At 38.3% G+C, this 144179-nt stretch overlaps 3 protein-coding genes across 13 annotated transcripts in view; 2 read left to right on the forward strand and 1 right to left on the reverse strand.

Moving 5' to 3' along the window:
- The first annotated feature begins 11949 nt into the window (after positions 1-11949).
- Positions 11950-77175, forward strand: Topaz1 (testis and ovary specific TOPAZ 1). Its single transcript, XM_026408090.2, is given in 21 exon segments — positions 11950-12280; positions 12721-13206; positions 13309-15232; positions 22729-22790; positions 23420-23541; positions 28712-28776; positions 32064-32200; positions 33598-33683; positions 34448-34573; positions 36227-36290; positions 40573-40724; positions 40907-40999; positions 42884-42999; positions 49375-49441; positions 52577-52751; positions 53368-53468; positions 55463-55628; positions 68791-68955; positions 70641-70844; positions 73675-73858; positions 76956-77175. Coding segments are annotated over 21 exon segments (5046 nt in total).
- Positions 77176-77708: 533 nt separating this feature from the next.
- Tcaim (T cell activation inhibitor, mitochondrial) lies at positions 77709-112746 on the forward strand. 7 transcript variants are annotated; one of them, XM_026408094.2, is made up of 12 exons: positions 77709-78154; positions 79383-79666; positions 84710-84779; positions 87109-87244; positions 90547-90700; positions 95084-95336; positions 102312-102434; positions 104138-104235; positions 104496-104587; positions 107221-107453; positions 107971-108102; positions 110740-112746. In XM_026408094.2, exons 3-12 carry the CDS (start codon positions 84751-84753, stop codon positions 110978-110980), a joined length of 1491 nt encoding a protein of 496 aa, XP_026263879.1. In that variant the 5' UTR covers positions 77709-78154; positions 79383-79666; positions 84710-84750; the 3' UTR covers positions 110981-112746. The 7 variants fall into 7 exon arrangements, with proteins under 7 accessions (XP_026263879.1, XP_026263881.1, XP_026263877.1 ...); XM_026408096.2 differs by having other exon boundaries at positions 77709-78066; XM_026408092.2 differs by lacking the exon at positions 79383-79666 and having other exon boundaries at positions 84707-84779.
- A 21659-nt stretch (positions 112747-134405) lies between these two features.
- The window catches only part of Znf445 (zinc finger protein 445), a 20628-nt gene continuing 10854 nt past the window's right edge, over positions 134406-144179 (reverse strand). For 4 of the 5 annotated variants that reach the window (XM_077796286.1, XM_026408060.2, XM_026408059.2 and 1 more), the window contains 5 exons: positions 143106-143274; positions 142672-142775; positions 142269-142395; positions 141553-141663; positions 134406-140859 (listed from right to left, as the gene is read on the reverse strand). In XM_077796286.1, the coding sequence (XP_077652412.1) occupies positions 138668-140859; positions 141553-141663; positions 142269-142395; positions 142672-142775; positions 143106-143274 (2703 nt within the window). In that variant the 3' untranslated portion in view covers positions 134406-138667. Of the gene's footprint in view, positions 140860-141552; positions 141664-142268; positions 142396-142671; positions 142776-143105; positions 143275-144179 lie in introns of those variants that run through there. The other variant, XM_026408062.2, reaches the window with a different exon arrangement.

Here is a 144179-nt window from a genome sequence, read left to right on the forward strand (position 1 = left end):
GATTGCTAGAATTGGGTAACACAAGATATCCAGCAAAAAGAAAGGTTTTCAAGTGAAGAGTCACACATGTTACTTTAGTTGAGCATATCTTAATTTGAAATCTGCACTTCTAAATATGTAAAGATACATTGGACATAAGAGATGCTTAAGTATCAGTTTGGCCTAAGTATCTTTGCTCCTGCCTCAGAAATCAGGATTGTAAGGGATCTGTAAGGAGAAGGTTCATCTGCCATTTCTGGACTGTAAATAAAGATGAAAGTTGTGAGTTCATAAAGAATTAATTGCATGGTGGTCTATTAGACTCTTGAACTTGAGAAGAGTTTGCTTGATGAACATAGCTGCACCGTTGTTTGGGGCATATATATTTACCCACTTGAATCAAAGTGTGAAATATGATATGTCAAGAACTATGTAATGTTTTGAACAACCAACAATAAAAAAAACAATAAAAAATTAAAAAAAATAAAGAATTGCAAAGTGGGACACGGTTTGTATAATGAGGGATTTGAGCAAAGAATAAAAAAGGTTTGGTGGTAGGAAACTTAGACCACTTGCTATTCTGCGATAAGTAACTTTTTCAAATTTTGGAGAATTTCCTGATCAAAGTCCCATACTTGGGCCATTGGTTTAATTTGTCTTGTGGCCAAATTTGAATGCTGAGCTTTTAATGAGCATTTGATTTTTTTTTTTTTGAGGTCATTTTGGGAGTTAAAGGTCTTAAAATTCCCAACAAGATAACCCAAAGGGGAGTCCCATGGAATTGACTGACTCCCATATTGGGGGGGGGGGCAAGACTGGGGTGTTGGTTTGAGACAAGTGTCCCCTGAACTCTTGACACCTGACTGGATAGTCCCACTAGAAAATGGGAGAATGTCTTCACCCCAATTTCAATGGTGGGAGGATCCGCAGGGTCTTGGGGAAGGGTACCTATCTGCTAGAGACTTCTCTAGAGAATTTAAAGGCTGATGTTGAATGCAGAAACAAAATGGCAAAGAGGTCTCTGATCTGGAGGTCTCTCCAGGGGGTTGTAAAGGTAGGGATTGGGGAGGGGGCCAAAAAAAGGATGCCTCCAGCACCAATAAAGGACTTAATACAAATCCTTGCTCTTTCCACATAGCATAGGCCGTGGAAACCTAGCCTAGGATTAGGGTCAGTTACAAGTCAAATACCAGCAGCCATTCAGCCAAATGGACTCAGAGTGTGGAGGGTCTCTTTCTGTGGTGGGGTGCATAGTCACTTTGGGGATTCAGCCTATAGCATGAGCAGTGGCTGGGGAGTACCCCCAACTTCAGAGGACCACCCCCAACTTCAGAGGATCACAGGGGTGCCAGACTCTCAATGGTCACTCCCCAGGCCTCATCAGCCATTTAATGTAACTGGGGTGAAAAGGAATGGGTTTTGGGGGAGATGGGAAGGGCAAATATTACCATACATCCACTTCTGGGTCAGGGAACCAAAATATAAGTGCAAAATGACAGATGCAGACCTGAACAGATTCAGTGAAGCCATTTAGTCATTCTCAGACTCACTATAGGGGCTCATTTTCTGGATGCAAAAATGGCTATCAGTTACAGAGAATTTTAGTTTTATAGGGTACAATGAGGGTGGTTTAACCACTGGAAACCATGGACATGCCAGATCAGATCAGACGGTCAGAGAAGTAGTTGTGTAGGCTAAAACTAGTTGTAGAAAGTTTGAAACTATTGTTACCAGGAGAGAGAGGAGCTCAGAGGGAATGAATACTCAAATTCCACCCATTGCTTTTCTTACACTGGAATTCATTGTTTCCCTCAGAGTTTTGCTGTTTACAGTGCCTCCATTTGGGACTAATTTGCCACAGGGGAGGATGAAAGTCCAGAGCCCAGCATTCAGTATCTGCCCCCTTCCTTGAGGGCCCATTGTTTTGGGAAAAGGATTTACTGGGAGAGGTTTAATGTTTGGCTAATTTCTCCTCCTTCCTCCAAGCCACACCATCTTTCTATTCTCCAGGTCCCCCACCCTTGTATTTTTCCATAACCCTTTAAGAATAAAATGTTTGCTTTCATCTGTCTTCATCTCATCTCCTGAAGAATGGTCACTTGGAAGCACAGTTGCCTAAACAGAAACCAAGAGGAAATGCTTAGAAAATGGTTGATTCACAGCACTTTTAAATTACTTAGCTTCTCTTGCCTCTCGGTGGTAGTCTAAATTACACTAGATTATTTCTAAGGTCCTGTTCTCACAAATTCCAATTGTGTTCCATCTTGGACTTATTACATTGAGTTACTGAGTACTTCCAACTCAATGACAGGCCAGGAGAGGCTCTTAAGATTAAAGAGCCTGCAGTGTCTGGAGCCTGAGCTATTGTTAGCTGGTTCCTCTGGATCTGGGGCCCTCTAGTGGACAGAAATAGATTCCCAAATCTGGACTTAAATATCTGAAGTAAAATATTTGGGATAAATGGCAGGTTTTGAAAAACTTTTCAGGTTTTTTTTCCCCCCAAGATTTTAACATGCCAACAACATGATTGTATTAGTCCATCTCTTGCTAATAACACAGTATCACAGACTAAATAAAGACCTGGGGAAAACAGTGGGAAAGTGAAGTGGCACCCCCTTTCTCCACAGAAAAGTCCTCTTCACCATGGCTGATTTTAGGACTGTCAGCAAAAGATTCCATTGTGATAAACTTCCTATTTTCATGTCACCCTGTTTACTTGGCCACTGGCTGAGAAGATACCAACACTCCAGGTGCTGGACACCCCCTTACTAATTTTTCACAAATGTATCCAGTATAGTACTTTGAAGAAATGTGCAAACAAGGCCTCTGGCCTTGAGCTGGGGCTTCACAGAGATGTCTACATTTTTAAGATGTTACAAATGGGCTCCATGGTAACAGCTGGCAAGGGGAAGATAGAAAGAAGCTCCCCCCTTCTCAGGTGTTGACCTTGAAGAGTTAACATGTCCAGAACAGTGAAAGAAAAAGCTGCTTTTATGTGAACTTCTGCAAACTGTGAACTTCTGAGCCCCTCCCTTACATGCTGGGTATAAAACTCTGAAACTCCTGAACTCGGGGTTCAGGGGACTGATTGATTACAGCAAAGGCCATACCCTCTGAACCTGGCTGCAGCCAAATAAAACTGTTTCCTGCTATCTTCCGTGCCTTGCCTGGTTTGTCCTTACAACAAAAGAATCGGGAGAAAAGATGAATAGCCATGTCTTGAACACCAAACTTGTGATTGTGTCATATAAACACAAACTTCAAGGTGAGTATAAGAACCTCTATTGCCACTCTAGACAAATTTTTCCTTTCATCCCCTTTGATCCTTTTAACCTCAACTTATATTAGAGGGAGTTATTTTCATTGTTAGGGAACAGATAGACGGATGGTGGGAACATGAAGAGAATAATTCTACAAAATGGGCCCACAGTGCTAACCCCCACATGCTTTCTCTAAGAAGCTATTTGTACCTGCAACCTTGCCTTGCCTGGACAGGATGTGTCACATTCCTAAGCAAATCATCTGTTAACTGCAAGAGAAACACAGGCCCAAGATAATGTCAATGGGAAGAACCGGGAGACACTTTGACTAGATCCTAAATCTCTTGGAGATGATAATTCCTCCTAACCATGAATTCTGTAAGAATGTATGATTTAAGAATCTAGTTAGAACAAGGTGACCTAGAGTTGCCATGACAGTCTTGAAAGTCTGATGTCACCCTGCTGTCAGTCAAAAGTCAAGAGATGGACCTGGGTGGGACTCTGGAAACTTCTCTGGGATCCCCAATAAAACTGGAGTATAGAAGAAAGTACATTGTCCCTCGCCCCTGAGAGAACCCACCCTCTCCCCTTGAGTGTCCTATACCTTCAATTAACTCATTCCTCTGAGCAACACATCTGAAATCTTTGAGCAAGAATCAGGGTTTGAAGGGGGGGTCTTTGCACTGCCTCAGTTGCTTGGAAGGCTCCAGCTCTAACACTACCATTGGCTAAGTCTCACCCAAAGCCAGTTGACTAAGGAGCTTAGAAAAATACAAATTGCAGAGACTGGCCCCTGTACTTCAGTGTGGAGAAAGGGTAGAGGATTGGCTCTCTGCTAACTGGCCAAGGACTGGCACAATGAGGAATAAAGGTTATGATGCTGTGGTCGATTAAAAATATCAGCAATGAAGTTTAGTCTCATAGATATTTATAGAAGTAGAACATGGATCTACAGGGCCAATTTCATGGGCACAAGGCATGTGTCCCTGCACAGGGCCCTTGTACATGGTCTCATGTTCTGTCACTATCTTGACATTCTTTTTAAAAAACAAACAAACAAAAAATATATATATATAATAATTGTAGTTGGACACAATACCTTTATTTACTTATTTTTATGTGGTGCTGAGGATCAAACCCAGGACCTTGCACGTGCAAGGCAAGCGCTCTACCGCTGAGCCCCAGCCCCTTGACATTCTTAACTTTGGAACAGGGGGCCTTGAATTTTCATTTTTACTGGACCCCCCCAACTATGTAGCCAATCCTTTGGATCAATAATATTCAGCTTGGAGTTATGGAATGCAGAGAATATGGCTGTGCTGTTCCCTTTCCAGGAAAGGAGACAGGTTATGCACAGAAACGGGGTGAACTTGAAGTTTACTCAAGGGCTGAGTAGTAGTGTCAGTCAGGATCCAGAGGCAAGGGCAGAAGGGGAGAAAAGAAAAGAGAGGGAAGGGATTAGAAGAGAAAGGACACCTGTGCCTGCATATAAGGTCAGCAACCCAATCAGTATGGGCAAATAATCTCCATCTTGCAGGACATGGTGGCAAATATTGCAGTGACTCCAGAGGCTAAGGCAGGAGGATCACAAGTTCAAAGCCAGCCTTGGCAATTTAGGAAGACTATCTCAAAAAACATAAAAGGACTGGGAATGTAGCTCAGTGGTAATGCCCCTGGGTTCAATCCTCAGTACCAGCAAAAATAAAGAAATCTATCTTCTGGATTCCCAAGTATGAGATCTGACACTAAAAATACTGAGTCTATAGCAGAATTGAAAGTTGCTTTTGCAAAAAAATCATTGTTCACAGCAATGAAAAGCTGATTAACAGAATATTTGACATAAACAACCTAAAGGAGAAAAATGCTTTTATCCCCTCCCCTTACCACATTAGTCTTCAATAGTCCATGGTCTATGGCTCTGTTGCTATGGGCGTGAGGGGAGTCAAATATCATGATGAAAGGACATGGCAAAGGAAGGCTGTTCAGCTTATGGCAGCCACGAAGCAGATGAAGAGTAAGGAGGTGGGGGCAAGTTATAGTCCCTAAGGACATACCCACAAGAACCCATGCCCTCCAATTAGATTCCACTTCCTATAGGTTCCACCATCTCCCAGTCGCCCATTCAGAGTATCAATTCATCAGATATAAACACATTCTCCATTTGGGTCTACAGAGGCCTGGTGGGTAACTAAAAGCTGGGTGAAATTTGAAATGTCTACCTTTTTTAATACCTTGAACTTTTTAGTCACCCAGCTCTGCATTGTAGGCATGGTAATTCAAGGGTTATTGGCCCTAAAATTACCTTCAAGACTGAAGACATCAAGAGAAGAGTAAGGTATTTTCAAGACTTTCAGGGACATTAAACTACAAGCTTTTACAGCCTTCTTTATAGAGACCATAAATGGCACCTAGAAGTCTCCCATCATTGCCTTTACCTCCCAGAAACCAGTGGAATCTTGCAGAAAGATCACCTCCTGATGAGACTATACTCCTAAGCAGCAGCAATCATCTCATGAAAACTGAATTGTTCCCTTTAAAATCACAGGCTAATAAACATTCTAAATAGCTAGTGAAGATACCCCCCCCACAATAAAAGGGACTTCTCCAGAGCCACCTTGCAACCCCAGAACTGAAATAATCAACCAGACCTCAATTTGACCAATGGAGAGATTAACTGTGCATACCTCTCATCCTCTGCCCCAATTCTTCCTCTTTAACCCTAAAGCTCACTTCAGTACCCCAGAAGATGGGGCTGAGTCACTTGATCTCAGTCATATTCCAATATGGCCATATTGATTAAAGTTTTTTTCCTGCTTTTAATTGTCGTTTTTCCATTTGTTTTTTGGGGGGTGAGTTGGCCAAACCTGATTTGCTGGATCCCCAGAAAAGGGGACTTTCAGTAACAAGTTTTTCTAGTAGATGAGGATCCCAGCCTTTTCCAGACATTGCCATGCATAATACCTGACAATCCTTTCACAGAGAACAGAAGATGAGTGAAAACTTCTATAACCCTACCTCACTTCAAGTTTTCTGTGAAAAGTAGTCACATATAAGGACTTCTAAATAAGAAAAAAAAAATCTATTACAGCTTTTGAACACTCGGTATGCTTTTTTTTCTTCAGTTTCCTGTGCCACTTACCTCTACAAATTCCTGTTTTATGAGCCATAACTGTTGAGCAATACATAAAAGCTTCTAGGTTATTGGGCCTATAGCTGACTTTAAGACCATCTGTTCTTATTGAGACCAAAGAAGATGGACTCTCAAATTTTACTTGTACTGAAATCTTAGCAACCATGTTTATTTTGAAGGTAGTAAATATCAGAATTCTATCTTTGATATAATCAACACTTATTTAACAAATCTAATGTTACCATCTGCTAGTGTCACAGTGGTCTGTACTTGGAATATAGCTCTTGCCACTCTGCCACTGAGGTTTATCTTAAAAGGGACATGTTTTCTCCTCCCTCTCTTAAATTAACAAATCACAATCCCCTTACAGAGAACATAGCCTGTGAATAGCTTTTTTTTTAAAGCCCTCTGTTCTCCCTGATGGACAGAATTACAGCCTCTGAAATGGGAATCCTCTGTGCTTACCCTTTGCTAGTAAAGCAAAGGAAACCTATTTTTTTCAAAAACCATGTCATTGGGCTGGGGTTGTGGCTCAGAGGTAGAGCACTTGACTAGCATGTGTGAAGCACTGGGTTCAATCCTCAGCACCACATTAAAAAAAAAATAGATTGTGTCCACCTATAAATAAAAAATAAATATTAAAAAAGTCACTGTTATTGAATTGGCATCAGGGACAAGTACAGACCTTTAGGTAACAATAATGATATTGTTCTAACTTACTGATAAAAGTTCTGAGATGTCCTAAATTTAATCCCTCTCATCTTTCTTCCCATCTTCTAACTGGTGATTAACCAGTTAACAAGTTATGGGAAAAGATGATTTCATATTCCTGAATGTATGCTGAAACCTTAACTTTTATCTCCTCATGGCTGACCATCAGGGTCACAATGCCCTGTTTATTTATAAACTTTCCAGACTGTTAATTCTGACCAATTTAGAAGCAACAAGTACTTCTTGCAGACTTCCCTCCTCTCACTTGTTAGAAGTACCAAGTTGCCGCAAGAAATCAAACACATGCTCAGGAGTGGGTTGATAAGGCAAATTTGTACTCCTGCTGAAGGGTTTTGCCACACCGGGAATCTGGCAAGTAAGCACACCTGGATAATATGTTCTGCCCCATGAGGCTTCTTAAAGAATAGTAGGTATAATATCACTAGAAGTTTAAGCATAGCCCACAATGCTTTCTGGGTGTTTAAAGAGGGTTATGATGAATTCAAATACAAAGATTAACTGAAAATGATCTGTCCTGAAGAAGATACAAAATGGTTAAACTTTATCAGGAAGGAACATCTGACTCCAAGTGCAAGGAAAAGGTAGCTTTGGGATCTGAAATGTGCCATCCAAAAGGCTCATGTTTTGAAGATTTGGTCACCAGTGCAATAATGTTCAGAGATGGGGATTTGAGAAAGTGACTAGAGTATGAGGGCTCTGACCTTATCAATGGATTAATCCATTGGGGGAGTCATAATTTAGATTATTGGGAGTGTTGTAGGGACAAACAAGGCAAGGCAACAAAGATAGCAGGAAACTGTTTTATTTGGCTGCAGCCAGGTTCAAAGGGCACAGCTTTTGCTATAATCAATCAATCTCCTGAAACCTGAGTTCAGGGAGTTTCAGCATGTAAGGGGAGGGGCTCAGAAGTTCAGTCTGCAGAAGTTCACATAAAAGAGGCTTTTTCTTTCATGTTTTGGGCAAGTTAACACCTCAAGGACAATACCCGAGAAGGGGAGAGCTCCTTCTCCCCTTTCTTCCCCCTCCCCTGCCATCTGTTACCATGGAGTCCAGTTGGTAATTTATCTTTAAAAAAGTAGACATCTCTGTGAAGCCCAGTTCAAGGCCAGAGGCCTTGTTTGCACATTTCTACAAACTACTATACTGGATATGTTTGTGAAAAATTAGTAGGGGGTGTCCAGCACCAGGAGTGCTGATATCTTCCTGGCCAGTGGCCAAGTAAAACAGGGTGACACAAAAATAGGAAGTTTACCTACACTGAACTCTTTTGCAGAGACACTTTTGCTGACAGTCCCAAAATCGGCCATGGTAAATATTTCTGGAGAAGCCCAGTTAAGACTTTCCTGTGGAGAAAGGGGGTGTCACTTCAGGAGGTGATGTAAACTATAGGAAGTAGGGCCTAACTGGTACAAGTAGGTCACTAGGGGCATGCCCTGGAAGGGTATGGCTCATCTCCAGCCCATTTCTTGACCTCTCTGCTTCCCAAGCACAATGAAGTGAATAGCTCGGCTCAATCACACTCTCTTTGCCATGATGTTCTGCCTTACTGAGATAGCAATTTGGGAAGAAAGGGAGAGATGCTGAGTCTCAAAGTGCTCTTGATTCATGTGTTACCATCTATGACTGCCAGGTTTATTGTCTCTGCTCAGCAAATGATTGAACAGGACAGAGCAAGCAAGCAGCAGACAGAGGCAAACAACACCACTCAAAGCAGACTTCCCCAGAGAGAAGGGACCCCAGAGTCAGGAATCCAGTGGGGTAGTCTTGACTTGGTATGGTTTTGTTTTTGTCTTGTTTTGCTTTTAGGATCTCTGGAATTTCCTCATCTCCTATGTCCATGCTCTTCACACTATCAATTGGGCCTCCTTTGTCCATGCATCTGTTTCAGTTTTACTATTGGATCCCCCACTTAGGAGCTTCAGTCCAGAACTGTCTGTCTGGATCTTCTGCTTGTGTCCACTAGCACTTTTATCAAGCAGGAAGTTAACCTCATTAGAAGACCCTCTTCATGCTGCTTTGTTCTAGCCCTGCCTGCAACCTCCTCACTCACGGTCTTGCCCTGGCTTCCTGGGCTCTTCTATATCTCCCTCACATGCCCTTGTAACATGAGAGCAATTTGCAAGCCCAGGAAAAACTGAAGCAAAATTGTGTAACTCTGCCCCAGTTCCACCTCTAGTTCAGTTCCTAGCAACAGTCCCTATATAAACCCTAACATCCCACACACCAGCAGGTTGCTGTGTCTCCTCTGGTGATACCTCACATTTTCTCCCTAGCATCTGTATTCCTTGCTTTACCTCAAAGCCATCCATCTTCAGACATCCCCTGATTCTTCCCTGAATATGTATCTACTTTCCCAAATAAACCTGTCTATGCTTTTGCATTCTGAAATTCCTTTCCATCATATGCTAAGAATCCTGCTGGCCTTGAGTCAAGTTCCCCCTTTTCTCTAGGAATTCCTCAGACTCTTCTCCAGTGACACTACTACAGGCTCACAGCAGTATAACCAGTCAACTATGAAATGACCTCTGAAACTAACCCCCTAATCTTAAGTTTTTCTTCAAGTATTTTTGTCAGTGACACACAAGCTAACCACAGATGGGTAACAGAAGCTTTCTCAAGGGGGTGACCTTTGCATGAGTATGGAAGGAGGGAATATATACACAGAAAGAATTTTCAGGACTAGCATGTAGAAATGCACATGCATGATGGAACATGAAATCTGGGGAATTCAAGTAGTCCAATGTGGCCTAAGTTTGGGTTATATTGTGAAAATTACATTCAGCAAGAAATCAAGCACCACTAGAAGGATTAGGGAAGTCCGGTTTATTACACCAGGGGACCCAGATGAGCTAGTTCTCTGAAATTCTGGGCCCTGAACAGTGGGGTTACAGGGCTTTAACAGGGCAGTGCAGGAGATAAGGTTCCAAGGGCAGTACTGGTTGTTCATAGGTGGGTTTGAAATTTGGGGTTCCACAAGCTGGAATAGAGGTTAGGACAGGGTGGGAAGCTTGTGGAGGGAATTCTTTCTATAAACAATTTACCAAAGTGGAACAAAGGCAGAGGAACATCTGCAAGTGATATCACGAAGTGGCCTTTATCAAGGCAGCAGTTTCTCGAGATAACTGCAAACTTACACTCCTAAGAGCTATAATTCAAACCTAGCATAGAAACCTTACAATTCAAAGGGGTATTTAAACAACACTCTTACAGAGACCATTAATTAACACTCTTACAAAGACCAAAGCTATAAAGTAATATTTTCCTCTAACATGGTGTTAAAAAGATTTCAGAAAAGATTAAATCATGGCTCTCATAGATGTACAATTAAAATGTGCTCAAGTTCCTATTCTCTCATCAGACAGGTTGAGTCCAAAGACTAAACAAGCTTATATACCACAAATATTGGAATGTGGAAATGAGGTAAAAATATGGAATCTAGGGGTGGGAGGGAAAGGGAAGAGGCAGGGAATTAGCAAGGATGGTGGATTGTGATGGATATCATTATCCAAAGTACATGTATGAAGACACGAAGTGGGTGTCAACCTATTTTACAGAGATATGAAAAATTGTGGTGTATATGTGTAGTAAGAATTGTAATGCAAAAAAAGCACATGTTTTGGGGCTGGGGTTGTGGCTCAGAGGAAGAGTGCTCACCTATCATGCATGAGGCACTGGGTTTGATCCTCAGCACCACATAAATGTAAAATAAAGATATTGTGTCCACCTAAAACTTAAGAATAAATATTTTTTAAAAAGTACACATATAAAGACATGAATTGGTATGAACATACTTTATATACAAAGATATAAAAAATTGTGCTCTATATGTGTAATAAGAATTGTAATGCATTTCACTGTCGTGTATTTAAAAAAAAATAAAATCCAATAAAAAAATGGAATTTAAATGAATGTGGAAATTGAGGCTTCTGCCACAGTGGGGTGAGGAGTCAATTAAACATCTATTGGACCAAATTAGCATTCAAAATAATGCTCTATAGACATGCAAACACTTACCTACTACCTATAGAGTTTGTTCAAGTTACTCTCCAAGAATCATTGAAAAGCTTGACTTCTCTGCATAATTTTCCATCCAAATACAAAATTTCCCCTATGTTAGTAAGACAAAATTGGTAAAATTACCCAGGGGCCACATCAGATAGGATCACAAATAACACTAAGGAGTCTGTACTTCTGTTAGCCCCAGTCTTTGAGCAAAAGGTCTTTGAGCTTGACAAATGGCCCAAGCTAGGGAATGTCATGTTCCCCTCTCATTTGGAGAGGAATAGTTCCTGGCTTAAACGTTGAGCAGATGGTGGGTACCCACACAAGGAACAACCTCGAGTGGAAAGACAAGTTGTTTTCACATTTGAGTAGGAGGTGCCTCTAGAACATCCAGGTGTATTTATGAACAGGAAGTTGGAAAGGTCCCAAAGGACAAGGCGTGCAGTTCATGTGTTTCTGAAACCAGCCAAGGCATGAGAAGCAGCCTATGAGCCTAGAACTGTCCCAGCTGTCCTGATCTCCTGAAGATGCGAAGCAGCTGGTGGGAGTCCACATAGCCCCCAGCGCAGGAACACCACTGTCAAGGCCGCAGTCACTCTGGGGCGCCGCGAGGAGTCCCCCTAATAAGAGATTCTTAAGCAGGATTCGCGCGAGGAAGCCAGTTGAACCTACCCCATCAACCAGCTCGGCCCCCACACGCTACTTCCGCTTCCGGCCGCAGACCTTTGGTGCTGCTTCCGCTTCCGACACGCGGGACAGTGCGGGAAGGCTAGCGGGGAAAGCAGCCCTCTCTTGGCGGGTGGGCTCCTGCTAGCGCAGCGGGCCAGCAAGGCCCCCGGCGTGCGGATGCGGCGGCCGCCGCCCCGAGGCTCCACGACGGCCCCAGGACGCGAAGGCGAAGCACGAGGCCCGAGAAAGCGAGGCCGTGGGCTCGGCGAGGCAAGAGGCTGCGGCCTTGAGACCAGGGGGCGCGAGGAGAGCAGGCAGAGGAGGAGAATGGTGGCCCGGGCCTCTGGGAGAGCAGAGGCGGAAAATGACCAGACCGGGGAGGCTTCCAAGGCTGGTAAGGCTGGGAGGCGGCGAGCAGAGGGACCGCGGTGCCCCGTGGGTCCGTCGGTCGGTCAGGACATCGAAGCAGTGAAGGAGGCGGAGCTCCCCTTGCAGTCTGGAAGACCTGGTAAGAAAGCTCTCCGAGTTCACTCTCTCTCTCCATCCTCTTTACCTGGGCCTGCTCCATCTTTATTACTAGTCTTCATTTTTCATCCGCGTCGTGTTTTCCAGTGCACATGGTTGACCAAGAAGGGTGGGGGGAAAGATTTTTTTTTTCTTAAAGACGTTTGCCCTTGATTTAGAATTACTGTAGAATGGCTCTGCTAGTGGTCCATTTTTGACTAATGTGAAGTGATAGGGGTTTTTCCAACTGCCTTAGAATTCATACAGGTTTATATGTAAATCCTTAACAGAAATTAGGTCTTTTTCATTTTTAAGTGTATATTTCCATATACTATTCATGGAAATAAAAAATGGACGGCTTCACAATTATTTAGGTAAAGCTGTATTACTCCTTCCTCCTCATTGTAAAATGTTTTCTGGTATGTTTTTTGTTGTTTTGATCAGCCAAGGAAAAAAGAAAAGTTACCGAAGTCTCGAGTGATGATTCACAGCCAGGGACTGACCTGGTAAGAAAGGAATCATTAACCAGTTCGGAATCTTTCCAAACAGTGGAATGCGGTGAATTTCAAAATATGGCTTTGTTGCAGTCTTTGGCTAAGGAAGGTTTGGTAGAAAGTATTAAAAGAAGAATTCAAATTAAAAAACATAAAAGTTTAGAAAGCCCACCTCTCAAAATAACAGAAAATGAGGCTACACAAAATATTAAGGTTGAATTCCAAGATGAACTGTATAAGAGTACTTCAGAATATTCTTGTAACAGCTTGTCACCTGGAGTAGAAAATAATCTTATTTTAAAATTACATGAGTGCGATTGTTTTCCCCATTCCAAGGATTGTTATAGTGAAAACAACTTTGCACTTAAACCTCATGGTGGATGTATACATGTAGCAGAAAATTCTTCGAAGAAAGAGAACCTTAATTCCAAGGATTGTTGTAGTGAAAACAACTTTGCATATAAACCTGATGATGGATGTATACATGTAGCAGAAAATTCCTCGAAGTCAAAGAAAGAAAACCTTAGGAATCCTTCAGGAAAAAGTGACACAAATAGTATTCCTACTCTCTTACAAACTGAAGAAAACTTAATGGGAGTAAATAACTTACTGCTTGAAGAAAGTGATTTATACCAAAGTAAAAATAATGGTTTTCAAAGTGAAAAAAATAAATATTTGTCAGAGGAGAGCAATGGTGGCAGAAAACCCAGAAAAAAGATGAAATTGTTTGATAAAGAACCAGTTAGTGAGATGGATTTCTGTAATATGTCTAACAAGTCTGAGTTGATATTGCAAGAAAACCAAATGAGTACAGATGGGAAAGAAGCAGAGACATTAGAGGCGAGCAAAAGTCCTTTAAAAGGACTTAATATACTCTCTCCAATGGATCATTTATTAAGTCTGCCAGAAACTGCAGGAAGAAAACCAAGTCCTGGACATCATGTAAATGCTATGTTTCAGAAAACTCTTGAACCATTTTTGAAAGAAGAAACAATGCCTACCTTAGAGTCCTTAAATTATAAAAACATGGAACCCAAAGAGTATTTTAAATCAATGACTGGCTCTCTTGTGATATTGCCTAGTGATGGCCATGATACCGAAAAGAGATCTTCTCGGGAAGATTTGAGAGACGAAGGTGAAGAATCAAAGGTAAGCTGTCGCAGAACAACACCAATGACTGGTAAAAGAATTTGGCCTTATTATTCATGTGCTAGAATATCTGCCCAGTGTTGGAAAAAGGCTTCCTTGCCAGACTCAAATTACTTATTTCCTGGGTCTCAGGAAAATTTTGGGCAAGATGATTTTCTTAAACACCAAACAACAAACCAAACTCACTTAACTGACTCCAAATTTTTGTTGCAAAATTCCTTACCAGAAAAAAAAATTGAATCCTCAACTAAAGAAAAACTAGATTCTAATTTAAATTGTTTGTCTTCAGTTTTAGAACCTACTTTGATGGTTTTAAAGGAACCTATAATCAAAAATGATAAAAGGATAAAGTCAGAAGAACTGAGCAGAAATGGGTCCGAGGTAGTTTCTAATACTACTGAAGATACTCAGTTAACTAATGTGATTCAGAGCTTAACAGGAAATAAAAAAAGAGGAAATTTAACAAAACCTAATTTGACAATGGCTTCCCAGGATGGCCAGGAAGTAAATAACTCTGCAAGCAAAACTATCCATCGCAAAGCTTGCATTACTAAGCAAACACTTGTGGTTCCAGACTTGGTTAAAATATTAAACACAGGACGGCTGACTAATTTTAAAATTCCTTTACTTAAGAATAAGACAGAAAAAAGAAAAATAAATGCCAAGTCTTCAGAGAGAGAAGCTTACAGTCCCCTAAAACTTCTTGACAATTTATCTGACTCAGAGGTAAAACAAAATAGGAATAAAAATGTCTCCACAGCAACTTCAGAACGTCAGTCTTTGGGTATACAAAATGGTGTGACTCCAGGGCAAGCTAATTCTGACTCATTCTACAATAAGAATCCCTGTAGTATTTCTCCAAGCTTTACGAAGCAAGGTGATGATGATAAACCATCCAATTATATTTCTGAACTAGGCAATATTGTTTCCAATAAGGAACCTGTTTCTTTCATGATTGAAAATAATACTTTTTCTTGTGGTCCTGGGTTTATAGAGGAAAGTTCCTTCTGCTCTAAGGAACAAGAAGTATTTGAACCAATTTCCTCTGAAAATAGTGGTAGAAAAATGACTAAGAGCATTTCAAAAATCAAAGTGGAGTTTCCAGATATTCTTAAGGCTTATGAAGATGATGTTCTCTTAATTGATGTAATTCAAGATGACCCAGACCTCTTTGGAGTCTCCAATGAAGGGGAGCTCTCATCTGCCTCAGAGATCCCTAAGATAAGCCAGGAGCCCAGTGTTGCAGAAGAGCACCACTCAGCAGACTCCAAGCACATGGAACTTCCAGAAAAAAACAAATTGGGTGATTTGAGGTATGCATGTTCACATGTGCCTTTTGGTGCAGATCATTGGGGGTTTCAGAAGCGCACTCTGCTTAGATGTCACTGGTATTCAGTGATCATTGAATAAATAATAGTTATTAAATAAATGTAATATATCACTGCTGACACCTGGAAATGCCATGTGCTAAAATTTGAGTTCTTGGAAAACATGGAGCAGATCTGCTTTTAAAATCTTAAATGATGGTTTTTATAAAGTGGCTTTTGAAATTAGAGAGTCTTAAAACATCAGTCGTTTTTGGTTTTGCTTGTCTTTTTGTGGCTGGAGGGCTGGACCCATGGTGCTCTACCACTGAGCTATGTCCCCAGCCCTTTTTTTTTTCGACACAGGGTCTTACTAAGATATCCATGCTAGCCTCAAACTTGTAATCCTGCTTCAGTCTCCTGAGCAGCTGGGATTACAGGCGTGCCATGCCAGGCTTGTATATTCTTTAAAATTAAAATTTTATCTGCACGTTTATAATAATCAAATTACTTAAGATTGGTGCTGTGTATCTTAACCCATTATCTTAACCCATTTTCTGTGACTTCCTTGTTAGATTAACAAATTCATTTTTCCAAAGAATAGATGCTGTAGAAATTTGAGGCAATTAGATATTGAAAGTAGAATCAAATTTAGTTTTCAGAACATAATTTTTTTTTCATGGTTTTACTTTTAAAGTGACAGTTTTAAGTTGTCCTATTTGGGGGGCAAAAATGATAAGTTTGCCTAGGGCAACATGAATTCAGTAGTAACCTTCATGCTTAAGAACTTAAGTTTTGGCCAACCAAAATATATTATGTAATTTCATTTTACTAAACTTACCATTGTTCAAGCTCTTTTTTATATCTGTATTTTATAGTGCTTGAATATTGGAATGTTTATGAACAGATTCAGAAGGAAATATGAAAACATTTCACTAAAATTTAATGCCACATGACTTAAATTTCTCATTTTTATAAAATTTTAGTTACATTGGAGAAATTTATGTTCTTAGGACTTGCAAGAGTTGAAGCTTAGAGCTGGGATATGACTCAGTGGTACCAGTGGTAGAGTGCTTGCATAGCATGTACGAGGCCCTGGGTTCAATCTCCAACAACACACACACACACACCTCCAAACAGAATATTTTCTGTGTGCCAAATGGAAGACCAAAACCTTTGTTTTTAACTCTGAAATGAAATTGGGATGGTAATCTTGCCCACTTTAAGGATTAGGACTTCATTTTTCTAGAGTCACACTGCTAGTAGTAAAACAATCTGAATTTGAGCCAATGCTTCAGTCTAAAACTAGTGGTTAAGACCTTTACCTTCATAATCTAAGGATTTTAAATCTTTCCATGCTACAGAAATAGCTATGTTAAGCAAATTATTTAACCTTATCATTTAAAAGAAAATATTTCCCCTAGAGTTTTGAGGATTAAATCAAAGAATGAATGAAAAAGGTTTTAACATAGCTTTAAGCAATAAGAGCATAAAGTTTTGTTGTTGTTTTCTTCATTTGTTTTTTACCTACTAAAGTTTTCATCCTTTGAGGAATTAAAATTCTGCACTTAGGAGCAGGTATCTCTGTCAGCAGAATGCTGACAGAAAACTACATACAGCCAAAGGTAGAGATAATTGTGAACTTCAGTACAGAAAGTTTCTTTTTTGCTGGGAATGGAACCCAGGACATTGTGAATGCTAGACGAGTAAGTGCCCTCTACTCCCGAGTTTTACCCCCAGCCCTCACTTTTTATTTCAGATAATTTCTTTAAATTTCACTTCCCTTCACTTAAAATACTAATAACAAAAGGAAGAGAGCAAATAAAAGTATATCTGCTTCTGAAGATTGTTTTTAAATGAACTTGAAAATTTCCTCAGTGACTTTTTTTTAAAATATTTTAATTTTGGTTCTGCACAAAAATACCAGTTTTGCTGTCATTCATGGTAATAAAAGCTAAACCTTAAAAGGAAAAGAAGGGCATGATAATCAGAGGATCTGCCAATAGTTGCACAGAAGGTTAACAGTTCAAAACTGACACTTAAAATATATCAAATTTCAGCTCTGTCCCTCTTACTAGTTACTAGTTCATATTCTCTACTGTGCCCAAATAGAGGTTGAAGGCTTCTAAATAGTTCTTATTTTACAGAAATAAAAACAAATACTTGGAAGCTCTGAGCTGCCTCTTATTGGTTAAAAACAAGTGGACAAACGTAAGCTGAGTTGTTGGGGAAAGCATTATCAGACCTGGTTAGAATTCATAAGGTGTTTAGATCATGATAGGATGCTTATACATTGTAACCCTCCACAGTGAGGAATGTCCATGTTAAAATCAAAGCATTAGAAGCATATTAGAACTCATTCACTAAAACTTTTGAGCTTGCAAATGAATAATGGCTAAGATTAGCAAATCTAGTGACTTTGCCTTTATCATTGGAAATGATCAGAGAATGTTAATAGTAGTGCATGAAACAGATAATATGTACTAGAATGTGTATTATATGCTGAAATATCAGTTGAATGATACTATAAAGTGGATTTTTTTCCCTAAGAACCTGCCAAAATTTTGGAGGGAATTACTTTATAGCTGGAGTGGAGTTGATGTGTTTGGAACAAAAAATATATAAACTGAAGTACTAAGAATAGTAGGAGGGATGAAAAGGCAGTTGGTAAAAAAGGGAGGGATGAAAAGGCAGTTGGTAAAGCAAAAGTTATATTGATTCTCAAAGTTTGGGTTGATTGAGAATAACAAAGGGAAAGAAGGAAAGAAGTTTGAGAAGAATGAAGAATTCATAGGCAGAAAAAATTTAGATATGAATACATTTGTACAGGGATGGTTATGAAGGCTTTCCTAACTCCTTCAGGCAGAGTAGAAGCCCTTATGTGTTCCTGTAGTACTCATGCTACCTCAGCTATTCTGATTTTCATGATTTTTGTGTATCTAACCTGATAAAACACTTTTCCTACACTCAAGAATTCTAAGTTTCTCTGCAAGTCCAGTTCCTCATATGCTGACGGAGAGAAAATAACTGATATTTTAAGAACAGTGGTAAAGAAGATTTAGAGAAGTAGGTAGCATGGTGCCAAAATAAGGAGACTGGAAATTTGGGGCATTAAAAACTTGAACTCTAGTATAGAATCAGTGTGGTAGTGAGTAGGCATGAGTTGTACCACTTTTACAATTTAAGTCCAAGGAACCATTGTAGATTCTAGAGCTGGTAAATAGGCTTCTAGAAAGGGAAATGCCTGATGCCATTGCATAGAAAATACAAGCCTTGGGGCTGGGGATGTGGCTCAAGCGGTAGTGCGCTCGCCTGGCATGCGTGCGGCCCGGGTTCAAACCTCAGCACCACATACCAACAAAGATGTTGTGTCCGCCAAGAACTAAAAAATGAATATTAAAAATTCTCTCTCTCTCTCTCCCCTCTCTCACTCTCTCTTTAAAAAAAAAAAGAAAAAGGGAAAAAAAAAAAAAAAAGAAAATACAAGCCTACCATTTTTTTGCCCAGGTCTTGAGTTCCCTTAGACCCATCCATCCCCAGCATGGATCCGTCCTGGGCAAATTATTTGTCTCAAGTAATCAATCCCACTTTTCATAATCTAATATAATCCCAGTTTAGTCCCTGGGAGATTGGCTTTGTAAAATAGATTACTTTTACCAAACCAGATGGAAAAAAGTTACACCAGAAATAAAGGTCATTTTTTGTCTTTTGTATTGAGTCTCCTTGCCTCTATTGTTCCTTTCCATTGAATAGCTGACGTGTTCTAATACAGATTTTTAGACTTAATTTTAAGAGCTAATGTTTAGTGTCCACCATGTCATATCATATATAGTGGAACAATTCTGAGGTTGAAATTCACCTGTTTTTGTAATTGAATCAAGATGGTTAACTTCCCAAACGACACACAAAGCTTCTAAGGGTCTGAGTTATTACTCAACAAACTGCCACAGAACAATATTTTACTTTTGATCCCTTTTCTTTAATCTGTTTCTCTTAAAAATAGTAGGTAGGATAGTCCAAAGCATTATTCTGGCTTGTTTTTTCTTTTTTTTTCCCATTTTTTTCTTTTAGGCCACATAGACCTTACTTTGTCTTTGCTGAATAAACCAAATAAAACTTAATAAACTATTATTTATGAAATCGGGACATCTATAACTGCACAGCATGGCATCAAGCTAGGGAACCTCTGGTCCAGTAAATTGAATACTGTACTATTTCTCTATTTATGGCCACTGGTCTCTGCAAAATATTATTCTAATAATTTGTATCCATCCTACCTAGAAACAGAATATATGAATAGATGAACCCTGATTACAGTTAGCATCTCAAAAAGAGGCAATGACCTTCTTAGTTTTTTTTCCCTTGGGCAATAGTTTCCAAACTTTTTCTGCTAGTAATCATTCTAAAGCAGTCATCTTCAAACCTATTTGTCAGTTACCCAAAGTAACTATATATTTTATATTAAATACAGTACACACTTACAAATATGTGAAATAGTAAGTTTATAAAAAACTTAGTACAAATGATATAATTTCATTGTATTTTTGTTTACTTAAAAATCTGGAAATTACCGAATTTGAATAATGCTATTATTCAAATAGAGGATGAATTTGTTATCTGTAGAGATCTTCAAAGTTGATTTAAGTCTCATTCTCTTTTTTTTTTTTGGCTTGGGTCTTTTACTTATCTATTTCTATAGCCTCATCCAAGTCTGTTTTCTTTCCTTTTCTGCTTCTACTCTTCATTTATTCCCTTTCCCATTCCACAAATACAGGACTTCTTTTCACTCCTCTGCTGATGCAGAAGTGCAAAATATTTCTGCATACTACAGTTTTGCTCACTTTTTAAATTTAGATAATATAACTTTTGTTTCAGATTCAAAATAAAACTACTACTTAAGAATGCCATATGTAATTTTTATCTTCAGTATAACTTAGCTATACGTGGTAAAGTTTCTCATACTTGTTTAAATTTAGCTAACAATATTATTATAAATAGTATCTTAATACAAAATTGCAGTATACTTGCTGTACCTACTTATAAATGGGACTTTCAGGATAATTGGAAACTACCAAAGCATCTCTTAGTTCTCTTTTATGGAGTAATATAATTTTCTTCATTCTATTACTTTATTTTTTTAAAAATATTTTTTAGTTGCCAATGAATTTTTCACTTTATTTATATGTGGTGCGGAGGATTGAACCCAGGGCCTCACACATGCCAGGCAAGTGCTCTACCACTGAGCCACAACCCCAGTCCCTTCATTCTATTACTTTAATATCTCTCAATACTGTTTCTTCCTTTCCATTTTCACTGTTACTATCTTAATTATCTTTAGATTATTGTAACCTCCTAATCTTCCTGAACTCTTTTAAATATCATCTGCCATAGTGATATTCTGAAATTTGTTGGAGTGCCTCACAGACTTTAAGCCACCTGAAGATAGTCTAAATTGTTTGGCTTTTTTTTTTTTTTTTTTTTACAACTGTAATATTGGAGAGAAGGAAGAAGTTGAGAGGTTTATGAGAGATAAAGACAGCAAGCAGCTCAATGTTTCCACAGTGTGCTATCTATTTATGTACTTTGATCCTTTTGCATGTTTATTTGAAAGTCTTTTAATCTCCAACTAGCCATCAAATCACATCTGAGATGTTATTCCAGGGTTTTGTTCCAATTATTATGTCTGCTTACATGTGAACCTCACTCTATATTAGGAATTGCTACAAGGGAAAGGGGTATCTTCATTTGTGTCTCATATCTGGCATTGTGCCAGGAATATTAGATGCTGCCTGTACAGAGAGTATAGTACAGATATATAGGGTCTTGCCCTCATAGAGCTTTTAGTCTGTCAAGGGAGACAAGTATTTAAGTACAATAAAATATAGGCGAACAAGATTTCAAAAAGAGGCAATGCCTTCTTTAGTGACTTAGCTAATTCCTACTTTTGACACTCAACCTAACTGGTGAAGAAAAGTGAGAAACTGAAATAATGTTCCATGGTAAGTGTTCAGATATCAAGAAATGTTACAGAATTTATAAACAGTTATGAAGGGCTTTAAAAAGTAAAATGACTATAGACTATATCTTAATTTCAACTTTTGAGAGGCAAATGGGGAGCTATTAGTATGCCAGGACAACAAGCATGAATGGACTAACCTCGGCAAACTAGAATTTAGGCCAAGTTTAAACTTTAAGTATATAGAAATTCATTGAAGGACTTGAAGTTGATCATTTTACACTAAAAAAAAATCCATATCCCTGGTATCAATAATAATTGTCAAGGAATTGTTACCAAGTCCTTTTTGTCTAATTATTTTAGCATCAAAGTATAAATGGATTTGAGAGGTTTACTAAGACTTTCTACTAAGACTGGTAATCAGGTGGGTGTGAGGCAGAAGAAGAAATCAAGATGATATCTGGCTTTTCTCAGAAAGGCCTCAACCTTTCTGATGCAGAGGGTCAGAATTGGGGAGATTGGATTTAGACCTTTTGAGTCGGAGACCTTTGTGATACCTGTATACTAGAATGATTTTGTTTAATTCCAAGTCTGGAGAGGCCTGAGTTAAAGAGATTTGTATATGTGGTGTTCTGTTTGTATTTTCCCATCCTTTAAACTGTACTTCTGTTTCTAGGATTTATGTTGGGGGGAGAAAACATGTCTTCCAAAGACTTCAAAGAACCATAAATACAGATTGTTTTCAGTTTTTCTTTCTTGGATAAGAAATAATCCTGAACCAGTGAGCAGTATAGACCTGCAGGCTATATTTAACTAAAATTCATCTATTAAATAAACAAATTATGGGTATTTATATTTTATTCTTTGTATTTTCATTAATGTAAGTGTTTTTCTGTTTTTTAAAACAGAATAGTATTTACTGGTGTTCTGTTTGACTCCTGTGTTTGTAGTTTTTATTTGTTGAGCCCATTAAAACATTTCTCATTTAGTCCTCACAGTAACCCTGTGGATAGGTGTTAGTCTCATTTTATAGATATGTTTAGACTCAAAAGAAGTTTAGTACTTTGGGCACAGTTTACACAAAGTGACTGAACAGTATTGGAACCAGGTTGGTCTATGATTTCTATACCCTTAATTTTTAGGTTGTAAGTTGTCTATAAGAGATAACAGCAAAAAAAAAAAAAAAAAAAAAACTCAAACTGTCTTCTTTTACACTAGTAATGACATATATGCTTGAGGGTAGAAGTTGAGCATTCTTTCATGGATGTAATAATTTAAAAAAAATTTTAAAAATGCTTGTTTGTCTTATCTCTTTCTTAGAAAGTGCTGCTGTCCAACTGTGTTACTAACAATTGAGACGCACGTGGGTAAAGATCCAAGTGAGGAATCTGTGTAAATGTGCTGGGTCCTGAGTACCAGTATATTATTCTGTCCTGAGAACTTGATGGGTTTCACCAGTTGCTAACACTAGTATTTTATAGTTTTTAGAGAAGTAGAGAGTTCTGTTTAGAATATGTTACAATGTTTAAGCTCTGTTTGCTTATAATAGAGAACTACCTGTACTGGACCTTGGAATGACAAAGTCAGAGATCTGTTCTTCCCTGTTGGCAGGTAAAATTTGATTCCCCCCCCCCCCAACAAAATAAGCAATATTGAAGTATCTATCTCCATTCAGGCCAAATCAAAATGAATTCATTAGAATAGGAAGCTTTTAATTTTAGAATCTGCTAATCATATGTCTTATAATTCATTGGTTTTTCTCAGTTTGAATAGTTGGCAGGTTAAATTTTGAGATTTGATTCGGTGCATAATTTTACTATGCTTTATCTACAAAAGATAGGTAATTTACCTCATCAATTTTGTAGTCTTATTTTGGAATTATATATTTCATATTACAATGTACATTATAAATCTGAGCCATTAAAAATCTAACAGCTAATCGTAAGTTTAAATACCTGAGTCTTTGCAGAATTATAACTTGATGCAAAAGTTACTTTTGACTTTTAAGTCTTAAAAAATATTTTTGAATAGGTGGACATAATCTTAAATCTCTTACTGTCAGTTCTTTTTGTACCATGCTGTAGAGTTATTTTGGTACAAGAAGGGAATTACATATTTGCTGAAAACTCTACTCCATTTTTGTCATTAGACTTTAAGAGCCTCCAAATTCTGTTATTTTTTAGAACACTATTTGAATGACTTATTTAAATTTTCTATAGTTGAATACCATTTCTTTTCAGCAAATGAGATAGAACATGATTCCAAAGGTGCAAGCATTTCCTTAGAAGTTACTAACGAGACCTCAAACGAAAAACTGGAAGATCTCAGTGAACAAATAAAAGTTTCAGACTTGGATGAAAAGGTACTAGAGAATTTTTTGCCTTTTCTTATTTCTTGATCTTAAATACTAATGCAGAATTCATATCAACATTGCTGTCAAATGACAAGTGTAACTACTTTTGAGTAAGAGACTTATCATTCTGACAATGGTATATATCCCTTAATGCTTTTTGTAAACAGCATAGACAGGGTTTCCCTTATCTGGGAAAAATAAGATGTCCTATTAAATTACATATTAAGCTTTTTAGTATGCTGAAGTTCATCACAAACCTATGACTTTGTAAATATTCTGTATTTTCCTACCTTGTTAAACATAAACTACTGAATATAAAATTTTTCTTAATTTTTGAATATCATAGTTCCTGAAGGCCATGAATGTTGTACAACCACAGATGTAGAAGGCATAAAAATTAGAGCTGAGCCTATCTTAATGCCATACCACTGATGTATGAAAATTTTGGTATCAAGTTTTCAAATTTTCTGCCAGGGGCTGGGCTCAGTGGTAGAGTGCTCACCTAACATGCATGAGGCGCTGGGTTCCATCCTCAGAATCACATAACTGTAAAATAAAGATATTGTGTCCACCTAAAACTAAAAAATATTTTAAAAAATTTCTTCCAGATAATGTGTAATTATTTGATCCTCTTTCATAATTTAATTGACTCCTAAACAACTGTTTCATACTTTCTTCTTTCCCCTTAAACCTTCATTTTATCCTCATTCATCCTTACTAATAACCTTGTTTTATACTTCACCAAGAAAACTGAATCGGAAAAGAATATCCTAAGTTGTTACTAGTACATTAAATTGCCTACCTGCATTTGCTCCCAGATGTTAGCTTTTCTTAACAGATGAACTAGTCAATTAATTTCCTTCATCTCTACTACATTCCATTTCTTCCCTAGCTTAAAATACTACTCCAGATTCTTCCTTCACTGCTGAATCATTCTCAACAAATAAACATGCTTCTCTCCCATCTTTTTAATAAAATGAAACAAAACACCCCTTTAATGGTCCATTGCCCCCTTTAACAGTCCCAGAAGGCTTGTCTATGCCCATTATCTTGTTTCTGTGCACCAGTTTCCTTCAAAGGAGAACTTACCTGGACTACCCTTCTTAACCTCTCCAGGGACATCCTTGTTACTGAATCTGATGGGCATTTCTCAGTCTTACTCTTAACCTACCATCAGTATTTGACACAATTGACTACTTTCGTTGAATCTTTTTTTTCCACTTGGTTTCAAGAATAAACACATTTGCCCAGTTTGTTTTCTACTTTGTCTGCCATTTCTCAGTTAGCGTTGCTGGTTATTTCTGATTTCCCTGACATCTGCATGTTGAAGTAACTCAGATCCCAAATCATAAATCTGTTCTTTTTCTATCTAGACTTATTTCCTAGGTGGCCTCATACATTTTTATTGCATTAAATACTTTCTATGTGATAAGACTCTTTATAGCCTAAACTTCTAAACTACAGACCTTTGTTTAGTTGCCTACTTGCTTTTACCACTTGGATAACTAGTTAGGCATTTTACCTTAACACATCAAAAACTGAACTTGGGATATATATCCCCTACCCTACCACAAATTGGCTTCTCCTGAAACGACCTTCTCTGTTTACAGCATCTCCATTCATAATTGCCCACGTCCCAAACCTTGGGTATCCTTACTTTCATTAGTTCTCACTCCATATGCAGAGTATATGGTTTTATATACTGGTTTTATACTCGCACAGTGTCTAGAAACTGTTCATATTTTCTTACTCATCAACACTACACAGGTCCAGATGAGATTCTTCTCTTGCCTGAATTATTGCAGTAGCTTCCTAATAGATCTCCTGCTTCTAATCTTGCCCTCTGGTAGTTTATTCTCTGTATAACATGTTTGATCATTTCATTATGCTTCAAACCCTCCAAAGGCTTCTATGCCATTCATAGTCAAAATCCTTTCTGTGACCTACAATGCCCTGTATTTGCACTCCAAACTTCTTTCTGACCTTGTCACTTCTCCAGTTTCTTGCTCTCCTTTTATGGCAATACAGCCATAAAAACAAGACACTTATCCACTGTCCTTCTTGTTCTTGAAACATCACCAGGCCTCCTCTTACTTAAAGGCCTTTCTCCTTGCCATTTAATCTGCCTGGCATGCTCTTCCCCATAAAATAGTATGGCTGACTCTTATTTCTTTCAGGTCTTTTCTCATACTTCATAATCTTAAGGAAACCTTCCCTGGCCATCTAACCTAAAATTCTAATGCTTTTACCTTCTTCCAACATTTCATATCCCCCTTTCTTAAATTTATCTTGATCTAACATGCTCGGGACCAGAAGTGTTTTCAGATTTCAGAGTTTTTCTGATTAGAATATTTTCATAGACTCTACCAGTTGAGCATGCCTACTTCAGAAATCCAAAATCTGACATGCACCAAAATCCAAAAGTGTTTTTTTTTTGTTTTTCCTTTTTCATATCATATGAGTGCTCAAAGTTTAAATTTCAGAGCATTTTGAATTTTAGATTTTTAAGACCAGGTATGCCCAACTTTGACAAAAATTGCAAAATATGGACAGTAAAAAATTTAAGATACAGAACATCTCTATTGGCCAAAAGGATTCCTCATGTTGCCCTTTTTTTAGCCACACCTATTTCCTTCCCTTCTGTCCCCCCCCCCCCAGCCCCTTGACAATCACTAATCTGTTCTCCATTTGTACTACTGTCATTTCTAGAATGCTGTATAAATGAAATCATACAGTATGTTTACATCCTTAATTTTTTTCAATCAGGGGATTATTCATTCAGAATATTGCACGTGTCAATAGTTGCTTACTACTTAGTACTACACCTATACCACTTTGAGCTATTCTATTCATTGAAGGACATCTAGATTGTAGCCACTTTGTGTCTATTCCAAAAAAAGTTGCTATCTACAAATACTCATTAGTTTTGGTACATACCAAAGTTTTCATTTCTCTGGGCTAAATGGGCTATAATGCTCTATGGTAGTTGCTTGCTTAGGTTTTAATTTGGGTGAATTGAACCTGATACTGCCTGTGGTTTGGGGCATTTGAAATCTTTAATTCTTTTAGTCTTAGCTGGGTTGTTTGGAGTCTGTATAGCTATAATTTGTGGACCAGCCAGATTGGATCTGTTTATAATTAGATTTGGGGGCTTCATCTTTTAGGCTCTCATATTTTCAGGATTTCCATCCTCACTTTTCTGTCTCCTGAAATTATCATTACTTATTTATATATATTTTGGTCAGTAGGGCAAATTCTTAATCTCCTAAAATGGTCCCAATAATGCCTGCCTTTGGGAATACAGCCATAAAAATAAGACACTTATCCAGTATCCTCCTCTCTTTGAGTATGAACTTCCCTCTAGATTCTGCTTTTCATTTATCCAGGGCTTTCAGGTATAGGTTTTAAGATATGTTCTCCATAGATCATAGTTTACTGTAGAATGGTTAATCCAGTAGGAGATACTCTGCCATTTCTCAGTCGATCTGTTGTTCATTCTTTTAAACTTTATGCACATGCTAGCATATCGTTTTTTTCTTAATATAAAATGGATTTTTTTTCCTTTCAATGTAGTGATGCCATGTTTTTCTAGTTACATAACTATCTACTACTACTTTGTACTCAGAGAAGTCCACCATTGATGGACATTTGGTTTACCTTTTTTTCCATCTAACATATTACACATCCTTAAACATAAAGAGTTCTGCATATGTGCAAGCATTTTTAGATTAATTGCTAGAAGTAGAATTGTCAAACTGCCCTAGAAAGAGATTGCATTGACTTATACTTCCAACAACATTGAGAATGTCACTTTTCTTCCCTACAACTTACCACCTTATGTATTGGTTGGTTGGTTTTTGTGGTACAGGGTATTGAACCCAGAACCTTAAGCACTGAGCTACATCCGCAGACCTTTCTATTTTAAGACAGTCTTGCTAGGTTGCCTAGACCACCATCAAATTGCTGATTCTCCTACATCAGCTTCCCAAGTAGCTAGAATTACAGGTTTGCACAACCATGAGGGCGTCACAACTCATTGAATTGTTTTTTGTCCACCTTTGTTTTTACAAATGGCCTTGTTTTAGTTTTAATATACATTTCTCTTATGAGTCTAGTTAAGTATCTTTTAGCGTATTTAAAAGCCATTTCACTTTTCTGTGAACTTCCTGTTTTTTGCTAGCTTCTGGAATTTCAATCTTTTTATTTATAGGAACTCTTCATGTGTTGAACTCTTTACCTAGTATTTTCATCCAGGAATGTTGTGTATCTTTTCATTTGTTGTTTTTTCTTTGTTTTTAATCTTGGGTAGTGCTGGGGATCAAACCCTGGGCCTTGTGCATGCTAAACAAGTGCTATACCACTAAGCTACACTCTTCGCCCCTAGCATGTATGACTTTATTATAATTAGAAATTATGTTCTCAAAATATTTCACAAGTACTTTTTTTGGGTTTTTTTTTTTTTTTTGGTTTTTTAAGTGTAGCTGTTGAGAATGTCATAGGAGTGGTAGCTCATGCCTATAATCCTAGCAACTGGAGTGGCTAAGACAGGAGGATCACAAGTTCAAGGACGGGCTCAACAATAGAATGAGACTCAAAGCACCTTAGCAGGACTACCTCAAAATAAAGAGTTCTAGTACAGTGGTAAAGCACCCCTGGGTTTAATCCTTGGTATCACCAAAAGTTTCAAGAAGCTTTTAAATATTTCTAATGAAAAATTGTTTATAGATGCCACCTGAAAAGTCACTCAAAAGTTAATTTGGGGGCTGGGGATGTGGCTCAAGCGGTAGCGCGCTCGCCTGGCATGCGTGCGGCCCGGGTTCGATCCTCAGCACCACATACCAACAGAGATGTTGTGTCCGCCAACTAAAAAATAAATATTAAAAATTCTCTCTCTCTCCTCTCTCTCCTCTCACTCTCTAAAAAAAAAAAAAAAAAGTTGGGGTGGGGAGGGGGAGGAAGGGGAAAAAGCGCAACTTTCAATGTTCATAATAACTTGAAATAATGACATATATTTTTCTCTTTGATAGTAGAAATTAAGTGAATATTCAGTAATTCTGTAGAATTGTTTTTATGATCAACCATAATCTAATTGTTTAACCTATAATACATTCTAATATGGTAAACATCATAGTTTAATATATAGATACTCACTTCTTGTCTAACCATAATCTCTTCATAGTGTAGAGTTTCAGATAAGGCGACTAACAAAGAAGAAAAAGAAAGTACTTACGAAGCTTGTAAAAGGTCTGTAACAATTCTTTGTTGTTGTTGTTAATGGTTTCTGGTCCTGGGGATTGAACCCAGGGGTGCTTAACCACTGAGCCACATCCCTAGCTCTTTTTTGTATTTTTTATTTAGAGACAGTCTTGCTGAGTTGCCTGGGGCCTCGGTAAGTTGCTAAGGCTGGCTTTGAACTCATTATCTTCCTACCTCGGCCTCCCCAGCCACTGGAATTATAAGCATGTGCCACCATGCCCGGCTTTACCATTTCTAATACAACTTTAAAATGGTCACCCATCTAATTGGTATTTTGAGTATTTTTATTCTGTTATATATACTTGAGCAATTGTGCCATAAGCCATACATACGTATGATTTAATTAATGAGTCAGATGTACCCAGATATAAAGGATATTGTAAGTTACTTTAAAACTGTCAGTAAATTGTTTTGAGTCATTAAAATATTTTTGAGAAAGATAAGTGGTGATAAAATAAAAGAAGAAAGGATGTATATATGACTTCCATGAAGTTAAGAATGGCTGAAATCAAAAGAACATTGTATTTTGCAAATATTTTTATGTGGGTGCAGGGATTAGTACTGAGAGTTAAAAGCACGCTGACTGGAACACATAAAACTACCAAATTTAGAGTTGGAGGACCCCCCCACTTAGCAATCATTTAATCCATTCTGCACCCTCATTTGCTGCAGAGGTAAGGCCCTTCCATGTCAGGATGAACGTATTCAACTCCTTTTATGTTCAGGCAGTGGTTTTCAAAGTGATTCTTGGCCTAGCAGCATCTTGTGGGAACTTGTCAGAAATAGAATTATTGGGATCCACACAAAACAATAAACCAGAAAGAAACTCTTAAGGATGGGACCCAACAATCTGTATGCCACAGGCACTCATCTAATGTGTGGAAGTTTGAGAACTACTGTGTTAAGGGCAAGGGTAGGTAATAATTAGGTGTGTGTTGAAGTCCAACATGGTTTGTGACCATTTGGAAATCTTAAAGGGGAAAAGTAAGAAGGCTAACTTTATTTTCCTGATGGAAGGATTTTGCTTACTAGGTGGTATTATAATCTATAAAGGTTTATCATAAATTTGGCTCTACCATAGTGTTCAGCAGTGTAACATTGGACAAATCACATCACCCTGGACTTCAGTTACCCAGTCAAAAATAAAAGGGTTTTCTAGATCTCTTCCATCTATAATAGTTCATAATTTGTTGTATGTCACCACTTTTTGTTTGGGGTTGGGGAATGTTGATTAACTTATTATTGACATCTGCAGTTCGGGAGAGAAGTGAATCTTTATTTTTTGAGAAATTTTTAAACTGTCAGTGCTACTACATTTCAAACAAGGATAAACTAGCCCCACTTCTGTTTTTTACACCTCTGTCTCAGAAAACCTCTGCTGTTAAAGCTTATTATAATTGTTTTTAAAGTTAAAATACTATAGTATCTAAATGTTGAGGTCTTTCTCCTAAAAAGCAAATTGATCTGTATCTACTAGTCCTCCTAACCTAATTTTGTAGATAAGTAGCCTCCAGATTAGTTTTTTTAAAAAATATTTTTTTAGTTGTAGATGAACACACAGTATCTTTATGTGGTGCTGAGGATCGAACCCAGTGCCTCACACATGTGAGGCAGGCGTTTTACCTCTGAGCTACAGCCTTAGTCCCCAGATTAAATTTTTTATAAAATTGGTTGTATAGAATGTCATTCATTAAAGTACATTTAAAGCTTTTAAATTAGCAAACCTGGAACAATAACATTTTTAATGCCTCTTCAGAAGAAGCCCTCAGATGTATCTAGATTTATTATATATACTTATCTTAAAAAATAATTTAGTGCTCACCTCATACGTTCGAGATCCTGGTTTCGATCCTCAGCACCATATAAAAAAAGTGAAATGTATTGTGTCCAACTATAACTAAAAAAAAATTATTTAAAAAATAATTTAGAGCAGTCACCTCAAATAATTTACAGTAGTCCTCCACCTTTGTCCTTGGATATATTTCGAGACCCCCAGTGGATGGCTGAAACTGTGGTATTACCAAGCCCTTGTATGTAGCATACTTTTTCCTGTAGATACCTATGATTAAGTTTAGTTTTAAATTGGGCACAGGAAGAGATTAACAGTAACCAATGATATACCAAGAGTTAAAAGCTGTAAATAATAGCAATATATTATCAATAATAGCAATATATATATAGATAATAGCAATATATTATAATAAAAAGTGCATGAATGAATACAGCTGCTACACTGTACTTGCCCTTCTTATGATGTGAGATTATACAATGTCTCTAAAGAGATCAAAAGTGAATAGTGGTGGTGTTGTGATACAAATGGCATTAGGTTACTGTGTAAGGGGTACTTGATTACAAGCAGTATTGCCAAAGTTGTTCTGATACAAGATGTGTCTACTGAGTGACTAATGGGTGGGTAGCATATGCTCTTTGGACACACTGGACAAAGGGATGAGTTAAATATCAGGCAAGACAGAAAGGGACAGGGCAAGATTTTGTCACACTTAGGAACAGTGTGCAATGTAAAATGTGAATTTTTTTTCTGGAATTTTTCATTTAATATTTTCAGACCACAGTTGACAGGCAGGCGCTTTACCACTGGTGGAGGACTACTGTAAATGTTTTCAGACCACAGTTGACCACAGACAACTGAAACCATGGAGAGCAAAACCTTGAGTAAGGGAGAACTTCTACAGCTCATTTCATTGCATTATCAGTAGAATAATTGGATGCCCTTTCTGGATTAGAGTGCTAACCTAGTTCCTTCTCAAACCTTTTGTCTGGCATGATCAAAAATATTTTGAGCCAACCACAAAGTGATATAGTCCCAGTTAGGAGAATGAAGTAAGAGCAACATAGCAAAATTCCCTCTCAAAATTTTTCCTCTGGTTTTAACCATACCACCCCATTTCTACACCTGCCTCAACAATTTAATAAGTATTGGTTTTCTGTTAGGTCAGGAACATTATATTGAAAATATTGAGGGCTGGGATTGTGGCTCAGAGGTAGAGCGCTTGCATACCATGCAAGAGGCACTGGGTTCAATACTCAGCATCACATAAAAATAAAAGATGTTGTGTCCACCTAGAAAATAAATATTTAAAAAGAAAATATTGAAATAGCACAAGGCCCTGGTTCAAGCCCTAGCACCACAAAAAAAGGAAAATATTGAAAAATATGTAGTGTATATATGCAGCATAATATATAGCATGTACATAGCAAAAGGTGTTTGTTTACTGAATTCTCTTAAAAATTTTCCGATCTTTCTGCTTATACAGCACAGAATCTAGAAATGCAGAGATAATGACTGCTGAATGTCAATTAGCAGCACTGGGCAGCAAACCTCTGTGCTTATCATTGCCTCCTTTGAATCTGGGTGGTCAAGACGACATAATACCGAAGCCCTGGGTGAATGGTAATATTTATTTTTTAAATAAAATCCGGTTGGCTTTTGATAATAGGGAGACATTTCCACTGAAAATAGACATAATAGGAACAAGTATGGAATATGTTAAGATTAAACTTATGTACCTTTTATTTAGTACTTTGATAAGACAGTTTCTGAAATATCTGTATTTGATACTGTAGTAAGAGTAAATTCACGAAATACCTAAAATATTCATATTTTAATTGTTATCATTTGTCAAGTTTTTTTTTCCTGACAATTCATAATGCTAGGAACAAGCTCCCCTGAAGATGAATCTAGAAACTATCAAATTACTTTGTAGCCCACACCCAACTCTTCTAAAGACTTTCCCAGTGCTTCCTTCAGGCTGCCTAGTTATTGTGGGCTATATAGCATAAAGCTTGCAGTAGTCATGTGTTTTATTTCAAAATCTTTCAGTTTTCATAATACAAATTACTGCAAAACTATTCAGCAAAACTTCATCTTGTTCCAGATTATATCTGGATGCTACTGAAGTTTAAAAAACTAAGTTTTTCTTTTATCCTTAGAAAAGAATGTTTTAAAATGTCCTATTTTCCACTTTAAAATACCTCCATTATGGCATATGATGTCTGATAAAATGGTCAGCTTGGGAACACCATAACAAAATACCAGAATGGTAGCTTAAACAATTGAAATGTATTTCTTATAATTCTGGAAGGCTGGAAGTCCAAAAGTAGGGTTCTATACAGAATGATTTAGATCTTGAGTTAAGAAGTTTCTAGACTCATATTTAAAATTATAGACTTACTATATGCTGCAAATAAGTTTCTTAAAAGCCTTTATAAATCTTTCTAAAGAAAGAATACTGTCAAACCAGGTGCTGGTTTACTTTCTGGTAGAACTTTCTGGCTTGCAGAAGGTTGCTTTCTTGCTAAGACCACATATCCTTCTCTGAGTGTGTGCAAGGAGAGAAAGTGAGAGCTCTTTGTTCTTGTAAGGACCCCCACTCTTCTACCCTCGGTGATTTAATTTACTTTAATTGCTTTTATAGAGGCCCTATCTCCAAATGTCTCATGGAGATTAGGGCTTTATAGTATGTAAATTTGGCATGAACCCAGTTGAGCCACAGCACCTGGTTTGACAGTATTCTCCTTTAGAAAGACTTATAAAGGCTTTTAAGAAACTTATCTGCAGCATATTGTAAATCTATAATTTAAAATATGGGTCTAGAAATGCTTAAGGGAACTAAGATCTAAATCATTCTGTATTTCATAGTGATACACCTGGCAGCATAGTCTGTAAATTGTACATGAATATTCCAAAGTGAAACTTTAAAGCAAATAGCAGTGCTGATCTACCCCATTGTTATAAAGGGAACTCATAGTAACATATTAGTGTATGATGACATTCTAAATCATTTCTAGATTTCAGATTTCCAGGAAAACATTCTGTCCTAAGGCTGCAGAATCCTGATACTTGTGAAATATTTAAAAGGGATAAAAATGTAGGGGTAAGTCTTCCACTTTTGAAAAACCAGTAATTTTCTAAGTTATAACCCATACTTTGAACCTGTCTTTTTCCCCCTCCCCCTTTTTTTGAGGGGGGTGTGGAATGGGAGGAAACTGGGGATTGAACTTGGGGCGGCCGGGGGTGGGGGGGATGATCAACCACAAAGCCACATCTTCAGCCCTATTTTATATTTTAGAAGTGGTAGCGCACTCGCCTGGCATGCGTGCGGCCCGGGTTCGATCCTCAGCACCACATACCAACAAAGATGTTGTGTCCGCCAAAAACTATTTTATATTTTAGAAATTAGGTCTCACTGAGTTGCTTAGGCCCTTGCCATTGCTGAGACTGCCTTTACATTCGTAATCCTCCTGTCTCAGCCTCCCGAGCCTCTGGGATACAGGTGTGTGCCACCATGCCTGGTTCCCCTATCATTTTATTTATTTATTTGAGTATTGTACACTAAGGAAAACTGATTTCAATTCATATATATAACTCTTAAATTGGTTTTTCAGTGTTCTTAAGAATGTAAATTGTTTAGAGTTCTATATTTCCTTAGCAAATTAGCAAACAGCTTATCTTGATACTGTTTGGGGTATATAATATTTCTGTTTTAGGAACTGGGAGTATAAGCTCAGGGTAGCATGTATGAGGGCTTGTGTTTAAGCCCCAGCACAAAAAATGTGTGTATTTTTGTTACTTCAAATACTTTTTCACTTTACTTTGTTTTACAGTTAATACAGAAAGGGAATTTTTCTAATTTTCTAGGTGTTCCAGAAGCCCTTAGGGTTGATGATACCCCATAGATATTGCAAGTTTCATTTTAATACATTACGTGGCTGTGAGAGATTGCAATGCAAGTTTGCTCATGTGCCTGAACAAGGGAATGAAAAGGTAATGCATAAAGTCTTTGAAGTAGAAATTGTGTTACTAACTAATGTGTCATATATTTTAGTTTAGATTTTTATTCTCTTCTGATAGCATAGGTGAGCTTTGCCTATTTTTGTGTTTTTTTATATAAATAAAACTTGATTTATATTTTATGTCTGGCTTTGGTTTTTAAATCTTCTCTTTTTAAGAGATGGGGTCTTGCTATTTTGCCCAGGTATTGACCTTGAACTCCTGGGCTCAAGCAATTCTGCCTCTGCTTTCCGAGTACTTTGGGTTTACAAGTGTGCACTACCGTGCCTGGATTGCCTCCTTTTGCTTTAAGTTTTTGAGATACCTCTATATTTTTAGTTAACTGTAGGGGTTTCTTTTTCTTTACTATATAGTAAATATTTCATTGTGTGAACATCAGTTTTGTGGATAAAATATCAATGTTGATGGGCAGTTGGGTGGTTTCCAGATTTGGGTATTATAGTAGTGATGCTATCAATATTCTGCATGGTTTTTGGTGAACATATATATACACTGATGGGTTATAAGTAAAACTGAAACTGCTGAGTTATAGGTCTTCAAATATTCAGTCTTAGTTGCTGAACAGGTTTCTAAAGTGGTTGTATCAAATTACTCTCGCCAGCATTATCAGTTCTGGTTGTATCATATTCTTTCAATTCTTAGTATGATCAACCTTTAAATCTTAGCCATCTTGGTGAATGGGTAATGACTGATGCCCTCCCTGATGATCAATGAAGTGAGCATCTTTCAAAATGTTTTTGGACATTGGGATATACTCTTTGGAAGTACCCAAATATTTTGCCTATATCTTATGAAGTTTGTTTCTTATCAATCTACAAGAACTCTGGATATAGGTTCTTTTGTCAAATTGCAGATATCTTTAGTCTAATTTGTCAGTTATTTTCTTTCATAGTGTTAACTTCTTATAACCTGTTGAAGACATCTTTGCCAAGATCATAAAGATGTGCTCCTAGCTGGGCGCTGTGGCACTCAACTATAATCCCAGTGTCTTGGGAGGCTGAGGCAGGAGGATCGAGAGTTCAAAGCCAACCTCAGCAACTTAATGAGGCTCTAAGCAACTTGGCAAGACCCCGTCTCTAAATAAAATACAAAAAAAGGTCTGGGGATGTGGCTCAGTGGTTAAGTACCCCAGTACCCCCCCCCCCAAAAAAAGTGTTCTTACGTTGTTATATTTTTGTTGTTGTTGTTTATTTCTTTTTTGTTTTTTTTTTTTAATCTTTTTCATTTTTGTTTGGTATAGGAGTTGAGATACTTTTCCCAGGTGCATTTTCAGGTGATGTGGTACCAATTATTAAAGACTGTCCTTTCTCTACTGTAATCCAGTGTTGCCATGTCATAAGTCAGCTGATGATGTATGTATGAATGGGTCTCTTTCTAGGCTTTTTGTTCTAATAATCAGTCACTATATTTATCCTTACACCTGTAAATGGTTATTTTTTACATACTAAATAAGGATTTTGAAATCAATTCAATATACATTTCAAACTATAAGTTGACTAAATAGCACCTTCTTTATTTCAGTGCTTTAAGCTCACTTAAAAATTTTGAAATAAGCAAACAGAATTGAAATTTTATAGTTCTTATGAAATATAGAAAGGTAATTCTACATTTTTGTAACATTTGCAGGTTTGCATGGATGTATTTAGGAAATATATAAGTATCAATGAGCTGTGTTTGCTACAACGTGCAGGTAGGAGTCAGATGAAATTTATTAATATGGTCAGAAATTTATTAATATGGGTGTTTCACACATTGTGCTGTTGTATCTTATAGTTTGAAAATAAACTTTTAATACTAAGGTAAAATATCCAGTTTTCATACTAAGAGTGGCTCTACTGGCCTTAGAAAGGATTAAAAGTAAGTATGGTATTTTGATTTAAAAAATTATAATCCACCTAACACCATAACTCCCCTATCTACTAATATTTGTTTTCAGTAGTACTAGGGATCGAACCCAGGAGAATTTTACCACTGAGCTACATCTCAAGCTCTTCTTTTCTGTCTTTGGGCAGCATCTTGCTAAGTTGTCCAGGCTGACCTCAAATTTGCAATCCACCTGCTTTAGTGTCCCATGTCACTAGGATTACAGGCATGTGCCACCATGCCCAGCTTGTACTAATATTTTCATAACTTTTATTTACAGATGTAAGGTAGAAAAAAAAGGTTTAAAGGCTAATTAACAATACCAGTCTAAAGGGATTCTTCAGAACCTGAATCTTCCCTCTTTATCCTTCTCTTTTTACACTTCCCTTTCTTATCAGTTCACTATCCCTAGTGAACTTTGTGCAGTTTTCTAAGCATGACAGGCTGTGTTAGAGCAGTGGCAGCACTGAATTACATCTGCTAAGGATGCCTCTCCTTCTATACCCTTTCCCCATGGCAAAGACTTAGTTAGTTAGCTTTCAAACTTAGTCATAATAAACAGGATTACTTCCCCTATTAAGCCTTGTCTGATTCCACAGTCCCATCCCACCTTGGGCCTCCATCTCCCTGTACTAAACCGTGAGATCCAAGAGGACAGGGACCATACTCTATTTATATTTGTCACCTGATACAGCAACTAAAGCCACATAGTATGGTGATAATAGTGTACTGCAGCTTCATATTCATCTACTTGAAATTTCCTACAGCTGAAACAGTCTGAGAAGCTTATTTTATTTTGCTGCCATTATCATTTCTCCAGGGTTAGAGAAAGCATTTAACAGACATAAGTAACAAAGACATACATAAAACTCTGTATGAGAATATAGTCATTATGGGAATATACTTATCTGAGGGATATAATAGCCAAAGACAAGCTACATGGGGTTAGATGTGGATGAATTCTGAAATTTCAGAAATTATTCTATAACATGAGAAAGGGAAAAAAAGAGGGTGACATGAAAAAGATGTAAAACTCCCCCAAATGAAGTTTTGTATGAAGATGCACTATGGCCACAGGAGAAATATCTGAACTTAGTTTTAGAACAGTGAATTCAGAAAACAATAAGGGCCTATAGCAAAGAATAAATTAATATAGGAAGTTGTCAAGAACCTGTGGATATTCTTTATTATTAGAAGCTTAGATCAATGGAGTAGATAGCTTAGACCTGATGTTATATATAAAGGGGAGAGTTTAGTGTATAGAAAGACCATAGGATTTCGGAAAAGATTTATTTAATAAATGATAAGATACCTGGATAGCAGCCTAGAAAGAAACTCTGAATACCATTCATGTAAGTCATTGACCTAGCTGCTCAGGCTGTCAAGCAAGGCCTTGGGGACCATTTTGATGTATAAAGGGAAATAATTCAGTGATGGGACTTCCTCCCATCATTGAACTGTGGGTCCTTGTTTCAGAACTTACTTTGTCATTGTACTTGTTCTGTCCCCCAGCCCCGTGTGTGTGTGTGTGTGTGTGTGTGTGTGTGTGTGTGAGAGATACAACCCACTACTTGAAGGTAAGTTGCATTTATCATGGCACTTTACCACTAAGTACTTCAATGCATATTGCCTAAAAATACAATATCCTTTCATATAACCTTGGTACACTTGTCCATGTCCATAAACTTAACATGGGCACAATAGTTTTATCTGTTTGTCATTTGACTCAACGTCCTTTTTAGCAATTTTTTTCCTCAGTCTAGGACACAGAGTTTAGGATGGGTATTCATTTAGTTGTCACATCGTTTTAGCCTTTTAATGTGCAGTATTTTCAGTCTTTGTGTGAGTGTGTGCTTACTCATGGGGAGGGGAGGTAGCAGGGCTGGGGATGTAGCTCAGTGGTAAAGCTTTTGCCTAGCATGCACAAGACCCTGGGTTCCATCCCAGTGCCAAAAACAAATAAAAAAATAACAAGCATTTTTAAGTATATAGTTCACAAGCATTAATTAAGTACATTCACAATGTTGTATAACCTTCACTACTATCAATTTCTAGAACTTTTTCATCATTCCAAACAGAAACTACCTATTAAATAGTAATTCTCTGTTGCTCCTACCCACTGCAAATCCCTAGCAACCCTACTCTGCTTTCTGTTTCTGTGAATTTGCCTATTCTAGGTACTTCATATAAGTGGAGTCATACAATATTCTTTTGTGACTGGCTTATTTCACTTAATGTCTTCAGGGTTCATCCATGTTATACATAACATGTTTCAGATTTTCTTTTAAGGCTGAATATTATTCCATTATATGAATATCTGTTGCTTATCTGTTCATCTGTTGATGGACACTTGGATTGGACACTTGAGTTGTTTCTGTCTTTTGGCTATGCAGAGTAATGTTGCTGTGAGCCTGAAAGTACAAATATCTGTTTTGAGTCTCTGCTTTTAGTTCTTTGGAGTATATACCTAGGAATGGAGTTACAGGTTCTCTTTTATGCTTTATATTTGAATTTCTATATAAAACTTTCTATCCAAAAGTTTTGGGCTAAAAATTTTTGAAAGATTACAATTGTTTAGCATAAGCTAAAATGAATCAACATAATAGTAATTAGAAAAATTAAGTTATTTTGATCCATCTTGGGTAATCTCTGTGATTTATAGTAGTCAAAGGAAGTACAAAAGATGAACTTTATCATAAATTTAAACCGAAACTAGATTTATCAATAATATGCAAAAGTATTCAGATTAGAATGAAATTTCAGTCAGCTGTTTACAAAGGCATAAACTCTTTTATCTTGTGAGAAAACAGCTTTGGAAAGGAATATCCAGCAGTTACTGATACTATAAATTGTACCCTCAATCAAAAAAGGAGTATAAGTACCCAGTTCCGATAAATCATTGATCAAGTAATATACTGAATTGACTAAACATTTTTAAAAGCATTGTAGAAGTTCATATCAAAAGCCATAAAATGTCCAACTTTTCTACCCAATAGTTTCACAGGGATGATCACTTTAAAAAGAGAAATTCTATTAAAACTTATTTTTAAAAAATTCTTAACAATGACAGAAGGGTTAAATGGCAATTAGCAGACAATATAAACACTGTCTAATCTAGATTCTTTCCAATGACACTTTTTTAAAACATCTACAATACCAGTTTATAATTAATGAAATATAGTTAACACTCTGAATTTCCCATATTATCAGTTGATCTATTTTTATAAGTAGCAAGAATTTATCTTGTATGTGCCCAGGAAAAACAATTGTATGTAAAGCACCTTTAAAACAAAATTGAGTATTATTGCACATATTAAGGTTGTTAAAAATTAACTGTGCTACTGAATTTTGTCATTAGCTAGACTTTGTAATTCAGCTAATAAGTATTTCTGCTAGGAATAACTAACACAAATATAAAGCCAAAAGTAATTTTTACTAAAGCACTAACTAACATATACAGATTTTGACCTGGGAATTTTGGAATGGGGGAAAAAGTGAACAATGCAGTTATCCCAGTTAATTTTAGTAAAATTAATGGGAACAAATTACAAATAGTTTGCATTGTATAGAAAATAGATTATGGAATTGGATGAATATAAAGGGACTACTTTCTCAAAGGAAATTAATGATTATGATTATGGACAATTTACTAAAAACTGACAATAAGCTGGAATCAGAAACATCACCAGGGTTAATATTATTGGGATTGAAACAACCAGAATGGGTATGTGTCAAAAATAGTCTTCACCCATCACCAAATTATACAATTTCTTATAATTATACAGTTTCCTATCCAGGCCAGATAAAAGACTTAAGAATCCCTGGAAGCTCAACTCCCCGGGAGTTTATATTGACACCATGATATATTTGGCAGTTTAGACTTACTTGTGAATAATACATGAGTTAGTGCTCAATCTAATGCTGAACATGCTTGGTTGCCTTCATTACTGAACATGCCATTTTAACTTAATTTTCATCAGATGTTTCTGATACTAAAACTATGCTTTTCAAAGAAATTGACATACTACTTTAAGTATGGAGAGATTATCTGATTTAGAAAAACTGGATATCTTAAAAGCAATAGATGACTATATTTTTCTCACTTTCAGTAAACATATTTATGGAATACTACAGAAAGTTTCCTCCAGGTATACATTTTGATTTACAAGTGCTGAATGATCTTCTAATTTCTTTACTCAAACATTGTTTACTGAAAGAAGTGTTTCAGGTAGTAAACCTCAGCATAATGATTAAAATGCTGGTAAGTAACTTGAAACTATATATTTTAATATTCTAATTGCTTTGTTGTTTGAAATTAGAAGTTAAATGTTTTTTTTAATATTCCCTAGAAAAAAACTTGTGTTTTTTTAGCATAAAAGAATTTGAGAAACTGAAGGTGTGCTGAAAGACAATATAAAAATGAATGTAATTTTTTTTATCCAGCCTGCTCTGAAAGTATTACTAAAAATATTTGAGTATGTGGCAACTATGAAATTAAGGACTGCTGTACCTGCTTTAGTTGATATCTTTTGCAAGGTATGACTTTTATTTTCTTTATTCTCTAATAGTGAATAACCAAGAAAATGCTTACTTCCACATATACCCTTGATCTGCCTCTTATTCATTTTCTTCATGCCAAAGAATTCTGCTTTCAGAAATGTTCTTTTTCTCCTAAAATAGTTTATAAACAGACTCCAGCGGGTGACAAGGCTTCCCCTCAAATATTTCAAGCACACCAAGTGACTGCTGATTTATAAAATCTTCATTTCTACTCTTTAAGTATAGTTAAAGAAAATTCTTTCTCTGAAACATTTGAGGTCATTTATAACTAAATTTGTATGTAAAATAAAACATTGTGACCAAAATAGAAATACAGTAGCTAAGAATTAAATCTGGCCCTAAACAAAAAGTGAAATAGGAATTTTTATGGTTCTCATAAAAATATAAAAATTATAACTTTTGTCTATGTCCTAACATTTTTTAGTGCTACTTATCCATCCACTTCAGAATAACTAATAAATATTTGAGTGAATACTTTTTTTTTTTTAATAAAGACTGGTTGTTGAGTAAATATCTTTTATACCCCATTACAAAATTTGAAAGAATTACTTGAGTGGATATTTTTCAAATCAAAAATTGCTTATCCTCTGTAGTAATTATAGAAAACCTCATTAAGGACCTCACAAACTCTGGTACTGAATAACTTGGCTTTCTGCAAAATGTATCCCCATTATTGTCCAAATAAAATTGGCCTTACTGAAAGTATTTAACAAGGACAATGACATTCCATTTTTGCATGTTTAACATGGAGCCATCATTTCTAAAAGTTGTTTAATGCTAGTTCCAACTTCCCTGTTGAGACTTTCAGGGTTCAGTGATAAAGCCATAAAATTAATGGAAGAGATGCTTTTCCATTATCATTACCTTATCACTCTAGCAGTGCACAATACCCCTATCTCATTAACATGACTACCATGGAGAAGAGAGAAATGAAGAGCTTTTTTTGTACTGCTTTGGGTTCCTGACTTACCAAGAAACAATTTATGAGCTGGGGTTGTGGCTCAGTGGTAGAAACCTCACCTAGCATATGAGAGGCCCTGGGTTAAATCCTCAGCACCACATAAAAATAAATAAATAAAGGTATTGGTTCAAACATAACTAAAAAGTAAATGTTTAAAAAAAAAAACAATTTATATTCACCCTGGTTTTAGAGCAGTATTAAAGGGCATATTTTTTAAAGTGTATTGGTAACCAGGTAACAAATTTGTTCTTTGCCAGGCTTGTTTGTAATTGGCCCTGTCCATCTTATCAAAAGGTGCTGCATCATCAGTAAACACAGACCAGCAGGAGTTCTCCTTTCAGTTCAGTCCATGAGAGCCTGGAGTACATAAGGAAGATAGGAAATGAGGCATACGTGAATGAAAAAATGTTAAAATTCTTTTTTTAGTCAAATACTATATTACATGCTCCCTGAGTTTTCACCTGATCTTTTTTACTGTTATGTCACCTGAACATTGGAGTCACATGGGGTATTTTTTTTTTCCTCCTGTGGCTGAGGCCCTAAATGAGGCTCGGGAAGAATATTTCTCAAGAAGGTACAGCTAGGAATGATGTACGAACACTAGTGCTACACTAAAGGATCAAGTAGCAAATAAGAGGTAGAGGTTGATAAATGGCTAAAATGACTTGGAGAACAGGAAGAAAATTCATTTTTTATATTCTCACTTTTGCTTTAAATTCTAAGGGTATCTTCTGTGGTTCTGAAATGTTTAAAGAAAACACCTTTCAAGTTTTTTAAATGACTTTTAATTCCACTTGTCTCCACATTTCACTTCTTCTGTTAGTCTCTTCATTGTTTCACTCATATTGGCTTCCCAGTTCTTTCACAATCTTATGACTACTTCTTTTCCTCTTCTACAGCTTGTTGAAGCTGGAATGATGCTTGACCCAGAGCACTTTAACTATATTGTTAAGCTTTTATATCAAGTACAGGCTTCCAAACAAGAAATAACTGCAGTTCTGGAAATCAAATCCAGGTGAGAAAAATCATAATTAAAGCTAATACATCTATTTTGGTGGAGGATGTAGGCAAAGCACTTCTGACTGTTCATGTGCCTTGATATCTGGATTGTTGCCCATCATAAGCCTTTCTTCCATGTCTTGACCGGTCCTATCTGTCAATCTGCTTCTGCTCAGCCTTGCCATATCTTTCTCAGATCCTCATCTTGTTTTATCATTTAAATTTGCTTCATATAGCTCACATAGATTTCCTTAATTTTTTTATTCCTTGTCATATTTAATAAAATGCCTTAATGCCTCTTTATTTTCTTATTCAGTTTATGAGTTTCCAAAAGGCCTTTTAAAAAAAAAAATTCTGATACTTATGAGTAATACCATGTACCTGATTTGAGAAAAAGGAAAGCTGTGACTTTTCATACTTTTTTCAATTAAAGTATAACATACATAGAAAACATACAAATTACAAGTATTTAAATGAACCATAACTTCAAAGATGAATTTAGCTTTGATATAAGAGCAAATGGCATCAGCCCCTGCGGTTATTCAGAATTTTCAGAAATTACCAATAGATTCCATGGCTATTTCTGTCTCCATTCTCTTCTAATGCAGAGATTCCCAGACTTTCTGGGTTCACGGCATCTCAAGGTCAAAAGAAATGCATTAGTAGTGCCATTTATTAAATAGGTCCAAATAAGTTAACAGCATTTGTGCAAGGTCTGACAAAATGTCACTTGAAAATGTCAAAGAGCGTGTGGTACCCCTATGAGTTTTCTGTAGTGCCATCTGTGCCTTGGTGCAATTAGAGAAGTACAGCTCAAAGTAATACTACTTCTCTTCAAGGACCAGTATTGAAGTTAATTTGAGTTCTTTGAATTCTTTAGCTACTGATAGTTGTTACAATTTTCATAGAAAACAAATAGTATTAAATGCTATTTTGCTTAAATAGATTTTCAGGGATTTTCATGAGGAAAATTACTGTTCATTTAGCATACACTTCTGGGATACAATTATTTATAAACTGGGTACATTGATATAGTAACATTAAGGATGTTCTTTCTAAAAACTTTACCCGTTTGGGGGCAGCAGTTACTATGGTAAAGAGATCAGGTGGCTAGCAAATTTTAATCTACCACCAGATTAGCTGCTGGCATAGGGAAAATGTGCACACCAGGGCTCAAGAGTGGCACTATCCTTGTGCCCTGGGCAGCTGCAGAACTCTTTTTACAAGTTATTGAGAATAGGATCTGTTGGTATAGGAAGACTCCAGAACAAACCAGCTTTTAACTTTCAGAATAATACAATCATGCAGTTACTCTTAGTTTCTTTTACATCCTCTTCTTGTATTCCCACTTGGAAGAGTTATTAACATTGGTAAACTGTTTGAGGAGTTCTAAGAAAGCAGAGAAATAATTGTATGCAGTTAAGGGATGTGGAATGTGGTTAGGCATATGGACCTGACCCCAACACAAAGGGAAAAATTATATATTATACTTGAATTTCCTAATTCTTTTTGAAATGCTTTCTTTCCTGGCTTGGGAAATGACTTTTAATGGATATTCAATCTTCGTATTTTAATTACAGTTCATTTGAAAGGCTTTCACAGCCTATATGGCTGTCACAAAGAATTTTGGCATTTATATTCAGATTATTAGAATGTAAGTTTGCCTATAATCTAGGAAATTATTATATATACAGTGATTTATTTTAAAACACTTAAAGTTAATATTGATTCAATAGACTTATATCTGCCATTTTACTGTTTTGTTCTTTATCTTTCCTTCCTATAGGAATCACCTGAGCAATCTTTAGAATTTTATTATTACCTATACTGTTTTTAAGTCTTTTTATATAGGTTTTTATTAGTAATTCTAGTGCCCTTACCTTTTGACCCAGTGTTCCCAAATCTAGAAACAAACCCTAAAAATTTCAATATAAAAATAAATATATCAAAGATTATTCTTTGCAGCCTTACTTACAATTTCATGATACTGGGGACATGAGTTAAATAATCTAGATATCCACACAGTGGAGTATACTTGAAACTGAATCAATGATACCCAGGGAATACTGTTGGTGAAAATGTTCTAAATTTGACAGTTATTGGCAGGGTGTATATAAAAACATGGCTACATTTCCTCTAAGAAATTCCTTTTCAGTGTAAGGACATAAAGAATGGAAAACAACATGCCATACAAACATTAGTTTTAAAGAGTAAGAGTCACTGTATTATCAGACCTTAGAGCAAAGGGACAAAAGGAATTATAAAATGGCCAGTACACCAAGAAAACATTGGTGTGTGCACATACAGGACTCCTAACAGTTTCAAAATACATGAGGTGAGGTGATAGAAATGGAGAAATAGACAAAAGTACCCAACTATAATTATAGTTCATCAATACCTGAGAAAGGGATGTCAAAGTACTAAGAATCGGCAAGGGTCTAAAATAGTACCAAAAATCAAGGATCTAATAGGCATTTATAGACCATTCTACTCCAAAGCAACAGAATACATATTCTCTTTTTAAGTACCCTTGGAATATTCACCAAAGTGGATCATATCCTGAATAATAAACCTTAAATTTCTTAGAGTGTATGATCTGTACTTCCAATTTTTTTTCACCATAATGAAATCAAGCTGGAAATCAAAATGGAAAAATAACAGGAAAATCTCCCAACAGAAATAAAATAACATACTTCTACATAGTCCATAGGTGAAAAGGAAGTCTTAAAACTGAGCTAAATAAAAAAATAAAGTATCACAGTTTGGGGGATATAGTTAAAGCAGCACTGAGAGGAAAATCTACAGCAATAAATATTCTAAGCTCATGGGACGTACTCAAACTAAAAAGTTTTTTCTCAGCAAGAGAAACAACAAGAGAGGTAAATAGGGAGCCTACATCCTGGGAACAAATTTTTACCCCTCACACTTCAGATAGAGCCTTAATCTCCAGAGTATACAAAGAACTCAAAAAATTAGACAATAAGATAACAAATAATCCAATCAACAAATGGGTCAAGGATCTGAACAGACACTTCTCAGAGAAGGATATACAATCAACAAATTCACGAAAAAATGCTCACCATCTCTAGCAATCAGAAAAATGCAAATTAAAACCACTCTAAGATACCATCTCACTCCAGTAAGAATGGCAGCCATTATGAAGTCAAACAACAAGTGCTGGTGAGGATGTGGGGAAAAGGGTACACTTGTACATTGCTGGTGGGACTGCAAATTGGGGCGGCCAATTTGGAAAGCAGTATGGGGATTCCTGGGAAAGCTGGGAATGGAACCACCATTTGACCCAGTTATTCCCCTTCTCCGACTATTCCCAAAAGACCTAAAAAGAGCATACTACAGGGATACAGCTACATCAGTGTTCTTAGCAGCACAATTCACAATAGCTAGACTGTGGAACCAACCTAGATGCCCTTCAATAGATGAATTAATAAAAGAAATGTGGTATTTATACACAATGGACTATTACTCAGCACTAAAAAATAACAAAATCATGGCATTTGCAGGGAAATGGATGGTATTTGAGCAGATTATGCTAAGTGAAGTTAGCCAATTCCTAAAAAACAAATGCAGAATGTCTTCTTTGATGTAAGGGTGGGGGAACTCAGAGCAGAAAGGAAGAGCATGAGAAGAATACCATTAAACGGGAATGAGAGGTGGGAGAGAGAAGGGGAATTGCTCAGAAGATGGAAGGAGTCCTCATTGTTATACAAAATTACATATAATAGGATGTGAGGGGGAAGGGAAAAAATGAGTTACAGTAGATGGGGTAGAGAGAGATGATGGGAGGGGAGGGGGAATAGGAAGGGCAGTAAGTATAAACGTGACTGTATAACCCGTGTGATCCTGCAATCTGTACATGTGGGGGAAAATAAGAATTCATACCCCATTTGAATCAAATGTATGATATATGATATGTCAAGATCATTGTAATGTTTTGAGCAACTAATAAAAAAATAAAAGCAAAATAAACATAAAACATAAGCAAGGACAAAATCTGGAATTGAATCTGAAAGTGATAAAAATCAATGAAACAAAAAACTGTTTCTTTGAAGATTAAAGAAATTGGTAAACCTCTAACAAGACTAAAAATAGACATTATCAGCATCAGAAATCAGCCTGCCCTTTGTCAGTACAGATCCTGCAGCCATTAAAAGGATTGCTTTGAAAACTTCAACATAATAAACAGCAACATAGATATGTGGAGCAATTTTTCAAAAAACACATGGTACTGAAATGTACCCCATCTGAACTATCATCAAGGTAGTTTTATAACTACTGAAGAAATTTATATTTTAAAAGCTGCTGGAGAAGATATCCAAAAGGCCAGAGAATTCTATCAGTTAAAGAAGAATCAACATGAATTTATACATCCCCCCCCAAAAAAAAATACCAGCATATTTTTGAAGCCAGTGTTACCCAGATAACACAACAAGAGTATGAAGGAGAGAGTGGAATGAATCTCTCTCATGAGCTTACATGCAAAAATTCTCAGAAAAAAATAACACATCAAATGTAGAAATGCAAAAGAATTATACAATATGACTAAGTAGGTATTCTAATACTGCAAAGATAGTTTAATATATCAACAGCAGCATGAAAAAAGTCATGTTAATACAGAAAAACGTTTGACAAAATTCATCTGTGCTTGACCAAAAATACTTAACAAAATTAGGAATAAAGGAATTTCTTGATTAAAGGACATCTGAAGAGATCTGAAGCAGACATAACTTAGTTGAAATTGTAATTCTCCTGCCTCAGCCTCCAGAGCTGCTGAGATTGTAGGCATATGCCACCATGCCCTGCTATGTTTAATGATTTTGAAGAAGCATTCCTCAATTTCCTGCATTCTTAAGTGTTTTTGTCATAAATTGTCAAATTTTTTCAAAGGCTTTTTCAGTACTTATGGAGTTAATCATGATTTTTCTTTTAGTCTTTTACTATTGTATATGATACTTATGGATTTTCTAAGGTTGCATTTAGAAAATTCCCTTCTGTCTTAGTGTATTATTTTCTTAATGTGGGCTTGAAATCTCATCATTTTATTTCCTCTCATGATCTTTTTTTGTTTCGTTTTGGTATGAGCTATATCACTAGCCATTCTTATTTTACATTTTGAAATAGGGTCTTGCCAAATTCCTGAGTCTACTCTCAAAACTTGTTATCCTCTTGCCTCAGCCTCTCAAGTCACTAAGATTACAGGTGTGTGCTTCCATGCTTGGCTATGATTGATACTGTTTTTTAGAATTGTTTGTTTGTTTTTCTGTCTATTGAATTGGTTGACCTTTGTTTATTTATTTTTAATAAATAAGATATTTATTTATTATATTATACTGAGGATCAAACCCAGTGCCTCACACATGCTAGGCAAGCGCTGTACCACTGAGCCACAACCCCAGCCTTTATCTGTTGAATTTGGATATAAGTGTTATGCTTGCTTCCTAAAAGTAACTGGGAAGTTGTTCCTTTTTAACACTCTGGAATAATTCATAAGCATTAGGACTAATTATGAAAATAAACCCCAAAGTTGGGTATTCTACAGAACTCCTCTTTCTTCTTTTCACTTGCCAAAGGTTGCTTATTTTTCTTTCCCAAAAACTATACATTTCAAAAGTTGCTTTCTTTAAAATCACACCGAATTTTAGGTTCTTTCCCTGTGTGGTCTGTGTTCTCATCTACTCAGGTGCTTTTGTTTTGTTTTCATTTGCATGACTTAGTATGGATTTAGTCTTGGCCTTCATTTTTGGTGGAGGGGGGTGTGTCAGTACAGGGAGCACTTAACCACTGAGCTACATCCTCAGCCCTTTGATTGTTGAGATGGGATCACACGAAGTTGCTTAGGGCCTCACTAAATTGCCTATGCTGGCCTCAAACTTGCAATCCTCCTGCCTCAGCCTCCCAAGTCCCTGGGATTACAGGCATGTGCCACTATGATGTTGGTATTTTTTAATCAATATCAGGACCTTCTAGTACATCTTTTCTCATTTCTTCCTCCAGGTTTTGTTTGCTTCCTTTGTTTTTCCTTTGATCTGTCTTTGCTTGCCACAGATCCTTATTGAGCAGTGAGGGCAAGGTAGGAGCAAAAGAGATCATGTGCTGGGAGTTGGTCTTTTTTTTTTTTTCTGTTTTTATTCAGTTATTTTGAAGTATGGGCATTCTGGTAGGCTGAAAATACAGTTTCACATGAAATTTATTTTTTCCTTTGTATTGTTGCCTATGGTTTAAGGAGTTGTCCTTTTATTCAACTCTAAATATTTTTATGACAAACTTTATGCATTCATTTTTCTCATCTATCTTAGGCATAAACTATGAATAATTAGCAATAGTGACTTTTTGGGGGGTGAATGTAAGTATAATTAACCTTTTTCTATTAAAGGTTACAGAAGAGGCAATTTAAAAAGAACTGGAAGTATGATTTAGATTCAGCCTTGAATGAAATAGAGGTATGACATTTTTATATTTTCATTTATTTTACTTTTTTTTTTTTTCAGTACTGGGATTGAACCCAGGGCCTCCTCACACATGCTAGGCAAATAGTGTACCACTGAGCTGCATCCCCAGCCCTATAACATTTATTTTTAAAATAAATTGCTGGGATCTCTGAAAATCAGTAACAACAAAAAATGTTGGAATAAACCCCACTTTAGGAAGTTTTAGAAATGTGGCTATTGGAGAAAATCTTCAAGGAAGAGAACTTTGATTTTGTTTACACAAGTTAATATTTTGAAATTGCAGACATTCTAATTTATTGAGTTGTGAACTATTCTAAAAATATTCAGTTGCAAAATTATGTTAAGGTAAAATAATAATCCAAGTTTAGTCTTTAATTTTTGTAGCTAAGCAGACTCATGCTGTCACAGATGGCTATAGTATGCGAAATGACAAGAGTAATTTAGGATCATACTGAGCTCTCCAAGAGTGTGGAAAATAAAAAGTAGAGGACTTTCAGGATGACCTTACTTTTTAATATCAGTTTTCTGTTCCTCTAGTAATTATTAGTATACTCTTCATTAGTATCTCTACATCCATAAAGCAACTTTTTTGATTTGGAAAATTATTTCTGATTTTATAACAATAGTAGGAATATAGTAAATTTACTAAAATTTGATTTGTAACCCCTTTTGTAGAATTGTATCCCAAAATGATATGTAGGCCCCAAGTTATAAATGGCTAAGTAATAGTAAAATGCAGTCTCCAAAAGTAATAAAATTGCATATTACTGTGGAGATGACTTACATCATGCTAGTCACCATCTGCTTTATATAAAATTCATCTCTCCACTGCCCAGTTTAGGTTTGGGAATAATATTATTAAGTTCCTTAAGAACTAGGTGATTAAAACATATGTATGGGGCTGGAGATGTGGCTCAAGCGGTAGCGCGCTCGCCTGGCATGCGTGCTGCCCAGGTTCACATACAAACAAAGATGTTGTGTCCGCCGAATACTAAAAAATAAATATTAAAATAAAATTCTCTCTCTCTTTAAAAAAAAACATATGTATGTTGCTATCTGGAAGGCATGGAGGCTTTTCAGTAGTCAGAAAAGTAAAGCTATAATCAGTTACATTAGAATCTCTGGGGGTGACTTCTGGGCATTAGGTTTTGTTTTGTTTTTGTTTTTAATTTGTCCAGATGATAGTGATGAGAATTGAAAATGCCCCTGTAAAGCAAGCAATGCCAATAATTGTGGATATATTTAAAAAGCACTCAGTAGATAATTTGATAACTGATAGCATAAGACCCTTACTGTTTCTCCATTTCTAAAATGTGTGTTTTGGACAGCTTGGAGAATGAGATAGTTTTTCATCTTAATGATTTCCTATGAAGGCTTTTCTCAAAGCTAAAACCATTTCAAGATTTAAACATACTCTAGGCTATGGTCTCCTCAGAATCTAACCTTCCCTCTAAATATCTGTTTTTTGGAAAAATAATTCTTTGTTGCTATTTGAATTATATTTTCTCAAAAGTCATAAGAAAAAAATGGCTTGACAATGGATGTACGTTTTTCAAGGAATAGAAATATCCCTTATACAGAAATATCCCTTGATTTGGATTTTGCTCCTATGTGAGATTAGATTGATGATTTCTTCAATACCAGGGTGTCAAGTCTCCTCAGAGAATAGCCTTTCTCAAAAAAAGGGGTCTAAATGGCCATGCAGATTCATATTGATTGTTAGATTTCAGTTCTCTTAAAGCCATGTCTCCCTTCAGATGCGTTCTCTGTCACACACCTGCTAGCCTTATCTGTTGTTCCCTTGTTGGTTCTCTCCCCACTGAATGACTGCATCTTTTGTGAGATGTTTTTATCAGGAAGGATCTCTCCCTGAGGACTCTGGCAGTATTAGGCTAACATTCTCCTTAGAGCTAGTCACCTCATCATGGCCATTGGATGGAATGCTCTGATTACTTAGGTCTGGATCATGAATCTACCCTAGATGAGAATAGTCAATACATTCAAATCATGGGGATTAAGACCTGCTTGAGGGGAGAGTAATTGAGATATTGTGCTCAAGGAAAGAAATATGTAGAGTAGGTAAAAACAAAAGAGATGAGTAAAATCTCAGAGTTTCCCCATTTTCCATTTCTGTAAACCTCATCAAGGTCATAATCTTTAGGAATGATTCATGGATTGCTCTTTTTCCCTACTCTCACACACAGATATGTGCAGAGGCAGAGCTGGGCAGCTTGAGGAAGCCTTGGAGGTTACAAGGGGGTGGAGGTCAAACCTAAAATAAAGGTATATTTGTGGCATTCCTGGCAGGCAGGACCATCTACCTTGTTTCTCATCCCAGTGCTCTATTTCTTTCCTCTATTTTACTGACTTTGATAAATAAATAAATATATGAATAATTGAACATGTGTCTGGGACCACATTATTTATTCCCTACATACTCATGTAGCCTTCCTCCTCTAAGGAGCAAATTTTCGAAATATAAGAGCTAAAGAACTGAGAACTATCAGCTCAAGATCCAGAGAAAACAACAGGGGTTTTGAAAAATGTGCTTAATGAGTTAATTTACAAAATCCTGAAACAGTTTTAAAATGGTCATTTGAAAAAGTGAAGTTTTGATAGTTCACTCAGGAAGTCATCTAACACTCCTGATCAAGTTTTTGGCAGAGGTTTTATTCACAGGGCTATTTATAATAGCAGAAAATTGTAAATAACTTAAATGCCCAACATTGAAGAACAAATAACATGTAAACCTGCTTCAAAGTATATTCTGTACCATTGAAAATAATGTTAACAATAAATTTATGATGATATAGAAAGCATCAATGTAAATGAAAAGAAAGATGGAACATGAACTTCAGGCATGTAGAAAGTAAATGTTCTTGCTGAAAGAAAAAGAAAAAAATAAAACCTTACATTTTAAAAGATGGAAAGGATCATTCCAGAATGTGTTTTTTAAAAAGTTACCACAGTTTTATTGATGTGATATTCATTATTAAGTTTATAACATTTGCAGAGATTGTTTTATTAATCTTTGTATAAAATCTAATGCCTACGTGTGCCTGCCCCATAATATGTTTACATAGTTTTCATTTTGTTCTTCTGTTTTGTTTTTAATAATTTTGATAGAATTGTAAAGAAAAAGGTGACTGGACCAAATTGGGAAATTTATACATTAGCGTAAAAATGGGCTGTGAAAAATTTGCAGATTTCCAGAAATTTTGTACTTGTATTGCTGAAACACTCACAAAAGACTGTAAAGAAGAAAGACCAGGTGTTCCTTTTTGTGAATTTGCTGAAACAGGTAAAATATCTCTGTATTGTTCTGAACATTATGAGAAAGGTGTAGTGATATGAGGATAAAGCTTTTTTAATATATTCCATGTTAAGGATAAGTTAATGTTGCAGGTTTCATATGAATTTTTCTATCTCCTTGTTAAGTTATATTATAATGGTATAAAGGCAAGAACTGGTGTTTTAGTATCAGATTTTTTAAAATTCTGCTTAGTTGTATCAGATGTTTTATATTCTTATTTTTCTTTATAGTGGCTAAATTATTGCTAGAAAATCTCACTGGAGCACCTGAATTTTTGAAACACTGAAGTAGTTACCATCTTTACTATTGTAAGGCAACAAAAGTCATAGCTGAATTTTGTTCAGTTGCGTGTTTGTTTTTTTAGTGTTAATACTTTGTTACTACAGTTTTTGTCTGGGGTTAGTAAACTTTGTAAAAGGCCAGATCATAAAGTTTTAGGCTTTGCACACACCATGTATGATATCACACAGTTCTCTTTACTTTTTAAAATAAAAACTATTGTTAGCTCATAAGCTTCAGTAGTATCAGTTTCATGTTAATTTGCCTTTTCCATCATTTTAAATAATTGTTTCATTTTCTTCCATATGCCTACCTTGTGTTTCAGTTAGCAAAGATCCACAAAATAGTGAAGTAGATAAAACTTTGCTGGGAAGAATTGGAATCAGTGCTATGTACTTCTATCACAAGCTGTTGCAGTGGTCCAAGGTACTTCATTAAATGTTTGTTTTCATTCTGAATAGTGATAGTTTAAAAAATATGAATAGAATAAAGGTTAACCTTGAAATTAAGAATTTGCTAATAGTCATTACAGGCGACAGAGTGGAACCCACACTAATAAGTTAATTGTTAAATGATAACACTAAGTAAATGTGAAAAGGGGGTGACATGAGACTGAATACTACGTAGAATTTCATTATAGGTAAGACTTAAGAGGCTGTGCTAAATCATTTATATGAAGCAATTTTCTGTTTATAATTTTTTTGGCCAACTCAGTATCAGTAGCATTATAATTCTGGAAGAGTTCAAGGTACCTTTGTTAACCAAAATTCCTTTAAAAAACACCTCTTAAAATGCTCTAGAGCACTGTATACCCTATATCTTGGGGTCATAACTTTTCAAGGCTTAGCTTACCATGTAAATGGACTAGTGATCAAGACCGTATTGTATTTCTCTTCTTTAGATTTCCCTGAGGTGGTGAGCAGAGTTATAGACTCAATAAAGTCCAAGTAGTGGGCAAGAAAATTCAAAATAGAAAGTGCTAAGGAATGGAGTTGATAAAGTAGAGTAATTGAAAGTGTGGTAACTATTGAATTAATTAACTTAGCTTTTGTTACCTGTTACTTTTTTAAAAGAGATCATTTTATAATTGAATATTTGTTCAATAATATTTAAGTATATTGTCACTTGTATACACAAAAAAAGTTCATGAATTTAGAAAAAAATTAACTCAATGGTGGTACAGAAGATCTCCAGGAGATTGAACACGTATGTGGCAGGCCTAGGGTGGGCAGGATGTACCCTGTCCCTGGTTTCTCAAACTGTCATAGTTTTCACTTAGACCAGAAGAACTACTAAAGAAGACACTTTCTGAAAACTTTTTTTGCCGAAAATTCAAGAGTATATTTTTATTTCTTGGGTTATTATTTCTTAAGATATCAAGATGTCAGTGAATTTTTGTTAATTTTTCTAAATAAGGTAAACATTTTTAATTATCACCTTATTTAGTATGAAGCCTATTTATTTTAATGAAGTCTATTCCTTTTTTAACATAAAGCAATAAATGGCCTGGAGATATCACTTAGTGTCAGAGTATACATTTAGTATGCTCAAGGTCCTTTTTCAGTTCCCAGTATCACAGGGAAAATGTTGAAATTAAGCTAAATTTATCCTGAAAAAAGTATTAATTTATTCAGTCAAATTGAAGGTACATTGACATCATGAGTAAGCGTCTAAATATAAAAACAAGTGTTGCAAAATTGTACCTGCAGCCTGCTTTCATGGAGCCCCCAAGCTAAGAATGTTTTTTTCATTTTTTAAAAGTTAAAAACAACCATCAAAAAGAATGTACAACAGACCAAATGTGTTCTGCAAAGCCTAATATATTTACTTTGTAGCTGTTTACAGGAAAGTTTTCTAGCTGCTGGTATAAAATAATAATGTATGTTCACTTCCTAATATCCAAAATGAAGACAGTTTTATTATAGAATATGTGAATTTTTTTATTGGGGACTTTTTTCTGCTAACAGTTTTATCCTTTTCCCCCCACTATCACTCTTTATCTAAATTTGATAACAAAATATCTTCCTGTATATTCTCTCTCCCCGTCAGACTGGTCAACAAAACAGAAGTAAAACCATATAATCAGTAGTTTTCCAAGGAAAGCATGAAATCCTTTCAAATGAGATTTTGAGAGGAAGCATATATAAAACAGTAGAAAGGAAAACCGCTGATAAAGGGGGGTGCCCAGTGGTAGTAAGAGGGTAGGTAATATGACAAAGGCCTTCTTATTCCACTTCCCTTTCCATCTTTAGGGCTCAGCAGGAAGGGGCTTCCAGAATTAGTCTTGGAGCAGTTTGGCAACCATCAGTCTAGGATGATAAATCAAAATGGATAATTGCCTTCTGCATGATTACCATTGACTTTGTATCTCTCTAATACTATAATTGATACTCAATTAGTGTTCTTTATTTTCACTCTAGGGAAGGAAGGTCTTAGATAAACTATATGAATTAAAAATACATTTTACAAGTTTAAAAGGACTTACAGGGCCTGAGAAGTTAGCACCAAGATGTCAGATTGTGAATATTGCAGCAGAAATTTTTCTAAAAAGTGGAAGCCTAGATGGTGCCATTTGGGTATTAAGGGGTAAGTTCTCATATGCCACAAACATAAAATAATTGTTAAATTTGTTAAATTCTTACCTGTCATTGCTTTAAGTTGATACTGAACTTTGGGTGATAGTTTAGTCCAGATACTAGTGAACATGTGTATAGAAAAAGAGTGGTTGTGGTACACACTGAAAGGAGAAAGTGGACTTGGTTGTCAAGAGGAAATTTTATGAGCCTTAGCTGATTTACAAGCTAGTACTGGCTGTGGCCTAAGCACCATACTAAATGTTTATGTGGATTATCTCAGTTAATCTTCATAGAGTTTAGAACTATTACAGTTTGTATTCTATACATTTAAAATGTTAGCAGAGATATTAAGCAGCTGACCCAAAATGACATAACAAGGAAGGAACAGACAGAAATTCAAACCCAGACAGTCCAGCTTCAGAGTCCAGGCTTCAGCTGCTATGTGAAATGATGACTGCAGTCAATGTAAACTCTGTCTTCACAAGTATAAGCAAAGGTGACTATAAACGAAGATGCTTATTTTCCCTATAAGGCAGTCCATTTAGCAGAAATTACAATTAAATTAAGCCAGCAGAAGCAACTAAAGTTACTTTGGTGTAAGATAAATAAAAATTCAGAGAGCACAATAGTGTCCCTGCATGGTAGGCAGTAATGGCTCTGGCTAATTGGACCATCAGGCAGATTTGATAAAGTAGGGTAAAAATAAAGACAATATAAGAGTCTGTTTAGATAGGAAGATAGAATGGATATAAATAAAGCAAATGGATTACTAATATATGCTATCAAAAACATATGCTAGCACCCATGCCTAGTATGCTAGTACACACACACATGATGCTTTGTGTTTGTTCAGAACTGAGAGATTATAGTATATAGAGGTTGTAAGTAGACTACATGATCAGAAGCTCATTGGAAAAGGTTTTCTCCAACTTAACAGCCAGAAAGGTTTCCTAAGTGGGAATAACTGAGATATAGAAACAGAATTAGTGAAATGCAAGTCTGCACACAGGTTCTTTTTTTTTTTTTTTTTTTTTTTTAAAGAGATGTGGCAAGAAATGAGAAGGTAAATAGTTGATAAAAATGGGCTTGGGTAAAATCTTGTTGTAGGAAACTTCTTCCTAAACATTTCTGGCAAAACTATTCTTTCTTAAATTAGAAAATGAGAGAATTTATGGTAGCAATGTGGAGTGGTCTCTGGAGATATTTGTAAATTTTGATGTTTCAACTTTGATTATCTTTTAGGTTTTATCAATTATCATCATAGTATTCTCTTTCACGATGGCAGTTTCCCTGGAAAGTAATTTCTATTAGTAAAATTTTATTTTCTCAAAAGAAGGCACTACGGAAGTATGGTCGGTTGTCCTTAGATTTTTTTTTTTTTTTAATTCTTAAAAGGGTTTTTTGGTTGGTTTATTTAGTACCATGGATTGAACCTAGGCTTGGTAAGCTGAGCAACATCCCCCCCCCACCCCCCTAGAGAGGGTCATGCTAAGTTGCTAAGGCTGGCTTTGAACTTGTGATCCTCCTGTGTCAGCCTCCCAAGCCTCTAGAATCGTAGGTGTATGCCACTGCACCCTGCTTAAAAGGGTCCTGTAGTGAACTGGTCTTTCTATAGAAAGAAAATACAGATGAATCAATCTCACTTGTAATAAGTGAAGTTAATCTCTCATTAAATAAATATACATTAAAATTACAAAACACTATTTTGAACCTGTCATGCTGTCAAAGTTTAATGGTACATTTTTCATGAGAGTTTGAAGAAATGGATATTCAGAGACATTATCTTGAGGGGCTTTTTAGCAACATACCTGCCAAAAGTTTAAAATGCATATTTCCTTTCACTTATTTTTTTAAGAGAGAGAGAATTTTTTTAATATTTAAGTTTTCAGCAGACACAACATCTTTGTTTGTATGTGGTACTGAGGATCGAACCCGGGCCGCTCGCATGCCAGGCAAGCACACTACTGCTTGAGCCACATCCCCAGCCCCTCTTTTCACTTATTGACTCTATTTCTAGGAATTTGTCCTGCAAACACATTTATGCCAGTATAAAAGGGTATGCATTGTAAGTCTGGAATCTTCCGTTACACCAAAAATAACAAAAGATTCCGGATAGCTTAAATGTCCATTAATGGAGTGCCAATTAATTAAACTGTATTATAGCCATATGCTAGAATAGAATGAGGCAGATCCACAGGTAGTCATTTGGAATGATCTCAAAGATCTATTGCCAAGTGAAAAAATAAATATGTAGAAAAGTACACTCCACCATTATTGTAAAAAATGATACTAAAATGGATGCCTAAACATATTTGCATATATACTCTTAAAATATTTTTAGAAGGATGCACCAAAAATTGGTAATTATGGTTGCCTCCAGAATGAGGAATTGAGTGCTTTCAGGACAAGAGATGAGAGGCACATTATCTTTTCACATGTTTTTTTTCTATTTCCTTTTTTAAAAAATCTATCTTTGTTACCTGCTAAGATTCTTAAAAGGTGGAAATACATACATTAATGAAGGTTGAGAAATGGAGAATATTTTACACATTGTTGGTTTGGTGGATGGTAGATTTGATGGTGAGACAGATTCTATTGTTTTAACTTCATTTTACCATTTTAAACTTTTTCTTAGCACTAGTACTTTTTATCCTGGCAAAGGAGCAACAGATTCCTACCATGTCTTCTCCCAATACCAGCATAAAATAAAGTCTTAAAACAATCTTATAATCATGGTCCAGAGTTTGAAAAATAAGTATCTTAATTCTTTGTAATTCAAATTTTGTAAAAAGTTAAGACACTTGTTGAGAAACTGCCTTTTGAATTTTAATTTTATTGCCTTTATAAGGAATATGTTACTATATGTAATATGATTTTCATATTTCATATGTAATATGAAATTAGAGTGGAAGCAAAACTGATGATTAAAATCCCTTAGTCACTCAGAAATAATTATTATCCACGTTAGTGTTACTTTACAGACTTTCATAGCCTACATTTTTTTTCCAGGCAGTCTTTATAAAAAGGGCTTCTTTGGTTTTCCATCTTATAGATGGATGGGTGTATCTAATATATTTCCATATTTCTATTATAGATGATGATCCCTGCTAAACATCACTGCTAAATCTTTTTTTTTCCTTAAGATAAATTCTGATGGAATCACTGTAGTAAAGGATAAGGGCATCATAAGGCTCTTCAGTAAATGTCAAATTTGCCCTTCTTGCTATTCATATTTGCAGAATTGTTTTGGTTATCAGGAAGACTGCAGCGTTCCAAATTATGCAGACCCCTAATCTGGCTATTCAATATTTAAAAGATGGCTATACATACATTCCTGGTCTTATATCTGTGGGTAGATACAAAAGTCCTCTACATTTTAAATAAGATTATAGTAACTGTAGTATCTTAACAGTGTGCGAAAATGTGAGTTATGAAACACCATTGCCAGCAGTGAGTATTCCATACTCCTTTGCTACTTTGGCAGGGTAAATATGATATTCACAGCTTCGCTTTTAATTTAGGCATTTAATTGACCATTAGAGAGAAATTTTCCCATTTGTTCTTTTTCTGTCAGCGGTCTGTTCATGAACTTGGTCTGTTTTCTGATATCAGTATTTCTCTTCATTGATTTGATAATATGAATATTCACTGTGTATCTAGCATTGTGCTGTCACTGTCATTTAATCAACACTACCTCCTTAAGATAGTGGTATCCCAAGATGAGGACACAGGTTCCGATTAATATCACACAGCAAGTAAGTTTGGAGTAAGAATTCCAGTTCACTGCCCTACATCACTCTTCTTACGATGACATTTTTGCTTACCTCATGTGTGTCCCATACCTTTTCAGATTATTGCACCCCCCTCCCCCATTAATTAACCACTGTTATAAATGTTACCACTTTCATTTTTTTTAAGTTATTTAAATTTGTGAGTCTTCCACCTGTCGCAGAACTTGACACAGAATAAATATTTAGTAAACATTAGTTGAGGTGGGTGCATGGATTTTTCTTAAGTATCTTTGCACCTTTCTAAGGAGGAAATAGCTGGAGGTTTTGAAAGTGCATATGTATGTGTTTTTGCTTTTTTTGTTGTTTTTTAGAAGTGTTAACTATTTTTTACTACAGAATTTAACATAAAGGTTTGCTCAAATACTTAGACTAGTGACTATGACTCTAGTACTAATATAAGCATATAAACATTTCTAATATTTATTAAGAAAAATGTGTTGTCCTCATTTTCAATCTCTGAATGGATCTCTTAGCACAAATCTTGTTAGGCTAAGCCAACTTCAGTCTGTTTTAATACAACAGTCTCTTTTATTTCTCCTGTATTTACTTATTAGACCTACTACCTTCTTTGTACTTTTCTGGTTGGTTGGTTTGTTTATTGGTACTGGGGATTGAACCCAGACGCACTTCACACTGAATTACCACATCCCCAGTCCGTCCTTCCTCCCTCCCTCCCTCCCTCCCTCCCTCCCTCCCTCCCTCCCTTCCTTCCTTCCTTCCTTCCTTCCTTCCTTCCTTCCTTCCGGAGATTGAACCCAGGGATGCTGAGACACATCCCCAGACCTTTTTTTATATTTTATTGGAGACAGGTCTCGCCGAGTTGCTAAGATTAGCATTCAACTTGGAATCCTCCTGCCTCAGCCTCCCAAGTCACTAGGATTCCAGGCATGCACCACTGTACCAGCAGCTTTATAAATTATGATACACATAATATTAGTTCTGATAACATGGATAATATGTATGTCATACTTAGGAAATATCATGCTGCATAGTAATGCCCCTTTATATTGCAGTAGCTTACATATTAAAGATATTAGACCTTGATCTGTTTGGTATTTATGCTTTTCTCAGCTTTTTATTTCCCTCCATGAAAACATTTGCTTTTTGCATATTTATTTTCTTTTTTTACCCAGTTTACATTTTTTTATACTTAACAAATTATCTTTTAAATTTTAATTTAAAATTTTGTTCTGTATAATGCTTTGGGAGTTCTTATTTGTCTGAGAATTCATTCACCCATATGTTCTTCAAAATTTGGGGATTCTCTGTTGGTTTTAAATTTTGATGTGAGGTAGGAACCTAATTTTATTTATTTCCCTACAGTGTTGTCCCAGTTCATCCTTTACTCACTTCTTTAAAGTGCCACTTTTATCATATTAAAATTTTGGATCTGCTTGGGTCTGTTTCTGTACTTTTCTCCCAGGGATCTCCATTTCGGTACTAGCACTGTACACTTATTTATTTATTATTTTTTGACTTTTTGAAATTTTAAACTTTTATTTATCCATTTATTCTAACTTGTTATACAAGCCAGAATGCATTTCAATTCATAGTACAAATATAGAGCACAATTTTTCATGTCTGATTGTTCACAAAGTAGTCATACCATTCATGTTTTTATACATGTACTTAGGATAATAATGTACATCTTATTCCACTATCTTTCCTCCCCCATTTTCCCTCTCTTCCCCTCTCCTTTGCCCTATCTAAAGTTCTTCCATTCTTCCTATGCTTCCCCCCCACACCCCCATTATGGATCTGCATCCACATCAGAGAAAACATTCAGCCTTTGGTTTGCGGGGGGATTGGCTTCCTTCACTTAGCATAATGTTCTCCAACTTCATCCATTTACCCTGCAAATGCCATGATTTTATTCTCGTAATGCTCAGTAATATTCCACTGTGTATACAGAACAGTTTCTTTATCCATTCATCTTCTGAAGGGCATCTAGGTTGGTTCCACAATTTAGCTATTGTGAATTGTGCTGCTGTAAACATTGATGTGGCTGCATCCTTATAGTATGCTGTTTTTAAGTCCTTTGGGTATAAACTAAAGAGTGAGATAGCTGGGTCAAATGGTGGTTCCATTCCCAGTTTTCCAAGGAATCTCCATACTGCTTTCCATATTGGCTGCACCAATTTGCAGTCCCACCAGCAATGTATGAGGGTGCCTTTTCCCCATATCTTCACCAACACCTATTGTTGTTTGTATCCTTAATAGGTGCCATTCTGACTGGAGTGAGATGAAATCTTAGTTTTGATTTGCATTTCTCTAATTGCTAGAGATGTTGAACATTTTTTCGTATATTTGTTGGTTGATAGTATATCATCTTCTGAGAAGTCTGTTCAGTTTCTTAGCCCATTTATTGATTGGGTTATTTGGGGTTTGGGGGTGTTAAGTTTTTTGAGCTCTTTATATATCCTAGAGACCAGTGCTCTATCAGATGTGCGTGTGGTAAAAATTTGCTCCCATTCTGTAGGAGCAATTCTCTTCACCTCATTGATTTTTTCTTTTGCTTAGAAGAAGCTTTTCAGTTTGAATTTATCCCACTTATAGATTCTTGATTTTATTTCTTGCACTATAGGAGTCTTGATAGGGAAGTTGTTGGGGCCTAATCTGACATAATGAAGATTTGGGCCTACTTTTTCTTCTATTAAACACAGGGTCTCTGGTCTAATTCCTAGGTCCTTGATCCACTTTGAGTTGAGTTTTGTGCATGGTGAGAGATAGGGGCTTAATTTCATTTTGCTGCATATGGATTTCCAGTTTTCCCAGCACCATTCTTGAAAAGGCTATCCTTTCTCCAATATATTGAGATGATCATATGATTCTTATCTATAAGCCTATTAATGTGATGAATTACATTTATTGATTTCCATATGTTGAACCAACTTTGCATCCCTGGGATGAACCCCACTTGATTGTGGTGCACCATCTTTTTGATATGTTTTTGTATTCAATTTCCCAGAATTTTATTGAGAAATTTTGCATCTATGTTCATTACAGAGATTGGTCTCAAGTTTTCTTTGTGTCTTTGTCTGGTTTTGGAATTGGGGTGATATTGGCCTCATAGAATGAATCTAGAAGTGTTCCCTCTTCTTCTATTTCATGAAATAATTTGAGGAGTATTGATAATAGTTCTTATTTTAAGGTCTTATAGAAGTATCCATCTGGTCCTGGGCTTTTCTTAATTGGTAGGCTTCTGATGGCATATTCTATTTCATTGCTTAAAAATGATCTGTTTAACTTGTGTGTATGTGTGTGTGTGTGTGTGTGTGTGTGTGTGTATATGTATATCATCCTGATTCTGTTTTGGCAAATCATATGATACTAGAAATTTGTAGTGCCTTCGATATTTTCTGTTTTATTGGTGTAAAATTTTTCAAAATAATTTCTTATTATCTTCTGTATTTCTGTAGTGTGTTGTGATTTTTTCTTTTTCATCACGGATGTTAGTAATTTGAAATTTCTCTCTCCTCTTTGTGAGCATGACTAAGGGTTTACCATTTTTATTTTTTCAAAGAATCAACTTTTTGTTTTGTAAGTTGTTTCAGTTGTTTCTTTTGTTTCAATTTCATTGATTTCAGCTGACTTTAATTATTTACATCATCTACTGCTTTTGATGTTGATTTGTTCTTTTTCTAGGGCTTTGAGATGTAATGTTAGATCATTTATTTGTTGACTTTCTTCTTTTTAAGGAATGAGCTTCCATGCACTAAATTTTCCTCTCTTAGCACTACCTTCATAGTATCCCAGAGATTTCGATATGTTGTATCAGTGTTCTCATTTACCTCTAAGAATTTTTTAATCTCCTCTCTAATGTCTTCTGTGATCCATTTGTTCATTCAATAGCATATTATTTAGTCTCCAGGTATTGGAGTAGTTTCTATTTTTTACTTTATCATTGATTTCTAATTTCATTCCATTATGATCTGATAGAATGCAGGGTAATATCTCTGCTTTTTTGTATTTGCTAAGAGATGCTTTGTGGCATAATAGTCTATTTTAGAGAAGGATCCATGTGCTGCTGAAAAGAAAGTGTATTCACTCATTGATGGATGAAATATTCTATATGTCTGTTAAGTCTAAGTTGTTGATTGTATTATTGTCCTATAGTTTATTTAGCTTTTGTTTGGAAGATCTATTCAGTGGTTAAAGAGGTGTGTTAAAGTCACCCAGAATTATTGTGTTGTGGTCTATTTGACTCTTGAAATTGAGAGGAGTTTGTTTGAATGTAGATGCTCCATTGTTTGGGGGCTTATATTGTTATGTCTTGTTGATGTATGTTTCCCTTGAGCAGTATGAAATGTCCTTTATCCTTTTTGATTAACTTTGGCTTGAAGTCTACTTTATTTGATATGAAGATGGAAACCTCTGCTTGTTTCTGCAGACCCCATGAGTGGTATGATTTTTCCCAACTTTTCACCTTGAGTCTGTGGATGTCTTTTCCTGAATGAGATGAGTCTATTGAAGGCAGTGTATTGTTAGGTCCTTTAAAAAAAAAAAAAAAAAACCTTCCAGTTATGTCTTTTGATTGAGTTTAGGCCATTATTGAGACATGATTTGTATTTCTAGTCATTTTTGTTTATTTTGGTATTTAACTTGATTTGGTTTCTCCTTGACTGGTTTTTCCTTTAGTGTAATACCTCCCTTTGATGATTTTCATTGTTGTTTTCATTTCCTCCTCATGGAATATTTTGCCAAGGGTGTTCTGTAGTGCAGGCTTTCTAGTTGTAAATTCTTATCATGGAAGGTTTTTATTTTGTCATCAAATCTAAAGCTTAATTTTGCTGGAAATAAGATTCTGGGTTGGCATTCATTTTCTTTCAGAGCTTGGTATATGTTAATTCCAGGATCTTCTAGCTTTCAGGGTCTGAGTTGAGAAATCTGCAGAGATCTTAATTGGTTTCCTCATATGTAACCTGATTCCTTTCTCTTGTGGCTTTTAAAATTCTCTCATTATTCTAAATACTAGGCAATTTCATTATAATGTGCCTTGGTGTGGATCTGTTGTGATTTTGTACACCTGGTATCCTGTAAGCCTCTTGTATTTGGTTTCCTAATTCATTCTTCATGTTTGGAAAATTTTCTGCTAATATTGAATAGATTGTTCATTTCTTTGGTTTGGAATTCTGTGCCTTCCTATCCCAATAACTCTTAAATTTGGTCTTTTTATGTTATCCCATATTTCTTGAATGTTCTTCTCATGGTCTCTTACCAGTTTGACTGTGTAAGCTACATTCTTTTCAGTATTATATATTTTGTATTCATTGTCTGAAGTCCTGTCTTCCAGTGGTCTAATCTGTTGGTAATGCTTTCTATTGAGCTTTTAATTTGGTTTATTATTTCTTTGATTTTGAGGATTTCTGTTTGTTTTCTTTTCAGAACCTCTATCTCCTTATTGAAGTTATCTTTTGCTTCCTGTATTTGCTTATGTAACCCTTCATCAAAATGATCTTTTTACCTGTATTTGCTCTCTTATATCATCCTTTAACTCACAGAACATTTTAATTATTTACATCCTGAACTACTTCTCTGTCAATTCTTCTGCTGTGCTGGCCAATGTATTCTAATAATGTAGTGTCTTTGTTTGGGGCACTTTCTTCCCTTGTTTTTTCATGTTGTTCATGTGTCTTGCCTTCTAGCACTACAGATCCAAGGTATTAGTTTTTACCCTATAGGCTTATAGTGTCCCTTCAGGATTCCAGTATCTCTGGGGGAGAACAATATTAGTAGATCCCAATACAAATAATATACAGCCTTAAACCACATAGCTGCTATTAAGATGTTTACAGTTTTGTCACAATACACAGAAATGGTAAGTCAATTATTATCTACAATATAAACAGTAGGTTTTCAAAAGGGTCTACAGTTTCTGATGGTGGACAAAGAGAACCTGGGGTAAGGTGAGGGATGAGGTGTTAAGGGAGTAGGAGGTGAGGATATAGAGTTATTAGATCTTAGGAAGCTTGAAAGAGTAATCTAAAGATGTTGGTTAGTAGCAGGAGAAAGAGAAAGTGATTTGGGGGAGAAAACTGGGAAGACCATAAAAGAGTACAAAAAAAGAAACAGAAATATTAAGAAAAATAAAAAAATAGGAGGTAAAAGAATATACAACACAACTGTAATATACTATTCAGACATTCTAGTCCTCAGTAGAAAAAGTAGTTGGTTTCACAAATGTTGGATGTGAGGGCGAGAGAAGAGGAAGGGGGGGGATCTCAAAGGAAAATACAAAGATTGTTTCTGTTGGAGTTCAGTATCTTTCCTGTTTTCCTTATCCAAGTGGGGTTGTCTGTTGTTTGCTGTTATCTATCTCCACCCTCAGGATGGGTAGAAGAGTTGGTCTTGGGGGCAGAGTGCCTGGAGCTGGAGTATAGCACTTGCCAGTCCCCTGTGAGAGACTGCACCCCAAGGATCTCCTTTGGGGCCTGCTTGTGTGATGTGGACACCTAGTCTTATCTCCTTATATTGCCTATAAACCTCACAATTCCTGGTCTCTAATTTATTAGTCTCCAAACTCTATCTCACTCACCCCCGCCCTTTCTACTTCCCAATCAGGAACCTCGCTCTGTAGGTCTTATGGGCTGCGCTCTATGGGCTGTGCACCTGCCTGGGAGAGCTGTTTTGTATTGGGCGGTTCAAGACAAAGTTTTGTGAGCAAGGGACTGGCTGTGTAGCCATAAGCACTGTGCTGGGTTAGTGGCTGCCTGGGAGGGGTGGGTGGGAGGGGAGTTGGGGGCAACAGATACCTTGCTATTCCTTCTAGGCCCTAGCCAGTATCCCAAGCTGGGAGTTGCCCCAACTAAAGATGGCGACAAGGGTGTCCCAAGATGGAGGCAGATGCTTTCAGAGATTTGGGGGGAAGGGTGTCAGGTCGGGTTGGGCCAGTTGGTGGCACTGGGCGGCATGTTCAGAGATGCAATTCTGTGGTATGCAGTGTTGTAGCTGGCAGCTGTCCCCAGACTCTGTCCAGTGTCCCCAGGTGCAGGCCACTGCATGTAGGGGACTATGGCGGTAGTTGCAGTATCCCAAGATGGAGGCGATTGGGGGAGCCCCACATTGCTTGATGGGGGTCCACATGGGAACAGTAGTTGGGATTCCTATGTGGGTGGGCGGCCAGGGGTCCTGCGTGGGAGCAGCTATTGGGAGGTCCTCTAGTAACTCACAGAGAAACAGTATTCCCACTACTTAAATCCCAGGTCATGGAGTGCAACAGAATGCAGCTTCCCTCTAACCTGCCATCTTGGATCCCCCTAGTATGATATGCAATTAGAATATGTAACGTCTATCTTTTTAGGCAAGACCACCCTCCTCTTTTAAACTATTCTTTATTATCCTCAAGGTTTATTCTTCTTAATTAATTTCAGAATTGCTGGATCAGGTTTTAATATAGTTCTATAGGAAATTTGATTAGGACTATAGTAAGTGTACACATTAAAGTGAGAACAGATATCTTAGATATTCCCTCATCACAGTATTTACCATGGTAAAAGATGGTTATTTGATCACACTGACTAGCCTGAAAATTCATTTAGGGCAGAAATCATCTTAATAGTCTTTTTATATTCCCAGTGCCAGTATTCAAATGTACAAGTAATGACTGACTACGTATATATTGGAAGGTAAGAGAATAAAGAGTGACTATTATAAAAAAAAAAATTGAACGTCTTTCACTCTGATTTGCATGTGTGTGTGGTGTTGGGAATCACACAAGATTGCGAATTTCCCAACTGTAGAATAGAGAAAAAACATGAAGATGAATTCAATAAAAACTATTATTGCTATAAAAATATTAAGCGTATTAGTGAACTATTTATTGGGAGTTCTCATAAATGTATCTACAGTGGTAGAGTGATAAACTAGGTGGATTAGTTAAATCAAAAGCTATTAATTTCCTAATTACTTCCGAATTACCAGTTGGTTGGTAGATTCAATATATGAAATAACTACCTTATTTAGAATTTTTAATATAGCTATAGAAATTGCTAAGGTTTTAAAATGAACCTAGTAAGATATATTTTCAAACAATGTAACCATTCTTATATTTTGATAAAGAATAAGTACTAAAGAAAAACACTGCAATTTTTTAAATATTTTTTAGTTGCCAATGCACACAATACCTTTTATTTATATGTGGTGCTGAGGATCGAACCCAGGGCCTCACACATGCTAGGCGAGCGCTCTACCACTGAGCCACAACTCCAGCCCCAACATTGCAATTTTTTACATACATAGACTACTTTTTATAAGTGGGATATATCTACCTGACATATGACTAACAAAAACCAATTGAACTTGGTCAAAATAAATTCTGTTTTACTTAGCAGTTTTACTTTTAAAGGAATTATATTTACAGGTGATTTATACAGTCTTTGAAGATACCAAGTTCATCTTAATTTTTCTATTAAGTTTATTTAGTTTCTAGCATATTTTGGAGTAAATGGAGATATCTGAAATAATATTCATAAAGTATTTAGAATATTATCTGTCACAGTATCAGCCTGTTGAGTAAATCAGTAGTCAAAGGGGCTATAGTATGTTTAAAACAGGCTCCTGTTTGAAAGCTTGTGTGTGGTGTGTGTGTGTGCATGCATGCGTGCGTGCGCGCGTGTGTGCAGATAGATAGAGCTTTCTTTTGGCATTATGTATCAAATATTTCTTCATTCACCTTTTGTAGTCACTGTTCTGGGAAGGCAATGAGTGGGGAGGGGGGACAGAAAAATGTTACTTACATGTCATGCCCTGTTGCCTCATCATTGAATCTTTGTAAAACTGAGTGAATTAGATAAATTATAGCAAATTGTTTTTATCAATCTAAGAATTAGAGCAGAAATTAAGGAACTGTGACATAAAGTAATTTTTTTCATTTTGTAAGCTGTGTGATGGATACATGAGCTCATTAAGCTTTTATATCGTGTTAGATATTCTTTCATATCAAATATTTCACAGTAGAAATTGTTTTAAAAAAATAAATCGGGGGAGATGAGCTATTCCCCAAAAGGATCAAAAACTAATTGAATTAAGTGTTCTTTATTGTAAAATTGTTAAACTTGGCCACACAGATGTTGTTAAACCAAATATTCATTATAAATTTAACATTATAAAATAAACATTAACTTAGAATTTATCACTGCCTAATACACTTAGATGAAGTATTAATTTTAAAATAAGCATAACAAAGTGACTTAGTTTGCATACTATTGGGCTGATGACCTCACTTATAACTTGTTTCTAAAATTTGAGCTATATTTATCTTTTCTCAATATTCATGTCTTAGGTTTTGCCACTTTCTCCAAAAGATATTTTAAAACATTACTTGTGATTAAACTAAGGGTAATTTCCATGGTGTAAAATATTATTTTTTTTTTCTTTTGGAAGAATCAGAATGGGTAATCAACACACCTCTTTGGCCTTGTGATAGACTGGATGTGCTTAATCGACATAATTTGCTTTGTACAATTGCACATGAAATCTTAGCCAAGAGCCTTTACAGACAGACATTTGAAGTTTTGCAGAATCTACCAGGTTTTCAAAATTCTCAAGGTATGTTTTTGCAAAGTCTGCCTTAATTATCTTTTGCCCATCTGGTGTTTAACTGTTAATAAGAAACAATTCTACACCTGTTTTGGTTGAATTTTTATATTCTAGCATATTTTTTTAATGAAGTTGTTTTCTGTAAAATGTATTCTCTGCAAACTGAATATGCTTTCCTGATGGTCTCAGAAAATCAGAGATGCTAATCTTTGGGTTGTCAGCAGCTCCTAACACAAACATTTTCATCACTCCCTTTTCCCTGCCTCTTGTCATCTGTAAACAGTTTGCTTAAGTACTCCCAGCAAGCCTTGTATCTTAAAAAATTCATGGCAGTGGAATAATGAAGAATACTTTTCTCCTTTGACTTTATAAATATAAAGTTTAGTTTACATCACCTTGGAACATAGATAAATTTGAAATGAATGGAGGAAATGAAGCAGATGGCAAGTTTGAAGAAGGAATACCAGTGCTGGCAATGGTAGTACTTTTTGTCTTTTTTCCCCCCTGCCATTATAGGGCTTGAACCTAGAGATGCTCTACCACTGAGCTATATCCCATCCCTCTTTATTTTGAAACAGGGTCTTACTAAGTTGCCCCCATGGCCTCAGACAATCCTCCTGCCTCAGCCTCCCAGATAACAGGGATTATAGGCTTATACCACTGCACCTGTCTAAATAGTTCTCTTAAAGGTTAAAGCTCAAGTCATAGATGGATAGGAACAGGGAGTTCATGAGAAATCACTTTTGAGCCATGAGATGGGTTTATAGGATGATGAAAACATTAATTTAAGGACTCTCCTCAGTGCTTTTATCATATTCTCTTTGAATCTTCATTTTCCCATGCATTCCTCAGAAATCCTATATTACAATTAGCATTCCTATCTGTTGCTCCTTCTAGATAGTGAGCTCCTTCAAGAAGCTTTATCTTGGTATCCCTACTAATAGACCTTTAACATATAGTTGGGTCAGTAATGAAACAAAGTAACCATAAGGAGTTACAGATAGTTGTGCCAGATTTTTAGTAAACCCTAAATGGCAAGCTACAGGAGTTTCCATCTCTGGATAAGGGGTCACTGGAGGTTGAGGTTTAAGAAAGATGTAAAAAAAAGTTGATGTTAGGAAAATTCCTGTGGGAGGAATATTTAAGAAGAGGCTAAAGGAAAAGAGATTAATTTTCTGATAAAGCCTGGACCACTAAAAATTCGTTAAGTGATAAAGACAAAATCTAGCTCTTAGATCCAACAGAATAGAAGGGGGAAAATGTTGGGAAGTCTCCACAATGATTTCTCTTTCCTCTATGAATAACTAAAGGAATAGAAATACTAAAGGATTTTTTAAATTTAAGAGTGAATATTTTTTAGTTAATTATGTAGTTTTAGTCATGGGAAGTACAAGGCTGAGCTGTAGTTTATGCAGAGGAATGAAGTCTTTCGAGACACCGCAGATACACATTCTCCTGTGGGGACCAAATACAGAGATGTTAATGCAACCTTTGAAACCTGTGTGCAGCTTCCTTTCATATTCTCCATTACAAAGGAAATTAAGCTTTGTTTCATCAAATGCGTTTTTATTTAAGAGAATATGTAACATTGCATTTTAATGACTGTGACTTCTGTAGTGGGTAAGAAGGGATCAAGGGGAGTCTGAGAGACTGAGATAGTTAAATTTCATTGTATCAATTTATTTTTATTTCAGAAAATATGGAGGTCTCACAGTATAGCCTTCTTTTTAATAAACTTCTAGATGCCTGTATAGAAAGCAACAGTCTTGGCATGTCATCCTCTGTAGCAGAATTCATGATTTCAAAGAATATCCCTATTGATTTTTCCTTTCTTAGAAGATTGATTACTTCTTTGGGAAGGAGTTGTTTATGGCTTAAGGCCAGAACCCACTACAAAAGTAAGTTCCATTTTTAAAAAAATTAATTTGATACATTGGTTTTGAATTTTACTTTTTAACAAAGATCCATCTATAATATTTAATGCTAGACATTTAAATATATTCAAAGATAGTAGTCTGAACAGATGAGTGCTGTCTTTCAAAACCTGTTCTCCTGTTTCTACTTAATCTTTTTTTTTTTTTTCTTTGTACACTGGCAAGTCCACTAGAGGATGAGCAAAGGAAATGAATGACAAAATGTGAAATTAGGTTGACATATCTTATAAATAATACAGGAGTAAAACAATATAGGGTAGAGTGAAAAAATTAAAGAATATCTTCATGGTTTAATTATGCCTGACATATCCCTGGTCGTTATAGCTTGGAATGTCCCATAGAAGGTCATATAGGAAGTAAAGAAGCTGCCATGTCGATGGAACATGCTACATAAGTTTTTTACGTGACTTCTAGTAATAAAACTTTGTTAGTCTATTTATGGCTGTTTCTCTCTAATAGGTAAGCCTAGAAAACTAGTACTTTCTCTAGTCTCAGTCACCTCAAAGGTATTTTTACTAGAAAGTAATTTCATTTAGGATCTAAATCTGAAATTTTTCTTGCCTTCATGAAATAATTTGTCTTAAATTTCTATCTCTACCACTGTCGTGTGTATAACATTTGTATAATATATATAATCATTTGTGTACCCATGATTTGTCTTCCTGTGCCAGATGTACCAAACATCCTAGCCACACTATCTGGGAATTGGAACTCTTTTTCATTCTTATGAAAAACAGTTCACTTATGATCACTTTAGCACGTGGTAACTTTTTTCTCCAGAGAAATGGTAAAGAAAATATTAGATGCATTTCAGGTAGTATGATTTTTTTACTTCAGTTACATACATAAACATGTGTGTGCTGAGCCATTTTGTAGTATGTATTAAACAAAAAGTTTGAAGACAATATATTTTAAAAGGTGATCAGAAATTTAGAGGAGAGCTAGAATTGTTTGTTCATAAAACTTCATTGTAATTTTGTGGTCATGTTTCAGCTCTTTATACTGTTTCCCTGAAGATTGCTAGAACCCCACTCCCCTCACACACTACTCACACGCACACACACGTACTATATGCAAAACTTCGTGATTTTAGTTTTTAGAATTGAAGTTACTGGGGTAATTTATTTTTAAATAACTAATTCTGAAACTTGGGAAATGCTGTCAGAAGGTATTTATATGCCATAGAACCAAAATATAAATCTGGTATCATTTAAATGTGACTCCTGTTTTTAGTTGGAAATAAAATTTTGTATTAAAGCAATTAAGCTTAATTATTCTTAAATGTTATTAATAGCTTTATTGAGGTATTATTCAATTACCATGCAATTCACCACTTAAGTATACAATCCAATGGTTTTTAGTGTGGAGATGTACAACAAATACCACAACCAAGTTTAGAATATTTTCATCACTCCAAAAACAAACTCCATATCCATTAGCAGTTATTCATTATTCCCCTGCCCTCTGTACTTTCATCCATAGTAAGAATTATTTGTAAAGTTTTTTTAGTCATGTGTTAAAGCAGTTAGTGTCTACATATAATTCAGTACCTTTCTTATTAGCACTTTTATTTTACCTAATTACACCTATACCTTATTTCATATGCAGTGTAACTTCCGAGACTTTGCAAGAAAGGTGAGGAATTATAGAATCTTCTTGGTTTTTCAAAAATATACTTGAAAACCAAGTAAGTAATTTATAGGCATCAATTAGTCTTCCAGACACTTCAGTGTTGATATATTAAACACAATGGGATCATCCTTTGGATTTACCTTCAGACATAGCTTAACATTTGCAAAAAAAAAAAAAAAAAAAAAAAAAAAAAAAAATTAATGACTTACAGTCACATCAATAAATGGGAGTAATTGTACCTCATGTCAAAGGTAGTAAATTGGCAGATTAAAATGAGACAACACCTATGTATTTAACACAGGTAACAGGCACATAGTAGTTTCACAAAGTTTAGTAATCATCATCCATATTAGCTTGAAAAAACTTAAAGCATAAAACAACTTTTAATTATTTAAAATTTAATTGTTTAAATTTTAATTTGAATGGATTTGGGTAAAATATAACAATATTGCCTGTATACAGTTTGGATGTCCTAGGAGTTTTAAAGGGATTTTCCCCCTATTTAACACTTCTAATAACCCCCTAAAATGTTTCAAAGTTCAATCTCCTTGAAAAGTTATTTTAGAACATGAATTGATGAATATAGTAATATCACACCTAGTGCTATAGAATGAAAATATATTTTAATCTAGTGCTTAGCACAATGTAAGACATAGTAAGAAACAGTAATGTATAAACTGTAATGGCTCTGTAAGTTAATTAAAAAATTTGATAGCAAGCAAAAACTTAATGTTATAATTCATGTTTTAGATTCATAATTCAAAATAGGCAATATCTATAAATACATTAAAACCAGATGTCTTTGGAAAAAAAAATCCTAAGGAACTATTCTGGTGTTTTTGTTTTGTTTGTTTTTTTTGTTTTGTTTTGTTTTGTTTGTTTTTTTTGAAATTACGTTGTAATTGGCTTAAAATGATATCTGCCACAAAAACGTCATTTTTCAGATAGTCTTATATTTCCCACTTTATATCTAATGTTTCAAAAGTATTTTATAAAGAATAATGTCAAGTGTACTAAGAAACTCACTACCATATAACTTGTATAGTAAATCTAATGTGAAGAATTATTCTATCATAATGTAATTGTCACCTATGGATATTTCAGATGTCTAGGTCTTTACTTATGGGAGCTTTAGTAAAGTTTGACCTGTTTGATTTTTCAGGTGCTGTTTCATTAGGTTGCTATCCACCACTGGAGGGAAATTTATACCGAAAACTTCTATTGATTCCTTCTTATTTATCTGAGATTGAAATGCTTTTAGCTATTGAAATCTTCCTGGTATCTAATGCTAGTAGTATTCAGAGTCCTGGAACGTCCTCACAGATGTTACAGATAGTTTTGAAAAGGTTGGTTGATAAAACTAACTACATTCTGAAAGCAGATTATGGGTTCCCATACATGTCCTACATTACAAATGTTTTTTGTACTTGTATATTTTTATTTTTACATATACTCTGTAGATAGATATATAAACATATGTGTATTACAAAATTTGCTAATATTTAAGAAAGCATAGGATTTATTTGAGACTTAAAACTAAACAAGTTAAGGGGCTGGGCATGTAACTCAGCAGTAGGGTACATGGTTAAGATGCTCAAAGCCTTGGTTTCAATCCCCAGCACCACCAAAATAAAAGTTAGTAGCATTCAAACACTTCAAGTAATTTCGAAGCTGTTAGATTTGAAAAAGATCCATCTTCAGACACCCACTTTTCCTATAATTGTACCTATTTGTTTAGAAATTGTAATTGTTTAGAGATTGGTACCTAAAAGTTCTTCTTGGTAACCCAAAAGATGTAAAAACCAGGTCTAAGCCAGGTGCAATGGCACACACCTATAATCCAGCCCCAGGGACTAAGGACCTTGCTAAGTTGCTTAGGGCCTTACTATCTCAAAATAAAAAATTTTAAAAAGGGTTGGGGATGTTGCTCAGTGGTTAAGGCACCCTGGGTTCAATCCCTGGTACCAAAGGGAAGTGGGGGAACCCATAGGTCTAAAAGGGAAATATGTGATATTTTACTTGGTTCAGTCAAGAATACTACTGAAAATGAAGCCATCAGCCTAGTTTCCATATTTTAAAATGTTTTTATATATGCATAGATATTATAATATAGGTGTTAGACTAGAGTGACACTTTAACGTCCCCTGAATTTAGACTTATATCACTGATTTCTTGCTTGCCTGACCCAGGAAACCTGAAACATAAGGATCTCACAGGACTCCTATTTTAGTTTCTTGACAAGAATTTTGCTTCAGTTTATTGATGTAATGAATCAGATCCTCAGACTGAATACTATTGCATAGTTTTCTATTGCATAACAAATAACCTAAAATCTAGTGACCTAAAATAGCAAATATTATCTTTGTTTTTGTGGGTCAGAAATTTCAGAACAGTTTAGCTGGATTGTTCAAGCACAGCATCTTTTACGAGACTCAGAATTTTTCATGTAATTGGAGTCAGAATGTCAGGAGCTGTAGTCTTCTACATGATGCCTTGACTGCATCTAGACATTGCCTTTCCTAGTTGAATCTCTTGATTGCCTATTGTCCAAAAGCCTCAGTTCAACACATGAGCATTTCCATAGGTTGCTTGAGTAAAAGGAGAAAACTGCAAGGCCTTGTGTGACCTGTATCAAGCAAGAACTGTGAATGGTGTCAGATTTTACCCTATCTTTAAGTTACAAGTTAGCATGCCACAGTTTCCTGAATGCTTGCATAAGACTCAAGACTCTTCTCTTGGAGACAAGAATACTTTATTGTGGTACAGGGAACAGCATGACTATCTGCATATTTATATTATTCATTCTCATTCCTAAATCCACAAATGGACCTTTGTGTATTACTTGCAGATGCACTGGATTCTGTTACAGGAGAGGAGTCCTAAGCTTAAGAGAATCCAAATCTTTTATAATGGGAAATAGCATGCCTACTTTTTGTTCTGCAGGGAGATACTATCTCCATCTTCTAAGGCTGTAAATAAATCTGTCTTTTTCTCCTGAAGGAGAAATTATCCTGACTTTCAAGATTGTTCCAAATTTCAAAGATGTTTATATATAATGAACAAAGGATAGTTGGTGCCTTTCAAAAAAACTTCCCAAATTTCAGGATACCATGGAAAATTGTCATCCCAACAACCTAGTAACCAAAGTGACAGTGAACAACTTTGGATTTCTTCTGTTAATTATAGAAGTCATTTAGTCTAGCTCACTAGAAAGAAAATAATTTCAGCTCCACCTTTTTTTTAAAACCCACTAAAATTAGCACCCCCTCACACACACTTTTTTTTTTTTTTAATAGCTTTGTTTTCTGAGGATTTCCTTTTTTAACCACTGTGAACTATAGTGCCTGAAGCAACTATGAGGCATCTTAATGAGGGCTTGATTTTTCTGGTAGCATTCCATTCCTCACACATGCTGTCTATTTACTCACTGTTGAATTTGGGGAGTATTTGTGGCCCTAGAGCATAACTAGTGACATCCATAGAACTTGATTTCTTTTTTATCCAAGCTGAGTATGTTTTCTCTTATTATTATCATGCTGATCTCTGCCTTATAATATTAACTCTTCTGAGAGAAAATATTACTCATCTTTAGATTTTCAAAACACTACACATATTTGGCATATGCTCAGTCTACCAGAGCACCACTTGCTAAGCTAGAAGGCACATGGCCACTTTTTCCTCTCTTTGACCATTGGCTCCTGTTTCAAGTGCTAATATAACACCTACATCTCTATTTTAAATACTTCCCATCTTATATCCCAGAGGAAAAAGTGCCCTAAAGAATGAATTTTACACAAGCACCCACAGTCACAACTGATAGCAGAGAGCTGGTAGAAAATGTATTTATTAGAAAAGTAAATTCTAGCACTTACTTTCTTCAGTCCTGACTTGTTACTTCATTAAGATATACAGCAATACAGTTCGATACCAAATATTAGCCACTATTATTTGCTTTCAACTAACAATAGTCAATATCAAGATAAAATTAACATGCAGTTGTCAGTAATGCAAAACTTCATTCCATTTAATATTCTTTCATGCATTATAGTGAATAATTATACAGTCATTAACTTTGCAAATACAAAGTGATAGGTAATTATGTTTTAGATCAGTATTTTACAAGTCATCAGTTGCTGCCTAGTTTGTGATGCAATCATTTTAGGGTGTTGCCACCATCACTGTTAAAATTGAAAGACAATATAAAATGTACATCATCAGAGTAACTATTTTATGAGATTTCTCGTTTTTTATGAAATTTTTATATTACTGGGTCAAAATTTACAATACCTTTCTTCCCATGCATGGGTCATTGTCTGAAAGATACTTCTAAAACAATAAAGTGAAAGGAGTGTCATGGCTTAGTACCAATATAAATGAAGCTTTTCAAGAAACCATATTGTTGCTTTTTAGAATTTCTGACTTTGTGAGATGTTCCCTTTATAGATGTGAAGACAACAAGTCTCGGAGCAAGGATGATTATCAAGCTGCAGTGGAAAGGTTAATTATGGCTGCTCGAATATCAGATCCAAAGCTTTTCATTAAGCACATGACTGTCAATGTTAATAAGGAACAGGTTTATAGTTTGGAACATTGTTCTGCCCTGAAATGGTTGAAAGAGAATATGAAATGGGCTGGAAAGGTTTGGCTTTTCAGTAACCATTAGTTAATAAAGGCTTTTTTTTTTTAAGTTCAAGTAATCATTGTTGAAAATAAAAAGCAATAAAAATAAAGTTTTCACTTTTGAGTTTTTGCACTTTTTTAAAATTATAGCAAGTTAACTGTTTTCAAGCAGTAAAAGTTTGTATTGATATATGTAATTTGTAATAGTTTTATCCACACTGAAAGTGACCTTTCAAATTAATTTAGAAGAACTTCGGTGTGATAAATCCCCATTTACTGCAAAATCCAAACAGTGAAAAAAATCACTGAATTCTGTGCACCATTTAATAAAAAGGAACATTGCAAGCAGGTAACAAGTGTTCAGAAAAACTTCGAAGTTTTTCTGTAAGGGTATGAAAGGGATTACTGTGTCCTCAGTTCAGTCTAAGCTAACCTACAACTAATCTTTGCAAATGGTAAAATAATAATAAAGCGACTTGAACACGAGAACTATCCAAACCACTTTGGAAGTTAAAACTTCTTTTCTGAAGACAGGTTCAAAATCTGCAGCGTATTCGCCAACATAATAGCCCTCATTTTTAATTTGGTGCTTAAAACCATAAATTCATATCATTTAGAGAGAAAAAAATGAATAATTAAAGAACAAGATGTGACCGTGACGGGGGCTGGAGCACGAAACCTCCTTCAGGGAGTCCCCAGAGTGCGTTGACTGCGGCATCCCTCGCCAGGCTCCGGGGCGGGGCGGAGCGGCGCTGCGCATGCGTGCCCCGCCCCCCAGCGCGCGCCCAGTTTGCCCTTCGTGGTTCCCCGCCGGCCCTCGGGCCAGACCACCTCCTGCCGGCTAGCCACCCGTCTCCCTGCGGCCTAGTCCCGCACATTCCTGAGCGCTCTTCAGCGCCTCCTAAAGCTCTCAGCGGAGCCCCCCGGGCGGCCGGTAAGAAGGCAGGGAAGCAGTGGGCTGTGGCGCCGACGTCAGCGCGGCGGGGCGCCCGGAGGCTCGGCCCGCGCGCAGGCGCGTTGGGGTAAGGCTGCTTGACCTGCACCCGGCCGCGTGCGGGCGCTCGGGGATACGGCGGCGCGCGGCCTATTGGCTCCTTGGTTGGCGTGGGCGGTGGCTCCCCGCGAGCGCGCGCTCGCACATCTCGGCCTCCTGGAACGTCCATGCTGTGAGGAGCGCGGGCCGAGTGCCTGATCGTAGGTCGGTCCCTTCCGAGGAGAAAACGGAGGCAGAGCTCGCCCCACCTCAGTTTGGGCTTTGAACTTTTAAAGCTCGTCCGGGGCCCGGGTATCTATAAGTGCTTCATCTTTCCTTGGAAGGAGAACACAGAGACTTTAGGCTTCATTGTTTCCGACTTAAGATTTCCCAAAGTGTTTGTCTTGCTGCAAATTGTTACGACTTAAATTTCATAGCAAGGGATTTAGAAAAGAGCCAGATGGAGCAAACTGCTTTCAAAAAAAAACCTTACAAGATGGTTACTAAGGGAAGTCACAGTTTAAATGAGAGTAACCTAAGGTTAACTGTTAAATAAGTTACTTTAAAATGAAAATTGTCCCAAGAGGTCAAAGCTCAGTCCTGGGACCTCCACTTGGCAAACACTATTAATTGTTGTTTCTGTATCTGGCGAAAGTAATCTAAGTAAGAGTTTTTCTTTACACTGCCCCATAATTTGGATTTTTCACCAATTATCTTTCCAATAAATTTGGTTTGGAATTGCACAGACACTCAGTGATCTGTAAATGGATTGTTTCCCATCTTCCAGTCCCCATATAGGGAGGACACCCATCTCCTTGAACATGACTTTCCAGAGCGCCCCTGCTCTTAGGTGTAGACCTGGCAGTTTCCTATTTTACCCTGTGCATGTCTGTATCATTACATTTACTGTATTGTTTTATGATCATCTGCCTGTGTATCTGTTTTTCCACTTCTTCCCTCTTCTATACTTAAGATTTTTGGGAGCTGGAATTGTCTTGATTTGGCGTTTTTTTGTTGTTTTTTTTTTTTTTTAATTGTAGATGGACACCTTTATTTTATTTAGTTTTATGTGGTGCTGAGGATCAAACCCACTGCCTCACACATACTAGGCAAGCACTTTACCACTGAGCCACAAACCCAGCCCTGTCTTGCTTTTTTCCCCCTATTCCCAGAACTTTACACAGGACTTGGCACATGAGCCTTGGGTGGGTGCTTCTTGGACCCAGAATGCCTCCCAAGTCTGGTAAGACAGCCTAACTTCTTTGGTTGTTTTGTAGCATGCCTAAGGCCTTTTCCAAATGGAAGGCTATCCGGTTAACTGAAATATGGACAGGAACCACTTGCATTAAGAGTTTAAAGACAAGAAGCCTACAATTGATGTGGATGCCCCAAGCTTTCACAGCTCACTTTACTACATAGGCGAGCACCCAAGTACTCTAGCAGTGTATCTTCAGCTGATAGTAACATGACTTTCTGTGTAGCTGGTTCTATCAGGGAAGAAAACATGAGATCTGAATCTTCTACCATTCTCGGCAGTATGTCTTTCAACATAGATTAAAAGGTTGGTGTTCTGATCATCAGACAGACCTCTTCTGATTTAGTTTTTCCAGGGCCTGCTTATTTATGCCTGAAGCGGTACAGTTGGGTTCTTGGTCTTGCAAGGTTAAGACTAAGAGCTGTGTCACACACAAAGGCAAGCAGCCATGCCTCACTGCCTGCTGGAGTCTTTCATTGTCTCCACTTAGAATTTTATTTTTAAAAATCTCAAAAAGTAAATAAGCTATACAGGGAACAAGGAACTGGTTCAAGAACAATTTTAAAATTACTTGATTGGCATATGATTGTGCATCTAAAGATCTTTCCCTGTGTTTGTATTAGGAATTTTTTTTATTTATGTTTTTGGTTGTAGTTGGACACAATACCTTTATTTTATTTTTTATTTTATTCATTTATTTATTTATTTAATGTGATGCTAAAGATGGAACCCAGGGCCTCGCACATGCTAGGCAAGCACTCTACCGCTGAGCTACAATCCCAACCCTGTATTAGGTATTTTTAGTGAATTAAAGTTTAAAAGCTTTCTAACAAACACCTCAGAATCCTCTGAGAACCGAAAGCAACAGTTGTCAGACTGAGCATGTATCAGAGTCCCCTGAGAGTGTGTCTTGGCAGAGATCTCTGGATCCTACCCAGTTTCTGGTTCTGCAAAGCTGGGGTGGGGTCTAATAATCTGCATTTCTGACAAGTTCCTGGTGATGCTGTTTTTGCTTTGAGACCTCGGCCCTTAAAGTTGTATTTTCTCTTCCTTTATCCTTTTCCTTTTTCCAAAACTGGAGCTAGATCAGATCACAGTTTCCCTGTCACTTAAGTCTTCAGAGCTTAAAGGAGAGTTTACAGGAAACATGTGATAGTTATTTCCCACTTACAGGTCTCCAAGGGAAAACATCCATTTCCATTCCAATTCTTAAAAAGAACCAAAAAATATACATTTAATTCTTCCCGTGATTTGTGTAGGAAATGTTTATGTTAAAACAATAATTTAAGTAGATGTCAGAATTATTAACTGAATATACATATGAATGCATACACACACATATAATTTTCTCCTTTCTCAATATGATTGATGACATATTTCTATAGGAAGGTGTATGTGAAAAGGGAGAATTGCTGGAAGCAGCAAAAGAAGTTACATTCCCTCTCACTGTTCCACTGTCCTCCAAGGAACAGTGTTTTTAAAAATCAGTATTAATTTATAAAAAAGCAATTCCCATATCACAACATTATCATACTCACATCAGTTTTCTTTTTTGAGGAGAAAAAAATACTATTTCTATCAAAACGAATGTTTTATTACTAAGCAGGCATTAATTTTGTCTTGAAATAGTAAACATAAACAATTAGCCATGTTTATTCTGATAGATTCAAAATAATTTTTCCTACTAAAATGTTTGTAATACTTAAGTCAGTCATTTGTACTTAATGTACTTAGGACTTGTATTCAGGGGCTAGGGTTGTGGCTCAGTGGTAGAGCACTGGCCTAGCATGTGCAAGGCCCTGGTTCAATCCTCGGCACTACATCAAAAAATAAAATAAAGGTATTGTGTCTAACTACATCTAAAAAATAAATAAATAAAAAGACTTCTATGAAGTCTTAGCAAAATTACCTACTGCATTGTACATTTTAAGATTTTCAGACATTGATCATTTATTGTGATAATTCTGGGAGTTTTACAGTCCCAGAATTTGTCTTCAAATAAAATATTATAGTTAACTACATGTTCTATCTATATGCAAGCCCTCACTAAGTTGGAAAAAGACTTCTGCAATTTTTATATACCCTTAATTATATAATAATGATAGTTGCCACTTCTGTGAATTTTCTTAAGTTACTTAACAAATCCTGTGAAATAGTTAACCCCAACTTTCATACCTTATGTACTCCTGAAAACATGTACAAAAAATTAGATGTGGGATTCCATATCCAGAGTGTTAAACAATAATCATAATGTTCTAAATTATATATTTCCTTTTAAAATATCTCTAATGGTTATTTCTAGTATTTTGTATGTGTCTTTCAGCCATTTTTTTCTTAAATACACAGTCTAAATGACTTTAGTCTTGTGAGCATCAGATAAAAGCATGATAGATATATCTGTTATTCTTTCATTTGTTTTATTCTTGTTCTTTATTGCTGGAACTAGAATTGTAATTTTCTGTTTTTTATAAAAACAAAAGTCATTAAGATATTCACTAATTTCCCTGACTAAACTAAACTCCAGTCTGGTAAACTATAGCATTGTGTTAATTCAGTTAATAAAAATTTTAATTCAGAATTAAAGGGCAGTTTGGAGTAATAGTGTAATATACAGGTGTTTCTGGCATACAGTCACACATGCGTTTTTGGAAAGCCTCACATCCTGAGAGATAATGCATTAGAGTAAGAGGGCTTATGCGGGGGGAGCTACACACCACTTAGAACTTACTGAATTTTACAAGAGCCTTAACAAAAATCATATTAAATCTAGTGCAGACCAGTTTCATCAAAACTAAAATTTCAATCTAGGAATAGCCTTAGTAATTATTTTTTTAAAAGACTTGGAAACATTCAGCTTTTTTATGTATACTAGCAAATTTCCTCATTGTTCAATACAGTGGAAAATTTAATAATACTTAAAGTAATACTTGTAGTAATACTTTCATGAAGCCACAAAACACCTTTGCCTCCACCCCTCATGCTAGGGATGAACCCAGGGCCTCACATAGTAGGCAAATACTCCAGTGCCAGCATTGCTGCTGAAACCCAAAGAGGTAACAGCTTGGGGGTGGGGCTTCACTTTTTTTCTAAGAACTCTGCCTGTCCACAAAAGCTTTCTTTTTAATGGAGGAAATCCCCCATGATTTCATAAACTGAGATATCACTCAAGATAGTTAAACCCAGATTGCATTGTTACCGTCATAGGCCTAAATGCAGCTTTTGAATTGTTCAGTAATTTGGGCTTTTCAAGCAAATTTGGTTCACAGCAGAATTAAACAGAAAGTAAACAGAATTCCCACTTATCTCCTGTCCCAAGACACACATAACCTCCCGCACTGCCCAAGTCCCACATTTGTTATAATCAGTGAACCTACACTGACACATGGTTATTACCCTAAGTCTATACTATCGGGTTCTCTTTTGGTGGTACACATACTAAGGATTTTGACAAATGTGATGAGTTTCTACCATTGTAGTATCATACAGAAGAGGTTCACAACCCTAAAAAGCCTCTGGGTCTTGTCTATTCATTCTTCCCTAACTCTGGCTCCTGGCAAACCACTGGTCTATTATCTCCATACTTTTGTCTTTTCTGGAATGTCATATATTTGGAATTGTAGCCTTTCTAATTTAGGCCTTTTTTAAACTTACTAATATGCAGTTACTTAAGTTTCTTCCATGTCTTTACGTGGCTCAATACCCTCTTTCTTTTTAGCCTGAATAACATTCCATTGTCTGAAAGTACCATAGTTTACCCATTTGCCTATATAAAGGACATATTTGTTGCTTCCAAACATTGGATAAAACTATTATCAACATCTGTGTGGGATTTTGTATAGATATGAGTTTCAGTTCATTTGGATAAATACTAAGGAATGCAATTGTTGGGTGGGATGGTAAGAGTATGTTTAGTTTGTAAGAAACTGCCAAGCTGTACTACTTTGCATTCCCATCAACAGAGAGTGTGCAGCTGTGAATGAGAGCTCCTGTGGCTCAAAGTCCCTGCCTGCACTGTTGTAGGTGCAGTACACTGTTGTCAGTGTAGTCAGTGTTGTAGATTTAGGTCATTCTAATAGGTATGTGGTAATATCTCATTAGCGCTTTAATTTCCAGTTCCCTGATGACGTGTTAAACTTTTTTTCATATGATTTGCCATTGGTAAATCCTCTTGGTAAGGTGTCTGTTCAGGTTTTCGTCCATTTTTTAATTGGGTTGTTTACTTTCTTATTGTTGAGTTTTAAGAGGTTTTTTTTGTGTGTGTATTTTGGATACAGTCCAGTATCAGTTACATCTTTTATATGTGATACTTTGAATATATGGCTGTCGTCATCTTCTCTTTTCTTTTATATTTATTTTTTAGTTTTCGGTGGACACAAACATCTTTATTTTATTTTTATGTAGTGCTGAGGATCGAACCCAGCGCCCTGCGCATGCCAGGCGAGCGCGGTACCGCTTGAGCCACATCCCCAGCCCTCGTCATCTTCTCTTGACTTTCATGGAGCAGAAGTTTTCCATTTTAATGATGTCTAGCTTGTCAGTTATACTTTCTTTCATGGGTGATGCCTTTGGTAGTCTATCTAAAAAATCATCTTCATACTCAAGGTCATCTAGATTTCCTCCTGTGTTATCTTCTGGGAATTTCATAGTTTAGCATTCTATATTTGGGTCCATGATACATTTTGAGTTAATTTTTATCGGGGGTATAAGTTCGGTGTCTAGTTTACTTTTTTTTTTTTTTTTTTTGCATGTGGATATCCAGTTGTTCCAATATCTTTTATTTAAAAGACTATCTTTGCTCCATTGTATTGCCTTTTTTCCTTTGAGAAATCAGTTGACTATATTTACATAGACCTATTTTGGGGTTCTCTTTTCTGTCCATGGATCAGTTTGTTCTTTTGCCAGTACCACACTGTCTTGATTATTGTACCTTTAGAGTAAGTCTTGAAGTCAAGTAGTGTCAGTCTTTCCGACTTTATTCTCCTTCAACATTGAGTTGGCTACTCTGAATCTTTTGCTCTTCACATAAATTTTAGGTTCCATTTCTCTATATCCATAAAATAATTGATATATATTGATTGGGATTGCACTGAATCTATAGACAAAATTGAAAAGAATTGATATCTTGACAATATTGAGTCCTTTTATTCATGAACATGGATGTCTCTCCATTTATTTATATCTTTGATTTCTTTTATCAGAGTTTTATAGTTTTATAGTATAATTTTATCCATATTTTATTAGACTAACCTAAATATTTCCTTTTGGGGGGTTGGTAACATAACTGGCAATGTGTTTTTAATTGCAAATTCCACTTGTTCATTTGTGGCTTCTGCTTAACTTTTTAAGCAGTTGATGGATGCCTGGAAGTTGACATACATATATATTCAGAAATGTTCTGCCACCTGAGACCTTGGAGGAGGTAAGCTTCATGGTTCAATTTATAGTTAACATTGGGGAAGAGGGGGGAATCTGTTACGCATTTGGTTAATTTCAAATTCTAAGACTATTTTATGTTATAGTGGAAGGCAGGAACAAAAAAGGAAAACAAAGTTCACATGAACAGCCAAGTCCTCCAAGAGTCCACTCAGAGCAGAAAGTGAAAAAGAATGCTGTCTTTCAGAATATTACTGGGTGTAAAATTTTTTAAGAGAAAAAAAAAAGATCACCTTTCCCTTTAGCACAGTCACTTTATGATATCATATTTCAAATATGCAGAACATAGTGTTTTTTTCTTATTTTAGAGTTTAGAAGAGGAAATTCCTATTTATTTTGTGGTAATGGGAATTGACCCCGGGGCTGCCCTACCACTGAGCTACATCCTGAGCCCTTTTAATTTTTTATTTTGAGACAGGGTAAAAAGTTGCCTAGGCTGGCCTCAAACTTGCAATCCTCCTGCCTCCCAAGTAGCTAGGATCAGAGACATGTACCCTGAAGAAATGACTATTTGTAATGAGAATATAAAAGGGAAGGTTCTAGGGGGAATGGGTACCATACCTCCTGGTACACAGTAGTATGTGGTAATTGTTAAATAAGCAAATACAACTTAGAAAGGTGGAAGTGGGTGGCAGGGAAGATTATTAGGGCTCTATAATTATGTAGAAGAAAGGGGAAAAAATGAGGAAGATCACTGGGGACCTAATTGGGGGTTTCTGTAAGAATTGGAGATCACATTGGAAAGATAGATTGGGCAGCTTCAAATACTGGACTAAGTAGTAAATTTTATTCTACAGAAATTGTGGGAGCCATTACAGATGTTTGTGTCAGGACTACAGTGAGTGGGTTTTAGGAAAGTTAACCTATTGGTGGCAGGCAGTGTGGTTAGGGAAAGAAACAGGAAAGTAGACTAATTGTGGTACCGTGCAGTCCGTTTCTGTGGTGATGCTAATTTGCCAGAGAAAGTGGAAAGAAGAAATTATTTCAAGGAACTATAAAGTGACAAGTTTCAAAGTAATTGAACATGGGTACGAGTAGTGAGGTAGCTTGGATTTTAGGCTTTGACAACATTAGGAAAGGAAAAAAATAACTCCTCCTTATTTAGATATGTAAAATTTAAGAGATTGGCAGAACCAAGTGTCTGTCATATACTTGGAAATGAGAACTACAGCTCAGAGGGGGAATAAGAAGAGTTGTCACTGTCATCTACTTAGACGAACTTATGTTGAGGACTTTAATCCTTGGCTTATTGTTTCCTTTACTTACTGTTCAAAGGCCTGTTGAAATACTTAATGTGGAACTTATACATTGACTTTATGAAAGGTTCAAATACATGCAAAAAAGAAAAGGTAATCTGAAAATATGTTGGTAGTCTCCAGATTGTTGAAAAATCTCCAGAAAATATTCTTTTCTTATTAAATAAGAATTTTAATAATTATTATACATTAAAATAATGTCTTATTTTAAAAAGTAAAACCTTAAAAAAAGATATAAAACCTTTCCAAAGACTAAGCACACCTACCATATCAGAAAGAATGTGTGCATAAAAGCTAGATCTTCTTTTTAGAACTTTTAGAATAGTAAAGGTAAATTATAACATTTAAAAATAGGTATAGGAAGACATGATGACACCTAGTCCAAGCTAATCAGGAGGCTGAGGCAAAGGGATCATTTGAGCTCAGCAACTGAAGGCCCCTGAGCAACATAGCAAGACCATGTCTCAAAAATGTTAACTAAAAACAAAACAGGTTTCATGGCATGCTTTCCAAAAATTGCAGATAATTTCATTTGGACTTAAAAAATTTTCTTTTCTTTTAGTTGGGGAAAAACTACTGTAAAAACATTCCAGGTGGATTATGCCAAGATTTCACAATTAGAATATTAAGTTATCCAGCTAAAATAATGTTATTAACACACTAGTAATTTTAAAATAAAAAAACGTCTTCCATCTCTTTATAAACATCGTAATTATCAAACTATTTTCATTATGGAGAAATTACACTATTGGATATTGAAATTTTTTTTCTTCTGAGGCAGAAAATTTACAAAGAAAATTGTCATTTGCCATGAAACCAGTTAATATTTAAAAAAATGGACTAGGGAAGAGAAATTTTATTATTATTTAGTATTTCTCATATTGAATCAGAGGAATTTATTATAACCACTATTTCAGAACCCTAATAGATTTCAGTAAACCACAGGTTTCTATCTTGGTTCTCTGATATTTCCCATGTATAGTACTAACTTGACTATAACTGCACATGTTGGGGATATGAGTCTGTGCTCAGAGTAATCAGGCCACGTCTCTTTGAAAGGTTCTGTCTAGAAAAGATTCTCCCTCACTGGTTCCACTACTCAAGAGCTTTATCAGGAGCAGAAGCAGTCAATGCCTTGAGGCCTTTCTATTTTGCAGTCCACCCAGATTTCTTTGGACAGCATCCCCGAGAAAGGGTAAATCTTTATTTTTTAACCTGTTGTCTCTATTTGTTTATCTCTGACATTATATAATATAGAGAGTTCTGTAAATTTGGATTATTCTGTCATGGTGATATAATTAGTGCCTTGATCAAATTTGAAATATAGAAACTTGAAAATTAGTAAATTTTCAAATAAAATTAATAAAAAGTAAATACTGGAAATTGGAAATATAATGATTGTTTTTTATGAAAATTGTCATTGTTCTTATACAGGCCATAAAGTTTCCATGTAAACTTTGGAGTATTAGTAGTCATATTTTCTTTTTTTAAATTTTTATTTATTTTATTTTTTTATTATTATTATTATTATTATTGGTACCAAGGATTGAACTCAGAGGCACTAGACCACTGAGCCACATCCTCAGCTCTAAATATTTTATTTAGAGACAGGGTCTCACTGAGTTGCTTACAGCCTTGCTTTTGCTGAGGCTGGCTTTGAACTCACGATCCTCCTGCCTCAGCCTCCCAAGCCACTGGGATTACAGGCATGCACCACCACGCCGGCATAGTAGTCATATTTTCTGTACCAGTTCTTGGATTAAAATTGAGGATCTGAAATAAAACTTAAACCTCTATCATCATAGTCAGTCCTGTTTTTAAGGATGTTTCAAGGAATATTTTGCAATGCCCTAGTAATTTTGCTTTAGGATTGCCTTCTTACAATTTCAGTTACTGTGTACAAATGGATAAGGAAAAAAACATGATAAACTTAGGACAGTCAATATTTTTAACATTAGATAATAATAGAATTACAAAGCCAAATGCTTTGGAATTATTTTATTGGTTCCTTTCATCTTCTTCAATATCAGTACCTGATTTAACTTGAAAAGGAACTTAAACTCTTGAAAATTAGTACTTTTTTTTTGTCCTTTGCTATCTACAGTCAAAAATATACCAATTTTACTTATTTGCTCTAGGAAGATAATCCTTATTGATATTTCCAACATATGTTGACTACACAAAGTCACAAACTTTCAAAGTAATTATTAAATTGATTCAACAGAAAGTTATCTGTTACCTTCGGGAATTGTTAATAATTTAAAGTTTTTAAACCTGGAAGAAAAAAAAATGAACCTATTAATGTTTGAGTGTTTTCCCTTACCTAAAATGTCTTTAAATCACAGCCTCTGTGTGCTGTAAAGGATTAACTCAGTGAACTTGGGTTGCTTAAGCCCTGCACACTGCAAAGACCTGGCTTCAGTGCTGGGAGATGAACCTTGAGCCTTTGGAATGTCCTGCCTGATGAGAATGAACTATAGGATAAGACCATCTAACAGGAACTGTCAGCCATGCCACATAGTTTATGCCAACAGTGTGATTCATGGTAAATACATCTTTTCCTCATGTAAGACCCTGGGTCACATTATCAATTTGACTGCTGGGGTCTGCTAAAGACTGGAAAACTAAAGTTAGTAACATGGATACTACATAACTATATGACTGGCCCCCAGTTAAACCCTGGATACCAAGGCTTGAATGAGATTCCCTAACGGGCAGCACTTCTCATTTTTCCTGTGCATCACTGCTGGGGGACTAAGCAGTGTCCGTAAATCTCCACTGAGAAAAAACATCTGGGAACTTGTCCTTGGCCTCTCCTGGACTATGCTCTATGTGCCTTTTCCCTGGCTGATTTTAATTTGCCATCCTTCTGCTGTAATAACTGTAGTTGTGAACATAACTGCTCTTCTGAGTTCTGCAAATCCTTCTAGCAAATCACAGAATCGCAGTCTGATCTAGGGTACCCTGACAATATGCCTGGAGTTTAATTGCTCTTCTGACTTTACATTCTTACTCTTTTGCCTTGTATTTTTGAGTGCCTTCCCTGTGCAATCCTTTGCATAAGCTGCTCCCTCTGCCTGGGACATCCTTCCCCAGGGTATCCCTGATATGCTTGCCCTCTACCTTCTCACTGAAACATCACCTTTCAGTAAGGCTCTCCCAGGCTATTTAAAATTACTACCCCACATTGCCTCCTGCAGTCCTTTTCCTCCTTACACTGCAGTGCTTTTTCTGTTTTTAATTTTTTCTTTTCCAGGTATCCTATGTCCTTATTTATTGGTTTTTTATTTCCCCTACCCTTACTGAAATGCAGGCTTGATGCAGGAACTTGTTCTTACATACTCACCCAGTCTTCCCTTTTACAGGAAGCAGACCCAAGTCCCATTTGGTCATAGCATCAGGCTCAAGGTCCAGGATCTCACACTGATGCAGAGTTGTTGTTTTAAATCCTCGTTAACTAATCTTAAAATATGTAAAACATTTATAAATTTGAAAGGTCAAAATTAAATATAAAGCTCACTGAGAAGTCTCTTTTCCATTCTTATCTACTTTATTCCATTTCTCTTCACTTCCTATAGATAATCATTTTTGTTAATTTTAATGTTATTCTTACTTTGTTTCTTTTTTTTAATCTTTTAGTTGTTTTTTTTTTTTTTAATATTTATTTATTTATTTATTTTAGTTCTCGGCAGACACAACATCTTTGTTTGTATGTGGTGCTGAGGATCGAACCCGGGCCGCACGCATGCCAGGCGAGCGCGCTACCACTTGAGCCACATCCCCAGCCCTAATCTTTTAGTTGTTGATAGACTTTTATTTTATTTACTTATATGTGGTGCTGAGAATTGAACCCAGTGCCTCACACATGCCAGGCAAGTGCGCTACCACTGAGCCACAGCCACAGCCCCTATTCTTCCTTTGTTTTTTGACAAAAATAGAAACATGTATCAAAAATAATTTGGAAGATTTCATCACACTAGCAAAAAATGTACCTGACTTATGGACTCTCATAGCTAAGAACATCATATTATAATAAATTCAACATATGAAAATAAACAATGATTACTTCTAATTTCCAATCACACTGTGTGCCTGAGAGGAGGCTTAGAGTAACAAGAAGCATGATTATTGATGCCATTCTTCTATAGAGCTGTTCCTTCACTAAAGCGCATTTCTTCTTTTCACATGACAGTATATGCTGGAAATCACTCCATAGCAGTTCATAGATATCTTCTACATCAACTTTGTCTTCGTCTTGATTCCCTAGTACTTCACTGATAAGAGCTCTATAGGGCTGGGAATGTGGCTTAGTGGTAGAGCACTTGCCCAGCATGTTCAAGTGTCTGGATTCAATCCCCATTGCACGAAGAAAAAGGAAAATCCCAATTTTTTAAACTAGATTATTAAATACCCTCAATAATGTTTAAAAGGTTAGATACAGTTTCTCTTGTGTCCTTTATCTATTTTGTCTTAAATGCTATTCATACTTTTTTCCAGGAAGTCAATGAAAATTCTCTTAAAAGATTAAGTGTCTACTTAGAAAACCTCCAGAAACCAGGCTTCAAGTCTTTGAAACCAACTCCACTTACATTTTATGTAAGAGAAACAGACCAGAACCCCTCTGATGGCCAGGAACCCTTTAGTTCTCCCGGTACGTGGTCTTATTTCTAGTGTGTCCCTTGCAAACTGCATGCTACATATATTCATTAATTTTGACCTTGCTAAGGAATACCTTTGGATTGAAGCCTTGGTCATTGAAAAACAGTATCACTTAATTCATTGTTTTTTTTAGAGTTAGATTCTATTCCTAACTGCATGTCTTTGGATAAGCCATTTTTTGTGGTTTTTTTTTTTTTTTTAACTGTCTTGTCCGTAAAACTGAAGTACCTGTTTGTCTCCTTATTTCAGTGTTGTCTTAAGTGTTAAGCATGTCTATGACAATTTATACTTCTAAAAACTATAGTTTGTATTCTCTCATTTAGTGCCAACAGTACCTAAGAGGTTGATAGTATTTGCCCAGTTGTAACAGGAATGTTCAGTGACTTTCCCAAGACCCTAGAGATAGACTGTGACCTTGAATCCAGGTCTCTGAACTCCCACCTCATGCTGTTTTGAAAATCTAACCAACTGTAACACAGCCTTTTTCCCAGTACTTTTTGTCATGGTTTTAGTTATGATCAGTAATTCTTCATTGAGGACAAATATTTTGGTAGGTAAAAAGCTTTGAAGGCCTATCTTTTATCGTGTGTGTGTGTGTGTGTGTGTGTGTGTGTGTGTGTGGAGAGAGAGAGAGAGAGATCTCCTTTGGCAATCCTTGAGGGAGTAACCTTATTTTTAGAATAAACTTAAAACCATTTGAAGATTTACTAAGAGCTTTTTGTGAGTAAAGGCTAAAACAATTAGAAAATGCATTATAATTTTTTTAAACAAACTATTATTTGTTTTGGGAACAGAATTTGGGAAGTCTTTTGAGACCTAGAATCTGTGTCTAACTCTACCAGTGATGAGCTGTGTGACTTTAACTTAACTTTGGGGTCTTCATTGATCAAGGTGAAGACCCCAGAGTGCTGTGTAGAGACCACTGGAGATCCCTCACTTCTGCTTAATGTTCAGGAGGCGCTCAGGACCTAGGGTGTAAAGGGAAGGGCTCCATCTAAAGATTGCCTGAGGAGAGTCTCAATGCTGATGATGGCTTCACACCTGGCCTTTTCAGGGACCAGAATTTCATGCTATATATTCTCCAGTCTTTTCCTCTCCTATGGGAGATAAGAATCACAAATTCCTTTTCTTGACAGTTCTCCATCTACCTCTGATTTAGAGTTTTACTTAAAATCACCCCTTGTTTGTCATTATCCAGAGGAAAAAAGTCAACTCATAGACCTTTTTTAAAGAAACAGCTGTGTTGAAGAATGCTGTAAATAACAATAAATAGTAACTGTATCATTTTAAGTGATACAATTCCCTTTGAAAGTGTAAATAATCATTATTTGTTTAAACCATTGTAAATATGCCCTTCTTAGCTATGAGAGTCACGTGAGACATATTGTTTTCTAGTTTCAGACCAAGTGTTCATAGTGTTACTTAATGGATAGTGTTTTTATTATTAAACTTCAAGATTAGTCTAGGAATTTTCCAGGCTCAATAGCGCAAATCTTTAATCCCAGCTGCTTGGGAGGCTGAGACAGGAGAATCAAAAGTGTGAGGCAAGCCTCAGCAACTTAGCAATACCCTATTTCAAAATGAAAAAAAAAAGGGCTGAGATATAACTCAGCAGTAGATCAACCTAGGTTCAGTCCCCAGTACCTTAAAAAAAAAAAAAAAAAGGCTAGGAATTGAAGAAACATCATACTAATAACATCAGTATTCTTAGGTTTCTCCAAGAAAACAGATGAAATTAATAGAGGCAAATTATGCCTTTTACAGTTCTTAAAATAGTATCTCCCGTCTATTTGTATGTATCTAGGAGAGTCACTCTGAGGTCTACAACTACTACTTGCCACTATCACCACTAGCTTAAATATTGAATATATATGTAGTTAAAGAATAAGCTGAATTTGAAAGCTTAGAATGAAACTTAGCTCCACACAGCAAATTAAGGGCAAAGCTGATACTAGAGCTAATGTTCCCTTATTTCTAGCCCAGTGGTTTGATTTATAAACCATACTGTCTATTGATGATTCTTTAAAATATTGCTAGTACTCATTTTTTGCCTTTGCCTTTATGACACAGATTGGCACTTTAACAAAGCCTTTAAACACATTTTTCTTTAACATTTTTATCCAATTGTAAAATTAAAATCAATTTTTTTTCTTAGAATACTAAAAATCATTAATCAGCCTTTCATTGGTAATTAAGATGTTAGTAAGATAAAACATTTACTCTTGTTTTTTTATCACAGAAATTTTAAGAACCATTTTATATTATTAAGACATTGAAATTTTTAAAAGCCTAGTCATTTCTTCAGTTCCATATTTTCTTGATTGCCCATGAGAAAATAAGGTTTATTGTTAAAATAAGTTTTAAGAACTTTCTGTGAATTAATGCTAAAACAAATCACTGTGGCCAGCTCTGACTATATAAAGATAAAAAAAATCTTCTACTTTCAGTTAAAGATTGTTTTCAACTATTTATTAAACAAAACTAAGTTATTGAAAAACATTAAGAATGAGAGAAAACGTAACATAAATGACCAAAAGACAAAGTTAATATATAAAGAGTTCTTACAAATCAAAAAGAGAACACAGCAGATCATCATTAAAAAAAAAAAAAATGGGCAAAGTCAATGAAGAACAGCTCAGGAAATAATCCATATATATAGACAATAAAAATGGTTAGCCTCCCATGTACATATATTATATCAAAATACATTCTGCCATGTATAACTAAAAAGAACAAATAAAAATTTTAAAAATGCTTAGCCTCAGTATTCAGGTATAATTTGAAATAATTAGGTACTATTTGCTACCCAAAGACATGTGCACTCTGATATAGGCAATCCTTAGTATATAGCAGTCCTTTCATTGGGTTAAATAATAAATTGATAAATTAAGAGAGAAACAAATTTCTTCCTTGACTTAGCTATTTTAAGGAAAAACTATTTCTTCCTCACCTAAAATGCAGGATATGGATTTTCTTATCCTCCTTCACTAACTGAAGAAACTCTCTTTCCTGTAGCATTCACTTCATCATCAAATGAATTAGGTTAAAAATCTCTCAGTTTGCACATTCTGTATTTTATAAGTCTGTGGCAAACAGAAGATGTATCTCTGAGAATGATTTCAATTTTGGTATCATCAGTTGCAAAGACAAGAAAACACATTTCAGTCTAGTATGGAATGGTGAAAAACTGAAATCAACTTATAAGTCCATCACTATTGGAAATCATTAAATAAATTATACTATAAGTCATGAAGTGGACTAGTATGTAGCTGCTAAAAAGAATGAAGCTGATTTATACATAGAGATGTGAAAGAGTCACCAACATTAAGTGGCAAAGGCAATTTCAAAATAACATATCCAGATTGACACCATTTATATATTAAAAATGAACTATGCAAACCATGTAAGCACATATGCATGTGTGTGTGTGTAATACACAAGCACATAGAAAAGGTTAGACCAACACTGTCCAAGAAAACTCTGCAATGAGGGAAATAGCCTGTGTAGCTCTTGAGCACTTCCAAGGTAGCGAGTGTTGATCAAGGAAGAAATCAGCGTAATGGATTTCCTGTTGACGATTTAACAATTTAGGTTTCCAAACTTTGCCCAACATCAAAATCAGACTGTAGAAGCACTAACTTTTTTTAAAAAATATATTTATTTATTTATTAGGTGTAGATGGACACAACATAATGCCTTTATTTTTATGTGGTGCTGAGGATCGAACCCGGGTCCCACCCAAAGAACTAACTTTTAAGCAATTAGATCTTTTTTTTTTTTTTTTTTTCTGCAATACTGGGGCTGGAACCCAGGGCTTTGCACATGGTTAGGCAAATGCTGTATGACTAAGCTGCATACCTAGCCCAACAATTAGGTAATTTTTAATCACTACTAAAAGTATTATGTTACTAGCTAGTTGGGTGGGCAAGTAAATGGACAAGAAAATTCAAGATGGGTTTCTGTAACCACAGACTAGACAACCTACCCTCCTCATCTGAGCCACTGTAACACTGCAGGAGCTCACATGCTCACTCTCTGTATTGGACTTTGGGGAGACCTGCTCATAGAGCAGCTTTCCTATCTGTTCAGAGACCACATTCATGGGCAGCATTGACGATAATTTGAACCCCTTCTTGGGTGGGAATGGGGTTAGTCACTGAACTAGAACGCAGCTGATGTTAAAGCAATTCGTGAAGGTAAAAATAGCATTGTATAGTTTTGGAGAGAGGCCAGCAATTTCCCATTCACAGATGAATTTTAATCAGTAATGGAATGTTTTGAAAGATTTTGATTTTATAAATGTTGCATGGAAAGATTTTTAAGCTACAGCAAATAATCATCTGTATTAATTGTTTGGGGGAATTATATTCTCTAGGATTTCGAGCAGTCAAATTTACTTTGCACACCAGAGATCTTCTAAGCACAGTATTATATATTCTCAACTCCTGCAGTTTATCTGTTGAACATATCCAAAGCATGAACACTAATGTGCATTCCCAGCCTCTCAAAGAAACTAAAAGGATGTCTGACAGGCCCATCAAATGGGACAAGTCTTACTACTCCTTTACTGGATTCAAGGACCCTGAAGAAGACCTTGAACAAGTCTCGAGAATAGAAACAACCCTAAAGTATGTAAAAGTTTGTATTTAACTAAACTGCATTTGTAGTTCATGTTTAAAATTCAAGTCTAATTTTCCAGGAAAACTAATCCTATCAATATCATTACTCCAGTAACCATTATGAAAAAGATATATTTATTTCTTAACATTGCCAAAATATTTCCAACTGTTTTTTGTTTTTTTAAGTCTTTTGATTCTAAATATATGTAAGAGATTATTTTAAGTTTTTGAAATTCTGTTCCAAGTTGCACCTAGTATATGGAATAGGACTGTATCTAAGACTGTGGAAGATTTTCAAGCTTCTTTACATATTGAGCAGCATTTCTTTTTTCTTTTTTTTTTTTTTTTGAGAGTTCACTAGTGGTGTACTTTAGTATAATAATCCATAACACTGAAAAAATACAAGGAGGGGCCAAGGTTGTGGCTTAGTGGTAGAGTGCTTACTTAGCATACATGAAGCACTGGGTTCGATCCCTGGCACCACATAAAAATAAAAACAAATAAAATAAAGTATTGTGTCCATCTACAACTAAGAAGTATATTCAAAAAAATACAGTGAAGCATTATAAAATGTCATCTTGAATAGATTACTTGCCAAACTAATGTTTTTAATTATGAAAAACAGATACAAAATATTTCTCTGTCTTTTGGCGTGTCTTGTTTGCTAAACCACCATTAATGTTTTTTGAGAAAGTCATTTTTAGACTCCATAAGGACCCATCACATTCCTTTTCTATGGCTGAATCTAAAGCATCCAGTCCTTTACCAAGGGATTCTGGCTTGCTGCAGTTTAGGAAATGAGCCTTAACTATCCAGTGGCTTATTATCTGCTTCATGGGGATTATCTATACTAACTCTAGAACTCCTCACTTGTTCTCTATCTAGATTCCAAAATCCAGTCCAGAAAGGGGGACAAATGTGCATCTGAGGGCACATGTTTGTGTACCTGTGTAAGAGTCCAGCCATGGTATTTGTTCATATGTGTTATTACTAATGGATAAATCACCTCCCTAAACCTAGAGTTTTTAAAATACAATTTTTTTTAGTTATAGATAAACACAATACCTTTATTTATTTTATGTGGTGCGGAGGATCAAACCCAGTACCTCAAACATTTGAGGCAAGTGCTCTACCACTGAGCCATAACTCCAGCCCTAAACCTAGATTTTAATTGTTCAAATTCTATTCTGTAAACAAAACCGAAATGAAAACATGAGATTGGGAATGATAATTTTAGTCCAGAATTAATGAGATAGTAAGAAGGGTAAAAGTGAAGAGCATCAGGGTGGGATAAAAGTTGATATACTGGAAATTTGATTTGGAAAAACAGAGGGAAGGATGAAGGGCAGCTGCCCTAGAGACTGTATTGGGAATTGAAATGATTGCCATGAGCAGGGGATGACAGGGATCTGCTCAGCCTTGGATGTCTGAGATACAAGTCCAACTTCTTACCCTCTGAGGATGTTGCTCTGCTTACCTGTGTGCTGAGCCAAAAAAAAGGGTGGGGAGGGGGGCCTGGGAAATGTCTGGCCTAAAGGGTATAGAAAGGAAATGAGATTGGATAAGATAAGACACAAATGACAGTTGAAGGGGCTTAAGTGTCAGAACTTCAAAGAAGCAGTTAGTCTGTGGCTCAGTTGAGTGAGCTAGAGGTTATGTAGCCATTATGAAAAGACTGTCCCCAAGTGCCCAGAACCAAGAGCTAGTTAGCTGGCAAAACAATGGAGAAAAAGATTAAAACTATAAAATGGAAGTTCAACAAGATAAGTGGCATTCATCAGACTTTCTTGTCTACTCAGAGTCTTTATCATTTCTCTTTTTAAACATTCCTCTAATAAAAATCTTTAGTCTTTAATAAATGCAGTAGACTTTGTTTTATTATACTGATAGGCTCTTAAGAGTAATGTTTTCGGGCTGGGGATGTGGCTCAAGCGGTAGCAGGCTTGCCTGGCATGCGTGCGGCCCGGGTTCGATCCTCAGCACCACATACCAACAAAGATGTTGTGTCTGCCGAGAACTAGAAAATAAATATTAAAAAAAAAAAAAAAAAAGAGTAATGTTTTCAGGCTGGGGTTATGGTTCAGCAGTAGAGCGCTCCCCTCGAATGTGCAAGGCCCTGGGTTCGATCCTCAGCACACATAAAAATAAATAAAGTTATCGTGTACAATTACAAAAATATATATATATTTAAAAAAGAGTAAGAAACATGTTTTAATCATCTCTTTGTGAACTTATTTACTCATACATCCATTTTATTGACCTGTATTAACGAATTTAAAGAGCCAGGTGTGGTGGTGTACTCCTGTAATCCCAGCAGCTCAGGAGGCTGAGACGAGGAAGATCGAGAGTTCAAAGCCAGCCTTAGCAACAGCGAGGCACTAAGCAACTCAGTGAGACCCTGTCTCTAAATAAAATACAAAATAAGGCTGGGGATGTGGCTTAGTGTTTCAGGGTCCCTGAGTTCAATCCCTGGTACCAAGAAAAAAAGAACTTAAAGAATTAATATGAATGAGTTGGAGGACTCACAGTTTAATAATATGGAAACATAAAGTAGCTTAATAAAGATGGTAGCAATGGAAGTATCTTATTAATGAATGTAGATGGTCATTTTTCTTATAGTGCCCTGTTAATTTCATTAATATTCACTAAAAGATAACTGCTGATTTTAGCAAGAGACACATGTCATAGGTCTGAGTTTAGATGAATTAGTTGTGATACTATGATCTCCTCCAAGGTATACTTGATTTTAAATTCAAGGTCTTTTTTTGACAGTTATCAACACAGACTCAAAAAATTCATTTTTGTCTCCTCATTCTACCCTTAAAAAGGGTAGCAACATTGTTTTAGAAATTAGCCAGGGAAAATTTAACTCTCCAATTTATTGATCATTATTTTTCAATCCAGTTGTCAATAGCTGATTATCTTGACAGACATTGATGTAAATATATTATTAGCCAGATAGAATCTTTGTTTTCTTAGCTTCAAAAGTGAAATTAATAATGACATAGAATTATAATGGATAGTTGTATTCAGTTTTTAATGCTTATTTTAGGGGCCTTAGATTATATTTCTTGAGCATTATTATCTTTGTAACCTGAACTGGATCATCACACCTCACGTGGTTTGAATTTAGCTTTTAAAAAGTGTAATTTTAGAGTAGAGGATCCTAGCAGGGTACAATGAGAGAGAACAGAACTGTGCAGAACAAAGGCAAGAAAAGGAATTCTCTCTTGGGGCCCTCAAAGTGAACTGTAGTGTAGACTAAATGCCTTCACCATCATGCCTTAGAGTGCTGATGGTGAAGTTACACCTGTATTAATTTGAAGGATTTCATATCTCTTATTTCCCTAACTCTGTTAGTTATCTTCGAATCACTATGACAAAATACCTGAGATAAACAACTTATAAGGAGGAAAGGTTTATTTTGGGTCATAGTGTCAGAGATTTTGGTACACGGCTGATTGGCCCTCTTGCTTTAGGCCTGTGGCAGCCCAGTATGTCATGAAGGAGCATGTAATAAGGAGGTCTGGTTCACCTTCTTGCAACCAGAAGCCAAAAAATAGAAAAGGAAGGGGCTGGCATACCAGTGTCCCCTTCAAGGGCACATCCCCAATGATTTAACTTTCTCCTACTTGGCTTCACCTCCAGAAAGTTCCATTACCTCCTGATAGCACCATAGGCTAGACACCAAGCCTTCAACATGTGAGCAGTTGGGGGCATTCAAGATCCAAAGTACAACACCCATTTTTTTTCCACAGAAAAGTTATTGTTTTCCCCTTTAATTAGGTTTTTTGTTGTTGTTGTTATTGTTTGTTTTTTGAGGAGATACTTAGGACTATGTAAATATCCTTTTATTTATCAGATATTTATTTACCCTCTAACTCTAATTCACTGACGATTCTTGCCTGAATCACATTGCTTTCCTGGTTGCCAAATGTTTCCTTTTAACTGATTCCTGTGTTCCCAGCATTCCTTGAGTACTCCATTTCATTCTAGTTCATCAAGATGTTCCAAGCTCATCTGAACTGTCTCTGCCCCACTGTTTGGTTCAGCCATTTTTCTAAGAAGCTTTGGTTCTTTTTAGTAGGGAGTGTTTATTAGAAACCAGCATCTATGTGCTCCACATACTTAATTGCTATTGATCTTCTGTGGCCAGAGCTAGGAAACACATATCTTCATCTTTGTGAATTAAAATACATATTTATCTCCAAAATAGTTAAAATTTGTTAATAAAAATTGTTAACTAGACCAGTTGATTTTTATATATTAATAGGAAGAATTCTAGAGTCATGAATGCATAATTAAAAGATTATATTTCAATATACTTTTTTTTTTTTTTGGCGGAACTGGGGATGGAACCCAGGGCCTCGTGCATACTAGGTGAGCGCTCTCCCATTGAGCTACACCCCCAGCCCTTCAACCTACATTTTAAGACATTTTGATCCCCAAACCAAACATGGTATGTCATTTGATACTTCATTCATTATGCTTTCTCTTACATGATTTAAAGTAAACTGAATAACATGTATTAATAAGTGAAGGAAGGTTGAAAAATGTAACGTAATACCTAATAATAGTGATATAAGTTAAGATATTTTTATTTAATTTCTTATTTATCACATACCATTCAAAAGTAACAAAATGTTTGCTAATATTCTTAAAGGAATGATCATTGACTGCTGTTCCAAATTCATGAATCAATTTTAAACACCTTTTCCTAGAGGATGAGGTCCCACTTCTTAATCCTGGCATGCAAGAGCCTCTGTGGTCTGCTTCCTCCTGCCCTACCTCTTCAGTCTCATCTCCTGACCTTATGCGGGTGTCATATAATCTGAGCATATTGATTTATCTTATAGGTCCTATGTACTTGCATGATTGGCATGCCCTCCCCTCTTAGTTATCTACCTAGGAAAATCAAGATACATGTCTTAGGTTCCAGATCACACATCACCTGTTCTACAGAACCTTCCAGGGAGAATTAATTGTTGCTTCCTCTCTTCTGATAGTATTCTATTTTCTCCTATTCTGTTTTTATTGTTTCTCTCTATTTTTCCTTATTAGGTATGTCTTCCTTTACAGCAGGGACTTTATTTCTTTTTATCCACAACTCAATGCAATATATATTGAGAATAAATGTTTGAATACATAATGATTTGTTTGATTCTAAACTGAATACTTTTCTAAATGATTTAGATCACAACATCATAAACCTTTAAAGTGACTATGAAGGAAAGTTTAAAGGTTTTTGCCCGTGTTTTTGAGATGGACATGTGAATTCTGCAGCATGATTTTATTATGTGACTTTCACTGACATATTCCACAAGGGTTTCAGGTGCCCCCTTGATGATGAGCTCCATAACATGTCTGTTTGTTCTTTGGATATATTTCCCCCCACTCTTCTGGAGTTTTCTCTTGCACACCTATGCCTAGATCGCAACCCACCACTATATCTAGGACTCTGAAACCTTCCTTCAGCCTGTAGTCACCTTGCCATTCTACCCCCACCCACACATCTGCAACAGCTCTTCAGCCCACAGGGCTCTACCCAGGTCTTTTCATTTCTCCAGACTTCCCTTGGGGAGCCAGAGTCCCTGAGCACCAGCAAAAACATCCATGTCATGATGCTCAGAGCACCCAGTAAGAGACAGTCTCCATTAGGCAGTGCTGCTTTCTGGAAAGCCACATAGCCTCTCTTTCCACTCCTTTCTGAAAGCTGTCCCCTGCTAATCCTTAAAGTATTTTTTTTTATATTTTTTTTCTTATAAGACTATCTAGGGAAATATTCTAAGAAATAAGAATTGGAGAACATCTTTCTACTGAGCCTATTGTATTATATAGCTGATGTAGTTGAAATGAGACTTACACTGGGCATTTAGTTGGATGAAAAGAAATGGAGGTGCAAATGAGCACCAGGTTAGTGAAGAGACCCACCTGGAAGGAGCAGGTATTTTGGGAAACCTTGTGGCCAAAGAACTAAATCTGTAAGGCTGACCAGTGGAAGGATTTGGATAGAGGGATAAGGGAAGATGCACTGAGAACTTGGAGTACTGAAATCCAAGCTTAAAATAAAGGGAGAAATTGAATTCTACAAAGCTACAGTCCACAAACAATTATTTTCAAGTTCCTTCCTCAAGGTGTGGCCACTTCTTAATGTCATTGGTGTCAAACTCTTTGGGTTTGATTTTAACAGCTTATGAGCCCTACTATAATATTGTTTGCTCATGAGCCCTACTATAATATTATTTGCTCACTTGCTGTATAATTATTAGTTCTGCTCTCATGTGTGTGTAGCTGATATAAATGAGGATCTGATATAATACAGTCTCTCTTTTTTTCTTTTTTTTTCTTTTTTTTTATTGTTGGTCGTTCAAAACATTACATAGTTCTTAATACATCATATTTCACAATTTGATTCAAGTGGGTTATGAACTCCCAATTATACCCCATATACAGATTGCTGAATCACATCAGTTACCCTTCCATTGATTGACAAATTGCCTTTCTAGTGTCTGATGTATTCTGCTGTCTGTCCTATTCTCTACTATCCCCCTTCCCCTCCCCTCCCCTCCCCTCCCCTCCCCTTTTCTCTCTCTACCCCTTCTACTGTAAATCATTTCTTCCATTTGTATATAATACAGTCTCTTGAATGCTGCAGCAAACCTAAATGAAAGATTTAGAATTATCTTTACTTTCTTAAAAATTATCCCATCTCCAGAAATCTAGTGACATTTTTGGTGTGAATTAAATTTATTTTTTTATAGTCTATAAAGGAAATTGTCATAACTAGAATGTTACTTGGCAGGTGCTGGCAGTCCTCCAGACAGCCTCTCTTAAAAGTAGATATTTCTTAAGAAGAATGACTTGTTAGAAGTAAAGGTTTGACTGAAAACTCAGTGTAACATTGGAGCTGCTTTAAGATGACACATATGTCTTTTAACATTATAGTTAGCATTGCAAAGTGTATGACTCTTTCTTTCTTTCTAGATCCTGGTTAGATAACAATGGGAAAAGTGCTGTTAAAAAGCTGAAGAATAGTTTGCCCCTTAGAAAAGAACTGGATCGTTTAAAAGAGGAGCTGTCCCATCTCTTACAACTCTCAGATATTAGGTAATAAAAAAGAGAACCTAATTTAGAGGTTAAAATACACACAAATCACCTACTAGTAAGACTTCCCAGCTGCTAAAATTTGCATCTTTAATGATGAGTTTGTGAAAAAAAAAATGCCCTTTTCCATATATGTGTAATATATAATAAATAAATATATATGTATGTAATTTTTATCATGTATAATTGGTATTTGAGACTTTAAAAAATGGGCAAAAGAGGAAGTGATGGGGCTGGGGTTGTGGCTCAGAGGAAGAGCACTTGCCTAGCATGTGTGAGGCACTGGGTTAGATCCTCGGCACCACATAAAAATAAAATAAGGGTATTATATCCACCTACAACTATAAAATAAAAAGAGGAAGTGGATGTTGTATTCTTAATTTCATGTCATATATAGCACAACTATTTAAGTTTTCATAAACTTGGAAATTATATATAGTAGAAATTTATTATGAAACCAGACTTAACATCTCTTAGTAAGGAAGGGTCCAGATGATTTTGTCCTGGGACTTCCATTACTAGAGCCCTGGAAGTGTCACTCACTCTCATGCTCAAACAGTTTATTGTTTTCAACCATCATCTTCAGTATTTTTGTCTTTTATTGAACTCAGTGACTATTTGGGTACCATAATGTCACCTTTTTTTTGTAGCTTATAAGAAAATTCAGAGCAGAGCTGTTAGACTCACAGCATGTGGGGTGTTTGAGTGTGTGCTTATAGCTGCTCTTTTATCAATCCATCCTGATATGAGGATTGTTCTAACTCCATATTCTGTGTGTTAGTTTTCTGTCACCATAACAAACACCTGAGATAAATCAGCTTACAAAGAGAAAAGGGTTGTTTTCACTCAGTTTTGAAGTTTCCAGTCCATGATTGGTTGGTCTGTTGCTTTTTGACCTGTGGCAAAGCAGCACACCATGATGGGGAGTGTATAGCAGAGCAGAAGTTCTTGCTTCATGGCCAAGAAGCAAAAAAAGAAAGGAAGATGCAGGAGCAGGTTCCACTATTCATCTTAGTGGCCTCAGAGACCTGAAGACCTCCCACTTGGCCCCACACCTGCCAGGCATAATACACATGCCTATGATCCTAGCAATTTGGGAGGCTGAGGCAGAAGGATTGCAAGTTCAAGACCAGCTTCAGCAACTTAGTGAGACCCTGTCTCAAAGTAAAATATCAAAAGGACTGGGGATATGGCTCAGTGGTTAAGCACCCCTGGGTTCAATCCCTGGTACAAAAAAAAAAAAAAAAAAAAAAAGATTCTACCACCTCCCAATAGTGCCACAGCTGAGGACTAAGCCTTTAATACATGGGCCTTTTGGGGACATTTAAGTTCAAAACTATAGCAGTCTAGTAACATAGACTTTTTTTTCTTAACTTGCATACATTGAGTACATGCTCTATCACAGAGCTCTGCCCTCAGCCCCACCCTGTTATTTTAATATAGAAACAACATAGTGCATTTGCTTATTTTAAATTTGTGGATACCTGAAAATGGTTGTTATATTTTTACCTTCTGGCAAACAATTCATTTTCTATTTGATTGCTTCTTCAAAGATCATCTCATTTGGAAATGTGAGATCAATTATAACTTTATCCCTACTTCAGAAAGAAATTCATGAGCTTTCTCAGGAATGAGTCATTTGGGGTGAGAGTTTGCTCCCCTCAGGGGTTCCAGCTGCTAATGCACCTGTGTCCCTGTTGGCCTAGGTGGCAGAGGAGCTGGGGCATTGCCCACCGCTGCAGCCAGCTGCATAGTTTAGGCCGCCTAGCTCAGCAGAACTTGGAAACGCTTCAGAAAGCAAAAGGTAAACATTTTCTACTTTCTTTTATAGTATCGCTTAGCTGCTATACACATTTGTAGATTATAGTGGAAACTAAGTGACTTTATCAGAGCTGAATTTTAATATCTGATCCTTTGAATAAAGCAGAGACCTAAAATTTAGTCTTTAGGCTTTTCCTGAATTTTATCCCGAGTTTACAACTAAATTTAAGTAATTATTTGCATAGTGCTAAAAGAATGAAGCATCTCTAGACCATTACCAAAAAGTTTGTGTTTTGTCATCAGGATGTACAGTCATATTTACAGACCGTTCTGGCATGAGTGCAGTGGGCCATGTGATGCTGGGAACCATGGATGTCCATCACCATTGGACAAAAGTAAGAAAGAGCTGAAAAGTAAAAAATCATCACTGGGTTGTCATTCCTGTACTTTCGATTCAAGCAGTACTGTTACATGAATTAACAGAATTTTATTTGTTTTGTCTTTGTTTTTGAAACAGGTTTCATTGTGATGCCCAGGGTGGTCTTGATCTCCTGGGCACAGGTGATCCTCCCACCTTGGTCTCCCAAGTAGCTGGGACTACAGGTGCACACCTCTGCTCTGAACTAACAAAACCTTAAACCATGGCACTAGCTATCTTCCAATGAGATGTTCAGTATTCTGTAGTTCACATACTTAGGAGGATTTTCTGATTTTCAAGGTAGTTTGTGTCTGGTAATAGGAAGTGGTCTTTTCTGAAGCCCAGCCCACAAGCCTACATTCTGTTGTTTTATTTTGTTTGTTTTTAACAGATTTATTGAGGTATAACTGACATTCAATAAATTACACATTTAAAGTATATAAGTGGGGCTGGGGTTGTAGCTCAGCGGTAGAGTGCTCGCCTTGCATGCACGAGAACCTGGGTTCAATCCTCAGCACCACATAAAAATAAATAAGTGAAATAAAGGTATTGTGTCCAACTACAACTAAAAATAAATATTAAAAATAAAAAATAAAAAAAATAAAGTATATAAGTGGGCAAGTATGACAGGTATATATGAGACCAACACCACAAACAAGATGGCCAATGCATCCATTACCTGCAAAGGATGTTCGTGGCCCTCTATAAACCCTCCCCTCCATCCCACCACTCCCTCCCCATTCAACCATTGAGCTGCCTTCTCTCTTAGAGTTTATACAAGTGTAGAGTACTTTTTTCTCTGGTTTCCTTTGCTTACTTATTTTGAGATTCTTCCCATATTGTCACAAATATTTAGAGCTACTCTTTTTCATTTCTGTGTACTGTGCCATACTGTAACTGTATCACTATTTGTGAATCCATTCACCTGTTGCTGGACTTTGGGTTTGGTCTGTTTGGGATTTTACAAATAAAGCTATTATAAGCATAGTGTACAAATATGAGGATATATATATTTTTTTCTCTTGGGTAAATACCTAGAATGGAATGGCTGGATCATCTCATTAAGTACTTTAATTTTTTAAGAAAATGCCTAAAGATATTCATCTTTTTCATTTTATTTTAAATTTTGAATTTAAATATTCTAATGGAATGTGATTCTACTTATGAATTTGATTTGCCTTTCTCTAATGACAAGTGATGGTGAGCATTTTTCATATGTTTATTTGCCATCTGCATGTTTTTTGCCCAAGCAGCTGTTCAAACTACGTATCTGATAAAACTTTGTATCTAAAATACATAAAGAACTTTCAACACCCAGCAGTAAAAACAAGAAACAGCTTGTTTTTAACTAAAGAAATGAAAAGACCAAAGAGGATATACAGATGACAAGCACATAAGAAGATGTTCATTGTTAGCCATTAGGGAAATGCCATCAAAACTTACAATGATGGGGGGCTAGGGTTGTGGCTCAGTGGTAGAGCACTCACCTAGCATGAATGAGGCACTGGGTTCCATCCTCAGCACCACATAAAAATAAAGGTATTGTGTCCTCCTGCAACTTAAAAAATATATACATTAAAATATATATATATATATATATATATATATATGTATGTTTAAAAAAACTTACAGTGAGGATGAGGATGAGGATGAGGATGCAGTGCTAGAGCACTTGCCAGCATGTGGGAGGGCTTGGGTTCAGTCCCCAGCACCACAAAAAAAAAAAAAAAAAACTGCAATAGATATCACTGCACACTAGAGTGGCCAAAATGAAAAATAGCATCACCACCAAATGTTAGTGAAGATGGAGAAACCTGGATCATTTAGCCCTGCTGTTGGGAATGCAAAATGATGCAGGCAGTCTGGGAAAAGGACATGGCATTTTCTTATGAAAGTAAATGTGCTCAGCATTTGACCTGGTAATTATACTCTTGGGCAATTATATGAGAGAAAGGAAAAACTATGTTCACAGAAAAACCACATTCATCCACTTTTCCTAAATCCGATTTACCTTTTAAGATTGGTCAAATTAGACTTCCTTGGAAACCATTGCTTGAATGCCTATCAACATGCCCTGATGTGGCACTTAGTTCACTAAATTTGAATCTTTTGTTTCCTTGCACCCCAATTTTGAGGCCCTGGCAAAGGAGCAAGCTCATAATCATATGCTGAAAGTGCCCATTCCACTACTTAACACAGTAGATGTCCAATAATATTTATTGCTTTTAATTTAATTTAGTTAAGAGTAAATTTTAAAGAAAGAGATGTGGAGTTGAAATACATACATATACTTTATTTCTAAAAGTCTTCTTTAGTCACCTAAACTAGTTTAAGATTCCTACCAAGAATGTTTTTATTTGGAACTTATTTCTTTTATTTTTTTTCCTGCATTCTCTTCAACTCCGATCTAAAATCTCTAGACTTACTTACTTGTTTTTAATATAAATATTTCCAGAATTCCGTTAATTTTTTTTCTTCTACTTGACTTTTCTTTTTTAGAAAAATAATTTTCTTCTTAAACATTCTCAATGCCATTTTTTGGGATGCTGAGGTCGAGTTATTATGGTAACATAAAACTAAATATATCTTTCCTTTTCCTTAATCCTATAGCTTTTTGAAAGGTTGCCAAGTTATTTTGACCTACAGAGGAAGCTGATGCTTTTAGAAGATCAAATCAGCTGTCTGCTAGGTGGCATACAGGTCATTTATATCGAAGAATTACAGCCAGTGTTGACACTTGAAGAATATTACTCCCTTCTCAACGTGTTCTATAGTAGACTGTTGAAAAGCCGAGCACCTTTCCACCCTCGGAGTCTCCGTGGCTTGCAAATGATCCTGAACAGGTAAATTCTTGAACTAGGCCAAATGATTGATTTCTTTTTAGGTGGATTGTGTATATAAAGACTTTAGATTATTTTGTATTTCAGAGTGTGGATCTTAGTAATTAAAGAAAAGAATGTCACTACTATCTTAGCAACCCTCTTCTGCACACGACACAAGCCAACATGAGAGTATTGAAGTATTTGGATCTCTAGGACATTCTTTGAATATATTGCCTCATGCTGGGGACAGTCAAACTTCATAGGATTAAATCAGTAACCCACACTGCACATGTGCTCTGCCTGCCCTGCATTGTATACTTAAATGCATTCTTTCTCCATCTCGCACTCTCACCATGAGGCAGTTGCTACTGCTGTTTTACAGAGGACAGACCCAGGGCTCAGTAGTACATGATTAGTCATTGGAGGTTTAAGTCAGTGTTTTTTGTTTTTAAGGTGGATTTTCTTGATGATTCCTTTTCAGTTCTTGGCAGGGGGTGGAAGAGTCTGTGATTTTCCCTATATATATGTTTCATTGCAGTGACAGATATGCTCCAAGTTTGCATGAACTCGGCCATTTTAACATCCCAGTACTCTGTGATCCAGCAAATCTCCAGTGGTTTATTCACACCAGAGTGCAGCAGGCAAGAGAGAACATGAAAAGAAAGGAGGAGTAAGTACTACTAGCTGTCTGTGAAGTCATGGAGTTCCATCTAACTTTTAAAGAATCAGATGTTTGGAATTCACAAATATGGAGCATTAGAACTGTACTAAGGGCCTGGGCTCAGTAGTAGAGCACTTGCCTAGTGTGTGTGAGGCCCTGTGTTCAATCCCCAACACTGAAAAAAAAAAAAAAAAAAAAACAGAATTGAACATCAGAAATTAACCAATCTGTGGGTATTCCATATTTTTTATTCCACGCACACCTGCAAGAGATTGGATGTGGACTGTTTTATAAGCATAGTAACCTATATTATATAATACATTTTGAGAAGTAGGGTTACACCTGTAATCCCAGTGGCTCATGAGGGTGAGGCAGGAAGATCAAAAGTACAAGACCCTATCTCAAAATAATTTTTTTTAAAAAAAGGGCTGAGGATATAGCTCAGTGGTAAAGCACCCCTAGGTTCAATCCCCAGTGCCAAAAAAAAAAAAAAAATTAAAGCCAGCAACAGAATAACAAGAATATCAAATAGAGATTCTACAGAGGGAAAAGGTAGCAACAAAGGGAGAAAGTAGCCATTACTTAACAGGAATCTTTATTGTTCAAAATTTTTGAAACTACCTGATATAAAGAGAACTTTATGTGCATTTTAGTTACAGTCAGAAGAAATTTTACAATAAAAATTGTTCTAGTTCATAAGCAGGCCTTTTTCTATAGCCAGGAGTTTCCTAATTGAGTGGTAAGATATTGCCCAGTAATGTGTTATGTGTCTGCTGTGAAGAAAGGAGGGTCTGAAGTTCAAAAGACAATTGTTGTAAAGTGCTCCCCGAGGAAGTTTGCCAAGTATTTTGTTCATACAATCATTCAGCCATCATTTATTGTGACTGTTGTGTGCCTGGAACTGACAGGTGCCATGGTCAGATGAAGACCTGTCCTTTGTCCTCCCAGAATTCATTTTCTGCGGGAGATTTAACAGCTGAAATATGGCAGTGGGAGCCAGACCACAGGGTTGAGCTGAGCAGGAAGAGCCAAAGCTAAGGCTCTAGCAGATGAGGATAAAGGGAAGTCCAGGGCAGAGAGCAGGCAGGAGACTGAGGAGGCCAACTGTGCACATGTTTGGGAGGGGCGGCTCCAGGAGAGACCAGGAGGACAGAGATGTGGAGCCTGGCAGGGAGAGGAGCAGGGTGGTTAGCTGACGGTGCAGGGGGGGGGGGGAGCGGGCTCCACACGATGCCTCTGTCCAAAGCTAGGCTCATGAGATGAAGAGAAAGGATGGCAGCTAAGAACATGAAACTGTCCCTTTAACAGGAGATAAGGGACTCATTTTATGAATAAAATAAATGAAGAAACTGCATCTCTGTTTTGTTTGTGGGATTGGTGACAACTCACTCAGATCTTACATGAAAATCCTGCTTCCCGAGTGGTGTCGAGCATTTGTGTTTGTGGTACTGCTCTGCTGAACTGTCCCTCTACTCAAACGCTGGGAAGCAGTTCTAGCCAGCCTTCCCCAACCACCCATCTTTGTGTTTGCTCCTGAACTGCCAGTTGCTCAGGCAAATGAAAGCCCGGGAGTCCTTGAGATTCCTCCCCATCCCCAACTTCCCAGCCCACTTCAGAGTATATCCGGATTCCTACCAAGTCTCACTCCTTCATCCCACACCTGGACCAGAGCTGCATTATTGTGTGGTGACCTCCTACCCAGTCATCAAGCTTCCACATTCTCCTCCCCCACCCCAGTCCATTCTTATCCTCTAAGTGAACCTGGGGAAGGGTCCTCCTGGGCTGGTGCCTGCAGCCAAGCCCAGCTTCTAGGACTCTGCCTCACTAATTTCTCATCAGCCCTAGCCTCATTAGCCCTGTCTTCTTCCCTCGCCTTCCCTGGCTCCCCAGGCGCTTCCCTCCCTGGCCCTTGGCCATTCCCAGGAGTCTTCGCCTCCCTCTGCCCCTGCTCACATTCACTTTCTTGGGAGGCCTTTCCTAAGGTCTGCCATACCTTGTCAGATGGGCTTCCCAAGTGACACATGTATCAGTCTAGGTATAGTCTGAATGGTGTAGCAAGGTGGAGGTCTCAGCCCCCCAGCGTAGGGCGTGCCCCACATGAGCACCAGGTCCCTACGTGGGAAAGGACGCCAGTTCTGCTCTGGAGTTGTTTCCTTCCTAGGCTTTACCTGAAGCCCCGACAGAGCCAGAAGGGGGATGGTACAACCTCAGACAAATGGGAGGGAACCAAAAGGGCTGAAGGAGGTGGGAGGAGAATGAAGAGCGCCTGTTCTTGGACTATTAATTTTGTTGTGAGCTGGCCAGTGGCTCCTAAAGTCAGGGATTTTATATTCTTCACTTTCTACTTTCTTCAGTCACTAGCAGCCGCTAGGTGAGGAAGAATAAGACCTCTTTAAATTATGCATTAATTTTACCCCATTACTGCTAAAAAGATGAAACAAATATTTTGAGAGATACCTGTGGAAATAATGAGTGCTACATGATAACTGTTGTCATATCTTCTAAACATATAATTTGACATTTATGGATGTCATTTTCAGTGTTGAGTAGAAAGTTACAGCCCCAATATATAAGAAAATATTTACATTTTGTTCTTTTATGTAGTTATAACTTATGGCCTTATTACTTTTATTTTCAATATAATAGGTTAAAGGTTATTGAAAATGAATTGATACAGGCTTCAACAAAGAAATTTTCTCTGGAGAAGTTATATAAGGAGCCCAGCATTTCTAGTATACAAATGGTGGATTGTTGTAAGAGACTTCTAGAACAGTCACTGCCTTATCTACATGGGATGCACCTCTGCGTTTCACATTTTTACTCTGTTATGCAAGATGGAGACCTTTGTATTCCTTGGAATTGGAAGAATGGAGAAGCCATAAAGTAACAGCAATATTTTTTTAAAGAGATAAGAAACTGTTAAACTTAATTTAAATCCACAGTTTGCTATGACACTATCACTTATGTATTACAAGAACAAAGTTCCTAACTGCTGCTTTAAAAGTACACTTTTAAAAATTAATTTCTTCAGGGCTGGGGTTGTGGCTCAGTGGTAGCGTGCTCACCTAGCATGCATGAGGCACTAGGTTCGATCCTCAGCACCACATAAAAATGAAGACGATAAAGTCCATTAACAACTAAAAAATTTTTTTTAATTTTTTTAATTAATTTCTTCAAGGAAACCTGTTTTAAAAAGATTTTGTCCCCCATTCTATAATGTTGATTGACAAGACTACGTAAAATGATATTAGAGTGAAAGAAAATATTTTTAGTGATATATAATGAAGGATTCTCTGAGTCATATATTTTTATATGAGTGAATGTTGGTTTGGGGCTGAACAAGTATGTATGTAAGTATAAACAGGTCTCATACCCAGTACATCTCTGAAGTATTGAAACCATTACATTAGCCCAACACTCATCCTCATAGTTCATCTCATGGATATATATACACACGTATTTTCCAGTAACAGCCGGTTGCTATCCAAAATAGATGACTGGTAGGTAGCAAAAATTGGATAACCAAATTTTGCCTAAGATAAAGAATAGAAGGGAAAAAAACAAATATATAGTATTGACATTGTTCTTAAGAGTCTGATATCAGTTTATTAAAAATCTTCATTGACAGAGTTTAGTTGTAACCTATAATTTATCCTACTCATTAAAATTCATAAACATTGGAGCTGGGATTATATAGCTCAGCAAGAGAGAATGTGCTTAGCAAATGCATGAGTCCCTAGGTCCAATCCCCAGAGAAAATGAAATGAATAAAATATTGTAACTCTTGGTAACATGAAACCAAAAAACAGATATTTTAGAATGATTTAATAAGGTTCTAACTAGATTTCATGGGCAAAGACTATCCAGGAAAATCCTTGCCAGCTTCCCAGAGGGTTCAAGGAAGCAGTGTCAAGTATAAAGTAGTTCAGACCTTCCAGGTTTTCTCTCAACCCCACCTTCCTGTTCCTGCAGGTGTTGGAAATCCCCTCTTTAGCTCTGACTGGGTTAAAGCCTCTCTGAGTCACCTCTCATTCTTAGAAATATAGCTTAATCCCAAAGAGGTATGGGTTTTGGTGTCTATAGCAAAGAGACCAGTTCTAGATTCTGTACCCCTCTCTCTGCAGATTTCTCCTGAGATTCCTTAACCAGATCCAAAACCTCTCAGCTCATTTCTCAAGAGAACAAGGTGAATCCTGGTTTGGGATTTATGACCATTTTTATGACTCTTGCTGCTGTAGAAATCAGAAAGGAATTATTTTCCATCGTGCATTAAAACAAAAAGATGTTAAAATCAGTTCTTAAGTATGTTTTAAATTTACATAAAACATCAAATATGGAAGCAGCTTCACATTGCAAATATGTGTTCAAAAGAAGTGTTGTTTTGTAATTACTCATTTGTGCATATCATCCCTTTTAACTTGTGCCTAACAACTTATATTCAGATTTTGTTTTCTAGTAAAATAAGTGGTGTTGCCTGTAAACATTTTCCAGAGCCAAATAATGGGAGTGAAAAATTCCTCAAAGATTATATAAGATTTATTGGAAAATTAGGTTTCATTTGTACCATTGCTAAAATTAACTAATATAGAATCTTCAATACTAATGTTTTGAATTGGATTTTGTCTCAGAACTCATTATTACATAATAAACAATACCGACATCAACCAGAGAGCTGATTTTTCAATTACTAGTAGTTTCAATAATGTCCAATTAGTAGTTTTACAACTTTGGCAGTGTAAGAAATTACAAGAAATTGGTGACCTAACACAAAAGGGAAAACTGTCTGACCACTGAGAAGGGGCACCCAGCCTCTGTTTTTATAAAGCCTCGAGGGAGAAATGGTCTCCAGCGGGACCTCACTCCAGATCACAGCTCAGGCTGTCCTGAGGGAGAGCTGGGTCCTGCCCTCCAGGGGAGCTGCACCCTCTGGCCTGCTGCCCAAACAGCATCTCCAGGAATCTTCCTCCTCCTCCTCCCTCTGACAAATGCCGCTACCTCCAGGCAGCCTCCTTGAGCTACTAAGAGGGTGGCAGGCTTTGTTGAGTGGACAGGTAGGATAAGAAGTTTCAGGGCCAGCTCACCTTTGAAATTTCTACAGATTAGTGTCGTTGGGGTAAACCCATCCAGCTCAAGTCGCTGCAGTGCCCCCACTTCTTCCAAACTAACTGCCTGTGTCATGGAGGCTGCCACTTCACCCCCAGCTGCCCCGGGCAGCTCTGACTAGGCTTCCCTTGAGCAAATCAACAGATCAAATCAGTCCAGTAGAGACTGATGGGACCTCAAGGCTCCTCTGTGGACCATGGAAACCTCCCACCCACAGGCCAGGGATGCCAAAGATGTATCAGGTGAGGATTAGCTGGCCATCCAAAGCTTGGCCTATTCCAAGACCACCCTCTTACCTATGTCACCTAACATCAGATGCAATGCAGATCCCAACCTGGTCCCCTCTGAACACAGTTGGTCACTGCAGGTGACCATCCCATGGCCCAAGCCCTAGGAGACCCAAAGTTCTAGTCCTAGTGGCTCCACATGCTAGGTGGCCTTGGCAAAGCCCCTCTACTCTTGGCCATCTATAAAAGGAGAGGCAGGAGATCCAACATGGCGGCGGGTGTGGAGAGATCAAATCTCTGACCTCTTCAGCTACGCGGGCATAGGGAGTTGTAAACTGTCTAAATGCTGTTTGCTCAGGATCACTAGGCAATGCAGAGCTGACGTGGATCTGGGGCGAACAGTCCGGGCCTCTCAGAACACACATCGAGCCAGGATCGGCTGCATTCAAGCTCTGGTTCGCCTGCTTCTCGCAGCCAAACCGCTATGACTCAGCACTAACTATCCCACCAAAACAACTGGTCAGCCCTTCTGATCCTACAGAAGTACATGCCAACCGAGCCTTCATAGGCAGTGGCCACAGGATTGAAACGGGGCTTGGGAGAGACAGTCAGGACCCACCCGTTGCATTGGTCACCCGGCAAAGGGAACGAACTGTCACTATTTGCATGGGATACCACCATGGCGGAGAACTGACGTCACCAAAACGCAGCGGAGGAGATAAATTCATTGAAACCAGTGGCAACAGGTGTGTAATCCCCTAGCCTTCCCTCATCGGAGAAACCATAAGGGCCCCTCCCAGCTCTCCCGTGAGCGCGATAGCCAGACCGAGAGAATCAGGAGTGGCACGGGACTCGCGGCGCGGAACTCCCAGCTACCGCTCCCACCAGTGCTGACAACTGAGGTCCCTTGCACCAGCTACCGGGGCCGTGGCTACCAGAGGGCAAGCAAATTCGCTGGGGGTTCTCAGCCCCAAGCTCTACAAACTTAGGGTCCGAGGGAATGGCAAACAGGGAGAGTGTGCCCAGGCGTTCATGAAAACAGAGCTCCCAGGAGCAGCAGACCTGGCGTGTAGCCAATATTGTGGTGAGTGTCACCAGTGAGCGGGGCCTGGCTTGAGGAAAAGAGGGGAAGTATCTACACATAAGAGGAGGCCCTAGGCACCCAGGATTGGAGACCCGCCCAGTCTGGGAGGAAGAGCTGCTGCACAGTGATTGGTTCCCGCCTATTGAGAGGAGAAGCTTGGCCCAGTGGGCACAGCCTCACCTACTGGAAGAGAAGTTAATCAAACTCTAAGACTGTATTTATTAATTTTTTTAATTTGTTTTTTTTTTCTTTTTTTTGTTGTTTTGTAAGTATTTTTTTAATTTTTTTTAATTTTTTTATTATTTTATTTTATTTTTTTAATTTTAATTTTCATTTTTTTATTATTATTTGTCTTTTCATTTCTTTTCAATTCTCTTATTCCCCCTTCTTCGAATTCTATCTGCTTACTCTCATTCTCTTTAATGACTTCTTCCCTTCCCTTCTAATACCTTTTCTCCCAAGCATCAAATAAATTTATAGGAGTAAACAGTAACTCAGCAGTCAAACAGAACAAGAAGTAACATGAGGAGCATGAAAAAGCAAGGAAGAAAAGGAGTACAAACAATGCAGGACAGCCTAAATATTCAGGAGGACATAGAGCCATCAGAAAAATGGTCATATAAGGAACTCAAGGAATACCTTAGACAGATGGAATGGAACCTTAAAGAGGATACGAGACAGCAAATTCAAACAGTGAAAGAATACATTGAAAATGAATTACATAAACAGATAAAAGAAGAAGTTAAGCATCTTTATCAGGAGATAGAGATTATTTAAAAAATCAAACAATAATTCTAGAAATGAAAGAAACTATAAACCAAATTAAAAACTCAAATGAGAGTATCACTAACAGAGTGGAGCAAGTAGAAGCCAGAACGTCAAATAATGAAGACAAAATATTTCATCTTGAAAAGAGTCTAGCCAACTCAGAAAGGCTGGTAAAAAAATCACGAGAAAAACATCCAAGAGATATGGGATAACATAAAAAAACCAAACTTACGAGTCATCGGGATAGAGGAAGGCACAGAGATTCAAACCAAGGGAATGAGTAACCTGCTGAATGAAACAATTACAGAAAACTTTCCAGAAATAAAAAAGGAAACGAATATACAAATTGTAGATGCATACAGGACACCGAGCACACAAAACCACAGTAGACCAACACTAAGACACATTGTTATGAAGATATCCAATATACAAAACAAAGAGAAAATATTAAAAGCTACAAGAGAAAGGAGGCAGATTACATTCAGGGGTAAACCAATAAGGTTAACAACGGATTTTTCATCACAGACACTGAAAGCAAGAAGATGCTGGAACAGCGTATTTCCAACACTGAAAGACAATGGATGCCAACCAAGAATTCTGTATCCAGCAAAATTAAGCTTCAGGTACGACAACGAAATAAAAATCTTTCATGATAAACAACAGCTAAAAGAATTTGCAGCCAGAAAACCAGCATTGCAAAGTGTCTTGAGAAAAACACTACACGAGGAAGAAATGAAAAACAATAACCAAAACCATCAGTGGGAAGTGCCTCGGTAAAGACAGAGGACAGGGGGAAAGCTAATCATGGAGAAACAAACTAAATTAGAAAAAAAAAAAGATAAATAATCAAACATGGCAGGAAGTACAAACCATATATCAATAGTAACTCTAAACGTTAATGGCTTAAACTCTCCAATAAAGTGACATAGGCTGGTAACATGGATTAAAAAAAACAAATCCAACAATATGCTGCCTCCAGGAGACACATCTGATTGGAAAAGACATACACAGGCTAAAGGTGAAAGGTTGGGAAAAAATATACCACGCACACGGTCCTCGTAAGCAAGCAGGGGTGGCCATCCTCATATCGAATAAAATCAACTTCAAGACTAAGTTAATCAAAAGGGATAAGGAAGGACATTATATACTATTAAAAGGAACCATTCACCAACAAGACATAACAATTGTCAATATTTATGCACCAAATAATGGTGCTGCGACATTCATAAAACAAATTCTCCTCAAGTTCAAGAATCAAAAAGACTACAACACAATAATTATGGGTGACTTCAACACACCTCTCTCACCATTGGACAGATCCTCCAAACAAAAGTTGAATAAAGAAACTATAGAACTCAATATCACAATCAATAACCTAGACTTAACTGACATATATAGAATATATCAACCATCATCAAGTGGATATACTTTTTTCTCAGCAGCACATGGATCCTTCTCAAAAATAGACCATATATTATGCCATAGGGCAACCCTCAGTAAATATAAAGGGGTGGAGATAATACCATGCATTTTATCTGATCATAATGGAATGAAACTGGAAATCAATGATAAAAGAAGAAAGGAAAAATCCTACATCACATGGAAAATGAACAATATGTTACTGAATGATCAATGGGTTACAGAAGACATAAAGGAGGAAATAAAAAAATTCTTAGAGATAAATGAAAATACAGACACAACATATCGGAATCTATGGGACACAATGAAAGCAGTTTTAAGAGGGAAATTCATCGCCTGGAGGTCATTCCTCAAAAAAAGGAAAAACCAACAAATAAATGAGCTCACACTTCATCTCAAAGCCCTAGAAAAGGAAGAGCAAAACAACAGCAAACGTAGCAGAAGGCAAGAAATAATTAAAATCAGAGTGGAAATCAACGAAATTGAAACAAAAGAAACTATTGAAAAAATTAACAAAACTAAAAGTTGGTTCTTCAAAAAAATAAATAAGATTGACAGACCCTTAGCCATGCTAACGAAGAGAAGAAGAGAGAGAACTCAAATTACTAACATACGGGATGAAAAAGGCAATATCACAACAGATGCTACAGAAATACAAAAGACAATTAGAAATTATTTTGAAAACCTATATTCCATTAAAATAGAAGATAGTGAAGACATCGATAAATTTCTTAAGTCATATGATTTGCCCAGACTGAGTCAGGAGGATACACAAAATTTGAACAGACCAATATCAATGGATGAAATAGAAGAAGCAAGCAAAAGACTACCAACCAAGAAAAGCCCAGGACCGGATGGGTATACAGCAGAGTTTTACAAAACCTTTAAAGAAGAATTAATACCAATACTTTTCAAGTTATTTCAGGAAATAGAAAAAGAGGGAGCTCTTCCAAATTCATTCTATGAGGCCAACATCACCCTGATTCTGAAACCAGACAAAGACACTTCAAAGAAAGAAAACTACAGACCAATATCTCTGATGAACCTAGATGCAAAAATCCTCAATAAAATTCTGGTGAATCGGATACAAAGGCACATCAAAAAAATTGTGCACCATGATCAAGTGGGATTCATCCCTGGGATGCAAGGATGGTTCAATATACGGAAATCAATAAATGTTATTCACCACATCAATAGACTCAAAGATAAGAACCATATGATCATCTTGATAAACACAGAAAAAGCATTCAACAAAGTACAGCATCCCTTTATGTTCAAAACATTAGAAAAACTAGGGATAACAGGAACTTACCTCAACATTGTAAAAGCAATCTATGCTAAGCCTCAGGCTAGCATCATTCTGAATGGAGAAAAATTGAAGGCATTCCCTCTAAAATCTGGAACAAGACAGGGATGCCCTCTCTCACCACTTCTGTTCAATATAGTTCTCGAAACACTGGCCAGAGCAATTAGACAGACGAAAGAAATTAAAGGCATAAAAATAGGAAAAGAAGAACTTAAATTATCACTATTTTCAGACGACATGATTCTATACCTAGAAGACCCAAAAGGGTCTACAAAAAAACTACTAGAACTAATAAATGAATTCAGCAAAGTGGCAGGATATAAAATCAACACGCATAAATCAAAGGCATTTCCTTATATCAGCGACAAAACTTCTGAAACGGAAATGAGGAAAAACACTCCATTCACAATATCCTCAAAAAAAAATAAAATACTTGGGAATCAACCTAACAAAAGACGTGAAAGATTTATACAATGAAAACTACAGAACCCTAAAGAGAGAAGTAGAAGAAGATCTTAGAAGATGGAAAAATATACCCTGTTCATGGATAGGCAGAACTAACATCATCAAAATGGCAATATTACCAAAAGTTCTCTATAGGTTTAATGCAATGCCAATCAAAATCCCAACGGCATTTCTTGTAGAAATAGATAAAGCAATCATGAAATTCATATGGAAAAATAAAAGACCCAGAATAGCAAAAGCAATTCTAAGCAGGAAGTGTGAATCAGGCGGTATAGCGATACCAGATTTCAAACTATATTACAGAGCAATAGTAACAAAAACAGCATAGTACTGGTACCAAAACAGGCGGGTGGACCAATGGTACAGAATAGAGGACACAGAGACTAATCCACAAAGCTACAACTATCTTATATTTGATAAAGGGGCTAAAAGCATGCAATGGAGGAAGGATAGCATCTTCAACAAATGGTGTTGGGAAAACTGGAAATCCATATGCAACAAAATGAAACTGAATCCCCTCCTCTCGCCATGCACAAAAGTTAACTCAAAATGGATCAAGGAGCTTGATATCAAATCGGAGACTCTGCGTCTGATAGAAGAAAAAGTTGGCTCCAATCTACATATTGTGGGGTTGGGCTCCAAATTCCTTAATAGGACACCCATAGCACAAGAGTTAATAACAAGAATCAACAAATGGGACTTACTTAAACTAAAAAGTTTTTTCTCAGCAAGAGAAACAATAAGAGAGATAAATAGGGAGCCTACATCATGGGAACAAATTTTTACTCCTCACACTTCAGATAGAGCCTTAATATCCAGGGTTTACAAAGAACTCAAAAAATTAGACAATAAGATAATAACCCAATAAACAAATGGGCCAAGGACCTGAACAGACACTTCTCAGAGGAGGACATACAATCAATCAACAAGTACATGAAAAAATGCTCACCATCTCTAGCAGTCAGAGAAATGCAAATCAAAACCACCCTAAGATTCCATCTCACTCCAGTAAGATTGGCAGCCATTATGAAGTCAAACAACAATAAGTGCTGGCAAGGATGTGGGGAAAAGGGTACACTTGTACACTGCTGGTGGGACTGCAAATTGGTGTGGCCAATTTGGAAAGCAGTATGGAGATTCCTGGGAAAGCTGGGAATGGAACCACCATTTGACCCAGCTATTGCCCTTCTTGGACTATTCCCTGAAGACCTTAAAAGAGCGTACTACAGGGATACTGCCACATCGATGTTCATAGCAGCACAATTCACAATAGCTAGACTGTGGAACCAACCCAGATGCCCTTCAATAGATGAATGGATAAAAAAAAATGTGGCATTTATACACCATGGAGTATTACGCAGCACTAAAAAATGACAAAATCATGGAATTTGCAGGGAAATGGATGGCACTAGAGCAGATTATGCTTAGTGAAGCTAGCCAATCCCTAAAAAACAAATGCCAAATGTCTTCTTTGATATAAGGAGAGTAACTAAGAACAAAGCAGGGAGGAAGAGCAGGAAGAAAAGATTAACATTAAACAGAGACATGAGGTGGGAGGAAAAGGGAGAGAAAAGGGAAATTGCATGGAAATGAAGGGAGACCCTCATTGCTATACAAAATTACATATAAGAGGTTGTGAGGGGAATGGGAAAATAAACAGGGAGAGAAATGAATTACAGTAGATGGGGTAGAGAGAGAAGATGGGAGGGGAGAGGAGGGGGGATAGTAGGGGATAGGAAAGGTGGCAGAATACAACAGTTACTAATAGGGCATTATGTAAAAATGTGGATGTGTAACCGATGTGATTCTGGAATCTGCATTTGGGGTAAAAATTGGGAGTTCATAACCCACTTGAATCTAATGCATGAAATATGATATGTCAAGAGCTTTGTAATGTTGTGAACAACCAATAAAAATAAATAAATAAATAAAATAAATAATAAAAAATAAAAATAAAAGGAGAGGCAGAGCATGTTCTTGGAGGTTCTGTCCACCCTGAGCAAGTCTGTTCCCGGAAGCCAGAATCCTGCCACGGGTGGTCCTTGGCCACCAGTCCATGGATCCCTCCCTCTTAGCAATTGTGGGAACAGAGAAGGAGGTGGAACAGCCAGTGCTCGGACAGATGAGACAGCTCCGTAGAGTGCCACCTCTTCCTCCCCTCAAGCCTCTGCAGCCACAGCCTGTTTCCAATGGCCACTCAAAATCCTTGCCCCGAGGTGAGCTTCCTACAATGGAGCGTTTTAGGGATTTCCCCCCAGAGCTGACAGAGGTTAACAAGTGGAAAAACTAAAACCCTTCAGACTGCAGCAGGCAGAGTTGGCATTGGAGCCCAGGTGTCCTGTGGCCAGGGAGGGATTTGAGCAAGAGGAACACCCCAGCTCTGGGCAAGCCTGCCCCACCAGGTGTTTGATCTGGAGCCCATCAGTTCTGCACCCTCCAGCTCCAAGAGAAGCTGGGCAGCACCCTTGTCCCTCACCTTTTCATTCCGCCCTTGTTCCAACCAGGGCATGGGGTGTGCTGCTCAGTACAAGATGTGGTGCAAGCTGGAGGGGCCATCAGATTTTCACCATCCAATCTTCAAGAGGTAGAGAGTTTTGCATTTTCTCTTTTATCGCTACCACAGGCACTGGCCTAGACCTGGTATCTGTGTGCATGAGCCAGAGACTTGGAGGTCAGCAGGACAAGCAGCTAGGCCTTAGGAAGGACAGTGTGACCACAGGAGTAGAGACCAACCCTAGTGCCTCGCTTTTATTTTTCACTCCAGAACTCAGGATTTTCAAATTTGGAAATAAAATCATTAATCTTTTTCTTTCCTCCTAGATTCCTAACAAACAGGGAGATCCTAGGCACTGGTGACATGGCAGGGACCAATCAGAAAGCTGTTGTGAGGAGCTGACACTGGAGGACTGAACATCATTTAGCTCAGTTTGATGAAAAATCATCATTTTTCTTGGTGCATTAGCAGCTGGAATAAATTACAAACTAGCTGGCTTATACAGCAGGAATCAGGTGTTGAAAGGACTGCTGTCCCAGAAAGAGTCCTTCCTTTGCCTCTGCCAACCTCTGTTGGCTGTGGGCACTCCTTGACTTGTAGCCCGATCACTCTAATGTCTGCCTGTCATCACAGTACCTGCTCCTCTTCTCTGCGTCCTCTGTGCATTGGTTCAAAACTATCTCTGCCTCTCATAAGAAAACCCGTAGGGCACACCAGATAATCCAGGATAGGTCCCTCTTCTCAAGAGTCTTAACTTTGCCATATAATCATAAACCTTGCCATATAAGGTAATGTTACCAGTTCCAGAGATGAGGACATGGGCGTATCATTTTACAGGCCACAATTCAAGCCCCCCCATACCTGGTAACTTGGGATCACCATTAAAAAACCTTACTTTGTTGTATTCTGCCCTTGCAGGACTTTACAGAGAGAACCCACCATTGTGGGCATCATGAAGTCCATCTTAGATCCCAGCAGGATGCAAACTCTCTTGTCCTCCATGAATATCATTTCACATCCACTCACAGCTCCCAGGTTAGGGTCTCCCATAAGTGCCAGCCTCCACTGAGCCAGTCCAATTCTTTGGTTTAGCTCTAGCCTTTTACCTGCGGGAGGAGCGGTACCCTCGAGCACTCCTGGTCAGTGCACCCCTGTGGCACTGCATGTAGCAGCTATGGAAACCTTCTCTGACTCTACTAAGCCCCATATTCATCCCTCCCTTTAAAATATTCAAATCATTATGAGGCTCAGATCTTTGCCTATTAGACATTTTTAAGTAACTTCCTCTTTTCTGTTATATATTTTGCATAACATGGGGTCCTGTGAAGCGCCTTAAAATCTAACCTAAGAATGACCCCAAACTGGACAGAACTTAAAAGTCTTAGATTCAGGAATGGGAGCTTTGTGAATTGCAACCAAGGGCAGGGATACTAATCATGAAATTATAACATAGGACTCAAATAGCAAAAACCTTAGTAAAGCTGAAGTTCTCTAAAAAGCTGCCTCCATATTCAAAGTCTTGCAGGCTGTTTGATCTCAGCTGAGTAGAACATCGAGGTTGTGGAGAGATGGAATGGTGCATGTCTAGAACCCAAATTATCACCAGGCATGGTGGCACATGCCTGTAACCCCAACGAATCAGGAGGCAGAGGCAGGAGGATCTCAACTTTGAGGCCTAAGCAGCTTAGCAAGACCCTGTCTCAAAAAGGGCTGGGGATGTGGCTCAGCAGTTAAGTGCCTCTGGGTTCAATCCCCAGTACTACCACCACCACCACTACCACCCCCCAAAAGTAGAGCCAAAATTATCTTGGACTGTCATAGTCACTTTAGGAAAATAGCCATCTGCTTTTAACCTTTGTGTCTGGTTTATGACTAACAGGTAAATATCCCCAAAGGTATTATTAAGCTTAGTTAATGTTTGTTATTTGGTCCCATGGAAAGGACACCATTAGCCTCCACCAACCCCAAAAGGTAACAATGCTGTAAGATAATGTCTGAACCCTATAGAAAAGATTTCCCTGCCTCGCCATAACTGCCTACCACACACAGCCACCAATGAATTTGTTGGATGTTGATAACTTTTTTGTTCTTTGACTATAAAAGTTGATGTAACCTCTTCCTCTTTGGAGCTCATCATTCAGAGTAACTTGAATCTGTTCTTGGGCTTTAGGCACTCACATTTGGCTCATAATAAACTATTTCTTTTTTCCTTGAAAGCAGAATTTATGGGGCTGGGGATGTGGCTCAAGTGGTAGCGCACTCGCCTGGCATGTGCAGGGCGCTGGGTTCGATCCTCAGCACCACGTAAAAATGAAATAAAGATGTTATGCCCACTGAAAGCTAAAAGAATAAATATAAAAAAAGAAAGCAGAATTTATATTTTTCATTAACATTTTGAAAGACACAGAAGCATCCAATCAAGACCCAAGACATCACCAGTCCCTTCAACTTCAAAAAGTCCTCAAAACCCCTCTTCAACGGCCGATGGGAGATGGATTTGAGCATGCCTCCTGTCTCCTTATCAGTTAACCTCTAATAAAATGTTTTATTTTTGCAAAAACCAGCATGCCACAGTATTAGGCTTATATGCACATGGGGCAGCAAGCCCTTGCTCAGTACCAATTGGCCCTGACACTGACTTATCAGTGTCCCCATTCCTGTGGCCTGGCTCCTGAGCCTTGCTAGCATATTACTCATTTATCAAAAACAAAACAAATCTTATTGAATATCTACATCCTTGACACTGAGATATAGCAGCCTTGCTCCTGATGACCTGATATTAGCAGCCCACCCCTTCCTCAAAGCAAGGTGCATGGGCTTTGTGATTGATTTGTCTCCACCCAGGGTAGCCCGGATGTGTTCTGGAGGGAAGAACTGCTGCGGTATTGTGGTCTAGTGGACAGACCTAGGGATGAGCAGGCACAGAGGCGTACTTAAGGTCCCAGGCTGCATAAAGCAGGGGCTTCCCTAGTGTGCAGGTGAGGAGCATGGAGCCCATGGGCTTATAGGAAGCAGGTCCTGCACATTCACTACGTTGGCCCACTGTCCCGGGAGTGGCCTGTTCTTGTTGTGTATCCCAGTGAGAAACAGCACACGGGCCTCCTCTCAGCCCAGGTGCAGCCTATTTGGCCAGCCCCCAACCCCTACCACGTGGAATCTAGGAGAAAAGCCCGTATCATCTGCGGAGACTGTGTCTTACTAGGTCCCTTGTTTCCACCAGCTAAAATCCAAGATGAGTCCAGGAAGATAAGCTGGCTCCTTGTCCTTTGTGGGCCTATAGCAGGTGATAGCACAGACTGGGTCCCAGGGAGGAACTGTCCCCATCCTGTAGTCTCCTTGGGTCATGAAGTGGCACACAGGCTGGGAACAGGACCCACTCCCTCCACCTGAACAGCTCTCCGGCAGAGGGACAGCCAGGGGGATTTGAGGGCTGGACTCAAGGCGCCTCCAGGAAGCATCTTGCCTATCCCCACACTGAGCCTATGAGCCTCAGCAGCTGAGCTAGCGGGGAGTGGCAGGCCCTCTTATACAGGTATCGCAGCGCAGAAGGACTGTACGGAACAATCCCTCAGCTCTCAGAATCTACCTCCCTCCTCAGCCAGGGCTGGGCTTCCATTGTGTACATCACACCCCAGAGAGTGTTTGCTGCGACCTCCCTGGTGACCTGGAGCAGGCCCCCTTTCTCACCCCCATTTTGTAGGTAGGTGTTGCTTAGCTTGCTAGGAAGTGAAGGGGCTGGGCTTCAAACCCAGACCCGAAGACCCCAGAACTCTATCAACTGATGCTCTCGCTGTGGCTGGGTATAACCCTCCATGGCCCTCAGCAGAAAGGTCACACTTGTCACCACAGGAGAGAGGTAAAGCTGGTTCAGGAACATCTGTAGCCACATGTTCACAGACACCAAGCAGAGAAGCCTTTGTACCAGACCAGCAAGTACCATGGGCCCTGGGCCACATCAAGATTATCAATGAACTGCACCAGGGAGTCATAGTACCCAGGAGCCAACCCAGGCCCCTCCCACTGCCTCCATCTGCAAGGCCTGGAGCTCACTGGGGCCCCCTGTTCTGGGTCATCACCCTCAATATCACCTTCTGTTCTGACCAAAAAATACTTCCTCAGGTGAGGGGAATGGATGCAGCAGAGAATGTGGATAACCACGGGACCATTCTCCCGCTCACAGCCTGAGGTTAGCATGTTCTTTGTCCTTGCTGATTAACCAGTTAGCCATCCTGGGATTGGCATTAAGTCAAAGGAGGTGAGGCAGTGGTGAGACAGAAGAGTTCTCTAGCCATCAGAGGCCTCGCCAGTGTCAGGATATGGTAAGCCCATCACGGGGAAGCAAATAGACTACTATAGACCTCCACGGCCATCCAGTGGAGGGCACCAGGTGTCCCTGACCTTAGGTTTCCTACATATTAACAGGTGTTCAACAAACACACAGACTCGGTTGTTCTAACAGAAGGTGAAAGGCTCCTGAGGTCTACCTGCCCACATCCACAAAACCAGTATCCCAAAAACCTAGGTTCAAAGTTCCCCTTCCTCTAACCCTAGAACTCATGCAGGTCACCCTTAGGGATGCACAGGCCCAAGGGACAGATGGCAGCGTCCTGCCCCGGTATAGGCAGGAATAGGAAAGAGGGCACACCTTCCTGAGGGAGTCATGTACTCAGAAGGCCTTGAAATCCTTGGCTGAGGGTTTTCCATGCTTCCTCTGGGCCAGGCGCTGGACTCCAGCCAACAGGTATTGGAAGCTGCACTGGTGAAGGGTCACAGGGGTGGTCCTGTGTAGCCGGGATCCCCAACGTGGAGAGTGGTGCATAAAGGATGTAAGATTTCCTGCCCCACCAAGTTTACTGCCTGGAGAAGAAGATGCAGTTCCAAGCTGAGGGTGCATCTGCAGCCCTTAGTGGTTCCCACAGGCCTCATGCCCCTCCATGGCCACCTTCTGTGTTCATCCCTAGCCCCACCTGAACAACACCCCACCTGCCTGCCCTTCACTCCCCTCAGAGCCACAGTCCCTACTCCAAGGCCCTCTGTGGTCCTCAGGATTAAAGGAGCTATTGCATCTCCCTGATAGTTCTCTCAAAGTCCTCCCCTCCCAGCCTTACCTCCTCCCCAGCTGTGCCCCAACCTGCTCCAGGACCCAATTTACCTTCCCATCTCCATACTTTTTCGAAGGCTGTTCCTGCTCACCAGGATGCCTTCCTCCCTGCTGTATGAGTACACAGGACCCATGTGGCTTGCCCATGCCCCCTCTAGACCCTCACCTAGTCTGTCCACATGAACTCTGGCAGTCCTGCATGGAATTCTGACCTAGAAACTTGTCCTAGGGTCTGAGCTTGAGGAACAGAGCAGGAGGGAGCGTTTCCCATGAGCAGATGAATGGAGCTGAGAAAAAGCTGACCTGAGAGCAACAGGGCTCTAGCCCCCTTCCGTCCTGAGTGCTGCCTGCAAAAGCCAGGGCAGCCCAGGCTGTGCCCCAGGGACAATAGGCCTGTGGGTTCCACTTATCCAGACCTGCTCTCATCCTCATCAAGAGGGTCTCCTTCTGACCCTGGATGGAAACTAAACACATTGCTTTGATTCCAACACCAGAACTGAACGCCTGAACTGCAAAGAGTTCAGAGTAAAATACCAAGACAGCTCAGGAAGTAAAGAAAGTTCCAGAAGACATTGGGTGTCAAAATCTAAGTCAAATTTTATATTCAGTTGAAAGCATGTGGTAGATTGCTCAGAACCCTGGGAGATTCCTGTACTTCCGGAGCAGGTGGTAGATGGGGCTCTCAGAGAGGTGAGGTATAGGTAGGTGGTTACTCTGGCTCTGATGCTCAGAAAGGTACTTAAAAGGTGTAGCCAGACAAATGCTCTCAAGGTTCAAAAGGTAAATCGGTTATTCCCAGTAAGGACATTTTTCAGTTTGCCGGTGAAGGCCAAGGTGGGAAAAGGGCTGGGAGAAAATTTGGCCAGTAGGAGCCGAGGAGCTGGTCCAAGGGGGCCTCGGACTAGCAGAGTCCCCCCTGGGGGTGACATGGTGACAGGGATTGCACGTGGCAGGTAAGGGTAGAGGGGCTGGTCCAAGGGGCCCCTGTGCTGGCAGAGCCCCTCCTGGGGGTGAGATGGTGACAGGGATTGCTGCAAAAGGCGGGGGGCTCCTTGCTCCAGCTTTAGTCTGGCTGAAGGCTGGCGGAGATCGGAGGAAGTTTGTAGAGTCGGGGTCTTTCAGCGGAGCATCAAGAGTGGGTGGAGGCTGGGCAGGCCTTTGCGCTGTGGCTGGGCCCAGGGGCCTCTGAACGGCCTCCTGAGTGCCCCCGTGCTGGGCGATGGTCCTCTCCTGTTTCTCAGCAGCTGCAGGTGTGTCAGGGTTCTCTGGGGGGTAGGTGATTTCTCCGGTTATCTCATTTACCCAGAAAAATATATCTAGAGGTTTCTTCCCCTGTCCAAACTGACTCCTAGACATATCTAAAAGGGAGAAAAAAGAGGCAACACAGGTGCGCCATTGGAGTGGCAGGTCAGAGGCAGCAGGAGGCACCTGGGCATCCACAAATGCACACCTGCACTAAGGCCTACCTGTCCTGGGGTTCTGCCCTTCACCGTACTCCAGAAATCTTCCCAGGACCAGGAACAGGCCCAGATGGAGGCTCCAGATTTTTTTTAAATCATCTCTTCAAAAATTAAAAAGTTAATTTTAAAATTAAAATTTTAAAGTTAAATTTTAACAATTTTAAAGTACAGTTAGCCCTCCAAATCCTTGGGTTCCATATCCACAGATTCAACCAACCACAGATCGACAATATTCAAAGGAAAAAAGTTGGATCTGTATGAACATGCAGAGATTTATTTTTCTGTCATTATTCCCTAAATAATATAATGCCTACTTCTATACACTTACATCGTGTTAGTAATTTAAAGATGATTTTAAAGTATACGGGAAGATGTGCATAGGCTATATGCAAATACTACATATACCATTTTATCTAAGGAACTTGAGCATCCTTGAATTGTGTATCTACTGTGGGTCCTGGTACCAATCCTGTGGAGATACTTAGGGAGGAGTATATACCACGTGTACTTTACATTCTGACCTAGTTCAGATATTGTCAGGAGCTGCCCTGGACGCAGACGCCTTTAAGTCCTGATGCACTGGGGTTCTGAACAATCATTGCCTTCCGTCTGGCAGGGTAGTGCTAGGTCACAGTAACTTGGGCGTTACCCCAGCTCAGATAGCAAGGCATGGCTCCAGGAGTAGGCTTCATGTGATAGGGATGAGTTACACTCACCTGTTCCTTTGTAATCTTACCCCTTTTCCCTTTTTGGGATAGAATGTTCCATGGAACTTCCCCCTTGTGGGTCCCCTATATAAGAATAAAGAATTCCAGTGGCCCTCTTTCCTTCCGTGGACCCTTAAGGTTGGAGAGCCATCATGGATTTTGAAAAGGAACTTCTGTGTGTTTGTGTGATTTCTTTGCCATTTTCTTAAGTTATTGGAATAGTTAAATTTTGTGAACCCAGTATTAGTTCGCCAGCTAGGATAGATGGCAATAAGACAGATGGCAATGCGAGTGTGTACACTTCACGATTTCATGAGAAATCAGATGGTGAAATGCACTGATATTTTCTACATGATTAAAGTCTGTATTCCTTATGAAAATGCTGGTTGCCACTTCTTGAACTCAGAAAGAAAGCAACAATGAAAAGCTTGAAAACACTTGAAAAACACTGTCTCATATCAACAATAGAAAATGCTGGACCATTCACAAAAAAAAACAAAAAATCATCCTTACAGTTTTATAAAATCATGACCGTGTGTGGTCAGCAGAATGGTTCTCCCAAAGATAGCTATGCAGGAATCCTGGGAACCTGTGAATATGTTTCATTACATGGTGTTACAGTTTGGGAACTGGGATGTCCCCCAAGGGCTCATAGGTAGAAGCTTGGTGCCCAGCTGGTGGTGTTATTGGGAGGTGGAGGACACTCCAGGGAGTGGGGCCTAGCCTGAGGAAGTAGGTCACTGGAGGTGTGTCCTTGAAGGGTATATTTTGTCCCAACCCTTCTCTTTTGCTTCCTGACTATGAGAGCGCCTTTGCTCCAACACCACCTACTATGGGCTAACTACCATGGCAGGGGCTAAGTAGGAACCAGGAGAAGGAAATCACCAACAAAACGAATAAGCCTGGAAGTGGATTTTCCCCAGAGGAGCCAGATGAAGTGGCACTTGCCTGTAATCCCTGCAACCTGGGACGTTGAGGCAGGAGGATCAGGAGACCTAGGACAGCCTGGGTAACTTAGTAAGACTGTCTTAAAGTAAATGGAAAGGGCTGGGGGTGGGGGTGAGGTGCAGTGGTAGCTTGCCCAGCATATGCAAGGCCCTGGGTTCAATACCCAGTACACTTCCCCACTCCACACCCACCCCACTCCCTTGTCCCCCACCAAAATAAAAAAGGGGCTGTTGGTATCGTTCAGTGGTAAAGGACTTGCCCACCATTTCTGAGGCCCTGGGTTCAATCAGGGAAAAGAAATAAAAAAACAAAAAACAAAAAACAGCCAAAATTTTGATGTGGGTTTTGCAAAACCCTAGGCAGAGTACCAAGCCAGCTTGCTGGACTCAGGATTAGCAGCACTGTTGAGAAAATCAGCTACATCCCAAGCAGCTACATCTGTGACCATTTGTTACAGCAGCCATAGGAAATTCAGGTGTTCTGGAATCCTGTCCCAGGCAAAGAGTGTTTGCCCATCATCCCCTGGAGGTCCACAGGCCACGGGAATGTCAGCACATTCTAAGGTAGTCCCAGAATCAGGATGGCTGGACCAGGGCATGAGTTAAACAGGTAAAAAAGGGTTTGAGTCTCACCTGTCAGAAGATTCTGGGGTGGAGGAGTCTATGAAGGGAGCTTCAGAGTAGTAAGGGGGCACTAGAAGGCTGGGGGCTCCTAGCAACCTGACCTTTATTATGTAAAGCATCCCACCCTATCCCAGTCTGGATTCCACTGGAGGATCACAGCCCACTCCAGAATGTCCACACACACAGACACACACCTCACCCCTGCTCAGTCCTGTCTGTCATGGTGCCTGATGTTCCCAGCCTGGAGGGTGTCCCCAACATTCTCCTTCCCTTCCTTAAGTTCTTGCCCTTCCTTTCCCACAGTTCTCTGACAGTTCCATCACATGGCCCCACAAACAGCATCAGGGTTGTTGTTGTTGTTTCCAGAACATTAACTTATAGAAAAGTGAGGATATGCTCCTCTGCAGGTTTATGTTCATTATAGAGGAAGCCAAGTGTTTCTTGGAATTTCAGACCAACTCCCTGGATTTCACTCACCCAAGACCTCACACCCTCTTTATGCCCTTGTCTCTCTAAAAATTAGATCTTGTCCCCATGTTGCCAGTGGCTGAGACCCTGCCCCAGCTCAGGCCCAGCTTAAACTCTCAGCAAGCTGCCTCTGCTGGAGCATCTCACTCTGCAGACCCAGGGGCTGTCTAGGAAGCTGGGTGATGGGCAGTGCACAGGTGGTAAGAAGAATTCACTAAGCAAAGGGAAGCAGTTGAGAGTTTATCAAAGGAAGATTCACAGTAAGGATGCAGCAGAGGCATGACTGGATTTTCCCCCAGGGCTGAGGGGGGATCTGGGCTTATCTGTGCTTTCAGTTCTTTGCCTTTGATGGGAGTTCTGTTAAGAGGTGATTGACAGATTCCTGTGCCTTGTCCATTATGCTTACTACACATGTGCCAAATGCCCATTCCCAGGTTTGAAATCAGATGCATGACATACAAGTAATATATGTGAGGTCTTAAATGACTTCCCCTTCTTAGGTTACTTTAGGTCAAACTTGGAGGCCTCTGCCCATGTTCCTTGGGATGGTTGGGCAATCTTGAAAAACAGGATCTTGCTATCTACACTTACAGGAAGTTAGCTCTTTCTGATAACCATAACAGGGCCAGATGAAAGGAGGAATCCTTAGGCTTACATCAGCTCTGCTGATGGAGGTGGGGTGGGGTCTGGATGAGGGTCCCTAAGTGGCTATGTGTCATGATGATAGCCCATCTCACTGGCAGGATATGGAATGACTATTCCCTTGGACTGGCTGGCCCCCGGTCATCCAACCTGGCTTTTCTCCTCATCTGCCTGGTGGTGCCCCCTTGATGTGGGGCAGTCCATGAGCACTCTGGATCTAAGTGGTAGATTAATCTCCTCTATGTCCCCATGTGTTCACGACTAGCCAGCCTGCCATGGGCAACTTTCCCCTATGGTGTCAGCAGCTTTGAGCCTTCCCAGGGATTACTGTGGGCCTAACCCTAAAATGAGGCCATTGCTAAAATGAGGGAGAAGCCCTCTGTCCCCTCCTCCCTCCCCGACTCAATTCATCCCCTCCAGCCACCGCACTTGGGGGGACCTGGGTAAGCCACTTGCCTTCTTACTGCTCCATCCCTGTCCACACAGGACAGGTCTTTCAGGAAATATTAACTTTTCCCATCACCACATCCCCCCGGATCTTGAAAACGTGGCTTGTTTTGAGTATTATCAGGCTTCAATTTTACTTGTTTCCATCAATTTCCTATGCTTGATAAATATGCTCTGAGAACTTTGTCTTCCAAGCATTTGAAAACTTCTCTTGGTGAGTGCTGGACTTTAACAGGTTTTCATATGCAAATGTACATACACATCAGTCTCTACACATGCTACAGTCCCGTGGGGGTCTTTTCCATCTAAAACTCTGGCATTTCCATGTCACATACCTGCTCCTTTTATGTTTTCTTACTATAGTGTGAATGCATATATTTCTGACTGGCGCAATTACACCAAAAATAACTTTGAATTAGAGTGACCACTTTGGGAGAACTGTGATATGGATAAAATTGTTCAATTGCAAGTTGCCCTAAAATAAAAAAAACAAAAAGCAAAGGTCTGAGTGCCCAATGGTCTGCTATGTAGGAGGCTTCCAAATACAACTTGAACAGAACACATGCCTCCCTAAAATATTCTTTAGCCACAGGTCACATAAAATACAAGCATCTTATCCTTCATCAGCACCAATGGACAGTGTTCAGGATTCAGGATTAGCTTTAGATGTTGACACGTCTGGTGCCATTTCCATATCATGCTGATGGTTTAAGTCATAGAATATTAGGTAAACAACAATGTTGGCTAGCAATTCATTTCACTGCAAAATGTCAAGACTGGCAAAACATTTTAAGTATACTCTAGTTACCCAAAAGGAAAAAACCTTCATGAGGCTGTATAATTTTTTTTCATTTTTTTGGTGGTGGTACGAGGGATTGAACCCAGGACCCTGCACATGCTAGGCCAGTGCTCCACCACTGAGCTGCATCCCCAGCCCTCATGAGGCTTTATCAGCAACAGTCACTTTATTTCACATGGAAGGCATCATTTTCTTCCTTCCCACAAATAAATTGAGCTTTAAATTTCTCATGGCTTTAGAATAGTCTCCACTACAGTCAGTTTGCTCTCCATTTTTTCCTGCCTGGCTTCCTCTTTTTTTTTCCTTCTTTTGAAAACTTGACTTACTCAACAGAGTTCAGTTGTAAGGTAAGACCCTGTCTCAAAAATAAAATAAAAAGGCCTGGGAATATAGTTCAGTGGTAGAACATCCATGGGGTCAACTCCCAGTACTAGAGAAAGATATACTCTCACTCACCACCAAATACAGTAAGTTTAAGAGTTTGGGTTATGGAAATCCTGTTGAAGAAAGTAAGTCTCAGAGAACTGTTTCCAGAACCCCTGTTAGGACATTCCTGAGCCTTCCCTACTGTCCTTCTCTGGGCAGGAATTACATGATAAAGACACTCATTTTTTTTTCCAATTTCCCTAAGCATTGGTACCAATAAAGTTCTGGCATGTTAACTTATTATTTAGTGTAGGTTAGGTTTGGATCTGAATTTCAATCAACCAATATACAGAGCTATTCTCAGTTTCTCAGAAATGATGAACCCAAGTCTCTCCCTAATGGGTCCAAGTCAATAAATTTGGCCTGATCTGAATTCATATTCCTTGTACCATGATTACACTCTTCACATCCATTCCTACATATACCCAAGGTTTCTCTCAGTAAAAACTTGCAAAATCATGCAGATTGGGGGAGCATATTGTTATGTCCCCAGTTACACTGGCTCTTCACCCTTTGAAGCCTACTGCAACATAAGTCTGGTTGTAGGTTTAATAGCAAAAAAAGGTAGTGGAAGAAGGCCCTGAGGGGTCAGCCATGTTTTGGAAGGCACATACCTCATTACATGTTCTTCATGCAGAAAGGGGCTAATCAACATTTGCAGTTCAGTCTCATGGTGACCTTCCCTAGACTCCAGTGACAGTGGCTGGTACCCCGCCCCAGAAGCAGGTCCAGCCACCAGGGGATCCCCCTCCTGAGCTCTGACACTACCATCACCCACACAGCAGCATTCTCTCCACATGGTTCCACTTTAGCTCCAAAGGCCTCTCTGCCAACCTCCAACCATTCTAAGCACTTGTTTGTTCCTGCTTTGGTGGTCTGCCCCTACAAAGGTGGGATTCAAACACTGCCATCCTCCAAATTGGCTCAGATGTTGAGAACAATGACACTGCACACATGGGATCATGAAAAACTTGACCATTCATAACTGAGGCTTTCTGGACAGAAGCAGGGCAGGCACCTTTCTCTTGGGGGTAGAGAGTGGCTCTGGTTATTGTAGTCACAGGATAGGTCTCAGTGAACTGCCAAAACCCAGGTTTGCATGGTTTGACACTCTGGCATTGAGGGGACGTGCTTGGCCTCTCAGCCACGCCAATGTGGGGCAACATGAGGGGAGTGCTTAAAAATTGTCAGCAGCCACACATCAAAGATGAGGGCAGACTATAGCAGACTCTGCCTCCATGACACTGTGGCATTCTTTTTGCCTCTTTATTTTAAAATACCTAGTCAACAATTCTTAAGTTCTCTTTAAGTAACTGGCATGGTTTCTGACTCCTGAGTAGAACCTGACAGAAAATCCTGCCATTCTATTAGAGTTAGCATTAATTTCAAAGGTGCAGGAGTTGGCATGTGAACATTTACTCTTTCCCTTGTTTCTTTAATAGAGTAGAATGGCTGACAAAGCTGACAATTCCATCCCCAGGGTCCCATTCCTCATCAGAACCATGAGTCGACAGCTTCTGGCTTCACTTCCTATTTTCCAGCAAGGAGTTATTAAAGAAAATGGAACGTACGATTTCCCATAAGCTGTTTGTCTTAGAGACCATGTATCAATACACACAGAACACACTCATTTTTCAAATCTGTTGCATGGTATTTCCCCAGAGGCACAATTGTTTAACCATCTGTCACTGCCATTTGCATTGCTTTCAACTTTGGGAGGTGAGGTCTCTGAAGCCGTAAGAGATTAAGTGACTTACTTACTCTAAGTAACATCATGGAAATGACAGAACCCATGCTTTAAAATGTTTTATTTTGACATATTTTAACTAACAGTTAAAAAGAAGTGACCGCGTTATCCCGTTAAATCTTAGCATCCTGATGCATCTGCATCAGTTTTTAGAAAGAACACACAAGTGAAGTCCCTAAGTGCTCTCCTTGATTCCATCAGCATCTCCTGCCCTGGAAAGGCAGGGCAGTGACATGCATCCATCATTACAATTCATGATTTTACACTCTTATTTCATGTCATTTGAATCCACAGAAAAGTGGATTGTGCAAAATAATACTATTACATATCAAGAATGTGTACATGCCAGACAACATTTTAAGCATTTTACATGCATTATTTCATTAACTGCCCCCCATCCCAACCATTCTGTGAGGTTGGCACTACTATCCACATCACAGAAAAACACAAACTAATAAAAGTGTGTGCCCATGAACACACAGTATGTGTGACTTTACACATATGGTACACAGTACATAGCTTCTGCAATTCTTAGTGTTTTGTGTACATGTGTGTATGGTACAGGGGATTGTACCCAGGGGCGCTCTGCCACTGAGTTATATCCCCAGCCCTTTTTAGGTTCTGAGACAGGGTCTTGCTAAGTTGTCCAGGCTTGGCCTTAAACTTGCGATCTTCCTGCCTCAGCCTCCCAAGTAGCTGGGATTACAGACGTGCACCATCACGCCCAGCTTCAGCCTGGTTTTTATCTGGGTTGAAAGATATAATTGTCTTTTATATTCACTTTCTAAAGTACCAAAAAGCAACCCATTTGTTTACCTGTTCTTCTGTTGATGGCATGCAGGGTTCTGCCAATCCTCTTTCCTAAATAGCTCTGCAACAAAGAGCATAACATTACTTTCTTCACATGGTACTCTTCTTGGATATATCCAGGAGGGCCACTGCAGTACTCACCACTTTACAAGACTCTGTAAATCATCTGGCACCACAGTTGTCACCAAAAGCAATATGAACTTCAGTTGTCCCACACACTTGCCCATATTTTGGCTTTCAATTTGTAATATTTTATATTTCTTGTGCTTTCTTCTTTGCACACACTTGTCTGTCTCAAAGTCTCTGTCATCGAGGGTGAGGCTAACCACCAAACAGTGGCCAAAGGAACTTCTGGCACCCACTCTTCTCTGTGATGGACCCAGCCCATCGGGCTTTCTCCAACCCCAGCTTTAGTTCTTCATGAGGGTAGAGAAGGTGGGCTAGGCTGGAGGAAGCCTGAATGCTGTCCAGGCCAGGCTGTGGCTGAAACCATCAGAAACTGTCAGCTGGAGTCCTGTGGCTCAGAACCATCCACAGCTGGGCTCCTTATCAAGTGCAGATGTGCACCTGAGCAGTGGCTTCCTGTCAACATTTCACTCAAGGGCCACTTCAAAAGACTGCACCCCTGAGTTGGCTGAACCTGTCAGCTCTGGATTCCTTCAGAGGGACAGTTTTATGGAAAAGTTCCTCTGTGTGGTAAACAAATAAGCATCCAACCCTGTCCTCCAGAGTACTTGGCTAGGCTGCAGTGACAGACTGGAAACCAGATGACACCCAACAGAGCAAGACTTGAGCTGCAAGAGTGGTGGGGCTGGGGAGCAGGCCTAAAAAGGATGAGGGCCCCAAAAGCTGAAGACATGAACCAGCATAGAGAAATGTGGCACTCTGGGTAAAGGGAGATACACAAAGCTGGAGAGACCAGGGTGTGCAGGGAGGGGCACTAGTCAAATCCAACACTGATTATCAAAATGTTTAGTAGTTAGTTCTAAGGAGTCAGGATTTTATTAATATTTCTATAATAATTGATTATTGAAGAACTAAGAAAATCTGCAAGTCCAGGCTACTGAACACACTGCACCAATACAATCCCCGAACAGTAACAGCATACTTCATGATAGAAGGATTCCCATTAATTTTTTACTTCATCACTTGTATGTTTTAGATTTTGGTCAGAATGTTTAAAAATAAGTACATCTCATTCTATAAAAACAGCAGTGGAAACACCTATTGGAATAAAAACTCCAGGTGATACAGAAAAAAATGAGTCTTCCCACGGTTGTACCACCAAGTGACATTTGAGTTGAACCTCCAGATTTTGATCACCTATCCAGAGCCTCAGCAACCCAAGCCAGGCCCAGGAAGCAACCCACACAAGCCAAGTACCACAAGGGTACACAGGGAAACTGACCCTGAGGTGCACTTGCCTGCCCAAGATCATCCTGTCAGCAGAAGGTACATGAAGCCTGGCATCTGGAACCCAGGTCTGATGATTCCAAGGCCCTTCCAATGAACTGGCCCCTGCCCAGCCACATCTAGCGCCAGTCTTAGCACCCCATCTGTGCCAGAGGGGGAACACTTGATTTCAGGCCATGGGCAACGGCTGCTGTAGAGGGCCAAGATGGCAACACCGAGTTCCCACCAGAAAACTGAGTGATGCCCTACCTGCCTCTACCCACACACTACCACACAATTTTATTCTTCATTTTCTCCTGGCGACGGCAATCCAGAAGATAGGAAGACTCAGTACTCTAACATAAACAAAAGACATGTACCAGGCTGGTTTCTTCTCATTATGAGAAATGGCCTGCCCAGTCTGTGCCCCAACTCACAGCAGTAAAAGGAGACATCACTGCATAACTGAGACATTTTATCCCCACATTTGTAATCTGAGCTCTTCAATAATTCAAAGAAATTACTTAAATACACTTCAGACATGTCACTCCTTCACATTTGTGTCATTTAGATGATTCTTGCTTATTGCTTCAACATCAGCGGGTGGGCAAGTGAGGGGGTGCTTCCCCCATCATGCCCCTTTGCCTCCTGAGGGCAACAGGTGCATGCCCAGTTACTCTTGTGTTGCGCCTGATACCAGCAAGGAGCACACACACAGCGGGCTGTGGAGATGACAACTACCATGCACAGAGGCCGGAAATATACACACAGGGGCTTAAGCTTTCATGTGTGCTCAGGACTCAGGTCTTAACAGAAGTCAGAGATGGGTAAAAAGTCCCATCCTGGGAACTGTCAGCAGAAACAACTGCATAAAAACCTTTCAGCTACACTTTACTGAGTCCTCGGGTCTGTGGTTAACACTTGCAGAACGCAATTCACATTCAGACCACACTCCACTCCAAACTACCCAAAGGCGCTCCACCTCCCTGAGGTGGCCCCAGCCCGCAATGACCTGTGAAGCCCACACAGCCTGACCCATCACTTCTCTGGACACTCGCCCTCTCTCTCATTCTACTCTGCTCCTGGGGCCTCCCTGCTATCCTCTGAGGACATGGGTCAAGATCCTACCACCTCTGCCGGGAACTCTATCTAGAGATCCACCTGGCTTGCTCCCTGCCTCCTTCAGGAACTCGGATTTCCCTTTCTCTGCTGAGGCCCTCCCTGACCAACCTGTTTCAAATCACAGCCCTCCTCCCAATCTAGCATTTACTTTCACTCTTCTCTGATTTACTTTGTCCTTAACACACACCACCATCCAGGATGCTACATATGTCATTTGTTTATCATCTGTAAAGATCCAAGACAGTAGGATCTTTTTATCTGTTCCAATCACTGCTGGGTGACTTTTGTCTGTTCTGTCACTGCCTGGCATTAGGGAGGTGCTCAGGACATTTCTGCTGAACTGACGGACGGCTGCTGCTTGCATAGACCTGTGGGGTGGAGATGGTGATGAGGCACTGGTGGAGCTCCCTTATCCAAGCAATTGAGCCCGCCACCCTGCTCTCGTCTACCTGCTGCTGAGACAAATCTAGGCCCTAATGGATATCCAGAAACCCAGCTATGAAGCTGAAGTCCCAGCCTGAACTCAGGAGGCAGCTCAGGAGACCAGGAGTTCTCGACGCTGTTGCTTTTAAAGTCAACAGAACAGGCACAGTCACGGGCCAAACCTAAGAAAAGACTGAGGATCCAACTGGCTCCTTCCAGCAGCACAAAGCCCCCCAGGTCACAGCCATGTTGTCCAACCCCAAAAGGCAATGGTCTATCTAGAGTTGTCAAAGGAGATGTGGCTTGGGGAGCCTCAGGCTATTGTGAAAAAGATGGTTAGTAGGGGCCTAGGCCTCCAGAAAGGCCCCAAAGAACATGGTGATGCCATTCCCTATAGTATCACTTCCCAGCAGGGATGCTGGAGACTCTCTGAGCTTTGAAATCTTCAGGATTCCCTGCCAGTAGCTTCCAAAATAGATAGGGCTGGGCCCTTTGTGAAGGTTTCCCCCTCAATGCCTATAATCAGGGGTGCTCTAGCAGGGTAGTCAGGAACCACTCCCCACCCCACTGTCACTGACAGCCCCAAGCTAATCTCAAATATGATTTTTCATATGCCGAGCCAAATTTGAAGACCACCTGAAGGTCTTCCCACACACTCTGCATTTGAAGGGCCTCTCCCGGGTATGAAACCTCTTATGGCTAACAAGGTGTGAACTCTTGTTAAACGTTTTCCCACATATGCTACACTTGTGGCACTTCTTCTCAGTGGGCACACTGTGGAGTCCAGTGAGTGTGACACTCTGGTCACAAGGTTCCTTACCATCCTTAAAGGGCTTCTCTTCCCTTGGTTCTAATTCCTGTACATTCAGCCCCACGTCCTGATAGGAAGACAAACCCGCTTGGCTGCATTCAGACTGTGGCACCGCGGTGTGTTTTCTCAGATGGACAGAAAGGGTGTGCTTCCCGATGAAATCCTTCCCACACCACTCACATTTAAAAGGTCTCTCTGTGGTGTGGACCCTCTGATGATTAACAAGACGATAATTCCTATCGTAAGATTTCCCACACAAATTGCATTTATAGCGCTTCTCTCCACTGTGGATTCCCTTGTGATCTAAAAGACTTCTTTTACGTGTAAAGCTCTTTCCACATTCTTGACACCAGAAAGGCTTCTGACCAGGGAGGACTTTGGGCTGCAGATCAGGGAGGACTTTGGGCTGCAGATCAGGGGTCTCTTTACTTTTAGGACTCTCATACTTCTGGTGCAAAGAGTGCTGCCTCTGGTGTCGGTAGAGATTGGAGCTCCATCTGAAGGCTTTTCCACACTCCCTGCACTTATAAGGCTTCTCTCTGGTGTGAATTCGTTGATGGATGAGAAGGAATGAGTGATTGCGGAAGTCTTTGCCACACTGACCACATCTGTAGGGCTCCTCTGTAGTGTGGCTGCTCTGAGGAGTTTGGAGCACTGTGTCCTGACTAACAGATGGCCCTGCCTCAGGCTTTCTTTTAATGGCATGTTGCTTCTTATGAACAATGAAGGCTGACCTATAGGTGAATCCTTTTGCACATTCACTGCATTGATATGGTTTCTCGCCTGTGTGAATTCTTTGGTGCTCACTGAGAGTTTTCTTTTGAGTGAAAGTTTTCCCACACTGCTGACATGAAAAAGTTTTCTCCACGGTGGGGGCAACAGTAGTCAGTGGGAGCAGACTATGATTTTGTCTGAAGTCTTCTCGATGTTTCTCTTGTTCACAGAACTCTTCCTCCTGGTGTGACCTCACATGACGAGTAAAGTTTGACCTCCACCGAAAGGTTTTCCTACATTTGGTACATTTATAAGGTTTCTCCTGCGTGTGAATCCTTTGATGTTCAAGCACATAGGATTTACAGTGAAAGGATTTCCTACACTGGCTGCAGTCAAAGGGTTTCTCCCCACGCTGGTCTCTGAAATGGTGACCAAGTCCTGAGTTGTAGGTGAGAGCTTCTTCATACTGATTCAATTCAAATTTCTGCTTAGTGTGGGTTTCCTGGTGCAGACGGTAGGCTGACACACGTTGGAAAGCTTTCTCACATAAATTGCATTTGTAAGGTTTTACTCCAGTATGGATTTTCTCATGTCGCACACAGTTCGAGCTCCACCTAAATGGTTTCTCACACACCCTACATTTAAACGGCTTCTCTTGAGTGTGAAGTCTCTGATGATACGCAAGATGGGAGCTGCGATTGAAGGTCTTCTCACAGTAATGGCATCTGTACAATGGCCCCACCAGGTAAAGGCTCTGTTCATGCTGATGATGAGCACTGAGGCTGAAGCCCTTTCCACCTGTGTCCTTCTCGCTCCCTTTCAGGCCAGTATGAATTCTCTGATGGAGGCTAAACCCCCCAATAGTGTGTCTGAGTCCCTTCCCATATTTCTTGTAGTCATAATGGTGTGAACCTTTTCTGAAGTGTCTGCCACAGCCATGTTTAAGGGATCGCTTTCTCTTGGAAACTCTCAAATATGTAATGTGTTTTAGGTCAAAACTATTACTTCTTCCCAGTACTTCGAATTCTTTTCCCACTTTATGACTGAGATCAATCTCTTCCTTCTTATTTTTCACTTGTGTGGGGCTTTCACAGTACTTCTTTCCACAGGGCCTGCTCTTCTGTTCAAAAGATATTCTGAGTCTTATTCCTTCAGAAGCACTAGTCACAGGGCAGCCTGATGGCACAGTGAACGTTTCTGCATCTTCCAATGGAGCCTGTTTTAAGATGAGCTTGTTTGTTTCAATCTGGAGCTTACCTCCTGACAAAAATTAAGAACGAGAGAATGTACTCTTTTCCCATACTTGGAACTAGAGAAAGCAATAAGGGCCCATGTAATGCCATGACGTGGGTGGTGAGGCTCTTGCCAGACTGCCAGTACTTTTACAAAATAGTCAGGAATAAGGCAAAACATGGAAGAGTACCCCCAGATAACAGGGAAGGGAGGAGGAGAAGCAAGATGAGCATAGCAGACACAGACATGCAGAAATCCTATCCAACAGGAAAAGAATAAGGGTTGAGAAAAGAGTATAAAACAGCAAGAAAGGGGAGAAGAATCATGGGACTAGGACAGGGGCACTGTAGAAAGATACCCAAAAGCTAAGAGGTAGGTTCTGGTTGAAAGGACTAGAGAGATCAAACCTGTCAAAGAATAATCAAAGGAACAGTCCCAGCAACTCAGGAGGCTGAGTGGAAAAGGGAAGAACAGTAAGTCCTTCGATGGGCAAGAACTGTTAGAAAGAGGGCCACTGGGGGAAGGGACAAGGCTAGAAACAAATGGCTTATCATAGGCCAGCCAGGAGGAAAAAGGCCTAGGGGCCCATCACCCCTTAATGACACTTAAAGATATTCCTTCTAGCAAACAATGATCACTAGTCCCTAGAGTGAGGTACTTGATCTTAAGAGAAAGCAGCAGATGCAAGAGGGAAGGGTCTAGTAGATTCTGTGAACTTACCTCTAGGGGAAGCACCTGGATCCCTTTTAGGCTTAGCTGCCTGGATATTCAGGCCCCACGGCTCCCTTGCTTCCAACCAGGAGATCAGAGCAGGTTTAGAGAATGGGCCCACTGCAGAAAAGGAGGGAAAGGGTGGAAAGGTGGATGGATCACACAGAACTACTCTCTAAGACCCTCTCAGTCAGAGGTCCTGAGGGAGAAGGGAAGGCCAGGAAGGCAGGTGGAGGAAGTGAGGGCAGGAGAACTAGAAAGCCATTTCTGATAGCCATGAGCAAAGGACTGCTAAGATTTCCTGAGGTGGGAACCACACAATTACTCAACTGGTTAATCAGTCAACAGTTTTGTTTTTTTTTTTTTATTTTTTAGTTGTAGGTGGACACAATACCTTTATTTTTATGTGGTGCTGAGGATTTAACTCAGTGCTTCATGTGTGCTAGGTGAGTGCTGTACCAATGAGCCCCAACCCCAGCCCCAACAGTTTTTGAATACCTAAATAGACTAGGTACTTGAAACATCTTCAATCTTTAAAATCACCCAGCATGATAGGCATTATTATCCCATTTTTCAAAAGAGGATAATGAGGTGATAGATTAAGTTGACCTGGTTAGTAGTTACAGGATCTAAACCCAGGTCAGGTCCCTTTCTATGCACAACAACAAAAACCAAGAAGACAAAAGTAAAGGTTGATAGCAGCATGGTGAATGTCGGTGACTTACCCAGAGAAGCCACGTTCCCATAATTCTCCAGCATCACATCCCTATAGAGATTCCTCTGAGCTGAGTCCAGCCATCCCCACTCATCTAGGGAGAAGGTCACCTCCACATCCTTGAAAGTCATAGCCTCCTGAAAATAACACTGTGCTCTAGAGCTGGTCCACAGCTCTCAGCTTTCAGGAGGGGCTGGAGGAATGGGTTTGGCTGGGAGTAACCCCAGGATGGATCTGCAAAGGTGAAAGACCATCACCCAGCAGAAGAGCTCTGGGCTCAAGGGGGATAATTGGGTCTCCAGGACATGGGTCCCTGGATATGAGGTCACTGGACAGAGAAACCCAGGAGGAGAGAAGGTGTACTTCACCATTAGGCAGCAATGCTGAGACATAAGGAAGGGCAGAAGACTCACCTGGGGCTCAGCCGTCAGGGACCTGGTGGCCCTTACCCCATCTCCTGGGCTTCCTGGGATCCCTTCGCTCTGGGAAATGGCATGCACCTGGGCAGCAGGAGGAGCTGAGGGAGAAGAAAGAGCCATGAGAGAGCTGTCCAGCTCTGGCCACCCACTGAGAAACCCATTCTTCCCACACTTAGAGGGCTCCTGGACCAAAAGCAGGTACTGACTGTTGTTAAAACACCCATACAATGTGACCTCAGTGTCTCACAGGGACTGGGAAAGGGGCAGGGGATGTGTGCTGGGAAGAGGAGCTAGTGAGACACAGTGGGGTTTGAGAGAACACAGAGGTAAGAGACAGAAAGAGAGAGAAGACAGACAGTGACAAAACACTATGGGAAATTTGGGGGACATGGCATGAGGCTAGGGTCTTAGAGCTAGGCAGAGAGTACCGGATTGCTCAGCCAGGAAGTCACGCACTCCTATTGCATAGGGAAGCTCCAGGTGGTCTCCCAAAGCAGAGCTGCTCCTGAGAGGTGAAGCAGGGGGCCATGTCTGTGCAGACTGCAGGGGTCCTGTACCCATCCAATGCACATCTGGGCTCTGGGCAGGGCCTGGATCCTAGCAAGAAGATGATGTTGTGAGAGGCACCCTCCATGGGAATCAGAAATCAAACTCAGGAAAGATGCCACATTGCCAATCTCTAAAGGGAACGGGGAAAAGGATGAGCAAATCAAACTCTATTACCTCCAGTCAGAGAAAAACCCAGGTAGGCCCCTCTCACCCTTTGGCCTTAGTCCAAGGACACACTTGGCCATCAGTAATAGCACTACTGACAGTCCTCAGATGCCACAATGACACCTCCAACTACCTCTCAGCCCCTACCTTGCCTAGAATTGAGAAATTGGAGAGAAAGAATTAGTCCCTGAAAAGCACATGGATAATGGTTCTGGGCAAACATGCAGCCAAGCAATATCTTCCTTCAAGCATTGTCCTAGGACTGAAATGCAAAGTGACTTCATCAAGCTAGCTCAGATTATTTAAATCTAAATGAAACAGTAACACCCGAGAGAGGCGATGCTAACTAGAGGGTCAGCCAGAGAGCCATGGAAGAAAAAGTTTCTAAGGAAAGAGATCCTTGCCCTGGTACTTCAAATAGCTTTGGTCTCTGAGGCAAGGCTGTCCTTGATGCAGAAATGAGCTATGCCAATGAACTTCGGTGCTCTATGTCAATGAACTTCGAGTTTTCCTGACCCTGTGGTGAAGATATTCTCTAGGGTGATATGGACAAATATTAGCCTGAGGCCAATGAACATCTGATAGAGAAAAAGGCTGCAGAGGATGAATTGTTTATTATCTCCTATTTCTCTCAAACCATAATAAAGGGAGAAAAATGGAATAATAAGAATAAGGGAGCAAAGCCAAACCAGTTTAAAGATAGACAAACTTTCCCAGGCCCTGTTTTTTCATGCTATGGTAATTATTTAATGGGCCACAGGATGATTCTGCAGTTTCATATGCATCTT

Source organism: Urocitellus parryii, chromosome 3 (genome assembly GCF_045843805.1).
Source record: "Urocitellus parryii isolate mUroPar1 chromosome 3, mUroPar1.hap1, whole genome shotgun sequence".
Lineage (NCBI taxonomy): Eukaryota > Metazoa > Chordata > Mammalia > Rodentia > Sciuridae > Urocitellus > Urocitellus parryii.

Coding starts and splice junctions, on each gene's coding strand:
- Tcaim (XM_026408094.2), top strand. CDS start 84,751: ATGTTCTGCCACCTGAGACCTTGGAGGAG. Junction 87,245..90,546: donor GACAGCATCCCCGAGAAAGG/GTAAATCTTTAT, acceptor ACTTTTTTCCAG/GAAGTCAATGAAAATTCTCT. Junction 102,435..104,137: donor TTACAACTCTCAGATATTAG/GTAATAAAAAAG, acceptor CTGTTGGCCTAG/GTGGCAGAGGAGCTGGGGCA.